Source organism: Oncorhynchus mykiss, chromosome 9 (genome assembly GCF_013265735.2).
Source record: "Oncorhynchus mykiss isolate Arlee chromosome 9, USDA_OmykA_1.1, whole genome shotgun sequence".
Lineage (NCBI taxonomy): Eukaryota > Metazoa > Chordata > Actinopteri > Salmoniformes > Salmonidae > Oncorhynchus > Oncorhynchus mykiss.
The window spans coordinates 41,474,117-41,618,295 of NC_048573.1; the positions used below are offsets into that span (position 1 = coordinate 41,474,117).

The 144,179-nt window shown below is 44.7% G+C and overlaps 2 protein-coding genes across 8 annotated transcripts in view; one reads left to right on the forward strand and one right to left on the reverse strand.

The window, feature by feature from the left end:
• LOC110532099 (oxysterol-binding protein-related protein 2) overlaps nt 1–17,254 on the reverse strand; it is a 26,712-nt gene extending 9,458 nt beyond the window's left edge. Inside the window, exons 1-8 of one of the 3 annotated variants that reach the window (XM_036988012.1) lie at nt 17,124–17,254; nt 4,493–4,680; nt 3,356–3,479; nt 2,912–2,987; nt 2,629–2,763; nt 1,314–1,411; nt 872–1,054; nt 562–669 (exon numbers count right to left, since the gene is read on the reverse strand). In XM_036988012.1, coding sequence (XP_036843907.1) covers nt 562–669; nt 872–1,054; nt 1,314–1,411; nt 2,629–2,763; nt 2,912–2,987; nt 3,356–3,479; nt 4,493–4,529 — 761 coding nt within the window. In that variant the 5' untranslated portion in view covers nt 4,530–4,680; nt 17,124–17,254. Of the gene's footprint in view, nt 1–561; nt 670–871; nt 1,055–1,313; nt 1,412–2,628; nt 2,764–2,911; nt 2,988–3,355; nt 3,480–4,492; nt 4,695–17,123 lie in introns of all 3 variants that reach the window. The other 2 variants (XM_036988013.1, XM_036988015.1) reach the window with 2 other exon arrangements.
• Nucleotides 17,255–24,194: 6,940 nt separating this feature from the next.
• soga1 (suppressor of glucose, autophagy associated 1) lies at nt 24,195–99,827 on the forward strand. 5 transcript variants are annotated; one of them, XM_021615710.2, is made up of 14 exons: nt 24,195–25,441; nt 27,644–27,868; nt 34,613–34,771; nt 79,142–79,204; nt 80,062–81,381; nt 82,660–82,773; nt 89,025–89,153; nt 89,863–90,093; nt 90,255–90,404; nt 90,526–90,693; nt 94,374–94,628; nt 95,777–95,850; nt 95,935–97,534; nt 97,747–99,827. In XM_021615710.2, the coding sequence occupies exons 1-14, from the start codon at nt 24,530–24,532 to the stop codon at nt 97,897–97,899; spliced, it is 5,553 nt and encodes a 1,850-aa protein (XP_021471385.2). In that variant the 5' UTR covers nt 24,195–24,529; the 3' UTR covers nt 97,900–99,827. The 5 variants fall into 5 exon arrangements, with proteins under 5 accessions (XP_021471385.2, XP_021471387.2, XP_021471389.2 ...); XM_021615712.2 differs by having other exon boundaries at nt 89,028–89,153; XM_021615714.2 differs by having other exon boundaries at nt 82,663–82,773.
• Nucleotides 99,828–144,179: the final 44,352 nt, after the last annotated feature.

A 144,179-nucleotide genomic window follows, 5' to 3' on the forward strand; every position in this document is an offset into this window, starting at 1 on the left:
CAGTCTTCACTCCATACCATTATGGCTCAACGACAGTCTTCACTCCATACCATTATGGCTCAACGACAGTCTTCACTCCATACCATTATGGCTCAACGACAGTCTTCACTCCATACCATTATGGCTCAACGACAGTCTTCACTCCATACCATTATGGCTCAACGAAAGTCTTCACGCCATACCATTATGGCTCAACGACAGTCTTCACGCCATACCATTATGGCTCAACGACAGTCTTCACTCCATACCATTATGGCTCAACGACAGTCTTCACTCCATACCATTATGGCTCAACGACAGTCTTCACTCCATACCATTATGCCCCAACTACTGTCTTTACAAATTAAAGGGTGAATCCTAACTACCACTTAAGACACATTTTCACTTGGTTTCCCATTGACGTCAATGCATGACGAAGTGAACATTTGACTTAAATGGAAGGTAAGACTAACCCCTAAGTCCGCTATGCTGAAAGTGGTGGATATATACACATCTGTATGCTTCCAAACCAGGAATTGAAGGTAAAATAAGATAAACTATAATATCCAGTCCTTTACTCACCTGTGGTTGAGGATTTCTACAGTGCCATACTGCTCGATCCACAGTTTGCCCAGGATGACATTGTGTACACAGCAGAAAGGGTTGGTCCACGTATAGACCTCACCGTGCCTGGGGAGAGGAGGAGCAAACACAGCCTCAGTGCAATGGACTCACACACAACAAGAGAGACTTTGTAAAGAAAAATAGGACTACAGAAGCTGAAGCGGTATTGGCTTTGACAAAGCACTGAGAAAACAACCAAACAAAACCCTATGACCAGGTATAGATAAAAAATATAAAACACACCCCCTACCACCCACGTTTGACTCACTTGAGGAGTTCTAGTGTGATAGTTCCCTTGGGCTCAGCCTCCACACTCTTGCCCCAGAACTTGAGTTTGGGGTAGATGGAGCCATGGAAGACAAAGTCCCCGACCAGGCTCTCAGCATGGAAGGCACTGACAGGGGGGTGGTGGCTGACCTGCTCCGAGATCAGCCTGTAGCCCTGGTCCTCGCTGGGGGGGCGAGAGTAGGCAGGAGAGGAAGTGAAAAGGAGAAAGGTTGTTATCATAGCCTACTGAAAATAAGGTCAGCAGAGGAAAACAAGTTATGTTAAATTCATGCTTGAAGGCAGGTAAAGACGTCCTATTAAAAAGGCCAATAACGTGTGCAGTCTAGTCAAAGACAGGAAGGAACTGTCCAGGGCTACACAGCTTTTTACAACTCCTCTCTGTGTCACTTTGTATGGGAGCGTTTGCAGCCCTGTCCCCTCACCGCGTTAGTTCGTAGGTCTCTCCTAGCAGAGGGTTGAAGGGCTTTCCAGTCCTGTCCCACTGTGACGCTACGGCCGACACAGCAAAAGCAGCTACCGCCTGGGAAGAACGGAGGGGAGGAGTCAGCCACAGGATTCAATGGCTCACACACACACAGTCTAGTTGTGAGCCAGCTACATTCAGTCAATTTTCAATTAAATTCACTTTATTGGCATGACGTAACAATGTAGATATTGCCAAAGCTTATTTGGATATTTACAATATAAAAAATAAATTGAAATGAGAATCTAAATTGTCAACGGGACAACAGTAACAACAATAACCAAGGGTCACCATACATTCAACAATAACAATAGGCATACAGTAGAGTACATGTGCAGGTTGATTGGTCTGTCAGACACTGTCCCTCAACTTACGGCAGGCAGCAATGTAGTGCGCTGCCAACCCACAGCTCTCTGCGTCCTCCCCCAACAGGACGGGTAGCCTACTCTCATCAGAGAGGTCTTTGAAACCTTGAATAAGGGTTTCAAATTTGGGAAAATGAGACTAATTGTTTTATATTTTTGACATTTTGTCAGGAAATGCAGAATGTCTCAGGTTCTGCTGTTGTGCAGTGGTTGCACAGCCTTTCCTCTACAGGGAGCCAGGTTTTCCTGTGTCTTACCCTTCTCAATGGCAAGGCTGTGCTCACTGAGCCTGTACTTTTTCAAGGTTTTGATCAGTAACCATGGTCAAATATTTCGCCACGGTGTACTGTCGATTTAGGGCCAGATAGCACTGCATTTTGCTCTGTGCTTGTGTTTCCCAATAAGCAATATCGTTTTGTTTTGACTGTGTTGTAATTTGGTTTATCCTGATTGATTTGATGTTCTGGTCCTGAGGCTTCAGTGTGTTAGTAGAACAGGTTTGTGAACTCAGCCCCAGGACCAGCTAGATGAGGGGACTATTTTCTTTGCTCAGCTCTTGGCATTGCAGGGCTTGGTAATGATATGAGAGGGGTCACTGTATTTTAGATGTTTCCAAAACTTAATTGCTCTTTTTTGAGTTTGTATTATTAGTGGATATTGGCCTAATTCTGCCCTGCATGCATTGTTTGTAGTTTTCCTCTGGACATGTCGGAGTATCTTACAGAACTCTGCATGCAGGGTTTCAATGGGGTGTCTGTCCCATTTGATGAAATCGTTTTGCAAGTGGACCCCACACCTCGCTGCCATAAAGTGCAATTGGTTCAATGACATATTCAATTAGTTTTAGCCAAATTTTAATAGGTATTTCAATTAGAATTTGCTTTTTAATGCCGTAGAATGCCCTCTCACCTGCATGCGCTCTATGGAGTCGGACAGCAAGCAGGCTTTGTTGATGAGGTATGTGTGCTCCATGTACTCTGTGATCCGCTGGAGGAAGCTCAGGGGCTCGTTGAACACGATGGGCATGGTGATCTTGGACAGCTCCTACACACACACACAGAGAAAATTAGCAAGATTAGAACGCAAAATACTTTCACACAAGTGGGAAGAAATCAAACTCACTGGCATAGTAGAGACCCAGAGAACATCACGGTCTAAAAGTGGCCCTTTACATATGGTCTGTAGCCCTTACCAGTCCAATGCATTTCTTCAGAATGCCCCACACACTGAAGTTGTTCCTGGAGAACATTGGGGCAGGTAGCGTTGTCCTGAAAGACGTCAGGAGGAGAAAGTCAAAAACACACACAGAGAGACAACGCATTAGTGTCTAGCAGAGAATCCGAGGGAAGGAGAGTATCCCTATGATGACTATCAGTAATACAGTGTGCGATGGTAGAGGCTGACCTGTTGGGTGTCGTCATGCGGACTGCCTGGGTTAGAGTTAAGAGGAGTATGAGAACTGGCCAGTCTTCTACCAGGGTTAAAGCTATTAACAATGTGGAAGGGGTGAGAGGGAGAGAGACTAAGGTGAAGAAAGAGAGTGCCGACAGCGACAGAAAGCAAGAGAGAGACGACAGAGAGAAAGAAACAGAGAGAAGAATCGGGAGGAGAGGACACAGCTGGAATCGGAGTGTACCTGCGCTTCCTGATTCCGTTCTCCGGTGACGTGGAGCCATTGCTCCTCGGGGTGACGTCGTACACCCCTGCGTCTTTAAAACTGGCCTCCGACGCGCCTTCATATGACTCATCAGAGTCCAAGCCTAACACACATGAAACGGTCGGCCACAAATTAGGGAAAGGCTATACAGCACACAACTCACCTTGCCTGACAAGGTTACCTAATATAGAAATTACATAATATGCTTGGATAATAATAAAGTAGACAGTCTTGCAATTGGGCTACAGGTCAAAGCAATGGCTACATGAGGGGGAGCCGCAGAACTGATTGCAATATGGACGTGATACACATTGTGACATGACAGCCACTGTCTGACGCTGAACTAAGCATCGTAGGCGTGGAAAAGAGAAAAGGTGTGGTGCCCCGTTAACATTTTAAAATAAATAATTGGGGCCCCGAGTCAACCGGAACACCTCTAGCCATGTGATCTGGGATTGATAAGGGTCCTTCTACACCTGCGTTGCTTGCTGTTTGGTGTTTTCGGCTGGGCTTCTGTATAGCACTGAGACATCAGCTGATGTAAGGGCTTTATAAATCAAATTGATTTGATACGAGATGGACAGGAACAATAACGTGACGACACAGCGTGCGCTCCGCAGTTCACCCCACATTCACCTTGCACGCCGTTTCCATCCCCTCTCCCTCACACATCCCCGCTGCTGCTGATGGCAAAGCCAAAATCATGGACGCTGAATAGACCGCTGCGTTATTGAAGCTGTCAGTTAAGCTGCTCAGGTTACAGCATATTGTGTGGCACTGTGCCACAGCGTGAAGTACAGTACAAAGACACACCTCTACCTCCTGAGTCCTGACAATGACAGTTGTCAGAGCAACGTTCCAAAACACCAAAAGGCCCCCCCCCCCCAAAAAACATTTTTTTATTTGAGAACGTTGCTGAAACAAGTAACTTCTCCCGTTTCAGAACTTCCACGTTGAAGGACCCTGAAAATTGTGATAAAAAAAAAATGCTGAGTAACACTGTCAATGTTCGCTCCCTCTGTGTGCGTCCTACAGGTTTGTGGTTAAGTCTGAAGGTCTGGTAAGTCATTCTATTATGTACACCCCCCCCCCCCCCGTGCGGACAGGGACACCCACCTGTTACGGCGTCGTAGAATTCATCATCATTGTTCATTGTACAGGGTCAAAGCCGGACCTCTAGGTGCTATCGGAGAGGGAGGTGAGCCTCTAGAACATGGTCCCTATAGCGGGCCTCACTGGTCTCTGGCACGGCACCTTCCTCCTCCGCAACCACGTCAGAACAGGCAGCAGCTCACACAGCAAACCTGCTGGACACATACTATAAACAGTTCAGGATTGTATTCATTAGTGCACGCCGTAGCAAAATGATTTGCAAAGGAAGACAAAAACAAGTTCTGGTAGCCCCTCCCCTCCATGAGGTTTCTCTGGGTGGTGATCTGAGTGTAGGAGGACTAGGGTGGGTGACTGACTGTTCTCAGGGAATGCCTCAAAAAACACACTCACTGGGGAATTTTGGACTGTACCAACGATCAACAAGCGAGGAGGAGCCGTGTTGGTGTAGGCCCTGTGGTGTAGGCCCTGTGCTCCAAGTCATATGAAGGTGTGCATGGCGGTATTTGACGGTCATTTTTTTAAAATGTGCATTTCTGCATAATAAAAGTTCTAAATGTGTCTTATGAGATGTGCATGATCCAAGGACTGCAAAGGGCAATTCCATTTTTTGCCCAACTCCACTTGTAGATTTTTAAATCTACCTGCCACAGTGGCTGGTGAGTTTGCAAAAAAAATGGCCACTGGATTGATGCAAATAATCATTGTATCATTCTGCCAGGTAGGCATAGGCTACTTTGTAGTTAACAATGAATTGAGAAGGAAAGGTAGTCAGTAGCATAAGTGGTAGACATGAGGACTGCACACACACAGACAGGGGACTGCACACACACACACACAGACAGGGGACTGCACACACACACACAGACAGGGGACTGCACACACACAGACAGGGGACTGCACACACACACACACAGACAGGGGACTGCACACACACACACAGACAGGGGACTGCACACACACAGGGGCATGCACACACACACAGACAGAGGACTGCACACACACAGACAGGGACATTCTCGTTGCCTCTTCAGAAAGTTGCAGGAAACACAAATCACTGACACATTCTGTTCAAGTCTTATGATAAAAATAGAGCAAATAAATTACATGTTCAATACATTTAGTTGATTCCCGAATAAGGTCAATAGATTTTGAAATATTCCGTTTGAATGCCTGGATTCCGCGAGGGCCCTAATTATTACAGTTGGACAAGAATGAGGCTCTCCGCTACCTATTGTTCCTGCAGTGATGATTCACCATCTTCATTGAATGTTTTTAGAATTTATCTGCAGATAAATCGCCAAAAAGACTAGGCCTACCAGTAGCATATGCAAATTATGGAGCCAAAGGAACAGCGCTCTGTCGGTAGGCTACACTGACTGATGAGTCGCTCACTTTAGCGACACTATCTGGCAAGCCCCGACATCCTAGGAAAGGAAACCTAGGATAATCATTTGGTTTACTTGTCCCAATGCGATACCATGGGATTTAAGTTAAACATTCGAAAAACACAATGCCACTTTGACATTATGGGGTGTTGTGTGTGTGTGTGTGTGTGTAGGCCAGCGACAAAAATCTCAAATGTAATCCAGTTTGAATTCAGGCTGTAACACAACAAAATGTGGAATCAGTCAAGGGGTGTGAATACTTTCTGAAGGCCCTGTATAACCACGTTGCATGCTTTATGAATGGCAAAGTGATGTAGCGGATCGACTTTATTCAGACAGTTGACAACTTATAAAAACTAGTCAACACTTGCTGTTCAGCTGTCAATCAAAAGCATACAATGCGCCACGACTCCACATGGCTGGCTAAAGTGAACTTTAAAAGAAAATGAATGAATGTGACAGAAAACAATAACTAAGCTAATTAGTCATTCATTTTTAACTCATCGTTCCCACTTACATTACACAGGAAGTGTACATTTAGGAGCATTGTGCTCTCGCCCTCCTCTGTGTAAAGAAATTTGACTGCAACCAACCACAGCGCACGCAAATTGTACCAGGAGGCGGGAGAGCAGACCGTTTCCCTGTCGTCGCTAGCTTTGTGACTGACAGCCCCCTATCCTATCAACAGATTGCTAGAAGATGCATATCGAATCATTCTAGCGGGAGAGGGCTCGACGGACTGGCAAATTAAAAGTTTTAAACGAAAAGTAGCCTAGTTAATATGAAGTGGAAAAAGTAGCCGGCTGAAAATGAGTCTGTACCCGGCTGATTGGCCAACGGCCGGCGCTGAACGGAAAATAATGCAAGATGGCGGCAAAGGAATTCTAAGTGGTTTTAATGGGCTCTCTCTATTCTGATTTGCTTTATACAAAACCAAACTACGACAAAACTGACAGTGAAGAAGCACTGTATTAACATAAATCGTTATCTATACGGTATTGTACAAATCTATACCGGTATACCTTAAAATACAAAATATTTTAAGGCCTACCTCCCCACACTGTTGTATGATCAACACAAATAGAGAGCACCGGATTCCAAAACATCACAGCTGAACTATAACTGAAACTCCTTATCCTTCACCTGTTCTTACCCGAACAGCACTCTCGCCTCCAGCATCTAATTTTCACAGAAATATAGCAAATATGACAGGGTTACACCTGCATGAGAGAAACTAGCACCTAAAGTAAAGGGAGTGTTGCATCCCAAAACATCACGTACATTCACATTAAGTGTTATCGACTAGGCTTGGGCCATATCGCCCTTCTCTCATCCCAGGATTTACAGTATTAAACGGCATAGGCGGCGCTAAAAACGCAAGAAACGCCCATTGGGCCTCAATGACCAGAATGCTAACAAAATTAGCACAAACAAAGTGAAATCACAGTTTTTGCTCGTTATCATTTAGCTAAAAGTGTAACTAAAATTGCAAAGACAGGCAAATCCAGCTCATTAAGTTACACAAGCATAGCTAGTAGCTACCGAAAGAGAGAAATTGTGCAAATGAACAAAGTTGTGATGCTGCCCTTCCTTCAAAAAAGCACACGTGTACGCGGAGCAGACGGGAGAAGAACGGAGGAGAAAACAAAGCAGCTCGTAGGAAGCACATGGAAGAAATGGCAGCTGTACAGATTACTCATCGGCAGGTAACAGCTGAAGAAAGTAGCTACAAATATAATAAGAAGCTACAAAAACGGTCTGCTCCTACAGGCCAAAGGGCCCTAGGACTTGAGCTTGGAGGATACTTTGATCTCAGGTGGTTTGCATGGCCTACAGATTCAGGCCTTTGTGCTGTAACAGGATAGGCAGCACATTTGATTTAAGTACTAAAAAGTGTTGCAGTCACCTCACCTCAGACAAGAAAGTTCAGGCAACTTATGACAACGCACAATCACGTGTCAAATTAAATGTATGGTTTTGCCCATCTATGCTTCAACTAAAGGGTGAGGAGGGCTAAAGTCCGCAGACAGTGACCAATTATTGGGTAAAATTTCTGAGAAGTAACCGATCTCCCACTGCTAAACCCATCCTTGACCCTTGGAAGTTTGGCTCGAAATTCTGTAGTTGACCCTCAGGTTAGATCCCAGGTTGGTTCCCGCTCAGTGACCACCGACCTCGGGTCTGCGTGAAAATGTGAAATACCGACCGGATCCGACATATTTAAAGAGTTTCGTTCCTAAACAACAAATTCAAATTTCACACATTTAATTATCTTAAAACGATTGTCAGGGGGTCGGTCCCCTTTCATCAAAACAAATGTGTCAAAATATAATTTTATGACAAACGGGCATATTTGCTTTCTGAAAACGAGCCACTGCGATCTGCACATGTTATGGGGTAAAAAATACCACTTGTTGTGGGAGAGGAGCTGCTCTTTCAAGACCTGAGCTATGTAATTAATTTGTTTTACTTATTCAATTTGCTAGTTTATTCCATTTATTAGTTTGGGCTATTTTCTTTCAAATAAAACTAATGTTGAATGGCTCAAGTCAAGTGTGATAGGACTAGCCTATTTGTTAGCATAAAGCAGTTAGACACATTCTTTCCGAACAAACATTCTTGACCAAGTTAATCTTCCTGTGTGTGTGTCGGATTCCTATTCTACAAAAAAATATTGTAGCCTAGTGTTAAAAGGCTGCCGATCATGACCACTGCCAACTAGTGGTCACGATACCAGAACTAACTTCGATACCGATACCATGTTTAGTATTATGATACTCTATACCATCAAAACACCACAGCAAAAAAAAAAAAAGAATGGCACTTGATCCAGACAGATCTTTTGAGGTCAGCATTACATTTGAAATTTGTCCATTGTTCTGAGAATGTAAAGGGGATACCTAGTCAGTTGTACAACTGAATGCGTTCAACCGCATTTAACCCAACCACTAAGAATGAGAGGGTTGCGGGGCGCTGCCTTAAAATCGATGTCAATTAAACTATCAAATCTGACTTTGTTTTTAACAACCTAACGGTAAATAATTTATTTGAATGGTAAATCTATTGATTACCTGGGAAAATCAAGATGTAGCCTAGGTCTAGTCAGGTGAATGCATATTCAGTAGGAGTGTGTGCACGCATTGAGTCAGTGAGTTTTGTTTTGGCTGATTTCATGGGCATACTGATGAAAAACAATCACTTCTCTTTCCATTTGGGGCTTATTTTATTGTACTTAACAACATTTGCATAGAATAAGCAATCTCTTTCATAAAAGTCTCTCTCTTTAGGACCTAATCACGTCATTTACACAGACAGTGAGAGACAGGATAAACGTGACTAGGCCGAGGGAAACGAAGTGAATGCATACATTTTTTTCCAATGACTATAGTTTTTGGTGACAAACAGCTTTGAAGTCAACATATTATCACAAAGTACCAGTGTAGTGAATTGATAGCTTCAGCTGGAAGCTAACGAGGAAAGCTAGCCTACAAAGCTGGAAGCTAACGAGGAAAGCTAGCCTACAAAGCTGGAAGCTAACGAGGAAAGCTAGCCTACAAAGCTGGAAGCTAACGAGGAAAGCTAGCCTACAAAGCTGGAAGCTACTAGTATCTTCTTGCATTGGTAAAGTGTTCTAGCCTGTAATTAAGCAATAAGGCACAAGATGATGTAGTCCAGGAAAAAAAATATATAATAATAATAATAATAATAATAATAAAATAATACTTTTTTAAATATATATTTTTTTATTTTACCCCTTTTTCTTGGTATCCAATTGTAAGTAGCTACTATCTTGTCTCATCGCTACAACTCCCGTACGGGCTCGGAAGAGACGAAGGTTGAAAGTCATGCGTCCTCCGATACACAACCCAACCAAGCCGCACTGCTTCTTAACACAGCGCGCATCCAACCCGGAAGCCAGCCGCACCAATGTGTCGGCGGAAACACCGTGCACTGCGCCCGGCCCGCCACAGGAGTCGCTGGTGCGCGATGAGACAAGGATATCCCTACCGGACAAACCCTTCCTAACCCGGACTACGCTAGGCCAATTGTGCATCGCCCAACGGACCTCCCGGTCACTGCCGGTTACGACAGAGCCTGGGCACGAACCTCTGGTGGCACAGCTGGCGCTGCAGTACAGCTCCCTTAACCACTGCGCCACAAATAAATGTACATAAAAAGTACATAATTTTGTTTAGGAATGTAGTGAAGTAAAAGTAGTCAAAATAAAAGCGTAAAGTACAGATACCCCAAAAAACTACTTAAGTAGTACTTTCAAGTATTTTTACTTCAGTACTTTACATCACTGGTAATAATGGAGACACCAGCTACCAGATTCTCTATAGTGCTCCTAATACGGTCCTGTGTGGTTGGTAAACAACATACAAAGCCAGTGGGAGTCAGAGATGAGACCGGAAGGGAAGAGAGAACTCAAGCCGGGGAGAGATGTTACCCAGCGAGACACACACAAACACACCTCTGTGTGCATGTGAGGACTTGGTCGGTCTGTCATGGACTGTGAGAAACGGTAGCTACAGCAACAACCTAGCTCATTTGAATAGAATCCCTTTTGGCAAGCAGAGTGGCTTCTTAAGGGTGAGCTGAGTGCAAAATGACAAAGGGGAGAGGACCAACACACCCAGGAGCCCCATTAGGAGATAATGAGGTTGTGCGTGTGGAAAGCTAACTTTAACAAGTTTTCACATGATAGGCTAGTTTCAGTGTGTACTCACGCTATTGGGTAGTCCATATATGGCCAAAACATTTTATACTTTGCAATTCGAAACTGAAGTTAACTTTTGCTGTGGTTTTAGCCATTTTGACAGCCTGTGTCTTGCTTGTGTTCGATATGCTTGCTTATATACACAGTGCATTCGGAAAGTATTCAGACCCCTCAACTTTTTCCAGATACGTTACAGCCTTATTCTCAAATGGATTCAATTACATGTTTTCCTCAATCTACACACAATACCCCATAATGACAACGCAAAAACAGGTTTTTAGAAATGTTTGAAAATGTATTAAAAAAAATTAAAAAAGGAATACCTTATTTACATAAATATTCAGACCCTTTGCAATGAGACTTGAAATTGAGTTCAGGTGCATCCGGTTTCCATTGATCATCCATGAACTGTTTCTACAACTTCATTAGAGTTAATCTGTGGTAAATTCAAATAAGGTCCCACAGTTGACAGTGCATGTCAGAGCAAAAACCAAGCCACGAGGTCGAAGGAATTGTCCACTGAGCTCGAAAGAGTCTTGATCTGTTATTTTTCTTACACAGTACTTCCGAGTCGGGAGTGGTTAATTTATGCACCTGCCGCCTTAATCCTTGGGTATGGTAGCCGTTTCTCAGGCTCCCTTTCTAGAAAAGAAACCCTGATTTCCCGGTACCTGTGGTCACTATGGTAGGCACAGGAAGTCAAGTTAAATCTAATGTTGATAGGGCAGACATTTGAATGAGACGTCACCGCCTTGAAGGGCACACGATCAGCTTGGGGTTATTTAGTCACAAAAAGCGACTGGGGTGCCAGAGAGAACTCCGCATGGGTTTTGGGTAAGATTAATATAAAATGCAACATGTAAAGTGTTGGTCCCATGTTCCATGAGATAAATTATTCCTTAAATATTAGGCCGAGCTCTAGAATTGACAGTTAGACAAGGAACGTTGGCGTGATCAAAGGAACCATAACTGGAAAGAACAATTTATAGTTTCAATGTACCGGCCATGTGTACGTAGACTAGCATGGCTTAATCTTTGAGACAAGCATATGCCAAGGGGTCGTATTAGCTTTGAAAAATCAAGCATTTTTTTTGCACAACCTACACATGGCCATCAGATTTCTAAATGTTTATCATAGAAAGAATGTAGCCAGCTACATTTCCTAATGATTTGCTTTTAGTTCATCTTGCCTTTTAACTTCCTACAGGAAAAACAACTACACCGGAGAAAAGTACCTGAAAAAAAACCTGCTGTCTGCAGACCAAATGCGGGAACCTGATTTATCAAGATGGCAAATATTTTCTCATCCGAGTGGAGAAGTGCAACTCAAGCACAAAATGTGTCCTTTTAAAAATTCTGGATTTGGAGCTAGCCGTGACTGTAGCCAAGCAGAAATTACAATAAGAAGCATTTTAGAACTACATTTACAAAACATAGCAAGATACTGTTTCTACTTTCTTTTTTTGTGTGTGTGTGAAAAACATGCTTTTATTACAAGCAGGCTTGACTACTGTAATGCGCTCATGTCTGGTCTACCCAAGAAAGTAAATTTGTAAACTGCAAAACATACAGACGGAGAGCACACAATACACCGGTTTTATGGTCTCTGCACTTGCTGCCTGTGAGTTTTAGAATACATTTTAAGAATCTTCTATTGGTTTTTAAGTCAACCCACGATTGTGCACCCCAACACATGTCAGACATGCTTTGAAGATTGTGTTGCATTCCATGTCTGAAATGTGCTGTATGAATAAAGATTGATTTGATGAGAATAGTGAAGGCCTGGCTTCCCTAATATATATGAATAAATGCCATTGACAGCTGTAGTGGGGAAAGGTCAGCCTGAGTTTCAACAAAAGCTAATCCACATGGAAATTAGAGAATTAGAGAATGGGAGAGATTGATAGTGCGAGCAGTGAGTCAACCAGTGAGTCAACCTTGGAAAAGGACATACAGCACATGGCTTCAGAGTAAGACAGGATAGAGAAAACAGTGGGTCAAAAATAGGTAGGTACCACATATCCTGAGGCCGCATTTATTGTAGCTGGGGATTTTAACAAAGCAAATGAGGAAAACCCTACCGAAGATCTTCCAACACATTGACTGTAGCACTCGCTCTGAGAAAACGTTAGACCACTGCTACTCAGCTTTTTAAAACGACTACAAGGTCCTCGACCGCCCTCCCTTCGGCAAATCTGACCACGACTCCATTTTGGCTTCCTTTCCAAAAAGGCAGAAACTCAAAACAGGAAGTAACCATGCTAAGGACTATTCAACACTGGTCTGACCAATCAGAATCCACGCTTCATGATTGTTTTGATCACGCGGACTGGGATATGTTCCGGGTAGCCTCTAAGAATAACATCAACAAATACACCGATATGGTGACTGAGTTGATCAGGAAGTCTATAGGGGGATGTTGTACCCACTATGACTATTAAAACCTACCCAAACCATAAACCGTGGATAGATGGCAGAATTTGTGCAAAACTGAAAGTGGAGAAACAGTGTAGTTATTCCCTCCATAAGGCAATCAAACAGGCAAAACGTCAGCATAGAGACCAAGTGGAGACGCAATTCAAAGGCTCAGACAAGAGCCGTACGCATGAGGCAGGGTCTACAGAAAATCACAGACAACAAAGGGAAAACCAGCCACGTCTCGGACAACAACGTCTTCTACGCCCACTTTGAGGATAACACAGTGCCACCGACACTGCCCGCTACCAAGGACTTTGAGCTCTCCTTCTCCGTGGCAAAACGTGAGTAAGACATTTAAACGTGTAAACCCTCGCAACGCTGCCGGCCCAGACAGCATCCCTAGCTGCGTCCTCAGCGCCTGCGCAGAACAGCTGGCTGAAGTGTTTACAGACGTATTTAATCTCTCCCTATCCCAGTCTGCTGTCCACACTTGCTTCAAGATGTCCACCATTGTTACTGTACCCAAAAAAGCAAAGGTAACTGAAGTGCTTTGAAAGGCTAGTTATGTAAGGATCATATCACCTCTACCTTGCAACCTAGACCCAGTTCAATTTTCTTACAGCCAAAATAGATCCACAGACGACGCAATCACCATCGCACTGCCCACTGCCCTATCCCACCTGGACAAGAGGAATACCTATGTAAGAATGCTGTTCATTGACTATAGCTCAGCGTTCAACACCATAGTACCCTCCAAGCTTATCATTAAGCTTGGGGACCTGGGTCTGAACCCCGCCCTGTGCAACTGGCTCCTGGACTTCCTGACGGGCCACCCCCAGGAGGTGAAGGTAGGAAACAACACCTCCACTTTGCTGATCCTCGACACAGGGGCCCCACAAGGGTGCGTGCTCAGCCCCCTCCTGTACTCCCTGTTCACCCATTCCCTCTCTTAGGTCAGTTAGGATCACCACTTTATTTTATTTTAAGAATGTGAAATGTCAGAATAATATACAATTATTTATTTATTTCAGCTTTAATTTCGTTCATCACATTCCCAGTGGGTCAGAAGTTTACATACACTCAATTAGTATTTGGTAGCATTGCCTTTAAATTGTTTAACTTGGATCAAACGTTTTGGGTAGCCTTCCACAATAAGTTGGGTGAATTTTGTAGGCCTCCTTGCTTGCACATGCTTTTCAGTTCTGCCCACACATTTTCTATAGGATTTCTATAGGATTGAGGTCAGGGCTTTGTGATGGCCATTCTAATACCTTGACTTTGTTGTCCATAAGCCATTTTGCCACAACTTTGGAAGTATGCTTTGGAAGACCCATTTTGCGACCAAGCTTTAACTTCCTGACTGATGTCTTGATGTTGCTTCAATATATCCATATAATTTTATTTCTTTCCTCATGATGCCATCTATTTTGTGAAGTGCACCAGTCCCTCCTGCAGCAAAGCACCCCCACAACATGATGCTGCCACCCTGTGCTTCACGGTTGGGATGGTGTTCTTCGGCTTGCAAGCCCCCCCCCCCCCACTTTTCGCACCAAAGTACGTTCATCTCTAGGAGACAGGCCACGTCTCCTTCCTGAGCGGTATGACGGCTGCGTGGTCCCATGGTGTTTATACTTGAGTACTATTGTTTGTACAGATGAACATGGTACCTTCATGCATTTGGAAATTGCTCCCAAGGATGAACCAGACTTGTGGAGGTCTACAATTTTTTTTCTGAGGTCTTGGCTGATTTGTTTTGAGTTTCCCATGATGTCAAGCAAAGAGGCACTGAGTTTGAAGGTAGGCCTTGAAATACATCCACAGGTACACCTCCAATTGACTCAAATCATGTCAATTAGCCTACCAGAAGCTTCTAAAGCAATAGCATAATTTTCTGGAATTTTCCAAGCTGTTTAAAGGCACAGTCAACGTAATGTATGTAAACGTCTGACCCACTGGAATTGTGATACACTGAATTATAAGTGAAATAATCATGCGTCATGCACAAAGTAGATGTCCTAACCGACTTGCCAAAAATATAGTTTGTTAACAAGAAATGTGTGGAGTGGTTGAAAAACAAGATTTAATAAGTCCAAACGAATTGTATGTAAACTTCAGACTTCAACTGTATTCTACTCTACTGTATTTAGTCAATGCCACTGACATTGCTCATCCTAATATTTATATATTCCCTAATTCCATTATTTTACTTTTAGGTTGTGTATATTGTGAATTGTTAGATATTACTGTATTACTTTTGGAGCTAGAAACACAAGCATTTCACTACACCCACAATAACATCTGCATGTGACAAATAAAAACATATTTGATTTTGACTAATAGTGAGGCACAGTGCCATGGGTTTACATTGTTCCAGTTCTAGGAAATGTGGGGCTTTATCTGGTACTCTGTGATTCAAACTAACAGACAAAGGCACCACAAACACACGTCATGCATGTGTCTACATTGGCAAACTATAAAGGACAAATACTCAGACAAACATTGAGTTAATACGTCCCACCGTGGCGCCCCTCAGGAAAGCCTTCAGGAATGTAACCTCTCTAACACCAATGACAAGGTAACCCAAGGCAGGGCAGGACACTGCTGCTGTTGACTACAGGTACACACCTCCACTGAGTAAGTTAAAGTTAGTGAGTCAACAAAATGTAGTGTCACCTGAAACCTGGGAGGACAATCACCCTCCCTTGAACTCAAACAAGAGACGCGTTCTAGTCCAAAACTCTATATCCTATGCACCAACCATGTGTGAGCCTTTTCCATTCATACTCGAAAATGGTAATGACTTGCATCCAGGCATTAACCTCATTGATCAGCAGAGTGCTGACACGCATGGCCTCTGAAGGTTGTGTTAGTAAGTCACCATGTTTTGGGAGATTCTTGGGTTGAAATAGATGCTAATTGACTGGTGCGGGCAATTATCATCCTAACTGGGTTGTCAGGAGAAAGTCAAGGCTTACTATGCAGGCTATGCCCATGGGAAATTATCTGTCAACAAGGTTTCATCCTTACGCTAACTGTGCATCACAGATGGAAAGGGGATACGCACTGTTCAACATCTGTATGACCCCGGTCATTGCTTGATTTCTGCCAAAATGCTGGTACTTCAAATTACGATGAAGCAAGCTAGGGTCCAGACCCGGGTTAAAAACACTATTTCAAATGTCTCAATTACTTTCACATATATTTCAATTGAATTATTCAGATGTTTTATTTGAAAAGACAAGTAGTTGAATATGCATTTGACGATCCTCAAATACACTCCCATGCATTTAACCCAGGTATTTGAAAATAGAATTTGGAAGGATTTTCCAAAAAGTACTGGAAAATACTCTCAAACAGTAGGCCACTCATAGGAAATTTGAAAATAATTTCAAATAAGCCAATAGAATGAGTTGATTGGAGTCACATTATTTGAAAATAGACAAATTACACAAAATATAAGAATTTAAAATAATCAACCCAGGTCTGCTTGTCTCCAGCATCAAAGACAAAGCCAGGTTAACAACAGAATAACGTTCCCATACTGTGTTAACTACTAGCAGATATGATTCAGTATCTTGTTGACAGAGACGCAGCATAGACACAGACAGGCAACTGGAGGGAGTAGTCTGTCATGCTCCAACTCGAATTCACTAAACAAGTCAGTGCGATGTCGGTTGTAGACAATGGTAAATGTATCTTATACAAGCCATCTTACTTTCGTGATTAGTTAACATGCAAGGCATACATTAGTTAAGAAACCTAGTTAACGCGACGTTTCGGGGAAGAGGCTAGTTAGCCATGTTGTATGTTAGCTAACAGGTATACAATGTATTCGCTAGCTAGATCAATGCGACGTTAACCTTTATAACACTGTATGTACTTCCTAGCTTACTATCAACTACACAATCAAACAAATTATTAACGTGTTGTGGTGCTTGCTCATATCCAGCTACGCTAGCTGGAAAGCTAGTCCGAGAGCTCTCCGGGGGGGGAAAAAGCTAGCTAGCGAGCATAAAAAAACGAAGACGAAGCAAAAGTTTGCGCGTAGTTACATTACAGTCCATACACAAAACTCACAGAACTGTCAGATGCTGTTATATAATTACTGTACCTGAAGCGTTGGGACACCTGGTAACGTTTGACTTAATTTGAAAGGACAGGAGGACCACAAAACGGTGTGAATTGACACAGAAGCGGAAGTAGGTGACCACAGGGGCGGTCTTATTAACAACCGGCCAATCGGGTATCCTTGAATGGACCGCCTGATCCACATACACTGAGCCTACAAACCATGAACATCGTCCTAATATTGAGTTGCACCCCTTCCCTCTTTTCCCCCCTCAGAACAGCCTCAATTCGTCAGGGAGTCGACTCTACAAAGTGTCGAAACCGTTCCACAGTGCTGCTGGCCCATGTTGACACCCACAGGTGGTGGACCATTCTTCATACAGAGGGGAAACTGCTGAGCGTGAAAAACCCAGCAGCGTTGCAGTTCTTGACACACTAAAACCGGTGCTCCTGTCACCTACTACCATAAACGGTCTCCTCCCGTTAATATACAATGATTAAAGTGGATTTAACAAGTGAAATCAATAAGGGAGCATAACTTTCACTTGGATTCACCCGGTCAGCCTATGTCATGGAAAGAGCAGGTGTTCTTAATGTATTGTACACTCAGTGTAAATACAGAATACACACACACACAGGCTGGCTGGTGGATGGACTAAATAACATTACACACAGTATTCATTTTTTTAGGATGCAAAAACATGTTTTTTTTTATCCACATTAGGGACAATTAGATGTATGCCAAAAACGTATCTAATTGCTAAATCAAATGTTATTTGCCACATGCTTTGTAAAAAACAGGTGTACTAACAGTGAAGTGCTTACTTACGGGTCCTTTTCCAACAATGCAGAGCTAAAGATATATCTATTTTAAAATATATAGAGATAGAGACACAAGGAATAACTACACAGTGAATAACAGGTAAAAAATAACATGGCTATGTACAGGGAGTACTAGTACCGAGTCGATGTGCAGGGGTGCGAGGTAGTTGAGTTAGCTATGTACATATAGTAGGGGTAAAATGACTAGTGTGTGTGTGTGTGTGTGTGAGTTTCATATCAGAGAGAGACACTGGAGGAGGGAGAGAGAGCATAACAATTAATTTCCAATCCTTCACTGAGAGCAGATGAGATGTTGAGTGGATCAGACAAGTTCTTGTCCTAGTTTTGTTATATATTAAAGTCTGATGATTTGGTGAGAGAGGGTGTTATTTTATCCATTCAAGCACTGCCCAGTTCTGGGCTCTTCAACAAAACATAGATCTGCTTGTCTACCCTCACCCTCCTAAAAACCAGGGGGAATGTATTAATAGTTTAACCACAGGCAAGCAATCCATCGCTCTGCACAGAGAGAGCGCATAATTATGGCCATTGTTGAAGCGGCTTCGCCCCGATGGTTCATGGCAACCGAGAGAGAAGTTGTTGAGCCCGGCCTCAGAGAAGTCATTCAGCATTATGTACGGTAATTACACAGCTAGCCAGTGCTAGAGAATGCCACAGGCTGGTTTTGTTTCAGCGCTTTCGGAGAAGAAAAAAACATTTCTCTCTCTCGGCATATCATAACTACGGGTCAAAAACAATTTTATTCTTGTGGAATATGGCTTGAACAAGAAGGCTTTGAGTGTATGAAATGAAAGTGCCATATATTTTATAATCAGATAGGCCTTTCATAAATGACATATCACATAGTTGTTTTTCTCTGAGAAATTGTAGTCATATTCATTATTCATTTCAGGGTTAGTCTAATTCACTCTTACCAGTACCTCAGGTGACATGCCCTGATTTGCCTTTGCGGAATCCTTCGTGGCTATTCTTCATATTCCCACTAGATGGAGGTAGAGAACTGTGATGCATTTTCTTGGTCTACTTCCATGGTCAGTTTGAACAGAAATCTATTCCGTTTCCATTATATGTTGTCTCACAATCTCTAGATGAAATCTGTCAATGGGTCAAATCTGTAACTGCTTTGAGAGTGAATTGAAGGCAACACAGATGTTGTGAGAAGATCAAATAATAAAACAGAAACAAATGTATTTGGCCGTTTGATTCAAAAGACAGCTCAAATTGAATGTAGGCTTGCCCTTACACACAAAGGTCACGTGCCATTACTGTGATGTATGTCACTCACCGCCATATTTTAAGGATTTAAGGAGCCTGAGCCTCCCATGTGACACATCAGCAAAGAACAAGCGGAGGAACACAGTAACATGGCCAGATAAAAGATGAACACACAATTATCGTCATTGTTGGCATCCTAACCATCACTCTGGAAACATGGTGACAAATCACCTGGCGCCCCAGAAATAGAGTTCATCTAGCCCTTTGAGCGACAACAGATCAGTAGTCCTAATGTTGATATGGTTGCAGTTACGCAGGCCATCGGGATCAGGGGTGAAAGCTGAAGAAATGCTCATTATCCATACTATAAATAGTTTTACTTCATATCCCACCAGCGGTTGGGGCTGTTTAAATCACGGTTGAAATCTGTCTCTGAGAACGCTGGCATACTTAAGGAATAGATAGCACTGCTGATCGCTAATGGCCATAACAAGTTCTCAAAACATATGTTGAGGATGACTGGATTCCAATTACTGTAATGTAAAGACTTGCTTGGACAGCAGTTTTTCTGTATGGTATTAGCCTATACTTCTTTATGTCCAGAGAGGATGGAGTTCATATAATTTGACTATAATAAACTGGAAGGAAAGAAGGAGGTGTTAGGTAATTAAGGACTATGTTTACTTTTAATGAGCGTTGGTCGTCTCTCCTTCCCCGTTCCAGCTCTGTGATCGGTGAAGCGCTGGGCTCAGATGCCACCTGTGATTCCACGCCATATCCTGGCTGTGCCAAGAAGGCAGACCTGGCAGCCCTGGCTGGCACCACAAAGTGCTTTGTTGACACTACGCCCATCCTTGCAGATGGCATATACATTTAGATTTGAGTCATTTAGCAGATGCTCTTACTGTTACAGTTAGTGCATTCATCTTAAGATACCTATAGGTGAGACAACCACATATCACAGTTGTAGTAAGTAGAAATTTGGCCCAATTCATATAATACCCTATGAAATATTAGTTATAGAACTTGTTGCTATGTTATCATCACTATCTATCGACAAACAGACAGACAGACAGACAGACAGACAGACAGACAGATAGATAGATAGATAGATAGATAGATAGATAGATAGATAGATAGATAGATAGATAGATAGATAGATAGATAGATAGATAGATAGATAGATAGATAGATAGATAGCATTGAATGGAGCCGGTTTCCCACTGAGATGCTGACAGCCTTCCTGTGCAAATCCCCCTTGATAGGTTTTATGTAGCCTAATGATGTTACGTGATCCCTGGAGGAAGCTAATCATGACCCCTACTTTGTGACATTCTGTAGGCTCAGCCCTAATTTATGTGTTCTCTGCCACCTCTGGCCGAACAGCAAATGGACCAAGACAATACCCAAGGATCAGTCAGCCCTTCCCCCATCAAGGGACCAACATGTATCAATTCAATTCAAGGGGCTTTATTGGCATGGGAAACATATGTTAACGTTGCCAAAGCAAGTGAGGTAGATAAGTATCTCTCTCTACGGTATTCAGAGGACTGGTTACTGGAATGTGTGACAGAATAACGACACGGTATCCATCTCTGGTATCTTTCTGAAACTTGTCCCCTGAGGAGGACTCTGATGCCATCTATATGGATGTATGATCTCTGTGGTAACTTGTGTCTGTACAGGCTGAACTCTAAATGATTCGATGTAAAGGGGTTGTATTGTCTTATTTCCATGGGTCTCGTCCCACACACAAGCCTTTACATGCGGTGACACCCTGTGGAGATTTGGCCTGGGTGATCAAGTTACTGTAAACTTGGCATAGTTTGATCGGTCAATGGTGGTTGTTTTTTTTGCTTGAAGAAGTTCACCACTTCAGATGTTATAAATGGAATGAAGGTCTGTTGTTCTCTCTACTGTCCTGCATCCTGTCCATTGGAGAACAGTTGTATGATATTTGCTTATTTCCTAGGCGTCTTTGGCCTAGAAGGTATCTCTTTGTTTTGTCTTGTAAGTTAACTTCGGGATATATGTGCCAAGAATTGTTCTTTGTTAATGTCATTATCTCTATGCCTTGTATGTGAATCCATTAATTTGATTACGATATGAAATAATGCTTTCTTTGGTAATCGCTTCTCATGACCATTCCTTGGTCTTAGTCAGCAAAATGCATTAATACTTGATTGCACATGGTTTTACTATAATGTTAAATGGAGTCAGATATACCTTTTAATAGACTGTGTCCATTAATTGCATTGTCTTATTACGGGTCACACGTGAGGTATACAGGTGAGCTCCAAAAGTTTTGGGGCAGTGACACATTTTTGTTTTTGTTTTGGGGGGGGGGGGTATGATATTTATCCCTCTGTAACTTTCTCACTCGTCGTTATTCAGGATTCGTTCAGGATTATCCACAATCATGGAAGCATTCACATTCATGTCGAAGTGTTTTTCTAAACGGCTGTAACTTCTAAGGATGAAAACACCCTCAAAAATTAAAGCTGACAGTCTACACTTTAACCTCATAGTCATTGTATCATTTCAAATCCAAATGCTGGACTACAGAGCCGAAATAACAAAACATTTGTCACTGTCTCAATAATTTTGGAGCTCATAGATTATAAATATTACCCCCATTACAATTATTCCATTGCTGGTTTTACAAGATTGCCTTTACAGTTTATGAATCCAATATTAATATGCTTTTGAGGAGCTGGGGGTAACTATCAGCCTGTATTAGACCCTGGATAGGCTGGAATTAAGCCTGTGAGTGGTTAACCAGGAGCTTTGCGCTGTGTGTGTGTGTGTGCCCGTGGGTGTGTGCACGCATGCGTGTCTGTGTGTGTCTGTGCGTGTTGGTGTGTGTGAACAGCATAGTATTAAGCAGTCATTACATAGTAAGGTAATTAGGGAGTATGGGCTTTGTGCTCCTGTGTGATTCCTGCGTCATTATTCAGAGAATAGCATTCTTCCACTGAGGCTTAGATCTGTGTTGAACTGTTAGTCTGATAGACTCTCATTCTGGCACATGGCAAATCGACAGACAAAACAACACATGATCAGGAGAAAACACATACAAGTGTTACAAAAAATATTACAGCATTGAGACTGAAACTTGTGCTTATACCCTAAGGTGTTAATTTATACGTTTTAATGTGGTTGTATAATAACTGCCTATACGACGCTAAGATTACACATATTATTACAGCATATGAAATTATACTGTGTGTGCATGCGTGCATGAATACTTGTGTGTATGTGTGCGTGTGAGAGCGAGAGGGAGAGGGAGAGAGAGAAAGAGAACAATAGAGCCTGTTTCGATGAACAATAAGTGAAAGAAAGAGAGAAAGAAAGATCGTAGGAGGTGAATATACACACAGGTGTGCTCAAGTGAAATGGAAGCAGGCCAGAACGTTTTGTAGGGGCCCCTGTGTACTCAATCCTCTGTTTGTGCTGGCAATGATGGATACCACCCTGCATACCACTGCTGGCTTACTTCTGAAGCTAAGCAGGGTTGGTCCTGATCAGTTCCTGGATGGGAGACTAGATGCTGCTGGAAGTGGTGTTGGAGGGCCAGTAGGAGGCACTCTTTCCTCTGGTCTGAAGAAAAAAAATGTCCCAATGCCCCATGGCAGTGATTGGGGACACTGCCCTGTGGGTGGGATGTTAAACGGGTGTCCTGACTCTCTGAGGTCATTAAAGATCCCATGGCACTTATCGTAAGAGTTGGGGTGTTAACCCCGGTGTCCTGGCTAAATTCCCCATCTGGCCCTCAAACCATCACGGTCACCTAATCATCCCCCTCCTCTCCCCTGTAACTATTCCCCAGGTCGTTGCTGCAAATGAGAACGTGTTCTCAGTCAACTTACCTGGTAAAATAACAGATAAATAAATAAATGTGAACTGAATACACCACTGTCAAACCGGAGAAGGGCCACAGAACCAAGTGCCTCTCAGTGAAAATAATGCTGATGTCATTTGCCTGCAGGCCAAATTATGTATCCTCAGAGGAAACTATGTTCATAAATAGCGATGCTACCATAGCAACAAGTAAACATGTTCTATAACCGTTGAGCCGGCCGGGGCTTATGATTTGAGCAACTTTGTAACCTACGTTTGGGACCAATGCGTGGCAGTGGCTGTGTGAGAAGCCGAGCCTCTATCTCTCGCAGGACTAGAATGAGATTCACTTTCTATGATCTCTCTCTCTCTCCCTCTCTGCTCTGATAGACATCAGCCTGCAGCTCTCACCTCTCCAGAGTTGCACTTCATCATATATTTCCTTATAGCAGGGGTTCCCAAACTTTTCCAGCATTGAGGAACAAAGAAAATGTTGGAGTTTTAAAGCTCATTTTCTTGCAATTCTATTCATTGTGCCACGTCTATCTAACTTGTATTCATGTGATATTTCAGTGACAAAAAAAAAATACAACAATACTATGGACTAAAATGTTGCTGGACCCCAGGAAGAGTAGCTGCTGCCTTGCCAGCAGCTGATGGGGATTCTTAATAAATACAAATACAAATAAAACATATTTGGCTGACATGGGCAAGTTGACCTGGACATTTCTGACAAGTTATAAGTAGATCTCGAAGGTGATGATGCACTACCCAATTTCGAAATTGCACCTTGCGCGTTCTACTATTATAACTTTCAAGAGTACATTCAGGCTGTATCACAACCGGCGGTGATTGGGAGTCCCATAGTTCGACGCACAACTGGCCCAGCGTCGTCCCGTGTTTGGCCGGTGTAGGCTGTCATTATAAATAAGAATTTGTTCTTAACTGACTTGCCTAGTTAAATAAAGGTTACATTTCAAACATTTTGTTTCGGTACCTCCCGGTACCTCCCGATCAACAAATTAAGTACTGCGTATTAGACCCTGTCCAAAACCACTGTCCAAATCGAGTTTGATCCTGAATTAAATAGGCAGCCTATAGCCTATGTTTGTAGTAAGTCTATATGCATCCTAGTTTTATTGTAGTCTCACGTGTGCTTCTTGAAACGATCTACGTGTCTGGGTGGCAGCAGAGAGCTCCAAGTGATGCTCCAAATTCGTCACAGACAGAACCGCTAGCTGGGCGGAGAAATAAACCTCGGGAGCACACTGCCACTGTTCCTACCACTTCAAACCGCGCCGGGGAGAGAGTCGCTTAATGCAAGATAAGTAGAAGAGGGGCAAAAACCTCAACGAAAGTAATCCTAAAACCGGGGAAACATCATCATCACAACGTGTTACAACTTGCAGTTCCTGTCTTTCTACGCTGCTGCATCCGGGTTTTTCGGGATTGCTACAGTGTATTTGTTTGCAGTTGTGAGATACATTTCAACTTCTACCTCTTCTGATAGGGGTTTCGTTTCTGTTTTCTGTAGTTGTCAAAGCGGAATGAATGACAAAGACAAAGGCTGATGTTCATTCGCCAACTCACTTTGTCTCGCCCAAGGAAAGGAGACACAGGCACAAAATGGAAAGCGGGACGGAGAACGCCAACGGCGGGCAGGCGCAGCCCCAACAACAGCACCAGTTCGAGCAACAGCCCGTAGTGCAGTCCATCCAAGTGAACGAGAAGAAAAAGATCAACCGGGCTCCGTCACCCGCTAGACCCAAGGATGTGCCTGGATGGTCCCTCACCAAGATCCGGGGAGGCATCGGTACACCAACACTGAGCGTTAAACCAGGATCCATACATTTAGGCAGCCGGGTGTCCAGGCGTAGTCCAGGTAGCGGAAAAGAGACCAAATCAGAGAAAGGAAAACTGCCCGGGAAATCCACACTATCGGTTGCCAGTGCCCAGAAGAGCGGCAGTAAATCGATGAAAGGTGTTCGGAAGAAGGTGGCGGATGCAAGCAACGCCTCGGACGACCTGAGCAAAGACTCTGGTTGCGCCGCGGGCAAGCTGTCGCCAACGGATAGCAGTTCTGAGATCTCCGATTGCGCCTCGGAGGAGAATAAACTCTCCACCGAAGCTCTGAGTAGTGACACCGAATCCAGCAGCCGAGGCGGGGGGGCTGAGGGCGAGAAACGGAGCAGGGACTGCGGAGATGGACCACCGGATACGGGTACTCGTGGTGACCATCATGTCAAGACCCCCGTAGATAAGGACCGACTCTCCTTTGGAGTGGAGACCGGGGAGGGGAGCATTTCTCCGGGGGATGAACGATCTCTCACCTCGTTCGACAGCCGGGTGCCTGCCAGCACTTCCCTGGCTTTCTCCGACCTGACAGAAGAGTTCATGGATGGCATGCATGAAGAATTTGTCAGGGAAATCGAGGAACTGAGATCAGAAAACGATTACCTAAAAGTAAGCATATTTTTCCAGATTTGCTACAGACATTCCTTCCTCTGTTTGCTCTCATTTGTGAAAGTGAAAAGGTTTTGTTTTTTAAAACATTATTTAAAAAAGCTCTCCAATAACATTTCTATAAGAGATGGTTCCGGAGAAACTATTTTAATTGGATCAACAAAATCAAAACCTAAGATATGTATGCATTATCACTGTTCTGCTCTTCAGGAGAAAAGCAGAGTAATCCATGCAAACCCAAACTGGCCACAAAGCCAACAACATCTTGAGTGCATAATTGATTACTCCCTCCTCCCTCTTGTCAAAAACAACAACAAAATACCACCCTTTGAAGGCACGGAGACTTCAGGGTTGGTCAGTGTTATTTCGGGAATTCATTATCAATGTTTTCTCAGCTGTTGTGTTCACAGCTCATGATGGTCAGGTGGTGAATGCCCAAACCATCAGAGGTGGTCGGACATGCAGCTGGTTGTAGTGCGCCCATCCATTACGCGCCGGAGGAGTACAGTGACCTGGTTAAAACATATACACTAATTGTATTTTGTTAAACAATGTTATCAAGGCCGGGGGGCTTTACGCGTAGGCCGTCATTGTATATAAGAATTGGTTTTAACTGACTTGCCTAGTTAAATAAAGGTTTAATCAAATAATAACATTTAAAAAAAGAATTGGCATGCGTCACAGACACGGCCTCAGTCAGAGGGGTTCACTAATACATTGGATTATCCTACAGGTCTGCGCAGCATAACGCTTTATCCAAACAATTTCTAGGCTACTATTAGCACGTTTTATTTCATATTTAACTGATCTGGGACAGCAATATTAAGATGATTATGGTGTACATGGGCCTAATAGACTACTAGCCTATTTGGTGACCATCTAAGATGGCCCTTCAAAAGAAGGCAGTTTACTAGGACAGTCCATTGTGCATGAATGTGTAATACACACTTCCCCACCAATAACACTTTTTGGTTCATTTCAGACCATAATCATCAAATCCATCTTACTGGTTAATTACCATAAACAGGCATGGGGTGCCACATCCTTTTTCTTAAGTCTAATTATGAGGTTTTTTTTTTAAATCAGGTCATTCGTGCAGCCAGAGTAGTCCTAGAGCGCGACAACTTTATTTATTTATCCCGTGCTTTCTCTCGCCTGTCTTCGGCACGCCTGTCTGACTAGTACAGCTGTTTGCTGGGGGGTAGCCTGCGTCGTGCAGATGCTGCAGTCGAGAGCGCCCACTGTCCTCACTCACTCCACACACCATTGTTTATACCGGGGCCGCACCACGTGACGCGCTCTGCAGTGAGTGACCCACATTCCCCCTGGCAGCCCTCTCGGCATATTAGCAATGGGATAAAAGACTTGTATTTACTACTACACACTTCTCCCACCACCGCCCTTATAAATACTCGATCTGCCTTATTACTGCGCCTCTGTCAGGGGGGTTGTAAGGATTTGGGCTAATGCCTCTTCAACCGTGTTGTTATGTAAGTAGTAGTAGGGAATTCTAGGAAGGCTTTTTGGGGTTTGATTTCAATCATACATTGCCATTGTTATTATACACCTTTCTATCAGGTGGGCACAGTTCAGTTCTGTATTAATCTGTGTTCTACACTGGTTTGCCCCTGGTGGGGTTATGTAGGCAATGGGGTTGTTAGTGCTACAGTCTTACTGCCATGGGCTAAATCAGCACATCTCCCGTTAAAACGAACGTTTACACCTCACACACATGGTGATGGCCTTTATACAAGAAGACACCTGTACCATGTCAGATATAGAGTTGAAATGTATTCAATTTTGAGTTTGCATCCCAATATTACACGTTATATACATCACAGAAATATAACAAAACCGCTTGACATGGAAACAGCTGATTTTCATTCAGATTTAAAAAATGCATTTAAAAAAGGTTGATTAATTCTGAAATTATGAAAATTATGAATAACATTCCCATGAGGCCACTAGGTCATTTGACTGCAGGAAAGGCCTACTGAGTCTGAGATGACGATACACACCCTGCTAAGGATAAACTAATGAAGAGGGTGTTGACGATGACTGGTGATCTGATGCTGAGACAGTCCCTATAAGAATTCTTATATGTAGTCGAATGATGGCACTAGCTCATCCAGACCATTTTCTACCATTCTCAAACCGTCTTCTCCTCCACCCTTCCCCCGACCCCCTCTCTCTCTCCCCCAGGACGAGATGGAGGAGCTGCGCTCGGAGATGTTGGAGATGAGGGACATGTACATGGAGGAGGATGTGTACCAGCTGCAGGAGCTGAGGCAGCAGTTTGAGCAGGCCAACAAGACCTGCCGCATCCTGCAGTACCGCCTCCGCAAGGCCGAGAGACGCAGCCTCCGCGTGGCCCAGACGGGACAGGTGGACGGGGAGCTCATCCGTACCCTGGAGCAGGACGTCAAGGTGAATCTGGAATGGAGAGCGTGCGCGTGTATGCCTGTCATCGACTTTCGATGGGCAGCCAAGATGATGTGTGTGTGTGTCTTTGTGTAAGGCTATGCCTAAATCGTGTATGTCAGCAACACAAACAGAACTTGACGAGAGACTGAACTTTGGGTAATTGCTAGCATTTATGTCCTTGCAGATTTTCGTAAACTTAAAAAAAAGGGGGGGGGGGGGTGACATAACAGGTCAAAGGACAAAGGTTACATTTGGCTTTAAATGCATACATTCACACACCATTGATGGGATTTCTTGTTAATGGAGACGTTGCGGGTTGTTGGTCTTCCTACTGAACTGAGGCTGTGGTTACACGTCCCACATTCACAGCCGTCTGTGATCTATTTCCATGTGACAGAAACACAATGTGGCCTTTCTCAGGAGTCGAGGAAGGAGGGAATAGAGGGGAGAGGGTAATGATGTCATCCCCTGAAGGCAGGCCCCGTTCCCGCTGTCCCTCTCTAAAAACGGTCCATTTGTATATCTTTTTCTTTTTTTTAAAGAGAGAAAGAAAGAAACGGGAGGGGGGGGGGAAGTGTCCCCTTCTTTCTGGCCAGGTAATATTGTGCCTCTGTGCCGGCCGTCTGTGCTGACTCTGGGGAATAAGGATTTGGTGTCGCTCCCGAGTTAAGTCCTCAGCAGCCAATCGGGGCGCAGCGGGTGGGCGCAAGAGCTCAACGGGCCGGGGGAAGACAGTCAAAGAAGACCATTAACACAGGAAACCAAAAACAAACCACAGGGATGTGACCCCGGCTTCCTCGGCCTCCCCTCTCCGTCTCCCTCTCTGTATTCTTAAACAGCTAGGGCCAGTCACTCAACACCTACCTGATTGTTTCTGCTGGCTACCAACTAAACCAGATCAAATTTCTCAGCCCTTTTCCCTCACACTGGGCTTTAACACTCCCATGCACTCCAGACTCCCTTCAAACGGAGTTCCTCTAACCGTGAGGCCGGCTGTGTTCTCAGACAGGCTTATTCACGCACCAACCAAGCACCGGGGGAAGGAAATGTGTCTTGACATGTTTGAGAGGATTTGGGCTGTATTCCATGTGATATTTGAGACCTGTCCTGTACCAGCCATTGTAGACTTTCTTTCACTTGTCAGCAAGAACACACGACTTTGTGTTTGTGGCACAGCAATGAGTTATTGAACAGTTAGTATGTATTCTGCGTGTTAGGTTCATTCAGTAAATACAGGTAGTTTCAACACATTGGGGTCGGTAGGTTCCATTAGACGAAAATAACTACTTTGTGGTTATGGTCAGTCTCTATTAGTCACACAGTACTCAACCAACGTGATCACATAAAATAGCATACTGTAAGCTGATAGGGCTGTGCCAGTAGGGCTATACTTTAAATTGGCTTAACATAATTATTGCTCTCTCTCCTAAGTCCTTGTTCCCTTGTGACATACACAGTGAGCTGTTCCCACTTCCTGTTGCATCCTGCTCTTCAGCGCTCCGCAGGGGGAGGGGCGTGAATGTGCAATGCGTGCATTTTTCTGCGTGCGAGTACGAGTGTGTGTGTGTGTGTGTGTGTGATATCTGGAGATGGTCGTGGGATTCTCCTGGTCACTTCCTGTCCTTTCTGACCCACTGTCCTAATTACAGAGCTATGAAACATAGGAAATGGAAAACATTGAGGTCTTCCACAACAATGGAAATGTGCTAAGGGATATACAGTAGATACCAGTATGATATAGAATCAGTCTCTCATTACACTGTCTGGGTCAGTGGATTTTATTCAGGGCAGCTAGCCTTTTCATTCCATAATCATTCCATAGACAACATCTCTCCCAGCCTGGATGTTATGATGCTACCATCATTGTTTGCTGGGGAAACTTGACTGAGGTATTTTATTTCGAGTCAAAGGCACAGGCTCTCACACTTTGCCTGTGATCTGTGATGGGTTGGGGTGTGAAAGATACCATATCCTTCCCCTCTTAACTTCACACGTATAGGATGAGTGGGCTGAGCCTCTGTGCACTCCTGCATAGCAACAGCCGAGTTGCAGTATGGCGTGATGTGACATATAGGGAAGGAAAGTAGGGGTTGTTGAGATAGGGATAGAGAGAGAGAGAGAGAGAGAGGGTGGATTCCCTCTCTCTCTCCTCTATCTCCCTCTCTCCATCCCTCTCTCAGCAGCAGATAACGGCTGGGCAACAGTAACAGCAGCATCCTGGAGATACCAATAGAAACCGTCTCCATGTGTCAGCCAGACACGCCCGGATCAGAGAGCCGATTGGCTGGCTCAAGGAGTATCAGGAAGTATTTTTGTCCCTGTGCCTGCTCAGCACGGCACAAGCAGGAGCGTATGTGGATGCCCCACCATGTGGATTATTCTGTAACCACTAAACAACTGTCGTGCAGGGGTCTGCTCTTTCACTACTAAAAAGCCTTTTATAGATAGACAGAAGGGAAGAAGATTATTATTTTCAGTTTCTAGAGGCTGCAACAGGAAGGATAACAACTAGATGATTGTTACATAAAAGTGCACCAGTTGGCTGAGCCTGTTAGCTGATACTGCAATACTAGATCCTATCATTAAATGTCTAAGCTAGATGGTAAATACTCAATGCTTTCATAGAGTATGCTCTCCTTTGTAAGCACTTCTTAGCTCATTAAAGTAGAAAATACAATATCTCTCCAAGGTTGTGTACAGTAAGGCCCTGGCTATGGGCCCTAGTCAGAAGTAGTGCACTACATAGGGAATATGGGGCCATTTGGGACACAGACGTGGCCGATACTTTACACACTCCCCCCTCCTGTGCGTACTGCCAACATGCAAAACGCTGATGATAAAATCTACAGGGAAGTCATTGTTAAAAGGCGTGTGGAGGAACAGCTGTGACAGTGCTGACAGGCAGGATCAGAAGGGGAACATGGTGCCGCTTCAGCACACACACACACACACACACACACACACACACACTCCCATGCAGGCACACACATGTGCGCGTGCGCGTGCACACACACAAACACACACCAATGAACCCACCCTCAGAGATGCAAAATATTCTCTATCACACACACACTCACCCACAAAAACATGTGAAAGAGACCCCTTTGATGGGTAAATGGCTCTTTTTAATTTGGTATGTGTGTCCAAGTGCCGGGTGTGGATAGGATCGACGTTAGGAGTCTGAAGGCTGGGACTTGACTATAATGTACCAGTCCTGCAAGACCTTCTCTCCTCTCCTCTGTATGCCATTCACGTCCTCTATCTCTCCAGCTGGAACCCCTCTCGCCAATGCTAAAACCGCTAGTGCAGTGACCCTAGACACTGATCTTGGTTCAGTTTTCTTCTTTAAAAAAAAATTCAATAGTGGTTGAGGTTAGGGGTTGGAGATGGGAAGCTGATCCTAGATCTGTATCTAGGGGAAACTTCACCCACAGAGTGCTGAAATCTATGTGTTTTACTTTTACATATCAAAGCATGATATTTGATTGGTAGGCGAAGGCAGCCAAGGCAGTGTATGGAAAGAGGCTGAACAGCAAGAGACAGGAGGGAATCCTGTAGATGTAGTAAGTTAACAGGCCATTAATACATACTGTTGTTTACTGTGAAGGGGCCTGATCGCCATATACCGCCAGTCTAAAAACATAACCTGGAACCCTCCCAGAACGCTAATGAAAGGGAGCATTGATTTGACCATGCAGTCTGTCTCTTTGCATGTACATTTCTACCTTCTAAAGTATGGAGAAGAGAGAGGGAGGGGCAGGGGCAGAATGAGAGAAGGAGGGGAAGACCGAAAAAAGAGAACGTCTGTGTGAGAGAGAGAGAGAGCGAGAGAGAGAGAGAGAGAGAGAGAGAGAGAGAGAGAGATGAATTTGAGCATGATGGGGAATTGGTCGGTTGGTCCACTCTCAGAGTGGGCAGCACAGAGGGGCATTGTGGTTCCCAGCTGCACATTGGCTCTGGTTATAGGTCCAGAGAAAATACCCCAATTCTGACACACGTGGATGCACTCGCACCCACATTCAAACACACACACATATACGCACACACACACAGAGAAGCCCTGTTTGCTCTGACCCCCTTCCTCCTTTAATGAGATCAGCACTGAACCCACACAGACCCACGCACGCACACACATTCAAACACACACACACATATACACACACACACACAGAAGCCCTGTTTGCTCTGACCCCCTTCCTCCTTTAATGAGATTAGCACTGTACCCCACACAGAGGCACGCACGCACACACATTCAAACACACACACACATATACGCACACACACACAGGAGCCCTGTTTGCTCTGACCCCCTTCCTCCTTTAATGAGATCAGCACTGTACTCCACACAGAGGCACGCACGCACACACATTCAAACACACACACACATATACGCACACACACACAGGAGCCCTGTTTGCTCTGACCCCCTTTCTCCTTTAATGAGATCAGCACTGTACCCCAGTCCACACTGCACCAAAAGACTCCCATCCCATGCTATGATGTTGCAGAGGTAGAAAAATAGAGAGAGAACATGAAATAATAATCATCATATTGTGCCTTAGATATCATTATGTTATATTACCATTTTGAATGATACAATGCTTTCAAGCACATCAATATGACAATCCACTCAGATGTTTTGGATGTGTTTCCTGTCTATGGTATGAATAGAGCACCCTTGACATGTCACCTCCTTTCATTATAAACAATTAAAACCAGGCAGCTGGGTTTGCATTTGGATTGAACATCCTGTCAGTGCCCTGGTGATATACAATCAAACAGAAACACACACACAAGTTGTTGTTGGCCCAGCAGAACATCATACGCTCATCTGGATAGTGTCTGTGTTGATCCCCAACTGCATTTAATGCTCTTCCTACCCCTCAGGGGAACCTATATCCAACTTTAAGAAGATCAGCCTTAATATCAGTCTTGTTCTGTAGCAACATGTCAACACAGGATGGTATAAGAGCTGGTCTCTGCTCTACTCCACTCCTAACCGTATTAGTGATAATACCGGAACACATTAGTGATCATACTGGAACACATTAATCATAATACTGGAACACATTAGTGATAATACTGGAACACATTGGTGATAATACTGGAACACATTAATGATAATACTGGAACACATTAGTGATAATACTGGAACACATTCATGATAATACTGGAACACATTAGTAATAATATTGGAACACATTGGTGATAATACTGGAACACATTAGTGATAATACTGGAACACATTAATGATAATACTGGAACACATTAGTGATAATACTGGAACACATTAATGATAATACTGGAACACATTAATGATAATACTGGAACACATTAGTGATAGTACTGGAACACATTAGTGATAGTACTGGAACACATTAGTAATAATCCTGGAACACATTGGTGATAATACTGGAACACATTAATGATAATACTGGAACATATTAGTGATAATACTGGAACACCTTAATAATAATACTGGAACACATTAGTAATAATACTGGAACACATTGGTGATAATACTGGAACACATTAATGATAATACTGGAACATATTAGTGATAATACTGGAACACCTTAATAATAATACTGGAACACATTGGTGATAATCCTGGAACACATTAGTGATAATACTGGAACACATTATTGATAATACTGGAACACATTAATGATAATACTGGAACACATTAGTGATAGTACTGGAACACATTAGTGATAGTACTGGAACACATTAATGATAATACTGGAACACATTGGTGATAATACTGGAACACATTAGTAATAATACTGGAACACATTAATGATAAGCTACAGTATGGTGTCATTTCTTACTGTGCTGTGAATACACCATCAGCAGAGAGACATATTTTACTTACCCATATACACTGAGTGGACAAAACATTAAGAACACTCTTTCCACGACGTAGACTGACCATCCATATACTTATATGTACGTATTCTCATTCACACCCTTTAGATTTGTGTGTATTAGGTAGTTGTTGGGGAATGGTTCGATTACTTGTTAGATATTACTGCACTGTCGGAACTAGAAGCACACGCATTTCGCTACACTCGTATTAACATCTGATAACTATGTGTATGTGACCAATAACATTTGACTTGATTTGACCAGGACCAGGTGAAGGCTATGGTACCTTATTGATGCCACCTGTTAAATGCACTTCCATCAGTGTAGATGAAGGGGAGGAGACAGGTTAAAGAAGGATTTTTAAGCCTTGAGACAATTGAGACATGGATTGTGTATGTGTGCCATTCAGAGGGTGAATGGGTCAGACAAAATATTTAAGTGCCTTTAAACGGGGTATGATAGTAAATCCCAGTCGCACCTGCGACCAAAGCTGCAGTATTTTTCATGCTCAACAGTTTCCTGTGTGTATCAAGAATGGTCCATCACCCAAAGGACATCAACTTGACACAACTGTGGGAAACATTGGAGTCAGCATGTGCCAGCATCCCTGTGGAACGCATTCAACACCTTGTAGAGCCCATTCCCTGGACGAATTGAGGTTGTTCTGAGGGCAAAAGGCCCTGCTAACATTTTGTACACTCAGTGTGTATATGGTCATACTGGAAACAAATCAGAATTTACAAAGGGCATTCATAAAGTAATTTAGTATGACTCTGGACCATGGCATCGTGGATCATGCTTGATCAATGAACCTCTGATGTTGACCCCCCCACCCCTCCCTCATGTCTTCTCTCTCTCGTCTCCTCCTTTGGACGTCAGGTGGCTAAAGACGTGTCCATCCGGCTGCACACCGAGTTGGACTCTGTGGAGAAGAAGAGGGGTCGTCTGGAGCAGGAGAACGAGGAGATGAGGTTCAGGCTCCAGGAGCTCGAGGTGGCCAAGCAGGTCCTGCAGGCTGAGATGGAGAAGCAACGAGAGGTAAGACGTTATGCCGGACAAGGCTGGGTGGGGTGGGATTGGGCTGAGCTGGGATTACCATGTTTGGGCCGTGTGGATAGGGCCAGAGAAGTGAGACATGGTGTGGTGTGGCATGGCTGGGCTTGGTTGGGTTGACCATGGCTGTGTCTAGCTGGGCTGAGCTGGACTGGGTTTAGCTGGGTTTGGCTGTAGGTTACGCTGTGATAAATAGGCTGGGTTAAGTAGGCTGGGTTTAGCTGGGTTTGGCTATAGGTTACGCTGTGTTGAATAGGCTGGGTTAAGTATGCTGGGTTAAGTAGCCAGGGTTAAGTAGGCTGGGTTTGGCTATAGGTTACGCTGTGTTGAATAGGCTGGGTTAAGTAGGCTGGGTTAAGTAGCCAGGGTTAAGTAGGCTGGGTTTAGCTGGGTTTGGCTATAGGTTACGCTGTGTTGAATAGGCTGGGTTAAGTAGGCTGGGTTAAGTAGTCTGGGTTAAGTAGGCTGGGTTAAGTAGGCTGGGTTAAGTAGTCTGGGTTAAGTAGGCTGGGTTAAGTTGGCTGGGTTTAGCTGAGCCGATCTGTTTTTTTGCCTTTCTTCAAGGTTTCATGCACCACATACACGGTCACTGAACCACAATTGTATGTTGTCCTATATGTTGTGAAGTGACCGGTTTGAGTTTTATGATAGAGGGTTGTGTTTTTTGTTTGGACTCAAATTGGGACTGGTAACCTTTAAGCCAAATGTTGACATTTGGCTTTTCTTCATTTGGCCTTGACATATGTTTACTGGAAAGAGTTGAGTAGAAAACCGTGGGAGGAAGTTGCTTTGTGCTCGTCTTTCTATCCCGATAAATGCTCCTGCTAAAAATACTGTTTTGCGATCTACAGATATTGCGTTAGGCTCAGTTATGCTCTAAGGAGAAATCAAATGCCCTCTTCTCTCAGTCTCGGCCCTCCCCCTGTGTTGACTAATCTGGAGTGGACAAAAGGAGGCCCCTCTCTCTCCTGCTGTCCCTTTATGGAGGAGAGGAGAGCAGGGAGGGGGGACTGATGACTGACCGTAGCCTTGGCCCAGCTCTCAGAATGAGGTTTGGGCTGGCTGGCTTGATGGGTAGCTGGTTGGGTAGCTGGGTGTCTGGCTGGCTGCAATGCTAACTCACTCAGTCACTGCCTGGCTGGCTGGCTGGCAGGCTGGTTGGCTAGCTTTGTGGTTGGCGGACCCTATGCTAAGCGAGGTACCGCTGCTGTGTTGTGCTCGCCCCAATGGAGAGGGAGAATTCTTTGCATAGCTGACACCCTTCCAGATCCAGAACTATTATGTGTGCCCGCCGATCCCTGGCTTCACTCTGCCCACTCCGTCTCTGTTCCCCGGTCAGTTAGGAATGTCTCCGTCCCTGAGAATCAGGGCTGTGCGTATTAAAGGGGAATAAAAGGCGGTTTGTAAGTAATTCATTTGGTATTCTGTGGCTCCTGTCTGGGAGTGGAAGTGATGCTGCTGCTGCAGTGTTGGGGTAGCTGCCGGGGCCCGGCTATTCCATTGGATTCTGCCCGCTGGACCGTCTGTCTCCTGGGATAGTGGAGGGGCTGAAGATGCTGGCCAGGTAGAGGGAGAAGAGAGGGAGAAGGAAGAGGGGAAAAGAGAAAGCCAATATGGCGTATTTGCCGCGTTTTCCTTCTCCTCTGTTTCAATGCAGACATGTAATAATGGTCCATTTTAATGATTGAATAACAATCCACTCAGAATCTAATTCAACAAACAAAATGTAAATTGACTGGCGGCACTTATATTGTCTATTACTTATAAGACGTGGAGAAAATAGGACAGTTTATGTTTCCTCCCTTAGCTTGTGGCAGGCTGTGATGTACTGTGCTCTATGACATCAGACATTCCCCCCCCCCCCAAAACATTTCAATGTTTTTAACCTGAGTTGTGTTGAAGGATGTGGTCAGTAACATTTGAGTCCATATGTAGGATGGATTAACCACTAACCCCTAGGTTAAACCCAGATTGGCTGTTGACTATTTCTCATATGTCTTCCCAAAACAATCTGTTTAAAATCCGTCGTAGGCTCTCGGCGTTTCGTCATGTAACTGCATTGCGAAGGATCCGCCATCCGCCCCTCTAAACCAATGGAAAATGTTGGGATTAGAAGTAGGGTCACCGGTGAGGCTAAGTAAGGACAACTCTCTGAGATTAGATCCATTTTTTTGTGGTTTCGGCTGCCTGTGTCTAGAGCTTTGGCCTTTGTTAACCAGCTACCTTTTTGACAAGAAGTGATTCCACACAAATGGATTAAGGAAAGTGGAATGCTTGTAACACAGACAGAACACTGCTGATGAAGGTATTTCTATATCCCCTCCATTCCTCACCGCTCCCTGTTCACTCCTCCTCTAATTCCAACTGCATCGACTCCCATTGCAGCTTTTTTGACCCTCTGAAGGTGATGAGGCTGGATTGGAGGGAGGGATGGAGTGATGCAAGGGGGTTGGGTTGGGTTGAGGTCGGGCGGGGAGGGGGGTTGGGTCGGGGAGGGGGTTGGGTGGTTGGGTTGCAGCTCGAATAGGCGAAATGGGCAGGCAGTCAGGAAAGATATAACGCCTTCAAGTGTAAACATCCAGCAGGACATCTCTCCCTCTCTCTCTCTCTTTCTTTAGCTTGTTCTCCCTCTGTCTTTATTTTTCTAAATCTCGCCACCCCTCTCCCACTTTCAATCCCAGTCGCTTCCTCGCAAGTTCTCTCTCTCTCTCTCCCTTTCCCCACCTCTCTCTCTCTCTCTCTCCTCTCTCCTCTCTCTCTCTCTCTCTCCTCCTCTCTCGCTCTCCCTCTCCTCTCTCTCTCTCCCTCTTCCTCTCCCTCTCCCTCTCTCTGTAGCTTGTTCTCCCTCTGTCTTTATTTTTCTAAATCTCGCCACCCCTCTCCCACTTTCAATCCCAGTCGCTTCCTCGTTTCTCTCCACTCTCTCTCTCTCTCTCTCTCTCTCTCTCTCTCTCTCTCTCCCCCCCTCTCTCTCTCTCTCTCTTTCTATTCAATTCAATTCAAAGGGCCTTTATTGGCATGGGAAACACATGTTTACATTGCCAAAACAAGTGGAGTGGATAAACAAAAGTGAAATAAAAAAATATTACACTCACACAAGTTCCAAAAGAATAAAGACATTTCAAATGTCATGTTATGTCTATATACAGTGTTGTAGCGATGTGCAAATAGCTATCTCTCCCTATAATCATTTTTCTCTTGGTCATGGGCAGACTGGGCAGTCTTTTATGTTTACTGGTGTGTATTTGTGGGCTTTCATTACCCCAGTGATTTAGTGGGATCGCAGTGGAGACAGCTTAGGGACACCGACCTCTGTAGCAGTCAATCCCAAGGCCTAATGCACTTATTTTGTGTTGCAAACGCCACTCATTACGCCATTACTTATCAAGGAAACACTATACCGAGCCAGCCCCCATTTTATTTATGCCTTCAGGAAGTGCTGTTGTCCCTTTGTTTGTCGGAGGCTGGGAGAAGCATGTCCTTGAGCAGAGAGAGGGGGAGGAGCCTTACAGGCAAAGGGAAAGTCAGTGGAGATGGAGGACATGTGACCGTGAGCTACTTCCTTATCAGTCACATGGTTGTTTCTCCCAATGAATGAATGATTATGCTCTGGGCTTGAGCCATTGATCATTCAGTGCTTTACAACATGCAGAAGAGCTGAGGGGTGTATTCATGTGATGAATACCCGCGTAAAAAATACTATAGTATACTATACTACTATGGGGCAGCAGATAGCCTAGTGGTTAGAGCTTTGGGCCAGTAACTGAAAGGTTGCTAGATTGAATCCCCGATCTGATCTGTCGTTCTGCCCCTGAACACGGCAGTTAACCCAATGTTCCTAGGTCGTCATTGTAAATAAGAATTTGTTCTTAACTGACTTGCCTAGAAAAAGGAAGAAAAATACTTTAGTATTCACTGTAGTGTTTTTACTGACTTTAACTGAAGTCAGCAAAAACACTAAAGTCAGCAAAAAACACTACAGTGAATTCTGTAGTATTTACTATATTATTTACTGTAGATTACTGTATAATAATGTATAGTATTTACAGTTAACTATAGTATAAATACTGTAGTAAAAGACAACTGTAGTAAATACTATTCTAAGGGGTGCGTACTGGCGGCAGAGAAGTCAGACGCAGGAGAGCAGAAACTGTTTCCAAACGGCACAGTTTAATAACAACAAAAAACCACCGGTAAACAGAACAATCAAATAATGGGCACATAACCTGACGCGCACCAGGACAGACCTGCACAAGCACTTACAATAAACAATCACCGACAAGGACATGAGGGGGAACAGAGGGTTAAATACACAACATGTAATTGATGGGATTGGAACCAGGTGTGATGGAAGACGAGACAAAACCAAAGGAAAATGAAAAGAGGATCAGCGATGGCTGGAAGGTCGGTGACTTCGACGGCCGAACGCCGCCCGAACAAAGAGAGGGACCAACTTCGGCGGAAGTCGTGACAACTATTGTAATTCATGTAGTGTTTTGGCGGACATTACTGTAGTATTTACTATAGTGTTTTGGCGGACATTACTGTAGTATTTACTATAGTGTTTTGGCGGACATTACTGTAGTACTTACTATAGTGTTTTGGCGGACATTACTGTAGTATTTACTATAGTGTTTTGGCGGACATTACTGTAGTACTTACTATAGTGTTTTGGCGGACATTACTGTAGTATTTACTATAGTGTTTTGGCGGACATTACTGTAGTATTTACTATAGTGTTTTGGCGGACATTACTGTAGTGCTTACTATAGTGTTTTGGCGGACATTACTGTAGTACTTACTATAGTGTTTTGGCGGACATTACTGTAGTACTTACTATAGTGTTTTGGAGGACATTACTGTAGTGTTTACTATAGTGTTTTGGCGGACATTACTGTAGTATTTACTATAGTGTTTTGGCGGACATTACTGTAGTACTTACTATAGTGTTTTGGCAGACATTACTGTAGTATTTACTATAGTGTTTTGTTGGACATTACTGTAGTGTTTACTATAGTGTTTTGGCGGACATTACTGTAGTATTTACTATAGTGTTTTGGCGGACATTACTGTAGTATTTACTATAGTGTTTTGGCGGACATTACTGTAGTATTTACTATAGTGTTTTGGCGGACATTACTGTAGTGTTTACTATAGTGTTTTGGAGGACGTTACTGTAGTGTTTACTATAGTGTTTTGGCGGACATTACTGTAGTGTTTACTATAGTGTTTTGGCGGACATTACTGTAGTGTTTACTATAGTGTTTTGGCGGACATTACTGTAGTATTTACTATAGTGTTTTGGCGGACATTACTGTAGTGTTTACTATAGTGTTTTGGCGGACATTACTGTAGTACTTACTATAGTGTTTTGGCAGACATTACTGTAGTATTTACTATAGTGTTTTGTTGGACATTACTGTAGTGTTTACTATAGTGTTTTGGCGGACATTACTGTAGTATTTACTATAGTGTTTTGGCGGACATTACTGTAGTATTTACTATAGTGTTTTGGCGGACATTACTGTAGTGTTTACTATAGTGTTTTGGCGGACATTACTGTAGTGTTTACTATAGTGTTTTGGAGGACATTACTGTAGTGTTTACTATAGTGTTTTGGCGGACATTACTGTAGTGTTTACTATAGTGTTTTGGCAGACATTACTGTAGTATTTACTATAGTGTTTTGGCGGACATTACTGTAGTGTTTACTATAGTGTTTTGGCGGACATTACTGTAGTGTTTACTATAGTGTTTTGGCGGACATTACTGTAGTATTTACTATAGTGTTTTGGCGGACATTACTGTAGTGTTTACTATAGTGTTTTGGCGGACATTACTGTAGTGTTTTGGCGGACATTACTGTAGTATTTACTATAGTGTTTTGGCGGACATTACTGTAGTGTTTTGGCGGACATTACTGTAGTATTTACTATAGTGTTTTGGCGGACATTACTGTAGTACTTACTATAGTGTTTTGGCAGACATTACTGTAGTATTTACTATAGTGTTTTGTTGGACATTACTGTAGTGTTTACTATAGTGTTTTGGCGGACATTACTGTAGTATTTACTATAGTGTTTTGGCGGACATTACTGTAGTATTTACTATAGTGTTTTGGCGGACATTACTGTAGTGTTTACTATAGTGTTTTGGAGGACATTACTGTAGTGTTTACTATAGTGTTTTGGCGGACATTACTGTAGTGTTTACTATAGTGTTTTGGCGGACATTACTGTAGTGTTTACTATAGTGTTTTGGCGGACATTACTGTAGTATTTACTATAGTGTTTTGGCGGACAATACTGTAGTGTTTACTATAGTGTTTTGGCGGACATTACTGTAGTGTTTACTATAGTGTTTTGGCGGACATTACTGTAGTATTTACTATAGTGTTTTGGCGGACATTACTGTAGTGTTTACTATAGTGTTTTGGCGGACATTACTGTAGTGTTTTGGCGGACATTACTGTAGTATTTACTATAGTGTTTTGGCGGACATTACTGTAGTATTTACTATAGTGTTTTGGCGGACATTACTGTAGTATTTACTATAGTGTTTTGGCGGACATTACTGTAGTGTTTACTATAGTGTTTTGGCGGACATTACTGTAGTGTTTTGGCGGACATTACTGTAGTATTTACTATAGTGTTTTGGCGGACATTACTGTAGTGTTTACTATAGTGTTTTGGCGGACATTACTGTAGTGTTTACTATAGTGTTTTGGCGGACATTACTGTAGTATTTACTATAGTGTTTTGGCGGACAATACTGTAGTGTTTACTATAGTGTTTTGGCGGACATTACTGTAGTGTTTACTATAGTGTTTTGGCGGACATTACTGTAGTATTTACTATAGTGTTTTGGCGGACATTACTGTAGTGTTTACTATAGTGTTTTGGCGGACATTACTGTAGTGTTTTGGCGGACATTACTGTAGTATTTACTATAGTGTTTTGGCGGACATTACTGTAGTATTTACTATAGTGTTTTGGCGGACATTACTGTAGTATTTACTATAGTGTTTTGGCGGACATTACTGTAGTGTTTACTATAGTGTTTTGGCGGACATTACTGTAGTGTTTTGGCGGACATTACTGTAGTATTTACTATAGTGTTTTGGCGGACATTACTGTAGTATTTACTATAGTGTTTTGGCGGACATTACTGTAGTATTTACTATAGTGTTTTGGCGGACATTACTGTAGTATTTACTATAGTGTTTTGGCGGACATTACTGTAGTGTTTACTATAGTGTTTTGGCGGACATTACTGTAGTGTTTACTATAGTGTTTTGGCGGACATTACTGTAGTATTTACTATAGTGTTTTGGCGGACATTACTGTAGTACTTACTATAGTGTTTTGTTGGACATTACTGTAGTATTTACTATAGTGTTTTGGCGGACATTACTGTAGTATTTACTATAGTGTTTTGGCGGACATTACTGTAGTGTTTACTATAGTGTTTTGGCGGACATTACTGTAGTGTTTTGGCGGACATTACTGTAGTGTTTACTATAGTGTTTTGGCGGACATTACTGTAGTGTTTTGGCGGACATTACTGTAGTATTTACTATAATGTTTTGGCGGACATTACTGTAGTGTTTACTATAGTGTTTTGGCGGACATTACTGTAGTGTTTTGGCGGACATTACTGTAGTATTTACTATAATGTTTTGGCGGACATTACTGTAGTATTTACTATAGTGTTTTGGCGGACATTACTGTAGTGTTTACTATAGTGTTTTGGCGGACATTACTGTAGTGTTTACTATAGTGTTTTGGCGGACATTACTGTAGTATTTACTATAGTGTTTTGGAGGACATTACTATAGTGTTTTGGAGGACATTACTATAGTGTTTTGGCAGACATTACTGTAGTGTTTACTATAGTGTTTTGGCGGACATTACTGTAGTGTTTACTATAGTGTTTTGTTTCATTACCTTTGACATAGAAGTGGAGACGTTCTCCTCCAGGAAACGTACTGGAGAAATATTAAAAGAGCAAATGCTCCAGAACCTGTAAGTCGGTAGGACCTACCAGCTCTCACAGTCTCCAGTCAGAATGAAACATTCATCCATGTTTGTCGAACCTCAAATTTCAAAGTTGTTCCAAATGTCAAAGTGTTTAAGGTTAAGTTTAGGCATTAACTCTGAATGGTTCAGGTCAGGGTTCAGGTTTGGGATAGGCTTATCAAAAACCCTTTTCAATTGCTGGATGTAATCTTACAAACTTTGGAATCAGAGGCAGATGCTTATGCCCATTCGCCATCCCCCAAGCAAAATAGAAACCTACTTAAACTAAACAGCGCTCACTGTTGCCCCCTCTGTCCAGCTTCCACGTTATCTCGCCAACATCCTCAGACATGGGACGGATGTCAAACACTGTATCGTGGATGACCTTGTTAGGTAGAGCTTGGTTCTGAATAGATAGTTCAGAGCTTCTGCTCTTTTCTATAACCTGTAGGGAACACAATATATGGTCTATAAGAACTGAGAAACCTACATGCCAAGTATAGACCATATTGTGTTCTACAGTATTCTCTGGTAAAGTCATTTAAAAAAAAATGTGGGTAGTAGACAACGTTGTTTTCTTTGGTACCTTGGAAAATGTTCCATCTTCTGGCACTTTGCCACTGTGTTCCACTTTAGTTAACAGCCAACGGGGGTGTTATTCAGTTAGTTACAGTGGAATTGGTCAGGTATTTCACTATGGGCACACATACACATACAGTAGTACACACACACACACACCTGTTCCGCTGCATTAGGTGGGTCCTAAGTGCTTCTCAGGTTTAATCTGGGATTCTCCGCTCTGCCCCTGCCAACCAATCAGGTCGCTGTGGGCGACGATCACTTGTCCCAGTCGGGCTGCTGTCGTTGTGTGTGTGTGTGTGTGTGTGTGTGCTCTGATTAGAACGCCTCACCATGCTGCTTACAATCCCAGTGGTTTGGGCTGAACTGAGTCCCACCATGCTGCAGATCTCCAGATCTGCAAACCTCCAGCATGTAACGGAGCCCTTTTCTGATAATGACTGTCTCTTTCCCGCTCCCCTCAAACTGTCCATCCTAAAAACAGAGGTGCTTACCCCTGGTCAAAACCTCTCCCACCCTAATGATGATTTAGCTGGCCAGCTGTCTGTCTCTGATGAGGAGCGCCCTGTGCTGGGTGTGTTCCAGGACTGTGCCAAGTGCAAACAAACCTATTATGGGCCATCATGGTAACAAAGCAGATGGGTTATGGAGGCACTGGATAGAAGGCTGTTGTTCTGGGTCATTGTGATTGACCAGGACCTCACCTATGTGGCTCAGTCGGTAGAGCATGGCGCTTGCAACGACAGGGTCGTGGGTTCATTTCCCACGGGTGGACTAGTACGAAAAGGAAGGCACTCACGACTGTAAGTTGCTCTGGAGAAGAGCAACTACTGAAATGTAATCACTGTCGTGCGGCGCTAAATAGGATGTAAATATAGGCCACCGTACCTTTTTATTAGCGTAATGACTAAAATAGAGAGAGAGAGAGCAGAAAGCAGGAGAAATGGAGAGTAAAGCTTAAAAAAGAAAGGTGAGGATAGAAGGCCAGTGAAGACAAAGGAATGTAGCATCTCTGGGTGGATAGAAAGAAGCTTCACACAATGAACCCAAGATGGCATAGCAGTTCAGACGTCTTTTGTCCTCGTCTTGTCGTGTTCCGTATATATATATATATTTACAACTTTTTGTTATATATATTTTTTTTTTCTTCCATAAACTCATCGTCAAAACACTCTCCTGCAACCCGCCTCACCAATTTATATTTATAAAAAAAGTATTATTTACCTCAAATCTGTAATCTTCCATAGAAGCTAACCAGAAGCTAACCAGAAGCTAGCCAGAAGCTAATCCAGAAGCTAGCCAGAAGCTAATCAGAAGCTAGTTAGCTTCTTTACTGGCTAATCGTTAGTATTCAGCTAACCACGGTTTGTGGTCATCAGCTAGCTATCCTTTAGCTCGAAAATCTATCGCCAGTTTTGTACGGCGCGGCTCGGAACGGAACATACAGGACGTATTTTTCTCTCCATGTCCCTGGATTTCAACCGCTAACTCTGGACATTCATACCTGGATCTCGCCTTCACAACTGGACTGCCGACGTTATCTACCCGAAGGAGTTATCCGGCTGGCTCCTCCGTCGCGACGTTACCTGAACGCCCATCTGCGGTCCGCTAACCGTTAGCTGTCTTATCGGCTGCTATCTGAATAGACCTATCGGACAATTTATTTATTAATTTTTTCTCTTGGGCCTCTATAACTATATCTATTGTTTTTTTTGTTGTTGTGTGATTTGGATTCATCCCCTCTACCACACGGAACCCCACTAATCCTACCGACGGAAACGCACGAGGTGGCTAATAACAGACCTCCATCCTATGCTAGCTTGCTACCGATGGCCCGGCTAGCTGTCTAAATCGCCGTGACCCCAACCAACCTCTCTACTCACTGGACCCTTTTGATCACATGACTAAGCATGCCTCTCCTTAATGTCAATATGCCTTGTCCATTGCTGTTCTGGTTAGTGTTTATTGGCTTATTTCACTGTAGAGCCTCTAGTCCTGCTCACTATACCTTATCCAACCTATTAGTTCCACCACCCACACATGCGATGACATCTCCTGGTTTCAATGATGTTTCTAGAGACAATATCTCTCTCTTCATCACTCAATACCTAGGTTTACCTCCACTGTATTCACATCCTACCATACCTTTGTCTGTACATTATACCTTGAAGCTATTTTATCGCCCCCAGAAACCCCCTTTTACTCTCTGTTCCAGACGTTCTAGACGACCAATTCTTATTGCTTTTAGCCGTACCCTTATCCTACTCCTCCTCTGTTCCTCTGGCGATGTAGAGGTGAATCCAGGCCCTGCAGTGCCTAGCTCCACTCCTATTCCCCAGGCGCTCTCTTTTGATGACTTCTGTAACCGTAAAAGCCTTGGTTTCATGCATGTTAACATTAGAAGCCTCCTCCCTAAGTTTGTTCTATTCATTGCTCTAGCACACTCTGCCAACCCGGATGTTCTAGCTGTGTCTGAATCCTGGTTTAGGAAGACCACCAAAAATTCTGACATTTTAATCCCAAACTACTACATTTTCAGACAAGATAGAACTGCCAAAGGGGGCGGTGTTGCAATCTACTGCAAAGATAGCCTGCAGAGTTCTGTCCTACTATCCAGGTCTGTACCCAAACAATTTGAACTTCTACTTTTAAAAATCCACCTCTCTAAAAACAAGTCTCTCACCGTTGCCGCCTGCTATAGACCACCCTCTGCCTCCAGCTGTGCTCTGGACACCATATGTGACCTGATTGCCCCCCATCTATCTTCAGAGCTCGTGCTGCTAGGCAACCTAAATTGGAACATGCTTAACACCCCAGCCATCCTACAATCTAAGCTTGATGCCCTCAATCGCACACAAATTATCAATGAACCTACCAGGTACCTCCCCAAAGCCTTAAACACGGGCACCCTCATAGATATCATCCTAACCAACTTGCCCTCTAAATACACCTCTGTCTTCAACCAAGATCTCAGCGATCACTGCCTCATTGCCTGCATCCGTAATGGGTCAGCGGTCAAACGACCTCCACTCATCACTGTCAAACGCTCCCTGAAACACTTCAGCGAGCAGGCCTTTCTAATCGACCTGGCCGGGGTATCCTGGAAGGATATTGATCTCATCCCGTCAGTAGAGGATGCCTGGATATTTTTTTAAATGCCTTCCTAACCATCTTAAATAAGCATGCCCCATTCAATAAATTTAGAACCAGGAACAGAAATAGCCCTTGGTTCTCCCCAGACCTGACTGCCCTTAACCAACACAAAAACATCCTATGGCGTTCTGCATTAGCATTGAACAGCCCCCGTGATATGCAGCTGTTCAGGGAAGCTAGAAACCATTATACACAGGCATTTAGAAGAGCCAAGGCTAGCTTTTTCAAGCAGAAATGTGCTTCCTGCAACACTAACTCAAAAAAGCTCTGGGACACTGTAAAGTCCATGGAGAATAAGAACACCTCCTCCCAGCTGCCCACTGCACTGAAGATAGGAAACACTGTCACCACTGATAAATCCACCATAATTGAGAATTTCAATAAGCATTTTTCTACGGCTGGCCATGCTTTCCACCTGGCTACTCCTACCCCGGTCAACAGCACTGCACCCCCCACAGCAACTCGCCCAAGCCTTCCCCATTTCTCCTTCTCCCAAATCCGTTCAGCTGATGTTCTGAAAGAGCTGCAAAATCTGAACCCCTACAAATCAGCCGGGCTAGACAATCTGGACCCTTTTTTTCTAAAATGATCTGCCGAAATTGTTGCCACCCCTATTACTAGCATGTTCAACCTCTCTTTCGTGTCGTCTGAGATTCCCAAAGATTGGAAAGCAGCTGCGGTCATCCCCCTCTTCAAAGGGGGGACACACTCTTGACCCAAACTGCTACAGACCTATATCTATCCTACCATGCCTTTCTAAGGTATTCGAAAGCCAAGTCAACAAACAGATTACCGACCATTTCGAATCTCACCATACCTTCTCTGCTATGCAATCAGAGCTGGTCATGGGTGCACCTCAGCCATGCTCAAGGTCCTAAACGATATCTTAACCGCCATCGATAAGAAACATTACTGTGCAGCCGTATTCATTGATCTGGCCAAAGCTTTCGACTCTGTCAATCACCACATCCTCATCGGCAAACTCGACAGCCTTGGTTTCTCAAATGATTGCCTCGCCTGATTCACCAACTACTTCTCTGAAAGAGTTCAGTGTGTCAAATCGGAGGGTCTGCTGTCCGGACCTCTGGCAGTCTCTATGGGGGTGCCACAGGGTTCAATTCTTGGACCGACTCTCTTCTCTGTATACATCAATGATGTCGCTCTTGCTGCTGGTGAGTCTCTGATCCACCTCTACGCAGACGACACCATTCTGTATACTTCTGGCCCTTCTTTGGACACTGTGTTAACAACCCTCCAGGCAAGTTTCAATGCCATACAACTCTCCTTCCGTGGCCTCCAATTGCTCTTAAATACAAGTAAAACTAAATGCATGCTCTTCAACCGATCGCTGCCTGCACCTGCCCGCCTGTCCAACATCACTACTCTGGACGGCTCTGACTTAGAATACGTGGACAACTACAAATACCTAGGTGTCTGGTTAGACTGTAAACTCTCCTTCCAGACCCATATCAAACATCTCCAATCCAAAATTAAATCTAGAATTGGCTTCCTTTTTCGCAACAAAGCATCCTTCACTCATGCTGCCAAACATACCCTTGTAAAACTGACCACCCTACCAATCCTCGACTTCGGCGATGTCATTTACAAAATAGCCTTCAATACCCTACTCAATAAATTGGATGCAGTCTATCACAGTGCAATCCGTTTTGTCACCAAAGCCCCATATGCTACCCACCATTGCGACCTGTATGCTCTCGTTGACGGGCCCTCGCTTCATACTCGTCGCCAAACCCACTGGCTCCATGTCATCTACAAGACCCTGCTAGGTAAAGTTCCCCCTTATCTCGGCTTGCTGGTCACCATAGCATCACCCACCTGTAGCACACGCTCCAGCAGGTATATTTCTCTAGTCACCCCCAAAACCAATTCTTTCTTTGGACGCCTCTCCTTCCAGTTCTCTGCTGCCAATGACTGGAACAAACTACAAAAATCTCTGAAACTGGAAACACTTATCTCCCTCACTAGCTTTAAGCACCAACTGTCAGAGCAGCTCACAGATTACTGCACCTGTACATAGCCCACCTATAATTTAGCCCAAACAACTACCCCTTTCCCTACTGTATTTAATTAATTTATTTATTTATTTTGCTCCTTTGCACCCCATTATTTTTATTTCTACTTTGCACATTCTTCCACTGCAAATCTACAATTCCAGTGTTTTACTTGCTATTTTGTATTTACTTTGCCACCATGGCCTTTTTTTGCCTTTACCTCCCTTATCTCACCTCATTTGCTCACATCGTATATAGACTTGTTTATACTGTATGTTTGACTGTATGTTTGTTTTACTCCATGTGTTACTCTGTGTCGTTGTATGTGTCAAACTGCTTTGCTTTATCTTGGCCAGGTCGCAATTGTAAATGAGAACTTGTTCTCAACTTGCCTACTTGGTTAAATAAAGATGAAATAAAAAAATAAAATAAAAACCCTGCGGGACATTCAGAGGTGTGTGAGGAGCTCCTGAAGGACCAGCGATCCCTATGGAGGAACATAAAATACCTGCAGAAGAACACAAACGCTCGCACACACGCACACACACACACACACACACGTCTCCCCCAAAAAAATAAACGCATATGCTCATCACAAAATTCATGTGACATCTTGGAGCTGCATGGGCATATTTCCTTCCTCATGCACGAGTCAGGCACAGCCAAGCAAACAAACAGTGTTGAATTGTTCAAACACCCCCCCTTTGGTAATTTAATGCTCCAATACAAATCCACATGAAAATTGAGAAGAGTCAGGCCAACTGTGGAATGAATAGAGCCTCAGACAGCAACCTCAGGCTGTATAGCCTGCCTCCTCCTCCTCAGTGCAGAGTGAAAATACTGTGGACATAGAAACACATGCAGCAGACAGAGTGAATGCAGAGCGCTGGAGCCCTGACAGGTTACATGAAAGGCATTTTATATCCATCCCCTGCTAGTCTTTCCATCCCCAGACAGAAAATCCACACCTGAGCCAGTCTGCAGGAGAGAGAGAGAGAGAGAGAGAGAGAGAGAGAGAGAGAGAGAGAGAGAGAGAGCAGACACATCTAAAACTACCTCTCCGTTCATCACCCCCCTGAGCCAGACGTCTTCTCAACATCTGCTGGTTGTTGTTTTAACAGCTCTCTTTCTCCCCCTTTCTACCCCCCCCCCCCCCTCTCTCCTCCTGTTTTATAGACATTAAAAGGTTTTTAAAGTGTCAGATTATCTCACGCAGTGGGAACCGTTGGGTGTGGCGAGGAGAGGTCTTCTACAAGGTTCAATTTGAACCATGCAGTCTTCGGGGAGCCATTGTAGTCTGGAAAACAACATGTTATTAAAGCCAGGGGGAGGTGGGGTTGAGGTCATATGTGTGAATGGAGATGTAGACGGTTTTATTGATATCCTTACCTTTCCTCACCAACGTTTAGTGGGGAAGACTAATTGCTCTCAAGAGTACATCTGTTCTGTGTGTGTGTGTGTGTGTGTGTGTGTGTGTGTGTGTGTGTGTGTGTGTGTGTGTGTGTGTGTGTGTGTGTGTGTGTGTGTGTGTGTGTGTGTGTGTGTGATGCTTAACGGCTGCTGGTCGGAGAATTACACATGAATTGTACATACAATACCGGTCAAAAGTTTATTTAGACTATTATATAGATTGTAGAATAATAGTGAAGACATCAAACCTATGATACATATGGAATTATGTAGTAACCTAAAAGGTGTTAAACAATATTTGAGATTCATCAAAGTAGCCACCCTTTGCCTTGATGACAGCTTTGCACACTCTTGGCATTCTCTCAACCAGCTTCATGAGGTAGTCACCTGGAATGCATTTTAATTAACAGGTGTGCCTTGTTAAAAGTTCATTTGTGGAATTGATTTCCTTCTTAATGCTTTTGAGCCAATCAGTTCTGTTGTGTCAAGTAAGGATGGTATACAGAAGATTGCCCTATTTGATAAAAGAGCAGGTCCATATTATGGCAAGAACAGCTCATATAAGCAAAGAGAAATGACAGTCCATCATTACTTTAAGACATGAAGGTCAGTCAATCCGGAAAATTTCAAGAACTTTTAAAGTTTTTTCAAGTGCAGTTGCAAAAATCATCAAGTGCTATGATGAAACTGGCTCTCATGAGGAAAGGAAGACCCAGAGTTACCTCTGCTGCAGAGGATAAGTTCGTTAGAGTTGCCATCCCCAGAAATCAGCAATTAACTGCACCTCAGATTGCACCTCACAGAGTTCAAGTAACAGACACATCTCAACATCAACTGTTCAGACGAGACTGCGTGAATCAGGCCTGGTTGGTTGAATTGCAGCAAAGAACCCACTACTAAAGGACACCAATAAGAAGAGACTTGCTTGGGCCAAGAAACATGAGGAATGGACATTAGAGCGGTGGAAATATGTCCTTCTGATGAGTCCACATTTGAGATTTTCTGTTCCAACCGCCGTGTCTTTGTGAGACGCAGAGTAGGTGAATGGATGATCTCCGCATGTGTGGTTCCCACCGTGAAGTATGGAGGAGGAGGTGTGATGGTGTTGGGGTGTTTTGCTGGTGACACTGTCAGTGATTTATTTAGAATTCAACACGCTTAACCAGCATGGCTACCACAGCATTCTGCAGCGATACGCCATCCCATCTGGTTTGCGCTTAGTGGGACTATCGTTTTTTTTTAAACAGGACAATGACCCAAAACACACCTCCAGGCTGTGTAAGGGCTATTTGACCAAGAAGGAGAGTGATGGAGTGCTGCATCAGTTGACCTGGCCTCCTCAATCACCTGACCTCAACCCAATTGAGATGGTTTGGGATGAGTTAGACCACAGAGTGAAGGAAAAGCAGCCAACAATTGCTCAGCATATGTGGGAACTCCTTTAAAGACTGTTGGAAAAGCATTCCAGGTGACTACCTCATGAAACTGGTTGAGAGAATGCAAAGCTGTCATCAAGGCAAAGGCTGGCTACTTTGAAGAATCTCAAAAAATATATATATTTTGATTTGTTTAACACTTTTTGTTGGTTACTCCATGATTCCATTTGTGTTATTTCATAGTTTTCATGTCTTCACTATTATTCTACAATGTAGAAAATAGTAAAAATAAAGAAAAACCCTTGAATGAGTAGGTGTGTCCAAACTTTTGACTGGTACTGTATGTCAGAATAATCTGCGCACTAGACTGTGGCATTAATTGCCCAAGTTTCATATGTGCTGCAAGGTGCCACTTTACTCAACATGCTGCTTTCAGGGAAACAAAGAACCGAAGGGAATCGTCATTGAGCGATCTCGCATGCAGCCCCTTCTCATATTTCCTTATCGGAGGACCCGAAGTAACCCTCTCGGCCATTTTGACAGGGGAAGAAACCCAGATGCAGGGATGTGTCTGTGATTTATGATGATTGGCACATTTATACGGATTCTCCAGGAGGAGCGGGGCCTATCAGACCGAGCGGTGATTAGGGTGGACTGGGTGATAGGCTTCCTGTCCTGGCAGGTCATTTGTAAAGTCACCCACCGCCACACACTCTGTCTGAACCGACTGCCTTGGCCCAAGACTAATAATAGTTTCACCAGATGTCTATTCGGAGCTCTGGCTCAGATAAGGTCCCAGACTCCACAATCCCTGTCGTCCAACCAGACCAAGGTAGTGACATCATCAACATGCTGCCAGTTGCACCTGTGTTTACTCTGATATTCAACAAGGCAATGGGAATAGGCCAATGACATGTTATGCTGGCTATGCTGTCACTTTGGACCTTGGTTGCCATGGCTACCCAAACTCAGACACCTGTTTGGCTAGACATATTAGCCTTTCGGTCACATCAATTGGGAATAGGTTTTATAGCGAGGCTTATGGTAAAGACTATAATAAGCCTATGGCAGATCCCTGACAGAGAAAACAAAAGACAGAATCGTAACATAGTAGGACAGTAGGGACGATTTATTATCCCGAAAATGTGGCCGTATAGAATGAGTATATTGAACGAATGGCAGTTGTGTGACTACAGAATGTCACCACCAATGGTTTACATCACGGCATGTAGTGTATGTACGTCTGCTTCCACGTCAGGAGCTTTGAACCAAGGTTGTTCTCCAGGGTTGTAGGGGTGTAACGGGGTTCGGTATGCGGTTTTGGGGTCACGGTTCGGTTTCGGTGCAGCGTAAAAAATGTAATTCCCAACAGTTACTCTTGTTAACTGTTGTTTATTTGGCAAAATACGCAGCATTAAAAAGCACCCTATTTGTGGCCCAAGTCCAGTTTCTGTGACATCATTCACAGTGTTCCTGCCGTTGTCTGTTGTGACATCAATCACAGTGTTCCTGTTTGTTGTCTGTTGTGACATCATTCACAGTGTTCCTGCCCGTTGTCTGTTGGGACATCAATCACAGTGTTCCTGTTTGTTGTCTGTTGTGACATCATTCACAGTGTTCCTGCCCGTTGTCTGTTGGGACATCAATCACAGTGTTCCTGTTTGTTGTCTGTTGTGACATCATTCACAGTGTTCTTGCCGTTGTCTGTTGTGACATCATTCACAGTGTTCCTGCCGTTGTCTGTTGTGACATCAATCACAGTGTTCCTGTTTGTTGTCTGTTGTGACATTCACAGTGTTCCTGCCGTTGTCTGTTGGGACATCAATCACAGTGTTCCTGTTTGTTGTCGGTTGTGACATCATTCACAGTGTTCCTGCCGTTGTCTGTTGTGACATCATTCACAGTGTTCCTGCCGTTGCCTGTTGTGACAGGGATTGATATGTTGGGCCTCAAGTAGAGGTCTAAAAAGTTGGACCCGTTCCGAAATGTACCTGGGGCTTTCCCACCCGGACAAATATGCATAAATACATTTTTCAATATAGAGACCCATTCCTAACGGAACCGAGGACGACCAGTTTCGTACGGACGTGGTCGGATCTGAGTAAAGGAAGCAGCAGAAAAGTCCATTTGTAAGCTACTTTATTCACCAGACCTGATACAGCGATAGGGAGAGGCAGAGGATGGGTGTGTGTACTGTGAGCGAGTGAAAGGAGCAAAGAGGGAGGGAGGGAGGACTTGCGCTAGTAGATCATAGCTCGGTTGTTTATCATCCAAAATTATTGCGTAGTACCTGTCTTGACTGCATCAAACCGAGAGAAGCTAACGTAAACTCACGTAAACTAACATAAACTCGTACATCGCCTTGGTCCGTACAATTGCCCTTATTTTAGCGCCCCAAAAACGTAATACTTCCAGATCAACTGTAATGTCAATACCATTGTAAAGCACAATTTCTCCCCTTTCCAGCAGAATCAATTACATGACCTAAACGCTGCCCGTTTCTGCATAATTCAAGCAGGCAATGAGCTCCGTCGGGTCTTTTTTAAAATGGCGGGTGGGGAAGCGAAACTAATGTGTGATAGTGAGACGGAGAGATGTTGTGTGGGAAAAATGCTTTTTTTTCACTCGATCTGTCCAACTTATCACCTTATCTCCTCTAAAATGTAAATAAAACACTATAAAGAGTTTATATAATGTGTCATTACGTACCTATTTGAAGGTTTGTGTCGATTTTGAATCGTGTTTTTAGGGCGGTGCTAAAGTGATCTTAGAAGTAAACAGCGGCTTTGAGAATGATGATCACATGCAATGATGACGAAAAAAATGACTAGGTATCCCCCCTTACCCCCGTCACTGTCCATTTCTTGTTTTTCAACGATGAGAGAAGTGCTACACCTGGTGGAGAGAGACTGTAGGACAGAAATAGTTGCTTTATGCGTGCTGTACGTTACGAAATGACACGTCAAGATGTAACTGAGGGTCCGTTTTTTTCAACTTTTCTCCAACACTATTGAGCCATTACCATGTCGATCAACGCTTGAATAGAAACGTAGTTCACCCCCCCCCCCCCCCCCCCCCCCCCCCCCCGATTTTGACGTCAACACAGTCGCTACAGTCCCATTTGTTTTTTTTGTAGCCTCGTTTGAATGTTGCGGTTGCGCACATTTGTACGGAATGGGGTGAGTTTACTTTAGTTGGCTAAAATAGCTAGCCGGCTATCTTTCTTCCTGTCCTACAGTTACAAATAACAACACCTCCATTCAGACTATTAAATAGCAGCCTGCCATTTGGCTCTTGTTCATTGTAACATATACTTCTCATTTAACTTTTAATTCCATCCTTTTAATTCCAACTTCCATTGATTAGATCAGGTCCTAACTTGCTTTGCCACACACAGAGGCTCTATGACTGTAGTGGTGCTTTGATGACTTGTGATTGGCCCGACAACAACAACAAGCTACACAAACGCCACCCTGCATAGACTACAGCGGAGAGCATCCTATTCACCTTTTATCCACAACTCTCTGTCCGTCGCCGTTGTAATCGACTGTGAAGCCAACATGTTCCCAAACTGGAGATTTTAAAAGATGACGGAGGATCCTCCTGGTTTATGGATCCTACCACCCACCCCCACCACATCAACAGTTCCCGGCTGCGCCTCACAAAAGGACAGTTTGAAATCCGCCACTTAAGATTAGAACTTTGATTACAACATGCGCATAAGCTGTACTTGTTTTTACCAAAATAGCCTACAATGGTTTTTCCAGCTCAGATTCACTCACCAGGCAATGGCATACAACGCAGTTAATGGCCTAGTGTTTCTGTATTTTGGATGTATTCACTGGTGTTCACAGTGCGGACCGAACCGAGCAGTACGAAGATGTGTACCGTTACATCACCTAGTTCTACGTGTTCTTTGTTTTCTCTGTTCTCCTCATTAGGGCCTGTCAGAACATTCCTGTCTCTCTCACTGACAGAGGATCGGTAGATCCTAACTCTCCCGGAGTCTCCCGCTCCTCTCATGTGTGTGTTTGTGTGTGTGTGTGTGTGTGCATGTTTGCACGGGCGCAACTTTCACTGGGGACGGGGAAGGGGGGACATGTCCCCTCCCACCCTCTGAAATTGCACCCCCCCCCCCCCCCCCCCCCCAAAAACGATGACAATGCGGACGCCTCCGAGCGGTCGGGTATGCTGTTTGAAGCGTTTATCCGAATGAATTAAAAAATACATATATAATTATTATTAATATGTCCCCCCCACTTCTAAAACCAAAGTTGCGCCCGTGCATGTTCGTAGAAAAAAAACACCCTGTTATGTAAGAGAGCGACATGTCGGCCTGCATCAGGAGGCTGAGAAGGAGCTGAGCTCCACTTGAACTTGATCTCTGTCTGTCTGTCTCTATTTCTAGCTCATTCTCTCTCTCTCTATCTCTCTATTTTTCACTCTCTTTTGTTTCTCTCTGTCACTCTCTCACTCTCTCTCTCTCTCTTCTGTTTCTCTCTCGCTTTGTCTGTCTGTCTGTCTGAGTGCTGTTGAGACTGTTAAGGCAGTTGGACAGCAAAGGGTCAGGCTAAGAGCCTTGCAGATGAAGTCATTTTAAAACCAGCAAAGCAGGATTTAGATCATTACTGATTAAATTGGCAGGGAATGAGACATCGATAATGAATCGGAGAGTCCCAAATCCTTGAGTTTGACTGTTGAAGAACTGGAGTTTGACTCCTAAGTGTGTGTGTGTGTTTCTGGGTCTCTCCGTCTTGAGCCATTAGTGAGTGTCCTGTCCAGCAGACTCGGAGATGGTGGGATCCACCTCTCCTTACGTAACCCTCGGTCCATAAACCCTAGCTGTATGCTGAGCTGACATAGCATTGTTCCATGTCCAGAATGATCAGTCTTCCTGCCTCCCTGCTCTCCTCTACCCAGGGATGAGTCCTCGAGGCCAGTCACGCTCCCCCAGACCCCTGGGCTACTGAGCTGTGTGACGTGGTTGAGTGGAGCAAATGAGACGTGGGATTGATTGCTCAATTGGATGAGGAAAATTGCACCTTCCATTACTAGTGCGCCGTACACTGACCTGTCAGACCCTGAGAGATGGAGGGAGGTAGAGAGAGAGAGATAGGGAACCATGGGGGACATCTAGATACAAAATGACCCCCCAGGCATAAAAATGGGCATAAAAATTATTGTAACTGTATGTCCTCCAGTATTTGATGTGGTTTTAGAGGACCTGGTGAGATCATCAAAACCATCGTGTGTAGACCGTTAAACAATTACAACGTGGTCTGAGGCGGTCTGAGTTCTTATCACCTTCTCTCTGCTTAGAGTACACAGGGGCTTGACTGGGCAGGCTTCTCTGAGTGTGTGTGGTCATGTGTCTGCCTGCCTGCATTAGTGTGTGTGTGTGTGTGTGTGTGTGTGTGTGTGTGTGTGTGTGTGTGTGTGTAGCAGTAGCATGCTGCAGTGGCGTGATATACTGTACACACCCACCCCTGCATTGTCTCTCCTAGAGCCCAGCACTACCCCGCGCGCTGTGACATGCTTTTCTCTTCCTCTCTCTCCTCTGATAATTATCAGTTAACTCCCAGGCAGCCGCAGACTGTAAGAGAGAAGGCTGGATGCACACAGTGAAATGAAGCCCTCATCAATTATCACCTACAGATTGACGACTATTTCTGGCACTGCCAGCCTCAGCGTAGTCAAATCAAATCCCATTTTATTAGACACATACACGTATTTAGCAGATGTTATTGCGGGTGTAGCGAAATGCTTGTAAGACCGCAATTATGCACACGTCGTGGTAATGTAGTCTCTCTTGACCTTCATGACCTTCGTGTACGTGGCTCGTGAGATGATCAGTAGTGTTATATAGATAGGACTTGCTGGACAAACCATCACGACATAAGAGGGAATCTGTCTTCTGACCGTGTGATGACTGTTGGTTGTATTTAGTCCATACCAGTGGGTATTCATCTCTCTCTTTATTTCTCTCTATTGAACCACCCATCACCACCACCACCACAGCCCGGGATGAGCTGATGGCCAGTTTCAGCCTCAGCGCTCCTGTTTGGTCCTGCTTGGTCATGAGAGCACATAGTTGCCTAGCTGTCACACAGCTACGTGGCTTTTGTAAATGTCTATACTTCTATCTCCTCCCAGCGACGTTATCAGAGCAGCGTAGCGTTCAGTGCTCGTCTCTCTCGGGGAGGTGGAGAGCTCTCCAAACTCATTTTGTGGCAGAAAGGAAAATAAATTGGCTGACAGCCCCTCTTTACTGAGAGTGTGAGGGGTTTAGTCGAAAGAGGATGATTGGTGTGAGTTTGTGTGGGAGAGTGTGTGTGGGTCTTGGGGGGGGGGCTGGTGTCTGTGTGTATGTGAGCGTGTGTTTGCATATTTGTGCGTGTGCGTGCATGAGTTTGTGTGTGTCTGTGTGTCTTTATGTGTTAAGTGTGCACCTGCCCACTCAACAGAAAAAATGCCAAATGAAAAGCTTTCCCTCTTGAACAGCATGCCCCGAGATACAATCTCTTATAGATTGAAACTGAATCCATTTCGATGGCCTCGTGCATCTTTCTTCAGTCTGGAAAGAACTGGGAGAAGGCCCCGTTGCCACTGTTGTTGTTGTGTAGGAGGCTTAATGAAGAGATGTGGTGAGCTATGAGGGGAATGCAGGGGACTGTCGCGCCCCTCTCCTTCGGCTGAGCGTCTGTCTCCGTTAGCGACCAGCTAACTGACGGCTTAATGAGCGTCAGGTGCTCCAGATTCTCCTAACGAGCGAGAGCAGGGGCGCAAGAGGCACATGCTCCTTAACTGAATTCTATTGAAAGGAGAGTTGAGGAGAGGAGAGGAGAGGAGAGACGGTGTCTTGTCTATGGGGCAGTTGGGATATATACTGTTTAGGTCTTGTCTCCTCCTGCCTCTACTCCTCAGTAACTCTTAATAGACAGTAAAGGCAGACAGGCATTTGATGGATAGCCCTTTTAAACACACATCCAAAAGCAAGCGAGGTGCCAGGTGGGGGGGGGGGGGGGGGGGGGGGGGGGGGGGGGGGGAGGGAGGGAGGGAGGGCTGTTAACTGGGTCAAACTGGCCTCCCAGTTCTGATTTGACTTTGAAAGCTGATTTGACTTATTTTGCTATCTCTCATCCCAGTCGAGAGAGACGGAGCAATAGAGAGAGAACCTTTCCACACTACCCAGTATCTGCCGCTCTGAAATGAAATATCTAATTGACTACATTCTGCTCTGAGCTGAGTGGCCTAGTAATGCCAGCAGCACACCACCCTGCATCCCACTGCTGGCTTGCCTCTGAAGCGAAGCAAGTTTGGTCCTGGTCAGTACCTGGATGGGAAACCAGATGCTGCTGGAAGTGTTGTTGGAGGGCCAGTAGGGGGCACTCTTTCTTTAAAATATATATGTATATGCTGTCCCAGGGCAGTGATTTGGGATATTGCCTGGTGTAGGGTGCTGTCTTTCAGATGGGACATTAAACAGGTGTCCTGACTCTCTGTGGTCACTAAAGATCCCTTGGCACTTATTGTAAGAGTAGGGGTGTTAAACCTGGTGTCGTGGTTAAATTTCCAATCTGGTCCTCATACCATCATGGCCACCTAATCATCCCTAGCTTCCAATTTGCTCATCATCCCCCCTCCTGTAACTATTTCCCAGGTTATTGCTGTAAATGAGAATGTGTTCTCAGTCAACTTACTAGGTAAAATAAGGCTAAAATTAAACTTTTTTTACTCCTCTACTGCCAGAATTCTGTGTCAGAAATGTGTAATATCTGGCCTGACATATTTCATAACAATGGTATCAGATTTATGTTTCCCTGTAGTTCCATCAGAACAGGGATGGGCAACTCAAGTCCTCATGCCGGAGTGGCGTGACACTTTCCCCCCATCCCTGGCAAACACAGCTGATTTAAACTAATTGCATTCTAAACTGAAGATGATGATTAGTTGATTATTGGAGTCAGGTGTGTCAGCTGGGGCAAAAGTGGGACACCGCTTTAATGAGCGTCAGAGCCTGAGAACTGGAGTTATCCATCCTTAAATCAGTGGGACACTAGCTGCAGTCCAAACACTTGAACGACACACCCTATCCCCCCAGCGCTCAAATTAAATGGACATTTCTGAGGACGTATCATGACGTCTGAAGAGTATACACTTGCAGGGCAAGGGGCGAGGAAGGAAGGAAGGAATGACTTTTAAATGGACTGCCATTGGCCAGAAATTTGTCACTCGTTCATCCTGCGATGATTGTGTTTTCTGCCACCGGTGGCAATTATGAGTGCATGTCTACTTATATTAAATATATAATTATTAATATACACCAACTGTATGATAGCTAGCAAATGAATTAGCTAACTAGTGTTAGCCTGCCTAGCTGGAACTTCTGAAGAAGGAAAATGTTTTATTTCTACAATTTCCAAAAGATAACCAAACAAAAACATATTTACTTTTTACGAGGCATGTTTTTACTTTTTACAAGGCGTTACGAAACTCATTTGCATTCATTTTCACTTACGTATGTTGACTTCTCCATTGATGTTGTTTTTAAGTTAAGTTTTCGCTGACTTTTCTTAGCCGATGTACAATCGTCGCAAATTGAATTATGGGGAGTTTCTCGCCCCGGGGTGAACATAATTGTACACTCGCAAACTCGACTAAAAACGAGGGCTGGGGGGCTTACGTTGCAAACTTCCCTTGCTTGGCTAATCATTTGGACCGCCTTCCAAGATGGCGACGGGGATTCCTCCAAGGGCATAAGGCGAGGGTAAGTGGACGAGGGTGTGTCTTTTATGAGTTTGAACCGCAGCCATAGTCTGTATTAACTCGGTGGCCACCATTTTGGTTAGAGTAATGAGAAACATGTTTTGGTGGGTAAATTTGATTGGCCCACACTTGTGTGTAATTAACCATGTTTCTACTGCAGGTGGGAAGTACGTACAGATGGCTTTCTTTTCTTTTGTTACTTATTTATGATTTCTCATTTCAATCATTCAATCCCTCTTTCTCTATTTTGCTCCCTGTGTGTGTCTCTTTTTGTCTCTGTCTCTCTCTCTCTTCCCCCTCTCAGTGTGGGAGTGTACAGTGTAAGCCTCGCCTGCGTTTCGAGCCGAGCGTAGAGCAACTACACAAGGTCATAACAGAAATGTGCCATGAGAGACATTTGCATTAAAGTTACGTTTCATCAATTTCCCATTTCAACGTTGCTGTCCTGTCAGAAAGGGGAGATTGCCTGGATTACACAAGTCATGTCTCCAGGAAAGTGTTTGATGAAAAGAGGTTTCAGAGAGCGATTCGTGTGATGTTTAATTCCAGTAGACAAACAGTAAAATCCCCGACGTTTGGGCCGTTACTGGTAGTTAAATGGCAGTCAAAGCAGTCAGGGCAGGACCTAGGGGGTTCGTCCCAAATGACAGCCTATTCCCTATATAGTGCACTATTTTAGACCAGAGCCCATAGAGAATAGAGTGCCATTTGGGACGTCGCCTGGAAGTGACGTTGGCTTCAGCACATTAAAGGGAGAGATGAAAGGGGGGGACGTCGGGGGCTCAGCTGGGTTTGATCCTAGTCTTTGTGGGGCTGTTTGTGAGACTCATCTAAAGGGCAGTCGGATGGAGGGATAACGCCTTCACTTCAATCCTTTCTTTTATCTACCTTTTGTTCCACGGTGCATGGATTCTAATGGGCCAATTTGCAAAGTGTTATTGTGACCGTGACTTGGTCAACGTGATACAATCAAAGACACCGTCTCCACCGTTCAACGTCCTTCTATCGCGGCCTAGAAATGACCTCCTCTGCACTTTGGAGTCGACTCTTTATCTAAACTAATAAAGCTAGTCAACATGCTGTTTCCCCTCAGGCTCAGAAACAACTCCCTCACTCTGGCCACTCAACCCCTATATGCCCCAGGGCACCATTATAACAGTGTTTCACAGTGCTAATTGCAACACGTCCAATCACCTCGTCATAAACACTGCTCCTCTCTCTCCCAGTCTGAGAAGCATATGATGGAAGGTGTCACTACTGCTCTACGTGGGTGGTGTGGAGGATGGCTACAGAGGGGCGAGGGGGCTCTGTTGTCAAAGATGGGGGTCTATTTTTAGGGTTGTAACAGGGTCTGTTTGTTTGGGATGGTATATGGGTGAGTGCGGTGATTCCGTGTTAAGAGTGAGAGAGCGAGAGAGGGGGAGGAGAGGGAAAGAGAAGGAGGGGGCGGGAGTGTTGCCTGCAGAAGGGATCAGGCTTTCTGGAGCTGGCCAATCTGCTAGCTCCTTGTGTAGACAATGGACATGTGCACAGAACGGCCCCTAGCCTTTAGGGGGCTCTAGGCAAAAGATTTTCGAGGCCCCCCTCTGGACGCCGGAGAGAAACATGTTAAGTTTTGTAGTTAATTTCCTGCAATTCTACACATTTTGCCATGGGGCAGAGAGAACTTGTTTTCAGTTTTAAAGCAAATCTCTTGAAATTCTACACATTTTGCCATGACTTATGCCATGTTAATATGATACTGTATCTGACTGAGAGTGACTAACAAAATCAATGGGGGGCCCCCTGGAGGTCAGGGCCCCTGGGCAATTTGGACATGATTACAACAAGTTTAGACTAACTTTACTCATCAAAATAAAAGTGCTGACGTGGGCTAATTGATTGACTAGCATAACAAGTGGAAAACTGCTGACACAACCACATTTAGAGATTCTACTATTCTAACGGGACTGAGCCCCCCCAAAATAATGCCTATGTTGCTTATGCCCAGGGCCGGCCCTGCATGTACAGTAAAGCCAAGATATGCTGAATAGAAGGGGGTGAGGGGTAGAGGGATGAAGTGAATGACTGTCCAGGTCCTACCTCAATGATTTTGTATTGTCTGGATGTACAGAACAGATTTTCAAGATGTGTATTTGTATATATCTGTCAGGCGTATGTGTTTAGTATACTGGTAAATACAACATTAGAAAATATAGTGTGTGCAATAATGTATGTGCACGTTAACACCTCTGAGTAATCCATATGCAAATAATCCCATTTCCAGTAGGGATGGGCAAGGTTAATCGAATATCCGGCTACCCGAAAGGACGTTGGTATTCATGTAGAATTTGTTTTAAATACAATGTGGCATTTTTATACCATGAATGACAAGGATATACCATGACATTTGAAATTCTTAGTTTAATTAAACAACAAACTTTTGAATGTAGTTTTTATAACAGTGTTATTTTACCCACTCCCAATAGCAATTACAGGTGCCTAGCGGAGTTTGCACAAGGCCTGACACAGATCAATGGCAAATACTCACCAGAAAACCTGTAACAGAATCTGTTCTATCGTGGGGAAAAGCAGACTTCTCTTTCGCTGTTGTCGGGAGCCAAACTAGCGGAGAAAAGCAAGCAGACTGTCCACAGTTCACCTCTGCCATTTGCGTCATTGTACGGTGGAGAGACTCAAGAGCAAATGTGTTCTTTTTAGTATTTCAACTATCCAGATATACAGATTTTTTTATATGATATTATTTGAATAGTAAAATATTTTATAATGCCCATCCCTCATTCCCAGTTTGATGTAAAAGAGAGGGCAGGAGGGGGTGTTCTTGCGTTTGTTGTTATTTCCATTGGTTTTTGAAGAGTGGATCTGTCTCATGTCAATAGGGATTTCCTGTCGTCCATGTTTTTTTCCCTCCCATCCTCCACCCTCCATCTTTCACCAACTTGTTTTGTTGGCCTCTACTGTCAGAAACTGAACGAGGGAGTGCACAAGCGGTTGTCAAGGGAACCCATTAAGGTCTGCGTTGGATGGGATAACCCCCCCCCCCCCCCACCCAATCTCTGAATCGAACATTCACTGTAGTTTAAATACTTAAATACTCATTCTTATACGTCTCCCTCCTCTCTTCCTTCTCCCTTCCCTCTCTTACTCTCCTTTCCTATGCAGATTGGCTTTATCTCCCCCACTCCTCCCTCTCTCATTTTTCACCCAGAATATATCCCTCCCTGTACCTTTGCTAGATCTCTCTTTCTCTCTCTCTCTACACTTGCAGAGCTCCTTTCTTAGGTATTCACACTTACTAGACTTTCCGCAAAAATACCCTCGCCTATGCATATACTGCAATGTAAACTTGCAAACTTGTCACTTCTCGACCGCACGACACACGCCCTAAAATTGCCCCCCTCTAAGCAGGGCAGTGTAAACAGAATTGTCTCGTTGAGCTAACACTCCTGACGGTAAAAACTGTAATAGCAATGTTTTTGAAACAGCTGAAATGTATAGATAGACCTTTTCTTTATTTTGGAGACTTGTTTTATTGAGTTTTTACCTGAAATTGCAGTAACGGCCTGTTACATTCTGAAAATGTCACTGTAATTTTAAATCTAAATAGTGCATTTTTGCTTGACTGCACTGAACCGCCAGCGACGTCCAGCATCGTCACTAGTTACCACAGCCACTGTCATACACCCCTTCCTTTTCTAAAATGTATCTTCTTAAAATCTGTTTTTAAACCTAACCCTAGCCACACTGCTAACCTTATGCCTAACCCTAACCTTAAATGAAGACCATTAGGAAACTTTTTGTTTTCATGAATCTTTACAATGTAGCCAGTGTTGACTTTGTGGCTGTGCTATCTAGTGGAAACCGAGGTCAGAGAAGAAGCAACTCTCCTGGCTATTGTTATTAACATTTTCAGTCACAATTTGCTTTTACCTCATATAATGACTTCCATGATATTGATAAAATGAAGTCTGGTTTGTTCTACGGTAACTTTAATACGGTAGCTGGTGTAAGCCCAATAACTCCTATTTAGCTATGGTTCAGCTAAACGTCAGCTTTCAGCTACATTCAGCATGTTTGTGAGGATGCAGAAATTAGCTATTTGTGACCGACCATCTCTTTTCGGGTCTTTTGTTCCAAAATGTTAAATTGTGTATTGTATATTGAATAAAAGTACAGACTCAGAGCTTCAAAGTGGAATATCATACACTGTAGTTGGAGGAAACATGGGGAAGTGATGCTGCTTTCAAAGTTGCTAGATTTATAATCCCATTTAGGAAAAAAAGGCATTCAAACATTTTGCTGCGATTTTCACACTTGCTCTACTTTAATCCTTGGGAAATATATTTAGAAAATATATGAACCAAATTGACTAAAAGGATACTCTGAACATTACCTCATCAAAGTCCCCCATTGGGCAAACCACTAACAGTATTAAATAGCCTATTGTTGAGAAATAAAGATAACCTTTCACATTGAACAGCTACAGTGCTGCTCTCTGTTTACGCCCATGTAGCATCGTTCACACCCTCTAAAGCCTTAGACCCACCCGTCTCAAAGAAATGACATTGAAACATGTGGAGGTAGTGCTTAAAAAACTAAAAACTTGTATTTTCTTTTTCTTGTCTTTTAAGACTTAACTTAACTATTAACTTTAAGTGTTAAAGGTTGTAGCCTACACTTAGGAAAATATTAAAGCACACAAACACCATAAAGACTTAGGTAAAAACACAATATAGACTTAGGCTTATATCATCAGATCCTTTTTAAAAAAAAAATATTTCACCTTTATTTAACCAGGTAAGCTAGTTGAGAACAAGTTCTCATTTGCAACTGCGACCTGGCCAAGATAAAGCATAGCAGTTCGACACACAACAACACAGAGTTACACATGGAATGAACAAAACATACAGTCAATAATAATAATACAGTAGAACAAAAGAAAAAGTCTATATACAGTGAGTGCAAATTAGGTCAAATAAGGGAGTTAAGGCAATAAATAGGCCATGGTGGCGAAGTAATTACAATATGGCAATTAAACACTGGAATTGTAGATGTGCAAAAGATGGATGTGCAAGTAGAGATACTGTGGTGCAAAAGGAGCTAAATAAATAAATACAGTATGGGAAGTAGGTAGATAGATGGGCTGTATACAGATGGGCTATGAACAGGTGCAGTGATCTGTGAGCTGCTCTGACAGCTGGTTCTTAAAGCTAGTGAGGGAGATGGGAATGTCCAGCTTCAGTGATTTTTGCAGTTCGTTCCAGTCAGTGGCAGTAGAGAACTGGAAGGAAAGGCGACCAAAGGAGTAATTTGCTTTGGGGGTGACCAGTGAGATATACCTGCTGGAGCGTGTGCTACGAGTAGGTGCTGCAATGGTGACCAGCGAGCTGAGATAGGGCGGGGCTTTACCTAGCAGAGACTTGTAGATAAACTGTAGCAAATGGGTTTGGCTATATAAATACATTTGATTTGATTTGATTTTGGCGACGAGTATGAAGCGAGGGCCAGCCAACGAGAGCGTACAGGTCGCAGTGGTGGGTAGTACAGTGGGGCAAAAAAGTATTTAGTCAGCCACCAATTGTGAAAGTTCTCCCACTTAAAAAGATGAGAGAGGCCTGTAATTTTCATCATAGGTACACTTCCACTATGACAGACAAAATGAGAAAAAAATCCAGAAAATCACATTGTAGGATTTTTTATGAATTTATTTGCATATTATGGTGGAAAATAAGTATTTGGTCAATAACAAAAGTTTATCTCAATACTTTGTTATATACCCTTTGTTGGCAATGACAGAGGTCAAACGTTTTCTGTAAGTCTTCACAAGGTTTTCACACACTGTTGCTGGTATTTTGGCCCATTCCTCCATGCAGATCTCCTCTAGAGCAGTGATGTTTTGGGGCTGTTGCTGGGCAACATGGACTTTCAACTCCCTCCAAAGATGTTCTATGGGGTTGAGATCTGGAGACTGGCTAGGCCACTCCAGGACCATGAAATGCTTCTTACGAAGCCACTCCTTCGTTGCCCGGGCGGTGTGTTTGGGATCATTGTCATGCTGAAAGACCCAGCCACGTTACATCTTCAATGCCCTTGCTGATGGAAGGAGGTTTTCACTCAAAATCTCACGATACATGGCCCCATTCATTCTTTCCTTTACACGGATCAGTCGTCCTGGTCCCTTTGCAGGAAAACAGCCCCAAAGCATGATGTTTCCACCCCATGCTTAACAGTAGGTATGGTGTTCTTTGGATAAAACTCAGCATTCTTTGTCCTCCAAACACGTCGAGTTGAGTTTTTACCAAAAAGTTATATTTTGGTTTCATCTGAACATATGACATTCTCACAATCTTCTTCTGGATCATCCAAATGCTCTCTAGCAAACTTCAGACGGGCCTGGACATGTACTGGCTTAAGCAGGGGGACACGTCTGTCACTGCAGGATTTGAGTCCCTGGCGGCGTAGTGTTACTGATGGTAGGCTTTGTTACTTTGGTCCCAGCTCTCTGCAGGTCATTCACTAGGTCCCCCCGTGTGGTTCTGGGATTTTTGCTCACCGTTCTTGTGATCATTTTGACCCCACGGGGTGAGATCTTGCGTGGAGCCCTAGATCGAGGGAGATTATCAGTGGTCTTATATGTCTTCCATTTCCTAATAATTGCTCCCATAGTTGATTTCTTCAAACCAAGCTGCTTACCTATTGCAGATTCAGTCTTCCCAGCCTGGTGCAGGTCTACAATTTTGTTTCTGGTGTCCTTTGACAGTTCTTTGGTCTTGGCCATAGTGGAGTTTGGAGTGTGACTGTGAGGTTGTGGACAGGTGTCTTTTATACTGATAACAAGTTCAAACAGGTGCCATTAATACAGGTAACGAGTGGAGGACAGAGGAGCCTCTTAAAGAAGAAGTTACAGGTCTGTGAGAGCCAGAAATCTTGCTTGTTTGTAGGTGACCAAATACTTATTTTCCACCATAATTTGCAGATAAATTCATAAAAAATCTTACAATGTGATTTTCTGGATTTTTTTTCTCGCATTTTGTCTGTCATAGTTGAAGTGTACCTATGATGACAATTACAGGCATCTCATCTTTTTAAGTGGGAGAACTTGCACAATTGGTGGCTGACTAAATACTTTTTTGCCTCACTGTATATGGGGCTTTGGTAACAAAACGGATCCTTTGAGTGACTTTGGTTCAGGTCATGTAACGATATTAACAAAGAGCATATTTTTGTCCTGCCCTTTGGAGCAGGACATGTAATGTCCATGGCCTTGTCATTGCAAAAGTCCTGATCATCTGAAATATATGTTTGCCGGGTTGTGTCCAGTCTGGTAGGATGTTTTCACATCTCTGGAAGGAAGCACATCAACATTGCACAACAGCTGAAACCTGGTTCCATCTGAGTGGATGCTCCTTGGCCACAACAACACCAGGCTCCAGACTGTTGAAGCGGTAAATGAGGAAGGCAGACAAAAGTAAAAAAGACATTATTAAAATCTTGCATACCAGAAATAACATTTATTGCCCCCCAAGTTTAAGCAATAAGACAAAATACCTGAACTGTTGCTTGTTCACCCTCGATCATCTCTTGCAATGCAGACACGACAAGATAACTAGCTAGATTTAGAGAACATTTAGCTTGATAATTACCAACTGGCTAGATGTAAATTGTATTCATCTAGTTTGCCAGCTAGTTGAACAGGCACAAAATGACCACAAAATCTGCAGATCCAATAGCTAGCTTTAATTGTGGCTAGCTGGCTTACCAACTTAGCATGTGTCCTTATCACTTAACCATGGGACTTGATTAGCTGGCTAATCGATTAGCATTCACACCACAGTGGCTATTTTCGGTTGCTAGCTAGTTAAACATGACAAACTGACAGACATTATCATCATGCCATGCATGGTTTAGCACATCAGCAATCAACATTAACTGCAGAATGCAACATTCCAGCTCTGCTAGCTAACGTTAGCTCGTTATAACGTTACCTGTATGCAACTGTCTAGTTATATAGCTAACAATAGCTAGCAACGAAAACAACGTGGTGATACAGTTGAGACAATAACGTATGTACATGTAGCCATCTTGGCATTTTAACTGTAGACTCGTACCTGTTTATGGATTATGATGATTCATGGCAGGCTGAAACACATAAAATAATCCTGTGTCGATACCAGCAGCTGTATTCAGGACAACACTGTTATTAAAAACTGTAGGTACACTTTGCCAGTTTAAAAAAATGCCTTTAGATGGAAAAAACAACAACTGTTTATTACATTCAAACGCCTCTCCTGTGAAATAGTAACCTCTTGTCATACACCAAGCTTTCTGAAACGGGTCACATTTGGTCTAGCTAGCTAATGTTACCGAGCTGTGTAGCCTATATTATAATACATAGCTAGCAGGAGTTAGCTGGGTACAGTCAGCTAATTTGAAGTAAACCTTTTAATTGTCTGCACATGCGTGTGGATTGTTTCATTGTCCAAGAGTGTAATATGTTTCGGTTGCATTATTAACTATTATATCATATGTTTTCGAAGAAAAGTTGCTCAGCTTGTTAAATAGTTTGTGCTTACTGGCTAGTGGCTACTGTGATATTCACGGGTCATGTTGAGCTGCTGACTAAGAATGTTGCCTTGCCAGTCACGACTAAAGGTAAGGCAAGGATGTGATGTGAATTGAAAAGTAGAAATCTCTTTCGCCACTCCACTTCTCAGACTCGCCTTCATCTCTCGCAGTGGGAATAGGGCCTTAGCACAAACAATGACTCTCGCCCTGTAGCACTCACTTCTGTCATCATGAAGCGCTTTGAGAGGCTAGTTAAGGACCAGATCACCCTAGACCGCTCCAACTAAAATCTTTGACCAGTTCATCTGCGTTTTTTTCATTGTTCCCCTCTAGTCAGAGACTGATTTAGACCTGGGACACCAGGTGTGTGCAATTCATTGTCAGGTAGAACAGAAAACCAGCAGGCTCTGGACCTCATAGGGTAAGAGTTGAATATCCCTGCCCTAGACCCTACTACAATTCGTATATTGCCCCAACAGATCCACGGACGATGTAATCGCCATTTCACTGCACACTGCCCTATCCCAGTTGAACAAGAGAAATACCTATGCAAGAATTCTGTTCATCGACTAGAGCTCAGCCTTCAACACCATAGTGCCTTCCAATCTCATCACTAAGCTCAGGGTCCTGGGTCTGAACCCCTCCCTGTGCAACTGGGTCCTGAACTTCCTGATGGGCCAACTGCAAGTGGTGAAAATAGGCAGTGTCACGAACCGGCTCAAAGCCTGTAACAAAGGGAGACAACGTGTGGATAAGGATTAACAAAATATATATTTATTAACTAAAGCAACTAAGGAAAATATACAATGGTGTGTGTAATCAGTAGTGTAAGTGAGTGTTTTGCATGCATGAATGTGATAATGCAGGGTGTTGAAAGGTGCCAAAGCAAACAAACAAAAAGCCACCAAGAACCACAACACAATCTACAAAGGTGTCTGCATGGAGAGAGTCTCTTCCATGAATGTGGAAGAGGTCTATTTATCCTGGGAGACACCAGGCCCAGGTGTTTCCCATGAAGCTGACGACCCTCTCAACTCCGCCCACCGGCGTCCTAATAAGGAAACAAGAACAAAGACAGAATACGGCAGACAGGGTGGGAGGGTCGTCACAGCAGCAACACGCTTGCTCAGCCCCCTTCTGTACTTCCTGTTCACCCATGACTGCGTGGCCACACGCGTCTCCTACTCAATCATGAAGTTTGCTGACGATGACGAGACAACCTACAGGGGGGAGATGAGAGCCCTGGCAGAGTGGTGGCAGGAAAATAACCTCTCCCTCAACGTCAACAAAACAAAGGAGGTGGTCATGGAATACAGGAGACAGCAATGGGAGCACACCCCCATCGGGGCTGCGATGGAGAGGGTCAAAAACGTTTGCACCGTCCGCAACCGCAGGGCTCTCCAGAGGGAGTTGCAGTCAGCCCAACGCATCACCGGGGGCACAATGTCTACTCTCCAGGACATCAACAGGAAGGCCAAGAAGATCATCAAGGACCTCAGCCACCCAAGCCTAAGCTTGTTCACCTCACTACCATCTAGAAGGCGGAGACAGTACAGGTGCATCAAAGCTGGGACCGAGAAACTGATAAACAGCTTCTATCGCCATGCCATCAGACTGCTAAACAGTCACCACTGCCTAGTACCTTACCCTGAACCTTAGTCACTGTTACTAGCCGGCTACCACCCAGTACTTTACCCTGCACGTTAGAGACTGCTGCCCTATCTACATAGAGTCATTGAACACTGGTCACTTTTAATGTTTTTACATGCTGTTTTACCCACTTCATATGTATATACAGTATTCTAGTCAAGGTTCATCCCATATAACAACTGCTGTACACACCTTTTCTATTCCTATACTGTCCATACTGTCTATACACACCATTAAATGTATATATACTGTGTGTGTATATGTGTACATTATGTGTATATACAGAATATTTATTTTTGCTCCTTCTGATATTTCTTAATCTCTTTATTTTGTATTTTTGGGGGTTTTGTGTATTGTTTTCTATTGCTAGGTAATTACTGCACTGTTGGAGCTAGGAACAAAGCATGTTGCTGCACCTGCAATAACATCTGCAAATCTGTGTATGTAACCAATACACTTTGATTTGATTTGTGGATTACATTTGGTTCCGGGGACTCTGTGTATGTAACCAATACACTTTGATTTGATTTGTGGATTACATTTGGTTCCGGGGACTCCGTGTATGTAACCAATACACTTTGATTTGATTTGTGGATTACATTTGGTTCCGGGGACTCTGTGTATGTAACCAATACACTTTGATTTGATTTGTGGATTACATTTGGTTCCGGGGACTCTGTGTATGTAGATTTGGGGTTGTGCTGCTGGTCCATTGTGAGTGCAGTAAAAGGACAATAGGAGGAGAGGAGGGACTGAGACAGAGGGGGGGCTGGTGTTTAGGCTGTCCCCCTGGATTTTGCTCTGCTGACAGGCTTTAGAGGACATCTACAGACCCCTCCTCCCTCTCTCCCTCCCTCCCTCACTCCCACCTTCCTCTCTCTCTCCCCAACTCATTGTTGCACAGACTCCATGCTTTCTCTAAACTCTAACACTGCACACAGACTGACACACCAACAGACAGAAACACACACACACATTACTCTGTTTGCTCTACTTGAAATTGACCAATCATATTAATAATAAGCTTTCAGAAAGATATTTAACCAGTGGACACACAGGGTCAGACCAACCAACCACGCTCTTCTGTCCCACAGCCTTCCTACAATGTCTGAAAGTGAGCAGCAGTGAGTTTGGTAACAAAGAGACATATCTCCACCCACTGGATCTCAAACTTGGGTTGATCCGAACACCATTGATTGTTCTTTGGATTTGACCAAAAGCAAAGCGGGGGGGTGTATTGTCTGGTGTTGTTGTCATCTCCACTCACATCACCCACAGTTCTGCTATAGCAGTCTGGGAAGTGTCATGCAAATATACTATTCTACTTCACTTCCCTCTTTGGAGTGCAGATAGAATAAAGATGTAATTTATTTAGAAAGTGCCTCCTCCATTACTGCAATAACACCATTTGATGTTACGACTAGAATAGCATCGATTGCTTTTTAATAATCCTACCGATTTGGATATTCATATTTCTAATTTGATGACACTTTTATTGCTCCCTTTGTTTCATGCTTCCGCCGTATTAAATGGTGTAGCAATATGATAAAGCCATATTGTGTGATGGTTGTGTTGGTTGCCTTGGGCGCAGACCGAAGTAGTATTTCTGTGTGATTATGTTCCGGGCTGGCGGAGCAATCCATTGTTTGAGTGCCTGACAGAGTCATCAGTAGGAGTGTGGGACTATTTCCCCCCCCCCCTCTGGTCGAGCCGCCACCAGAGTCATGACCCCTCGTCTATCTAGGCATGCCAGGGTCCCTTGTACACCACAGGAGGTTGGTGGCACCTTAATTGGGGAGGACATGGTTGTGGTAATGGCTGGAACGGAATCAAATACGTTTGATGCCATTCTCCCCTCAGCAGCCTCAACTGTTGCACACTATTACTCTCCATTATTAACTAGTCAGCATATCCCAGTCAGCACTCTCACCCTCTCTCTCTCTTACTCTCTCTCTCATTATTACTCTCTCCCACACCTACACTCCTCTCTCTTCCTTTGTTTTTCACTAATTATAATCAATTATAATCCACATAATTATTCACATTTCCTTTTGCTGCAGGATTCTTTTCCTTCTGTCGCAAACTGTCTGAAATGAAGATCCTACATCTGTGTGTGTGTGTGTGTGTGTGTGTGTGTGTGCGCCATCAGATGTCCACCAAATCCCACATTAGTGTTGCGATGATGTCTGTTCCTATCCTAACATTCATTGTTGCACAAGTTAATCTTTCCATGCCCTGGACTGTGAGGTTGTGTAACAACGTCTCCGTCCTTTTCTCTGCACCAGGCGTTATTTCCCAAGTCCAGTCTGGCTGACTGTTTCCTGATTTACACTATAGGGCAAAGCCAAGCAGAGCTGTACTGGGCTTAAGTGTGCAGACATGATGGCCAGGCCGGAGCCTTACAAAAAAAACACATGGTTTTTCAACACACTTGTGAACATATCATGTGAATTATATTTTCCCCCACATGTGCATTTTTTCCATACTTCCTGTGTCCCATCTAGGGACCAACCAGGACCTAAATAGTCCCTTAGCTTCAGAGGCAAACCAGCAGTGGGATACAGGGTGCTCTGCTGCTGGAATGAGCGTGCCAAACAAAGGCAGTGAAAGCAAAGGCCAAGGGTAATATAACCAAATAGAGGGAAAATTGCAGGAAAGAGGGAGGCGTTTTCACGGGAAACTATTTTTGCATCCATTTACATTCATTTGTTCTCACAGATTTTAATTATCTTCTTGCAGTATTTTGTTTTGCCATCAATACTTTAAGGTTTATGTTTTGCTTTCGACATCATTCTTTTTGTTTGCCACACTAAGAATTGTGTTCTCGACTTCAGAAGTTTTGCTTCATATTAATGTCACAAAAGTAACTCGCTCACTAGAGGATTGCACCATATAATAACTAGTGATGGGGGAAAGCTATGAATATCGCAACATTATTTTGGACAATATTATATTGATACTCTGACCCCAAGTATCCATTTGTAATTTTTTTAAATAGAATTATCTAATCGTTTTTTTTAATTGCTAGGTAGCGTTAGCTAGCACTAGTCGGCAGTACCTGCGCCAATAACTCTGTTATTTTTCATCCTATGGCTTTGTACTCCATCTTTTTAAATAACGATTAAACATGTTTTCATCGCTTTTATTTCCATGACTGATCAAAACAAATTTGATCTATTTGCAGCATTTATGAACCTGCCCCTACATTTTTTTATTCTATCCTCTGTTTCACAAATTTTCCAGCTAAATCGTTCCCGTCTTGAGCTTTTTAGATGTGGTCACCCTCATTCTACCGTTGGAAACATTGCTAATGCAACATGCTAACACCGTCTTTTCACACCATAACGTTATTTTCAACCCCACACGTGAACCTGCAATTCCACATGTGAAAGTGAGATATTCACGTGGAGTTTTCTTAAACATGAAACTGCCGGGTTCGATTTTCACTTTCACATGTGGAATTGCAAGCTCAGTTGTGAAAAACAATCATGTGAATGTTTTCCACGTGAAACTACATATCCGATTTCCACATGAAAGTTTTGAACATGCGACACTGATAATGTCACATGTGAAACGGCAATTCACATGCGAGGTGAAAACACGTTGTTATCCTCATGTGAAAAGGTTAACATGTGAACCCTAAATGTAATACATGTCAAAATATGGTTTCAACGGGTGAATTTTAACATCAACGTGTGAAAACAGCTATTTTACTAGTGAAAATGCAATTTCACATGTCTAAGGGGGACCTACACGTCTCGACCTCCCTCTCGCAGGAGAGAGACATCCAGCCAGGGATCAGCCTACCAACCTACCCCCTCCAAGCCTCCGGTTACCCAGCCCACACAACTAGAGTTACAGCCTGTTGACATACACACACAGAACCATGTCATCAGATAGCACAGACACATGCCTTTGAATGCTCAGGTTCTTTTGCTGGGGATAGGGTGTGTGTGCGTGCACGCATCTGTATGTGTGTGCACGTGTGTGTCTTTAACTGTGCAGGTGTGTTTAGGCATGACACAGGCAGACTTGGACTGGCACCACTTTACATACACTGGAACAGAAAATTGTAGTTTTAGATATTATCAACAGTAAAAAAAACTCTAATGTTTTACTGCGTATTGTAAATGATGATGCATTGTGGGAGAATTGTGGTATTTTGAATGGCTCTGTCATTCCAATCTACAGAATACAGTACCGTATCTTTAGAGGGCTGAAAACCTTTTGACCACTAGTGGGTGGATGGTATTGTTGTTGCTGGATCATTAACATATTTTGAGGCATGCCTTGTAAGAGGCTATATTTGTTGCACCCGTGAGCGAGAATGATGTACCCATTTTTAACTCCTATGTGATTATAGAGACCCATGAATTTAAACTGTATATAGGACAGATTGGAGTGGCAGGAATTCTTAAACCTGAAATGGTTTACCATTTTTCCATGTCTTTCTGGTCTGTTTTGCCCTGTATTTGCCACCTGTTTGGAAGCTTTTGTTAAGGCCTCTAGATGTACAAGTGACATAAAACACAAAATATTCATTCACATTCTATAATGTGTAAACACTATAGCAGCAAATCTGCTTGCACCAATCCCTTGTAATTATAGTAAAATACTGTGAAATACAAAGCCCTCCCCTCAATGAATTTCATTAATCCATTAATTAATTAATTAATTCAGATTATGGTAGCATTTACTTTTTTTTTTACACAGTATTTGCTTTGATACCGTACTTAAATTACAGTAAGTGTACTATAATATGAAATACAGATTTGTACTTGCCATCAAGTAGCCCGTGAGCTATTGTTAAATTCACGGTGACCCATTTACAGTGTACAGAGACATCATTTCAAACCTCATCTCCCTGATGTTGTCCCGGTTCTGCCTCTGTGTTTTACTGAGGTTGAGTCAGCGCTGCATTGTTTGTGTGAGTGGCCTTGTGTTCTGAATGACACGTAGCTGTTGCACAGAGAGGGCCGGACGATTACATCAACTTGGCAGAGCGGGTGGAATTTTGTCTGGTTTTGTTTTGGGGGTGTGAGATTGCAGAGCAGGAAGGCTGTGTCCCAAATTACACCCTACACGCTTTGGGAAAAAAAGGTTCCAAAAGGGTTCTTCGACTGTCCCCATAGGAGAAACCTTTTTGAGTGTGACAATGATTGATATTTGATACAGCTATTGGGGTGACCGTATTACCGCCACACCTGCAGTGAGTGAGTCATGAGTCATGACCGCAGTAAAATTCCATATGACCATTGAGTCAAGGTAATCTCCTTTTATGCACTCTGGACATGCTTTGGTAGTACCAAACTTGCTAACAACCATCAAGTCGCTAGTGGCCTGGTACTCAGGGCTCTATTGCCCCTCTAACCACTCTGACATCAATGCATAGGGGATCGAAAATCGCATCAAACACTTATCAAAACAGTATGGCTATCATACTTGTAAAACTGTTAGAATCACCTTGCTGTGATGATCAATTTGAAGAAAGAAGTTCAACAGCAGGTTTAAACAGTGTAAAACATGGTTGTTGTGGGTGTTGTTTCAAAGCCTAACAACGAAATGGACGGAGTGAAGATGAATTAAAAACTCCCATACACATAGGCTTATGAGCGCAATCCTGGGGGGGGGACGGAATTAAAATGACATTGTACAAAGCCTAATGCATATTACGCCTGGGAGAAAAACATTGATTTAAGATGTCTTTGGTGCATAATTGGTCTAGCCTATACTCCAAAATTAAACACATTTGAGTAATTGCCTTCGAGTGTGGACGGTATTTTTATGCAAACTAAAGGGACTGGTTATCTTATTGCACGCTCCAGAATGTATATTCATGAGTCTGGGAGAGAACGGATAGTCTAGCTAGGCGATGCTGTTGTTTCATTGATTGTGCAGGGCGGCTTACAGTTAGTCTACAATTAGCAAATTTCTATTTGATTTAGAATAGCCTAGTAATAGGTCATTTTATATTTTCATAATTAATTGGGTGACACATTACCTTTAGCTATACAGAATATCTCACCACCGTGCGTTTCCATCTCCTCCTCTCTCTCCTTTATTCCCTTCTAGAGCGCGCGACGGGCTGTCAACAGTTTAGTGAAATATGTTTAGTTGTTACTATCGATGTTCCCGAACAGATTTCACTTGGTTCCCCAAATGAAGCACTGGGTAGCTGCAGGAACAGGGTTGGAGAGCCTATGGCATACAGAGTTTGGGCGAAATATCAGCATACTCCTCAAAAACAGTGGTTGATGGAGTGAATGGAGTGAAATAAGTGTTGTTGTATTTATTTCTCGGCTGATCATATTAAGCACAGCTCCTCTATAAAAGCGAAGTAGCCTATAGAATGGACTGGTGGGAAAGTGTGCAGCCTCCAATTCGTTATTTGAGTGCATTATTTTTTATTTAACAAGGCAAGTCAGTTAAGAACAGATTTTCATTTACAATGATGGCCTACCCTGGACGACGCTGTGCCAATTGTGCACCGCCCTATGGGACTCCCAATCACGGTCAGATGTGATGCAGCCTGGATTCAAACCAGGGACTGCAGTGATGCCTCTTGCACTGAGATGCAGTGCCTTAGACCACTGCACCACTCGGGAGCCCGAGCCTGATAATGGGCCATTCTAAATCTAAACTAATTTTACATATTAGTAAAGACAAGATTTCATTGAGACTAGGGGCAGCAGGTAGGCTAGAGGTTCAAAAAAATTCAAAAAAGATTTGAGGTCACTGTGTATTTTATTGACTTTCTATGGGAAACCAGATTTATGAGGCACCTGGTTGCAGTTCCTATGGCTTCCACTAGATGTCAACAGTCTTTAGAAATTGGTTGATGTTTTTCCTTTGAGAAATGAAGAGAAGTACGGCTGTACTTTCTAAGTGTCAAGCCAAGTGGACTCTTGTTTGGTGCGCGCGACCTGGAGCTCACTCCACTTTGATTTTATCCGCTATTGAACGCAGTATATTCCGTCTTAAATTGTATCAATTATTTACGTTTTAGGATACCTAAAGTTGGATAAGGAAAGTTGTTTGAAATGTTTGGACCAAGATTACAGATAACTTATTAGATCATTTGTAGTCATGTTGGGCGAGTTGGGACCAATGTATTTCTGAATCAAGCGCGCCAAATAAATTGACATTTTGGGGATATAAAGAAGGAATTTATCGAACAAAATTACAATTTGTGATGTTTCTGGGACATATTGGAGTGCCAACAGAAGAAGATCTTCAAAGGTAAGGCATGAATTATATAGTTATTTCTGACTTTCGTGTCGCACCTGCTTGGTTGAAATATTATGTATGATGTGTTTGTATGATGGGGCGCTGTCTTCAGATAATCGCTTGGTTTGCTTTCGCCGTAAAGCCTTTTTGAAATCTGACGCTGGATTAACAAGAAGTTAAGCTTTATTTTGGTGTATTGCACTGTGATTTTATTAAAGTGAAATATTTCTAATAATTTAAGTTGAATTTCGGGCTCTGTAATTTCACTGGAAGTTAGCGGAACGTCTAGCCATAACAGGTTTTAATGAACAGTCAATTACGGTGAGACCGGCAGTCTTTTGCATGATAATAACCGCCACACCCCTGGAGATAACAAAATAGGTGAGGGGGGCAGAAAAAATTGATGTGAGATGTTTGTATCCTATAGGTGTTTTATAGATGAGTGGGTATTGGGGTTTAGCTCTGTGTTCAAATGGTGTAAGCCTGCCATGTCACAGTGGCACCACGACATCCCTGTTACAGCTGGCCTGTCGAAACCAATGGTCAAAACAAAATGAAAAAAAATGTCCCAAGGTTGGGCGATACTTGGCAAGGATCAATACTTCCAGTATCTCTACATTGATTCTACCTTGAAGTTTAGCACCATTAAAAGGTTCTCAGCCACCAGCTAAACTGCATGACATTGTCAGCAAAGGCAAAATGAGGGTTGAGGATTGGATGCATCTCTTTATGCTGTACCGGCACCGCTTTAAATCCAATCTAGTTACTCTGCTCTCTAGCTGGATTTTTTTGCACTGGATGTTGTGCGTGTGTGTGTGTGCATACTGTACATATGTGTCCACTGTGTTAAAGGCTCTATACTGTACTGTGGTAGCAGGGTCTTGTTTGTTTTCAGCTTGATTTAATAAAACACAGCAGAATGGACTGTGGATATCTTTGCCTTTTTCACCAGCCAGCTCAGTGCAGAGAAAGTAGCCAGTTTCCATGGAAACGCCTTGGCGAGATAAGCTTGTACTGCAGCTCGTCTGTCTGTCTGTGTGTGTGTGTGTGTGTGTGTGTGTGTTTGTGTCTCTCTGCACTCTGGTAGGAATTGGGATTTATTAGGATTTAACTCCATGTACTGAAGCCCAGGTGACCAACAGGAGGGGCTGGCTATCGTTAGCAACGCTGTTCCTTTTCTCTCTTTATGGTCTCATCTCAGTTTACGATCTTCCTCTCTTCAGCTTTCTCTTACTTTCTCTATCTCTGTCTTCCTCTCCCCCTCGCCACCCCTTCCTCTCTGTTTACATAGCAGGAATGCGGTCAACTGTAGCTCCACACCCCTATCAGTGTCACTGTGGGGATTAACATCTCCATGGTGATGATAAACTGGGTAAAGTGGCAGGGGTGAAGGGGGCGACCGGGGCAAGTTGGGTGAGCGAGTGGCGGGGGAGAAGGCTTGGAGATTGGTGGTATTATTATTATGTTGTATAACACCTTGGCCAATGTGCTGCTGCATGCTCTTTGGGGGTCTAGGGCCTAGGCTGGGTTACTGTGAAAGCACTTGGTTAATTTGATTTGTTGATTGATACTAATTATTGTCAATACCTCTATTTTCAGAACTCTCTGAAGAAGCGAGGCGCTCGGCCAAACAACAAGCCAGAGAAGAAGCTGTCTCCCCAGGTAACCCAGACTTACAGAGACAGTTAAACTGATTGGTCTCACTTTCGCGACCTGGGAAGGAGATGATACACTTCCAAGTTAGCGCAACTTTTGACTAGTTTGACAATAGCAGATCAAGCTTTTGCGCACATTCCTCTCTCTCTCTCTCTCCTCTCTCTCGCGTTGAGGTTGTGGTGGTACACAATGTGTGTGTGTGTGTGTGGGGGGGGGGGGGGGGTTTGTATAATGAGGACGTTAAAAGCCTCTCTCTCGTCCTTCATTCCTGTGGGGATGAGGTTCATGCTTAATATTATAATATTGGAGTGCAAACATACTGTAAATAGTATAAACCCTCTCCAGACTGTGTTTAATGTTCTGGCAAATAGTCTATAACCAATAAATCACACAACACAAAGTATTATTTAATGGGCCTGGATCATTTTGGGCCGCTTGGTTAAATAATAAATGGAAGGGAATCTGAGTAATACCCTCTGCAAAATAAATGTGGGTTTAATATTCAAAATGGCTTCTGTCTGTTATAAATACACCAATGTCCCTAAGTGCCCCTAGCCACCACACATTTCATATCACTGTAATACAGCGTGCATAACTTCCCGTTGTTGCATCCACCTACCCCACTTTGCCTAAAAAAATCCATAACTTTGCATTGGTCTAACTATTTGCTGGGGTTACCATGAGGATGTCAGATGAGTTCAAGCTATTATGTTAACGGGAAGAAACAATTCACTTTTTTCATTTGTCATTTTGGCCTCATAATCTTTCTCTCTGTGATATGCTATCTGGAGATATCTTGTCTTTTTGTGTGTGAGTTAGTTAGTGTGTTGTCAGTGATCCTAACTACCTGTCCATGTGGCCAGCAGGAGGACAGTTCTGACCTCAAGTGCCAGCTCCACTTTGCCAAGGAGGAGTCAGCTCTCATGTGCAAGAAGTTGACCAAGATGGCTAAGGACAGCGAGGAAATGCGGGAGGAGCTGGCCAAGTACCGTTCGATGTACGGCGATGTAGACGCCTCGCTCACCGTGGAGGAGGTCAACGACTCGCCCCATACGCGTGAGGCCGAGGTCAGAGTTCACCTGAAGCTGGTGGAGGAGGAGGCCAACCTGCTGAGCCGGCGCATTGTGGAACTGGAGGTGGAGAACCGCGGCCTGCGGGCCGAGATGGACGATATGAAGGGCCAGGAGCTGCCACCAGGCCTGGGGGTCGGCAGCATGGGAGGGCATGGAGGAGGAGGTCTGGAGAACGTGATGGAGCTCCAGAGGCACCTGCAGTTTGTCGAGGAGGAGGCGGAGCTGCTGCGGCGCTCGCTGTTGGAGATGGAGGAGCAGAACAAGCTGCTGATGAACGAGATCAACCGCTACAAGTCGGAGCTGCCGCTGGCGTCGGACCCAGACCAGGACGACTCCTCGTCCATCTCTCTCCTGGAGGACGGTCATGGTGGGGGGGCTTTGATCAGCACAGAGGCCCCCCAGGAGGAGCTGCTGCAGGCCGCCAGGCTCCAGATCGGGGATCTGAGTGGCAAGGTGAAGAAGCTCCAGTATGAGAACCGTGTGTTGCTGTCCAACCTGCAGCGCTGCGACCTGGCCTCTTACCACAGCTCTTCCAGGCCCGCCCTGGAGACCGACGCAGAGGCAGGGGACTCAGCTGAGTGCCTCCCCAGCCAGGCTCACCGCGAGGGCCCCATCGGAGGGGAGAACGAGCCCCTGGAGGAGAGGGAGAAGAAGACGTCCACTGGGTTTCCTGTCCCCCTGGGGCTGAAGGACCGTGAATCCCTGCTAGCCATGAGGGACCAAGCCCGCCTAATCTCTACAGCCATCCAGCTGCTGACTGCCTCCGACTCCAACTGCCCTTCCATCTCCCTCTACCGCAAGATCTCCTCCGGGGAGGCTGCAGAGCCATGTGTCCCAGAGAAGAGCCAGCAGGCCCAGCCCTCGGAGCTCCAGGATCTTCCCCTGGTGGAGGCTCTGACGGGCAGGCTGCGAGCACTGCACACCCAGCTCCAAGCTTTTGTGGAGCGGGTTGAGAGCCTAGGCACCACCCCCCCAGGGAGGGCACAGGTGGAGGGGGCATCCCCCTTGCCTCTACTGTCCGAGGCTGGGGACTCTGTGGTGGGTGCACCCTCTGCCTCTCACCCCTGCCCTCCAGACAACCAGGCGGGTGAGATCCCCGCAGAGCAGAAGGTAAGAACAAACCCCCCTACTCCTCCTCTTCCCACCCCTCCTTTATTATCGATCGTGTTTCTTTCCTTTTCTTTTTATATCCTCTTTTTTTTTTGTAACAGATCTATTATTTCTGTCCTGTTTGCTCTTTGAACCACGTTACGGCTTACTAATGCTCCTCCTCCATCCCAGCTCACACTATGGTTTCTCCCTGGCACAGAATGCTGCCAGTACACATGATACGCATGCTGCTTTGACGCCTTACCGCCTGCTATAGATGCTACATAGAGCTCCGGCCTCAAATGCAGCCACCGCTGTGCTGCATGACATGATAGGTTGATAAGGAAATCCTAGAAACCATAAACCACCGTCTATTTACACACATCAAGAGGCACTTGTTATAGCCATGTAAATGTACTGTATATGCGCGAGTAGGGCTATTAAGGTGTAATAAAAGAGCGTATTGAATTAGACTTGTTGAGTACCCTGTTGTTCTGATAGTGAATGTTGTAAAGGCCAAGGACGTGGCTGTGTGGTTCAGAATGGAGGAGAATGAAGACAGAAGCAAACAGTGTATCAATAGTGGTTGGTTTGCTCGTTGAGTAGTTGTATGTATTACTTACTATATGTAGCTCAGCACACCTAGGCCAAGTGTTTAGGATATAACTTTAAGTCAGCCTAGTAAAGTTGGTTCTATGCTTTTAATTAAGCTACATTAGAGGCCTACTGAGTGCCAACCCCGTCCGATCTCTCCCCCATCCCTCCATCTCTCCCCTCCGTCCGTCCGTCCGTCCGCCCCCCCCCCCCCCCCCCCCCCCCCCTCCCCCCTCACCTCACTGCATGGGCACCGTGACCTCCGTTTTCTGCTCCTGTTTCCTTTTCCTCTCTCCTCTCTTTTGATTATTGTAATCCCCTCTCCTTCACCCCTTCCCTTCCCCTCCCCTCCCCTCCCCTCACCCAACCCCCCCAGCCGTTGCTCGCACTTCTCATCATTGTTTTGGTTCTGTTTTCCACTCTGTCCTACACCACTCTGAAAAAGCTGTTTTTCCTTTACATACTTTTCTTTGTCCTGTGAGGTTCATTTTTTTTATTTGGAAAGTGTCTTATGGATCGTCCATTTTGGTTCTATTGTTTTTATCTCTTTTTTGATTTGGTCTTGTTTTGTTATCGATTCACTACCCCCCCCCCCAAATACGTCTCCCCTCATCCTCTTCCTTCCCTTCCTCCTCTGTTCATCTTCCCCTCTTTTTATTATTATTATTTTATTTTTTTCATTAACTTGCCCATGCATGCATGCAGCAGCCCAACTTTAGGGACCAATCAGATCGCGATGTGAAAGGTCAGAAGGAGGAGGGTGACAGCCGCACTGACCGCAACCAGACCCAGGAAACACAGGAGACGGACACAGCTCTGGTAGGTCGCTGCTACAGTACAGTCAAAATACACACCCACAAAATCAAATCCAATCAAATTGTAGTTGTCACATGCTTTGTGAACAACAGGTGTAGACAAACAGTTTAATGCTTATTCAAGGGTCCTAATACAACAATGCAGAGTTAAAGATACACAAAAATTGCAAGGAATAAATACCCCGTGAATAACGAATAACGATAACAGGTAAAAATAAGATGGCTAATATTCAGGGAGAACGTGCAAGGGTAAGAGGTAATTGAGTTAGCAATGTACATAAACAGTAGGTAGGGTTAAAGTGACTAAGCAACAGGGTAGATAATAGACAGTAGCAGGAGCATATGTGGGGAGTGTGAACGAGTGTGTTTGTGCAAGTATGCATGTGTGAGCGTGGTACAGTTGAAGTCGGAACATTTAGGTTGGAGTCATTAAAACTCGTTTTTCAACCACTGAACAAATATTTTGTTAACAAGTTATCTACTTTGTGCATGACACAAGTCATTTTTCCAACAATTGTTTACAGACAGATTTCACTTATAATTCACTGTATCACAATTCCAGTGGGTCAGAAGTTTCCTTACACTAAATTGACTGTGCCTTTAAACAGCTTGGAAAATTCCAGAAAATTATGTCATGGCTTTAGAAGCTTCTGATTGACATAATTGACATGATTTAAGTCAATTGGAGGTGTACCTGTGGATGTATTTCAAGACCTACCTTCAAACTCAGTGCCTCTTTGCTTGACATAATGGGAAAATCTAAAGAAATCAGCCAAGACCTCAGAAAACAAATTGAAGACCTCCACAAGTCTGGTTCATCCTTGGGAGTAATTTCCAAACGCCTGAAAGTACCACGTTCATCTGTACAAACAATAGTATGCAACTATAAACACCATGGGACCACGCGGACATCATACCGCTCAGGAAGGAGACGCGTTCTGTCTCCTAGAGATGAACGTACATTGGTGCGAAAAGTGCAAATCAATACCAGAACAACAGCAAAGGACCTTGTGAAGATGCTGGAGGAAACAGGTACAAAAATCTATATCCACAGTAAAACGAGTCCTATATCGGCACAACCTGAAAGGCCGCTCAGCAAGGTAGAAGCCACTGCTCCAAATCCGCCATAAAAAAAAGTCCGACTACGGTTTGCAACTGCACATGGGGACAAAGATCGTACTTTTTGGAGAAATGTCCTCTGGTCTGATGAAACAAAAATAGAACTGTTTGGCCATAATCACCATCATTATGTTTGGAGAGAAAAGGGGGAGGCTTGCAAGCCGAAAAACATCATCCCAACCGTGAAGCACTGGGGTGGCAGCATCATGTTGTGGGGGTGCTTTGCTGCAGGAGGGACTGGTGCACTTCACAAAATAGATGGCATCATGAGGAAAGAAAATTATGTGGATATATTGAAGCAACATCTCAAGACATCAGTCAGGAAGTTAAAGCTTGGTCTCAAATGGGTCTTCCAAATGGACATGACCCCAAGCATACTTCCAAAGTTGTGGCAAAATACCTTTAAAGACAACAAAGTCAAGGTATTGGAGTGGCCATCACAAAGCCCTGACCTCAATTACATAGAACATTTGTGGGAAGAACTGAAAAAGTGTGTGCGAGCAAAGAGGCCTACAAACCTGACTCAGTTACACCAGCTCTGTCAGGAGGAATGGGCCAAAATTCATCCAACTTATTGTGGGAAGCTTGTGGAAGGCTTCCCGAAACGTTTGACCCAAGTTCAACTATTGAAAGGCAATGCTACCAAATACGAATTGAGTGCATGTAAACTTCTGACCCACTGGGAATGTGATGAAAGAAATAAAAGCTGGAATAAATCACTCTACTATTATTCTGACAGTCTTAAAATAAAGTGGTGACCCTAACTGACCTAAGACAGGGATTTTTTACTAGGATTAAATGCCAGGAATTGTGAAAAACTGAGTTTAAATGTATTTGGCTAAGGTGTATGTAAGCTTCTGACTTCAACTGTATGTAGTGTGTTGGAGAGTGCATAGAGTCAGTACAAGAGAAAGGGACAATGTAGGTAGTCTGGGTAGCCATTTGATTGGCTATTTAGCAGTCTTCTTTAGCAGTCATATGGCTTGGGGGTAGAAGCATTTCAGGGTAATTTTGGTTCCAGACTTGGTGCACTGGTACTAAGTCTGGAAGAGTCTATGACTTGGGGTACTGGAGTCTTTGACAATATTTTGGCCCTTCCTCTGACACCGCCTGGTATAGAGGTCCTAGATTGCAGGGGAGCTCGGCCGTACTCACCACCCTCTGTAGCGCCTTGCGGTCGAGTGCCCTTCAGTTGCCATACCAAGCGGTGATGTATCCAGTCAAGATGCTCTCAATGGTGCAGCTGTAGAACTTGAGAATTTGAGGGTTCGTGCCAAATCTTTTCAGCTTCCGGAGTGGGAATAGGCACTGTCGTGCCCTTTTCACAACTGTGTGTATGTGGACACCGAGGAACTTGAAACTCTCGACCCGCTCCACTACAGCCCCACCGATGTGGCGTGCTCGTCTCTCCTTTTCCTGTAGTCCACAAATAAGATCCTTTGTCTTGCTGACGTTGAGGGAGAGGTTCTTGTCCTTGCACCTCACTGCCAGGTCTCTGACCTCCCCATAGGCTGCCCCATCGTCATCGGTGATCAGTCCTACAACCGTTGAGTCGTCAGCAAACTTGATGATGGTGTTGGAGTCGTGCACGGCCACACAGTTGTGGGTGAACAGAGAGTACAGGAGGGGACTAAGCACACACCCCTGAGGGGCCTCCGTGTTGATGATCAGTGTGGAGGATGTGTTGTTGCCTACCCTCCCCACCTGGGAGCAGCCCGTCAGGAAGTCCAGGATCCAGTTGCAGAGGGAGGTGTTCAGTCCCAGGGTCCAGAGCTTGGGGATGAGCTTGGAGGGTACTATGGTGCTGAAGGCTGAGCTGTAGTCAATGAACAGCATTCTTACATTAGGTATTGCTTTTGTCCCGGTGGGGGAGGGCAGTGTGGAGTGCAATAGAGATTGCATCATCTGTGGATATGTTGGGCGGTATGCGAATTGGAGTGGGTCCAGGGTGTTTGGGATGATGGTGTTGATGTGAGGCATGACCAGCCTTTCAAAGCGTTTCATAGCAAAAGTAATTTAGGCAGGTTACCTTGGCGTTCTTGGGCACAGGGACTATTGTGGTCTGCTTGAAATAAGTTGGTATTGCAGACCGTGTCAGGGATAAAATGTCTGTGAAGACACTTGCCAGCTGGTCAGCACATGCTCTGAGAAAGTGCCCTGGTATTCCGTCTGGCCGCGCAGCCTTGCGAATGTTAACCTGTTTAAAGGTCTTACATCGGCTACAGAGCACGAGATCACACAGTCGTCCGGAACAGCTGGTGCTCTCATAAATGGATCAGTGTTGCTTACCTCGAAGCTTGCATAGAAAGCATTTTGCTTGTCTGGTAGGCTTGCGTCACTGGGCAGCTCACGGCTGGGTTTCCCTTTTTAGTCCGTGATAGTTTGCAAGTCGCCCTGTTACATCCATCTAGCATCAGAGGCGGCTTAGTAAGATTCAACCTTAGTCCTGTGACTTTAGTCCCCCCCCCCCTCCCCCCCAAACACACACACTGGGCATTCCTTGATGGCCCCAACATGCGGTTTAGGCTGTCTTTAGGCTTGCTTCCCTCGTTCTTTCATGTGGGTGAATCAGGCTGGATTCACGCTGCTGCTGTAAACACAATGACATCAACTCTTGAGGCGAGGAGAGGACGTGTCTGCTGCTCAGTGTTTGTTTGGCCTTTCTATAGGTCTCCTTGGAAACCTGGGCTGTGAGGGGGAATCGGCAGAAGCAATGAAAAGAGCAGAGAGAAACACAATCGCCACAGCCTGTTCTCCTGTTACAGGATATTACAATTTTGGTTTTATAATGTGGGAGTCATGAAGGGAAAGGTTTCTCTCTGGACTGTATTGTAGCACATAATCAGTTAGTCATCTGAACACACCACACTCTTCATATACTGAGAGAACTAAAGAACCTTATTGTTGATGTCAGTAGGCTGATTATTAAAGGTGCAATAACTCAGTTGATTTCTCTGTATCTGCAGAATTAAAACGCATTGAAATCAAGAATGATATAATAGTAGGCGATGACAACTATGAACCATGACAACATAGTGGGCCATATTAAATTGGCTTGTGGGCCACTTTTGGCCGCGGGCCATGTGTTTGAGATCTGTAGGCCTATTAATTTAACCTGTGTCTCTCTCAGTAATTACAACATTGCAGACCACTGTTGGCATTAACACATCTGTCATCCACCCTTTTCCTCTCAGTGACCAGTGATTAGGCTGCCAGGTCAGGGACAGAGAAGTCCAGGACCGGGCCCGGGGAGGGAAAGACAGGAGACAGGACTGTCAGGCAGTCATACCTTGGCACCGTGCCAGGCGATGATGTTATCACACACAGACTGCCTGAGTGCTATGTCTGCCTGTAGAGACGGGGCCGTCGATAGAAGCGAGACAGGGCTGATGTATGGACGTGGATGTGGGAGTGTTGGTGGGAACCTGGGGCCCATCAGGTTGACTGCTCTACTCATTTGGGAATGTGGTTTCAAAACGTTGCGCAACGGAAAATGAAAAGGAACGTTTCTTATTGGACAGGTTCAGGTAGTCTCTCCCCATTTCAGTCCGTTTTCTTCTGTTTGGTGCCTAATGAATTTGGACCTGTTCATTCTCTCCACCCAACCCTTTCAGGGTATAACTCAGTAATGTACTGTATGATAATCTGCTACTCCATTTCTTATCCAGAATGTTAGAAATAGGGTACTATATCCACGTGATGTTGCCATGAGCAGCACCAGAGATATTTGAGATTAGCGAGATGCAACACTTCGCTCTCACACAGTCACACACAGTATCTACGCATGCCGTTTACAGCGTGGTAGCCAGGTCACCGAAGCAGTGGAGAAGTTGAGCCTCGCGCTTTAACTCTCTTATTTGTTGCGGAAATTGATCCCTTATGTTTTTTTTTACTTTCTGCATCTACGTCATATCGCTGAGTCTACTTTTAAAACGGGAGATTCTTCTGCAGGGCAGTGGCGTGACGGACATACAGCTATGAAGGGCATCGGAAACTGACAGCAGGTTATCCATTTATGTACACGGAGTCTGCGCCTGAGGCTTGCCGGGGAAATGTAAGCCCTGTATACACTTTTGGTCTACGAGGCAAAATATGTATTGAAGTGTGAGGAAACTACCCAGCTGAAATTGAGCTCCCCTCACTCACTCTTGCTCCTCAATCCCATTGGTGAGGAATTGAAGGTGTCAGAAGTCACTTACAGAGGCTGCAGAGGAGAAGGAGAGAGAGATCTACAGAAGCTGGTTATGGTGTAACTGATATTTTAAAAAATCAGTTGAAAATCAAGTATGTTACTTGCTGAGCAATAGTGAGCTAGTGTCATAGACTTACGCTGACAGGAGAGTTTACTCACTCAGAATACACAATAAGGGTAGACGAGTGGTGGGTGAATTGCACAACAACCAAGACATGATTCCAGCAACGCCTGTCAAGCTTCCACATGAAAAATAAATGACACAGTACTTTCACTTATCTGTCAAAGCCCTCAGAGAATCGCAAGACAAAGCGCAATGGTCTCCGTCTTTATACTTCAAAACACAGCAGCAACTAGTAGCCAAGCGCCATTTAAGCACAGATATCCATGGCACATTATGCACACAGTGGATATTAAATAATGGAGTATTCATTTTCAACCCTCACAAGCCTTTAGAGTATTAAAATGTCCTCAGGGTATCTCAGTCTTCCACCCAACATCCCCGTCCCCAGTGTCCCACCCTATCAAATGTTACACGCTTCGTCTAATTTTGGCGCCGAGTGATAACGAAGAGATCGAGCGGCTGGCCTTGTGCCTGTCGGTATAAAGGAGGCCCTTTGAGTTCGCAGTTAGTGGGTTAACGGTGATGGTGGGGCTGGGTCGGGCTGGGAGTGACCCCCGCCGCGAGTTAGCGGAGGGTGAAGGAGAAGAACATTATGGGGAACGGTCGATGCCCCTCTCACTGACAAAAGGCGAGGATTGTTGTTCCCTGTTTGGAACAGTTATGACCAATAAATGAGACATGTTGGTTGTGTTATACAATCTAAAGGAGGATATTTTTTCAGTTGGGAGGTGGTGTATTTTACTCTAGCTATAATGGTGTACTTCTCTCTCTCTCTCTCCCTCCTTCCCTCCCTCGCTCCCTCCCGCCGCCCTTCCCTCAGCAGATCAGTGAGCTGCAGGCCCTTCTGTCGGATGCGAGGGAGACGGCTCACGGGACGCAGGAGGAACTGACTCTGGAGAGACAGGCCCACCGAGACCACACCCACAGCAGTTCTCAGACAGTCTCACAGGTACACAACCATGGAGACACGACTGTTCTATATCTATGGGCACAACCATGGAGACACGACTGTTCTATATCTATGGGCACAACCATGGAGACACGACTGTTCTATATCTATGGGCACAACCATGGAGACACGACTGTTCTATATCTATGGGCACAACCATGGAGACACGACTGTTCTATATCTATGGACACAACCATGGAGACACGACTGTTCTATATCTATGGACACAACCATGGAGACACGACTGTTCTATATCTATGGACACAACCATGGAGACACGACTGTTCTATATCTATGGGCACAACCATGGAGACACGACAGTTCTATATCTATGGGCACAACCATGGAGACACGACTGTTCTATATCTATGGGCACAACCATGGAGACACGACTGTTCTTCATCTATGGGCACAACCATGGAGACACGACTGTTCTATATCTATGGACACCACAGTGACTACAGACAAACCCTGCTAAACCACGCAGAGCATTGTCACTGTCACGTCCTGTCAATGCTAATACAGAATATGCGCCCCACTGGAGAACAGTATTGTATCGCTACTATATATTTAACAACAATTTATTACATACATGCACCCACTTAGCAAACTTCACAAACAACTGCTATGAAGCTAATCCCTTATAATAACAAATGTGTCCCTGTAGCCCTCACTAACTGGCCTGTGTCCTGTGTGTGTGTGTCCCCAGCTGCAGGAGGAGCACCAGAAGGCCCTGACGCGGAGGGACTTCCAGCTGCAGAGTCTGAGTCTGCAGACGCGGCTGCAACAGAAGTTCTGGAGCCAAGAGAGGAACCTGATGGTGCAGGAGTCCCATCAACTCAAGCAGACCCTGCTGCTGCTGAGCCTCAAGCTGCGCTGCTTCCTCAAACAGTGGCGTCTGGGACGCAAGCTGGACACGGAGGCCAAGGATGTCCTGGAGGTACGGGACTGGTTGAAACCTTCTCCTTTTGAATCAGTCACTTAGTCGTGGCAGAATTGGTTGGTTGGTTGGTTGGTTGGTTGGCTTGCTGGCTGATTGGCTGGCTGACTAATTGTTTAACAGACTGACTGACAGATAATGTGCTGTGTGTTTCCCTACAGGTGAACAGTCTGAAGGACCTGTACCTGCTGCTGGAGGAGGAGAGTCTGGCCGCCCACCAGGGAGACAACAAGATGGCCGCCGCAGAGGAGCAGCCCCTCAGCCCCAGCATCTCCAATGAGCTCTGCCTGCTGGAGAAGAGCTACAAACAGGTACAGGACACACAGGGTTAACACGGGAAAATAAAGCATTAAAGCAGGCAATATTTTAGAGGTCTTTTTAGGCAATATCGACGAGGTCCTTCACTGATTCTCTATCCTGTCCGTGGCCTAGACGAGCGGCGTGAGCAGCACTCTGGCGGACCTGAAGGGAGCGCTCCAGGATCTGAGCGGAGAGCTGCGAGAGGAGCGCCAGGGCTCACAGGAACTCACCCAGCAGTTTGCCCGCGCCAAGGCCTCCTGGGAAGTGGAGAGGACAGAGCTCAAGAGCCTCATCACCCAGGTAAGACCAGAACACCTGCTGAAAGTAACTGGCATTCAAATAGAATTACTCAAATGGAAACTTGACTGTAGGTGCACTCAATGTGGCTGACATGACATGGTATTGTGTCAGAGACTCTATTGAAACGCTCTGTCGCATAGTTTTGAACCTACACGCTTAGAAATAGAAGGTGCTGTCTAGAACCTAAAAGTGTTCTTCGGCTGTCCCCATAGGAGAACCCTTTGAAGAAAGCTTTTTGGCTGCCGATTAGAACCCTTTTGGGTTCCATGTAGAACCCTTTCTACAGAGGAGGGTTATAAATGGAACCAAAAAGGGTTCTCCTACGTGGACAGCCGAAGAACCCTTTTGGAACCCTTTCTTCTCTAAGAGTGTATAGCTAGTTGACCTAAAAGCCATCTAAAAACCCTCAACCATCAGGTGTTATTTGGGCTATTGTAGAAGCCAGGTTATTATGTAGCTTACAGACCATTATCTAGGCTTAGCGTAAAGCCTCCCCTGGGAGGGCAGTAATTCATCAGGCCTTTTAGCACCCTGGAATCACACAGACTACTGGAGAGAGAGGACAGATAGTAGGACTCTAGTCACCAGGGTTACGGCCTCTCCCTGTTAGGCGGTAGAGTCATTACTTTAGTGTAGATCCATGCCAGATCAGTCAGATATTCTATAGCTACAATCCTTTCTCCTTTTGGCTACCTGGATGTCTGGGGCAAAGCCATTGATTTGTACGGCCGTTGAAGTGTGGTTTTATAGTGGAACTATAGCTATCCATTCAGCGTGCAGGAGAGCACGCCGTGAAGCTGTACACAGATCAAGTTACCCGTTCATGAAGGATGACATGACCTGCCATTTGTTACAATCTAGTCACTGGAGAAAGCTGCCGAAGCTGTGGAGGATTGCGTTACGGATCAGTATGAATCAGTCACTGGGGTATTCATTTCATCACCAATGCTCAGAGTAACGAATGGCTTGAAACTGCTCATATCCTGAGGTGGTGGATTTGTACCAATCTATTTGTCTGGTGTTCCGTCTGGCCATCTGCTTTGCCCTCAGACCGCCGTTCACTCTGTCTGTGTGTCTGTGTCTGTGTGTGTGTGTGTGTGTGTGTGTGTGTGTGTCTGTGTGTGTGTGTGTGTGTGTGTGTGTGTGTATCTGGCAGTGAGAGATGAGTTTAATATCCAGACGACTGCCAGCCTGAGACGTTCTCATAACAGCAGCCTCCGCAATGACTTAAACTAACATGCTTTGAGACAGGCCACTAGATTACAACAAGATAATATATAATATCAGACCAGGGGGGAAACAGAAGGAGAAAAATAAAAAAGTAATTAGGAGGAGAGATGAAGAGTAATAATGAGAGAGAAAGAGAGAGAGAGAGAGTGGGGGAGAAATAAATGGAGGAAGGGAGAGAGAGGAGGGGGGGGGGGGGGTTGTGAGCGGTTGAGAAGGAGAGGGAGGGGCACAGTACAGTAAACAGTTTGAAGCATGGTTCATTGGTCCTGTCAGACTGTTCCCTCCCCCTGCGGTCCCTCCTCCACGGCTCTGAAAGGGCACATGTAAATGGTGGGGGATCCCCACCTGGTGAAACCACCACAGCCACTCAACACCATAACTGGGTCACAATTTACAGCCATGGAGGAGTGGGCCGGGCCAGGTCTTCTCCATCCTCCCTCCCTCCTCACGAATCCCCCATAGAGGCTTTTGTTTCTCTCCTCCATGGCTGTAGTAATGTGTTGTGTGTCTGGGAGAGAGGGGAAAAAGGGGGATATGGAGAGAGGGAGAGAGGGGAAAAAGGGGGATAGGGAGAGAGGGGAAAAAGGGGGATAGGGAGAGAGGGGAAAAAGGGGGATAGGGAGAGAGGGAGAGAGGGGAAAAAGGGAGAGAGGGGAAAAAGGGGGATAGGGAGAGAGGGGAAAAAGGGGGATAGGGAGAGAGAGGAAAAAGGGGGATAGGGACTGGGAGAGAGTAAAAGGGGCTTCTTGCGCTATAGTTCTAGACCTTTATTAAACTTGATACAACTAACTTCTTTCTCGTTGATATTTCCTGATTAAATAAGGCCCTACATGGACTGCAGGAAGGGGTCACATGCTGTAGCCTTGGGCTAAGTAACGTCCTGATTTGTGTTCTGTTTGTGAACTCACCGGAAGACCCAAATGCCAGAGTAGTAATTCAGTTGGATCACTTTAAAATGGCGTCACCTGTGTGAATCATGGCCATAATCAAAGCGTTGGCTCTCTTTCCCCCACAGGTCTGGCATCATTTGTCATCTGAAAGGGCTGACAGGTGACTTTGCTTTTCTTCTTTTTGGAGAAACTCATTCGTCATCTGCTGCCCCACCCTGAGAGTCATGCATGCCCGCGCGCGCGCACACACACGCACACACACACAATTCTACAATGACCCCTTCACTCTATAAACTATGCTGTTACTGCTGCCCTTGTCTTGTGTAGACCCACTGGTCTGGTGCCCAAGAACTGGATGGCACAGCTGGGACCAATCTCTCCCTGATCTGCTCTGCCAACCACATCAGTAGGATGCCATCCTGGCAACGTGGCATGGCACCGGCAGCTGTTGCACTGTGGAACCAGGCTTAGGGCCTAATGCCTACAGATGCCTACAGAAAACCCACTAAGGAAGTCTGTCTACAGTGGATTTTGGGGGGAATCTGGGGTGAATTGGGAGCGTTCAAAGCAAATGTCTTTCTTTGTGCTATAAACCTCCAGACAACCATTAAGTCACAGCCCCGCAACGCCTCACCAATAAAACTCATTAGGGATATTCATCATCACATGAGATCAACGCTCCGTCGGAGACGAATGGCGTAGTCATCCAATAGGCCGCCCAGACTCCATTAGCACCATATAAGGCTGGAACCTGCAGTCGTCCCTACCGTAGCGATTGATGGGGCTCCCTCCGCCGAAAACTGTGAGCTCTAATGCAAGAAAGAAACGAGACAGACTCGTAAAAAATATAAAGAGCAATCGCCTCCTTGGAGCACTGCTTGATTCATTCTAATGGGGGGGGATTGGAGAGGAGGGAGAGGTGGAGAGAGGAGGAGGGGAGAAACGTAGTGGGGGCGTCTTCAGCTGTCGTCTCTTTAATGTGACTGAGTTTCCAGGTTCTCTGTCTGTTTTCGCTTCCGCCTCAGAAACAAGGGACGCCTTGTTCAAATTGTCACAGACACACAAAGCATCTGCCGTCGTTCTTCATAGGGCTTTCTCATTGCTCCGTATCTGGTTGTATAGAGGGAGAAATACTAAAGAGCAAATAAAGTCTGTTTAGGTATTCACATTAGCGATGCTGACATTTAGATTTTTTTTTATGCATCGTTTTCTCTTTCGTCAACCCGCCCGCCCGCCACCCAACGCCCTTCATCCACATAATATGTCATGACCCTCAGCCCTCACATCACTAATTCAGATAAACACTAACAGTTGTTCTCAGAGACCAGACAGAAAGAAAGAGAGAAAGAGAGAAAAAAAAGAGTGTAAAATCAGTGAGAGAGAGTGGAATTCAGGAAGTTTTTCTGCAATTGGGCATTTCATCAGCTGTAGGCCTACATCTAATTTAGCTGTTCAGAAATGCATGGAACCAGAACTTGTGCACCAATCGCACTACACCTCTCATAACTTGTCATGTTCATGAACCTCACCCAATCCACTCTCTCCGTCACCCCCTTCCAGCTGGAGAGCAAGTTGGGCCAAGCTGTGCTGGCCGGGGGAGAGAAGGACCTCCAAGGACCTCCCGACCTGAAGATGGCCCTGAAGAGGGAGCGTGAGGAGTACCCGCACCTCCTGGCCGACTCGTACGCCGCCGTCATGGACCTGACCAAGCAGCTGCAGACGGGCGAGAGGAACTGGAGCCGCGAGAAGCTGGAGCTTCTGGAGCACTTCAGTCAGGAGAGGGGCCAGTGGGAGCAGAGGCTACAGAACAAGATGGTAACTAGATTTTTTTGCACCTCAGAGCCTCTACTCTAGTTTATGTTCTATTCTATTCTAGCATAGTCCAGGCCTAGCCATGTATATTGAGAGAGGGACACTTAGCCATGAGTACTGAGAGTGACACGGAATATCCTTGTGACATCTAATGACTATCCTCGTTTTCCTTCCTCGGGGTGGTATTTTGATGGGGTGGAAAGAGAGGTTGTCACGGGTAGGAAATTGTGCGCTTGTATGCATTCCTGAACTCTATGACTATAGGTTTAGCGTTTTCCATAGAACTTTCACTGTGGGTGGATGACTGGCCAGTACAGGAATGCATGGACAGACAGCATGCTGCTGAACAGGAGTGTGTCTGCTGCGTGGTCTAACCACACTGGAGGCGTGTGTGTGTGTGTGTGTGTGTGTGTGTGTGTGTGTGTGTGTGTGTGTGTGTGTGTGTGTGAGCACGCGCTCGTGCATGGTATAGTCTGACTGGCCCTACTACCAGCCCAGCCTCATTACCTGTGCCTGTCATCCAGTCTATCCCAAACTGACTGGCTGGTCTTGGAAAATAGGACTCTCTCTCTCTCTCGCTCCGATACTCATTGTGGCAGAGAATTGTACAGGAAACGTAGCACTGAGGCCAAGCACACAAGAGGACATGTCATTATTTCAGACAGACGCCTCTTTCTCTCTCTACTATTTTCTCCAATCTGTTGCAGCACTGCTGTTGGTTTTGTTCGCTGTGCTTCAAAACGCCCTGAAAACAAAACCTGTTTAAAAAAACAAACAAGTTGTTTCCTTTCCTTCATGAAGTAGACAGCAGTCATGTACTGTAGGATTCCAATGAGCCTTCCCCATCCTTCCTCTTCTTCCTTCCTTCCTCCCTCCCCTCCTCTCTCCTTCCCTCCCCCTCTCCTCTTTCCTCCCTCCCCTCTAAGAGGAAATGGTTTTGTGTGTGTGTGTGAGCTCATCTCCCTGCGAGCTGAACGGTCCTAAGTCAGCGTCACTACTTGGACAGCGAGCCCTCTGTCAGGGAGAGATACTGTATCTCCTTCATGATGCCCACATCCTCATCATGTCCTCCATTAAACACTACCTATAAAAGCTAACAGCCTGGCTGGGCCGGCAACTTAAAACCTCTCCTTGTTTCTCTCCCCTTACAGTCTCTGCACGAAAAAAACACCTCCGAAAGGGAAACTGCAACAGACGCTGTTACAAATGGAAGCAATTTACCAAGGTAACATTGGCTTTGAATGTATTCAAAACTCTACATTTCAGTTATCATGAAAAATGTTTAGTGAGGTCATTTTTCTCCACCCAGGACCAAATTCATCCCGTCCATGCCAGAGTTAGAGGGTCTGCTGGAGGCCTGTCCTTTCCTTCCGGGTCAGGAGGTCAACGGGACAGCCAATGAGGAGGGAGAGAAGGACCGGCCCAACACCCAGGCCCCTCCCCTTCTAGCCCACACAGACCTGGGTGACCTCACCAGGAAGAACTGGAAGTACCTGACCAATGAGGTGGCTATGATGGAGCAGGGTAATGCCCCCTTCAAGACGTGGGACTGCCCCAGCTCCCCCAGTAGTTTCCTGGGCCTGGGGAGCATCCAGAGGAGCTACACGGCCCCCGACAAGACCGGTATTCGCATCTACTACAGCCCCCCTACCATGCGCCGTATGGAGAGCCGGCTAGCCAAGGAGAAGCAGGACAAACCTCAAGCGCAGCAAGGCCACCTGTCCCGGGCTTCAACTCCGTCAGACGCTGGGGCCCCGGAGGGCCAGCCTCCCTCTTCCTCTTTTGCCTCCTCCTCTTCGTCCTACGACCAGTGGCTGAGCTCTCTGTCCGAGCAGCACAGGGAACTTCTGGAGAACAGCAGCGGTGGCGCGGGGGTGGCGCCCTTCCACGGCCTGGAGATCTCTGCCAACCTATCGGACGACATGAAGGAGATGACCAACTGCGTGCGCCAGGCCATCCGCTCCAGCTCTCTGGAGAGGAAGTGCAGCAAGGACGCGGGCAGCCAGACGGTGGGGGTGTCTAGCCGCTCCACCCAGACGGCCCAGTTTGTGAGTGTGGGACTGCAGACGGACGGGCTCGGGTCTCGGGGGGTGGGGGGCCTCCACACCAAGTCCTCCTGGTCCCCCCGGCCCTCGTCCTCACTGGCCTCGGCCCGCTCACGCCACATCTCCTCGTCCCTGGATAAGGTGCACAGCCGCATCGACAGGCCCTGCTGCTCTCCCAAGTACGGCTCCCCCAAGCTTCAGCGCCGCATCTCCGCCTCCTCCTCCAAGTTGGACGGAGTGGGGTCGTCCTCGGCTTCCTCCCGGGATCGCAGCCTGTGGAACCTGCACCAGCGCTCCTCGACCTCCAGCGGCTCGGCCTGGGCCCGCTCCACCACCACCAGGGACAGCCCCGTGCTCAGTGGCCTCAACGACGGCCTGTCCAGCCTGTTCAGTGTGGTGGAGCACTCAGGCAGTGTGGAGTCCCTATGGAAGAGTGAGCCTGGGGTCAGCCCAGCCCGCCAGGCAGCAGGGAAGCCCTCTGGCCCTGCCCCCGACACCGGAGCCCAGAAATACGGTCCCTTACAGGAATTCTTCAGGAACGTATGCGGTCGGACCGGGACGCCCATGCCTGGGGGAGGGGAGAGAGGGCAGAGGGAGGTGGGGGCCACGGATGAGCCTAAGCCAGAGTGCCTCTCCGGGGCCTCGCTGGTGGGGAACGACAGTGTCACCAAGATCGTCAACAAGAGGTTCATGAGACAGATGCCCAGGGAGGAGCTTGGGGCCAATGCCAGGGACCCCAACTCCAGGGACCCTACCGCCAGGGACCCCACCGCCAGGGACCCCACTGCCAGGGACCCCTCCACCAGGGACCCCACCACCAGGGACCCCACCGTCAGGGACCCGACCATGAGCTCTAGCATTGAGGTAGGTCCCACACACACAGATACACACTCGCACTCACGCACAGAGAGACAGGCGCACACACATACATTCACGCAGAGACGGGTATACACATGAACGTGCGCAAGCACACACACACACACAGGACATCATATCCAAGCATATTATTTAAACAGCTTCGTCTTTCATTGGATTGGATTATAACGTAACTATTTACTGTCTCCTTCCTGTCCCAGGATGCAGTGTGTGATTGCACTACCCAGGCTCTGACTTCCTGCTTCGTCCGGCCCTCCCGCTCGGCCACACGCCATTCACCGGGCCTCTGCATCCACCTCTCCCAAGAGTCTTCAACGGCAACAGAGGAGAGATTGGATCCAAGCAATGAGTGATGGATCAGAGAGAGCACGGAAGCTCACACTGCCACACACACACACACACATACACACACACACACACGAACATGCATGCTGCCTCGCCAACACACTGCCACATAGGCTACAGTACTGTCACAAAATGTACACACACACACACACAAACATCTTGGCTACACACACATACATGCATACATACATACATACATACACCTGCAAACCGCCACACAAACACACTGCCACATGCAGAATGTACATACACACAATTCCCCACAAACTGCCACACAGAATCACTGTCACACGCGCGCGAGCACACAGACACAGATGTCTAGGATTGGAACTAAAACCCAAGCAGAACATTCTAACGCCAAGGACAAAGGAAGACCATAATCTCCTAGGATTCCTTTCTGACCATCATATCCACTGTCAACTACCAGCAGGACAACCCCACTTCACACACAAGTCCCTATATAGTGCAGCATTTAGGGAACAGGGTGCCATTTTGGACAGTGTGTGGATTTATATCACGTCAGAACCCTCAGCACTCTACTTGACCCGGAATTGCACAGGGGAAAACATCCTGAACTATTGAAATACAACCTCTTGCCGTTGTCAACCATCAACCATCAAAAAACGCCTTTTCAACATTTCTCCATTTACAAAACAACTGCCTGATGTTATGCCTGTTGTTTTTCCAAAAGACTATATACGACGTTGTATGATATGATCCTATGTTTCCTGAAGGTTGTTTGAAGGTTTGTCATCTGCCTGCTGTTGGCACACAATGATAGTATGGTGTTTAGGACTATGAGGGGTGTCTCCCGTGTGTACTGTACTGTAGGCTGTATGAGTATAGGAGGAACTATACTCTATTTAAACCCAGCTGTAAAGATAACTCCCTGCCAGCAAAACAACGCAAACTCCTTGTCCCATTTCCAGACAAAATGCATTCCTTTGTTAAGTCCCAATTCCACTGACACTCTGGGTAGTCTGTTCAATTGTGCGCGTGTTTCTCTTTCGTTGACTGCCGGTGTGTTCCGGACCTCTTTTCTCCTGCTTTGTGTAACAACGTCCTCTACAGAAGGTGGGCTCGCTACTTTCTCACGTCATCACTCAGTTCTTGAGATCCTTGGTGTTATATGTTTAATGAAAAAAACATATCTTTAAAATGGGGGGGGGGGGGGGGGGACGGCAAAAGCCTTGGTTGTGAAGAGGGTTATTTGTACCTTGAAATGAAATCCGAGTCGAGAGAGAGACTGAGAAATGGTCTAATTATATTTGATTGATTCCTTCCATTTTGGAGTGTCCCTTTAAGGTCTGATAGCTGTCAGTCAGCCTGTTACTATGGTGACTTTGAAGTGCCTGTTAGACTAGGTCAGCTCGCACCAAACGGCATTTAACAACTAGAATCCCAGATTGTTGTTCTTATAATGATTTTAGACACAAGGTGGATATACAGTATACTCTAATGTACACAGAAGTAACAACTCTTAAAAGCACGGAGAGAGAGAGCGAATGGTTTACGTTCTTTTGATACCAAGGAACTTTTTTCAGAGAAGTAAATTATTTGTATTTATATATCTGTTTGTTTTTTCTCTCGGATTGCAATGGTGCTGAACTAATAGTGCAGATTCTTCCCTAATTTTAAAAAGAGCTTTTTACAAGGCTTTTAGGTAAGAGAAAAGGCTCAGTTTTTGCTATATTGGCAGTGGCACACAGTATTCTATATAAATGGCTATTGGTTAGGAGTCAGTCCCTGGCAGGTGCCTTAAAGATGAGCATGTCACTGTCATAAAAACATTGATTTGGCCGCTACCCCTGAGAGCCTCCCCCGCGCTCTCTCTCTTCCCCCCTCTCTCTCTCTTCCCCCCCATCTCTTCCCCCCCATCTCTTCCCCCCCTATCTCTCTTTCTTCCCCCCTATCTCTCTTTCTTCCCCCCCTCTCTCTCTCTCTTCCCCCCCTCTCTCTCTCTTCCCCCCCTCTCTCTCTCTTCCCCCCCTCTCTCTCTCTTCCCCCCCTCTCTCTCTCTTCCCCCTCCTCTCTCTCTTCCCCCTCCTCTCTCTCTCTTCCCCCCTCTCTCTCTTCCCCCCCTCTCTCTCTTCCCCCCCTCTCTCTCTTCCCCCCCTCTCTCTCTTCCCCCCCTCTCTCTCTCTTCCCCCTCCTCTCTCTCTTCCCCCCCCTCTCTCTCTCTTCCCCCCCTCTCTCTCTCTTCCCCCCCTCTCTCTCTTCCCCCCCTCTCTCTCTTCCCCCCCCTCTCTCTTCCCCCCCCTCTCTCTCTTCCCCCCCCTCTCTCTCTTCCCCCCCTCTCTCTCTTCCCCCCCTCTCTCTCTCTTCCCCCCCCTCTCTCTCTCTTCCCCCCCTCTCTCTCTCTTCCCCCCCTCTCTCTTCCCCCCTCTCTCTCTTCCCCCCCTCTCTCTCTCTTCCCCCCCCTCTCTCTCTTCCCCCCCTCTCTCTCTCTCTTCCTCCCCCCTCGCTCTCTCTCTCTTCCCCCCTCGCTCTCTCTCTCTTCCCCCCTCGCTCTCTCTCTCTTCCCCCCTCGCTCTCTCTCTTCCCCCCTCACTCTCTCTCTTCCCCTCTCGCTCTCTCTCTCTTACCCCCTCGCTCTCTCTTTTCCCCCCCTCTCTCTCCCCTCCCTCTCTCGCTCTACCCCTCTTTCTCTCTCGCTCTACCCCCTCTTTCTTGCTCTCTAGCTCTTTCTTTCTCTCTCACCACTCCCCCCCTCTTTCTCTCGAGAAGCTAAGTTGAGAAGCTAAGTTAACATGCTCTTTTGTTTGTGTTGCTCTTCTGGTTCTAAGAACAGGGCATTATAGTAGAAGGCTTTAGTATTAAGTCTTTAAATGACCTAGTGGTTCAGACCCACAGTCTCCCCCAGGCCCAGCCATCCAACCACTGACGAGCACGATTTCCAGTCCACACAGGCAGACTAACTGGTCTGGTTCCTCCTGCCTTTGATATAAGCTGCTGCCAAACTGTCCTCTGCTACCTCCCTGCCCTCCTCACAAACAGGACCTGGAAGAACTAAACGCAATACCGGCCTACCTGCCCGAGGCCCACCATGTTTGTTGTGTTGTCGTTAATAAGGTCACTAGAGTGCCTTTCTAAAATGAAGTTGGTCTTGTTGAGCAGCAGCTCTTCTGACAACTGCGCTTGCCCAGTTACCTACAGTCCCCCGTGGTCCAGATAGATAGACTGTGTACAGTCAAGTTAGTGTCAGGTTTATAGGCTTACTCTGCAAGGCATCTGCCGTCTCATTGTCATCAGAACATACTGAAGTGTTACACAGTATCAAAGACCACTTTGCTCTTCTACTTTCCCAAAACAATTAACAGAGCACATGAAGTGAATGGAAAAGTGAAGTCCTTGAATTATGTCAATTTAAAGGGAACTGAAAATATGATATGTTTCTTCTTAATACACTTCAGGTTTTTCTGTTTACAGTAAAGGTCTTTCCTCTTGTGTTTTTGAAGTTGTTTCGGTGTGATATAGCCGTTCTACCTGTCTGGCAGGCTCGTATGTCAGGCTCCTAACCCCTCAGGTAACAGTAGCTGGTCACACGGCAGGTATCCAATGACAGGAGAGAGCCTTGGTATCTTCTAAAGCAACAGTCCAATTAGAGAGTGGTACTGCTAGGCACGAGAGGGCAATGCCACTGTACCATACCATTGTTCATCTGTCCTAAAGCAGACTGTATTATGTTATCTCCCCGTCCACTGTCCCAATGACTGGCAATATGTACATGAATTCTTAGCTTATGCTGTTAATAATATTAGCTAAATTATTACTGAAAGATTGCCTGTATATTCGCTTGATATATTTTCTTTCTTTTTAATACATTGACTCTTGGGAAAAGAAGAATGCAATGACTGAAAACGAAACAACAACAAACATAATCACACGTATTGTAACTTGAAAAGAATACATTGAGGTATAATTTGTACTCTTTCTATCCTCGCGTAGAGAATAAAGCTGAATGACTACAGTAGCGCTGAGCTGACTGTTGAAGTATGTAGCGCTCTCCCCTTTCTAGAGACACGTGAACATTTATTTGTACATACTCGTTTTGAAAAAGGAAATGAAAGGAAGAGAAAAATAAATGAAAAGTGATTTTGAGTGGATTTTTAGGGGGTTTTCGGGGGGGGGGGGATTCCAACTATGTAGCCCGTTCAGCTGAGATCTCATTGCCTCCTGTTTGTCATATAGTTCACAAATAAATGTTTGTTTGAAAAAAAATATTATATATAGTTTTTGTTATATTATTCTTGAAATAACACTACAATATATTGGTTGTGGGTATGGTATTTGTGAGAGATGGTGGTATTTGGGAGAGAAATTGCGGTCTCTCTCTCTCTCTCTGTGTCCTTTCTCTCTTCCCCTCTCTCTCTCTCTCTTTCTTACTTTCTTTCACTCTGTCTTTCTCTGCAGCCCAGCTGTCCCTGTACGCATTCTCTGAGCTGACTGGGCAGCTGCAGCGAGAAATGATCAAACGCCGGGAAGGCAGAGAGAAAGAGAGAGAAGAGGGGAGGGAGAGAAGCCAGAGGAGGAGAAGGTAGTGGGGGGGGGGGGGGGGGGGGGATACATTGAGGAGTGAGAGAGGTGAGAGAAAGAGATAGAGGTTTTCTGCAGTGAATATGCAACATGGTTCTCGGCTGTGTGTCCATCACATACAGTAGCGTCTTGTTGTTTGTGTCCTCTAGTGTTCTAATGTACTAAAATAGACACGAGAATCCGCCTGTGGCCGCCACTGTGTCTGTCTCACACAGGCTGCTGCTCTCTGTCCTCTGATTAGTTACACTTGACTGTGATGTCATCAGAGGGTAACTGACGTTCGGGGGTTATGGGGGTTTTGGGGAAGGGGGAGGGGGAGGTTAGAGGGGCGGCGCATGATCCTGTTGGCTACACGTTCTTGGAAACATCTGGGATTTGAGTTTCTTTTTTCTCTCTTTCTCTCCGACCTGTCTTCCTTTTAAAACAAAACAAGTGTGGGTTTGAATGTCGCCGGCCGGCCGACTGGCTGGTGGACAGACAGGAAATGACCTCACCACAGCGACATTTAAAAACAAAGCAAGACTTCCTGTTTGGGTAGAGGTGACACTATCATCAGAGGGTGAAATAAATCACGGTGTCATTATGTAATGGAGCAGCTCTTTTAAAATGGCTACACAGTTCATGGCCATTAGGTGTCCTAGGGGACTGGGTTCACATCTTATGTAACACAAGTTAGATATATACCTCTTTATATTTAGAACTTGTCAAGGGAGTTAAAACATTTAGCACAAATATACCCTATGAGATGAATCACAAAAATAGATAAGTCCATTTTTATCTCATGTTTCATTTTAGACTTTAATTTTGGTCAGCGAAGCATCCCCAGTCATGGAGAGACTGTCACCTTTCAAACTCTCTTCAAATTCATCAAAGTAAAGTGAGATACAGATACCAGAGAGAGAGAAAGCAGAGAGGGATTGGATTGGAAAGAAGAAAAAGTGCCATATAACTATATAATAAAAGATGTATAAAGAGAGGGAGTGAAAAAAAAGAGGGAAGTCTGCCCCGAGTGTTGCCAGAGGGACTCCTCCCACAGCACCAAGCTGCCTGGCAGGCCCATAATGCATTTCATTTCACACTTGGGTGCATTCCAACGGACCTGGCGCCGCCCTCGCCGTGCACACGCAGACACATGCGTGCTCGCAAACAAACACACACACATGCACACATGGGAGCACACACACACGAGCGCACACACACACCTCATCAGTCCAGGACATGTGTCAACCACTTTACAGTAGTTAAAGGCTCAGTGTGTTCAAAAATGTGATTTCCTGTGTTTTATATATACTTCCACACTATGAGGTTGGAATAATGCTGTGACATTTAGAAAATTATGATAATGCCATTTTAGTGTAAGAGTTGTTTGAAAAGACAGACCTGTTTTGATGGGATTAGGTTTTGGCCTGCCAGGTGACATCACCAGGCGGTAAAATGGTTAATAGACGAATAAGAAAGTTCCAAACCTCTCTGCCAATAACAGCTAGGACCCTATTCCCACTATGAGATATGAAGTAGAATCTGAAGAGCGCAGTGGCGAAAGTGATTTCTAGGCGGCATTCTTGATCCTCAGCTCAAACTGATCGCAAAAGTCACCGTAGCCACTAGCCAGTAAGCACAAACTACTCAACAATGACAAGCTTTTCTTCTGAAACATATTACACTAATGGATAATTCAACCAAACCATGTTACACTCTTGAATAATGCATCAATTTACATGCATGTGCAGACAAAGGGTTTATTTTCTCGTCTGTAGGCTACGCTCATTACCTTTTAGCTTCAAGACAAAAGCCCAAAGTTGCTAACAGCATGTCTTCATCAAGTTGCATTAGCTGAACAAAAATGAATGATTGACCCTCTCATACGAATATAAAAGTACAGTAGGCTTAACTTACAACGTTACAACACACCAGGTTACATTTTTATCAATTCAAAAATAAAGGAGAGCCACACGCTCTAGGAGCTCAGATGCAAAAAATATTTATGTCCAACGTAGAAAAGCAGAAAAGCTGTCTTCGTCAGGGTATAATGACAAAAACCGAGGGATGACTCATTTATATCGTGTCAAAAGACACACAGGTGTCTGTAATCATCGTCGAGTGTGGCCTGATATCATTGAATAATTCTCATATATTAAAATAGCATACATGTATGCTATTTTAATATATTAGAATTAACCAATGATACCAATGACAAAGACCTGCAGACACTAGACCCTCCACGGAATGAGTTTGACACCCCTGGCCTACACGATGCAACCCTGCGTACAGCGAGCTCAGCCCTGTCAGTTTTATTGCCTAATCGCAGTTGTTGTGTCTTTGTCTGTGTAAAGGGTTTTTAAGGTTTTCATCCTCCCTAGTGCCAGGAGATTTAAAAGCATATGACCTGATTAGAAAAATAATCTGTTCCCATCTTAGCCCATATAAAACTGTGTTTAACATCTGATTTAATACCATGTCATACCCTACACCTAGGTTAAGGAATTAACCTCGGCTAATACCAGATCAGGAAAGACTCTGTGCCCCTGTCACGCCCTGACCTGAGTATTCTTTGTTTTCTTTATTGTTTTGGTTAGGTCAGGGTGTGACATGGGTGATGTCTGTGTTTATGTACTGTCTAGGGGTTTTGTAGGTTTATGGGGTTGTTTATCATCTAGGTGTTTATATATGTCTATGGTGGCCTAGATTGGTTCTCAATTAGAGGCAGGTGTTTATCGTTGTCTCTGATTGGGAACCATATTTAGGCAGCCATCTTCTTTGGGTATTTCGTGGGTTATTATCTATGTCTATGTCTAGTTGCCGGTGTCTGCACGTTTGTAGTATGGCTTCACGTTGTTTTTGTAGTTTGTTTAGTGTCCGTCTTCATTCAAATTGAACATGTATTCAATTCACGCTGCCCAAGGAAGACTATTTTCCTCCACCACCTGTAGTGCCACCTCTGAAATCACCACACAATGTTACAAGTGAAAAAACATGTCCCGTTAGTATGATCTACATTGGTGGTGGGCATGGGCTTCCGTAGTTTTACGAGGCTCAGTGCAGCTGGCAGCTACTGCAAAAAACTTCTGAATGTTACAAGCTGTTACTGCAATTTCAGGTAAAAACAACCCACTGGGGGGGAAAAAAAACTGTCCGAATCAACGTTGTTTCCGCGTCATTTCAACAACAAAAAAATCTAATTTGATGACATTTAGTCAACGTGGAGAACTGATTGGATTTGCAAAAACTCATCAACATAAGGAAATGTCTGCTTCTTCTCCCCACCCAACTTTGAACCTACATAAATCCAATGACATGGTGACATTTGTGGTTGATTTGAAGTTGAATTCACGTAAACAAAACTAGACATTTGGAAAATGTCTATACATTTCAGCTGTTTCAAAAAGATTGCTCTGTTGTTAACCTTTATAATGCAGGAGTGTTGGCTCAACAAGACAGCTCTGTTTACACTGCCCTGCTTCAAGAGGGGCAACTGTTGGCCGAGTGTCGGAGGTAGTGGTCGAGAAGGAGCAAGTATGCAAGTTTGCATTTGAGCAATATGTGTAGCCGGTGGTATTTTTTTTACGAAAAGTGTAAAGAGGCTCTCGTTTTCAGTTTTCCTCCTCCCCATTCAGACCACTCTCAGCCAGTTCTAGCTCAATTCCACTTGAGAAATTGCTCCTCTCTAAGAAGCTATTTTTTTCTTCATTTTTAACCGTTTTAATTTAAAACAATCCCTGTAATGAATTGTTTCCCAGAAATGATTTAGAGAAAAAAAATGTATTTAATAACTCCTCACCTCTGTCCTACTATCTCCCCAGTACCTGTCTCCCACCCCTCCACCTCACCAACTAAACATTCACCTGATGCACAAATCATTCAAATCCAGATGGGAAATATTTACACAAGAAGCAGCCTAATATCACAGTCAAACTCTAGTCATTTAGTAAGTTCACCATTCTGTTACTCACTGCGTTGACGCTCTTATACTGTACAATAGAGAACATTGTAGAACAAAATAAAGTGGCCGTGTCGGGAGGTCAATGTGGAGACGCGAGGGAGATCATCGTAAGAAAGATTATCGCAGGTAATGAATAAGGTGGACTTAAATAAAACAGACAATTTAGCCCAAGGACTTTACACGGATCCGTGCATAGATTTACAGACGTCTGTAAGCACCAATGTTAAGTTCTGCCTGCTGCTGTTGTTACTGCCGTGTCAGGAGATCTGCAGGGTCAGGCACTCTGGGCTGAGATACAGAACTGATGCCTGAGAGTGTCCTCAATATGTGTTGAAGTAGGTCAAGGTGGAGAGGGAGGGAAAGGGCTCATCTCAACCTGGCTCTCGGTCTTGTAAGTACCATCGCTATGCTCTCCCATATCAGGGAAGATGAGGGTAGACAAACCAGCATGGTTCGACTCCTTATCTCACTACACTCTGAGAAAAAAAGGGTTCCAAAAGGGTTCTATAGCTCTCCCCATAGGAGAACCCTATTTGGTTTTAGATAGCACCTTTTTTTTCTAAGAGTGTACTCTTCCTCCACCCTCTCCTCCTTCCCAATAGGGAAGACACAGATCCTACCCCCTTTAGGTTTCATTTCCACCCATTTATTGAGGAATTCCTGTATGTAAATATGGAAAATATAAATAATTTCTCAACCCCAAAGGAGGGGCGATCTTAAAAGTCCCCTTCGAAGGGTGGCAGCTGGGTCACAATAAGCTCCTTTTTTCAACATTTGTAGAGGGGAAAGAGCGATAGAGAAAGGGGGAGTGATTGAGAGAAAGAGAGCGAGCGAGAGAGAGAGAGCGCGAGAGACCGAGAGAGAGCGAGAGAGATATAGATTCAAGGCCCCGAGATCCCAAATCCCATAACCCTCATCTGTTTAACCTCACACACATATTTATAGGCTTAAAAAAAAGAAGACACCTGCACCATGTCAGATCTGGTTTAAATGTGTTCAATTTTGTGTTTGCATCACAATATTACACGTTATATACACCACAGAAGACTGAAATAATACAAAACCGTTTGTCATAGAAACACGGGTTTTCGGCTGAGTTTTTGAAATAATGTTTATTAATGATGAACTTCTGAAAAATGTGAACAACATTCTACCCATGAGACCACTAGGTCCTTTGACGGCAGGAAAGGGCTACGGCCTGCTCCGAGAAAAACGCCTGCATAAGCAAAACTCAGACAGGGACCGCACACTGCACACTACATAAACTGGGGGCCAAACCGAATCAAATGTTATTTGTCACATGCGCAGAATACAACAGTGAAATGCTTACTTACAAGCAATGCTTTAAAAAGTTCAGATTTTTAAAAAATCATAATAATTAAGAGTTAATTAAAAATAGATAAGAAAAAAATGGAAAATAGAAAATAAAAGTAACAAATAATTAAACAGCAGCAGTAAAATAACAATAGCGAGGTTATATACAGGGGTACCGGTATACAGTCAATGTGCAGGGGCACTGGTTAGTTGACGTAATTGAGGTAATATGTGCATGTAGGTAGAGTTAAAGTGACTATGCATAGATAATAAACAGAGAGTAGCAGCAGCGTAAAAGAGGTGTCTGCGTAGCCCTTTGATTAGGGGGCCCAAATCCTCCTCACACCAATCAGTGGGGTGAGTGGCTCCTGGACAGGGGTTAACTTTTTAACTACCCCCTCCTCTCTATTTCCCATGCATAAGGCACAGGCCCACTATACTATGCATGAACACTCTAATGGTTTGATTGGCTGTGATAAAGCAGCAATGCAATGATTAGGCTTTGGAAATAGGCATGTGACCATCAAGACTGCATTAATACTTTTCCCCTGCCGAACGTAACAATCAGATATCAATCAATATGTGCAACCAATGGAACAGCTCATCTGAGCAATTCTTCCATTGTTTTCTTCCATGTTATACTATGGTGATAAGTGGCTAGTGTATATTCTACTTATGTGTATTGGTGTCTGGGGTAAACTTTCCCATCCATATAGTGTGGAGCTCCATGTCCAGTCTGGCCACTCTCCGTCTTCAGGGCCCGTATTCATAAAGGGTCTCAGAGTAGGAGTGCTGATCTAGGATCAGCCCCGCCGGCCCCCGTCTATGTAATCACATTCATTACAACCTAAAATGTCAAACTGATCCTAGATCAGCACTCCTATTGCTTGTGTCTATCCCTGGGTCAGTCAAGCCACTGTGATGACTGTCCCAGATTGGATCGTGTACGGACATGAAAAGGGCCTGGACCGGATCCCACACAAAAGCAGGATGCAGGCAACGGGCCTCCTTCAATTAAAAGTGAAATTGAGCGCAATGCCAGGAAATCAAACTCCTTTCTCTCAGGCTTGCCCTTACATACTGAAGAAAAATAAATCTGAAAAACAGAGGTGTTTGTTGGCTGGTTTAAGGCTGTGGCCATCTAAACCGAGGAAGGGTGTGTGTTTCCCTCCACTGATAACGCAGATGAAAACAGACTCAGGGAACCGTGGCAACTCCAAATCACAACCACAATAATGGAGAAAGGGACCAGTGCGAGTCAAAGTGGAGAGAGACACAGAGAGACAGAGACAGAGAGACAGAGAGAGAGACAGAGAGACAGAGAGAGAGACAGAGAGACAGAGAGACACAGAGAGAGACAGAGAGACAGAGAGAGAGACAGAGAGACAGAGAGAGACAGAGAGACAGAGAGAGACAGAGAGACACAGAGAGACAGAGAGAGACACAGAGAGAGACAGAGACAGAGTAGGAGTCAATGTGAACTTGGATGATGTGCCATCACTGGTGTGCAGTAGCCTAGAGCTCCCTAATCAGATAACCATACAGACGTGTTGTACCAGAATGGAAGACAACAGTAAACACAAAAAAACAACAAGAGCCACTGAGATAAAAATGTCTTGCATTTTTACATAACTCCTGTGCTATATTGTATGTTATAAACTAGGTGGTTCGAGCCCTGAATGCTGATTGGCTGAAAGCCGTGGTATATCAGACCGTATATGCAGTGGCGGTTCTAGCTTGTATGGCTCCCTGGGCGAAAATATATATATTTTGTGCTGGTGCCCTGTGCCGCCCCCGGCAAGATGCCGCCCCGGGCGGCTTCCCATGTCGCCAAAATCCGCCACTGCATATACGACAGGTATGATGAAACATTTCTTTTTACTGCTCTAATTAGGTTGGTAAACCGTTTCTAATAGCAATACGGCACCTCTGGGGTTTGTGATATATGGCCAATATACCGCGGCTAAGGGCTGTGTCCAGGCACTCTGCGTTGTGTCGCGTGTAAGAATAGCCCTTAGCCGTGGTATATTGGCCATATACCACACCTCCTCAGGCCTTATTGCTTAATTGTTTGGATGCTTCAGGACACGAGCCGAGTCATGGCACCGTACTATGCTTGTTGAGGGACGTCTGCAGGTCTAAGGGATAGCAGATGAGCCGATGATGCAGGCCAGGACACATTAGTGAGATGCTTTCAAGTGATTAGCCAGACCAGGGACTGTATTTACATTTCAGCTCTTTAAAACACCACCTAGAGCCAGATTCCTCGTTCTCTTTCACTGTGCCACTTCTGTCACTGACCTAATAGAGAGAGAGAGAGAGAGAGATATACACGAGAGAGGGTGAGAGAGAGAGAGAGAGATACACGAGAGAGGGTGAGAGAAAGAGAGAGAGATACACGAGAGGGTGAGAGAGAGAGAGAGAGAGATACATGAGAGGGTGAGAGAGAGAGAGAGATACACGAGAGGGTGAGAGAGAGAGAGAGAGATACACGAGAGGGTGAGAGAGAGAGAGATACACGAGAGGGTGAGAGAGAGAGAGAGAGAGAACGCAAGAGAGAGAGAGAGAGCGAGAGAGAGAGAGAGAGAGAGAGAGAGAGAAAGAGAGAGAGCGCAAGAGAGAGAGAGCAAACAAGAGAGAGAGAGAGAGAGAGAGAGAGAGAGAGAGAACGCAAGAGAGAGAGAGCAAACGAGAGAGAGAGAGAGAGAGAGAGAGAGGGAGAGTGAAAGAGATACATGAGAGAGGGTTAGAGCGAGAGAGCGACTTTCTTCTATTTGTGTGGACCAATGGGAGCGCTGTGTGTCCCCGAAGACACCATTGGGGACTGAGTGATTTGTCATGAAGACTGGCACCCTGCTCATTCCTCTTGCCCTTTTCTGTCTCTGCCTGGCTCCTCAAATTCAATGTGGTCAGTAAAACTGTCAGAGCACTGCCTCTCTCTCTCTGTCTCTTTCTCACTCTCTTTCTCACGGTCTCTGTCTCCCTCTTCTCTTTCTCACTCTCCCTCCCCCTCTCTCTCTCTCTCTCTGTCTCTTTCTCACTCTCTTTCTCACGGTCTCTGTCTCCCTCTTCTCTTTCTCACTCCCCCCCCCCTCTCTCTCTGTGTCTGTCTCTTTCTCACTCCCCCCCTCTCTCTCTGTGTCTGTCTCTTTCTCACCCCCCCCCCCCCCCCCTCTCTCTGTGTCTGTCTCTTTCTCACCCCCCCCCCCCCCCCCCCCCCCTCTGTCTGTCTCACTCTTCCCCCCCGCCCCCCCCCCCCCCCCCCCCCCCCCTCTCTCTCTGGCCAGCCTAGTGTGCGCAAGAGGAGTACAAAACAACAGAGTACTATCACACAAGCGCCACTACCGATGTCCTCACAGACATGTACTGCTACAACAACGACCTTGCCATTTCCTCAGTAACAGACAAAATAATGTATACTTTCTGCAACAGTGTAAATACATGTCCTTTATTGGGATGTTATTTTAATAGTACGATTACCTACATAAGACCGTTGCTTGATTCCACAGATTGCACCTAACGTGGATGCATCTCCTCGTCAGTCAGAGGATGCCTGTACTGTGGTAATGTGATGTACACTATGTAACAACCTGAAACTATGCCTCACGGCCACAGACATTTTAGCACCCGATGGAAGCTCTGTTTGAATAATCCATTAAGTGCTATTGGTAACCACCCCCAGGCAGGCAGGCAGGCTCACTCCTCCTCCCTCATATAAACCCAGTACGGTTAGGTGTGCCAGGCCATGTTTGTACGCTATTAGACCTTAGTGAATGTTCTTCCTGAATAATGAGCAGCTATGCTGACACCACAAAACTGCTGAGGCCACAACCTGACACAGACGTTTTCAAATGAGAGAACGTTTGCTCAGCTTTATAAGTAATCATACCAATATTGCGGTTGCGTGTGTGTGTGTGTGTATTAGGGCTCCTGTAAAGCTATCTTTGTGCTGCATGCCTGGCCTTCAACAGAACCGGTACAGTATCTCTCTGCGCTCATTAACCCTCAGTCCCCCTCAGAGATGCAGCAGTAGAAATCCACTATACACACTTAAACCTCCATCCACAGCCATAATTACAGAGAGATGAGCTTTCTCTCTTTCCGTCTTACACATATTGAGCAGCTCTGCGTGAGCCACTCACGAACACACACACACACACACACAAACATACACACACGTACACACATATACACACAGACTTTACGCAGTATATTTTTTGGACAGCTGTGTGTGCATGTGAAAATGTGTGTCCCTTACTGTGTGTGTACATTTATATGGGTTTTTAGTAAGCCTTTGAAGATCACACTAACCACATACCAAGACCAGGAGTTTTTCTGTTTTCACATCGATCGTCCAACCGTTTAAAGTTGTCACCAAGCAGAGCCCCAGGACTGTAAAGACGCTGACACGGGCAGAGCACACACGAACACACACACACACACGAACCCTTCCCCTCTCAAACCACACATACACACACACCCTCAGACACACGGAGACTGTCAAACACACCAGGTAAAAGCCCAACAATGCCCACAAAAAAAATGTCTCTGTACATAACAGAGCCCACTGTCTGCTAAATGTTTCACATCACCACCATGTTTAAGCTCAATGTAGAATCTCAGTCGTCTATTTATAAAAGAGGTATTTATAAAGACAGTCTAGCTGGGTCTGTGACTGAGGAACAGTATATGCTAAAAGATCTGCCAGGTGTTCCAATATTTTATTAATGTCAGGCTCGATCCGGACACATTTACAGATGTAGAATCTTAATTTTTGCCAGTTTTCTACAGCAGGAAAATAATCCTGCAGCAACAGGAAATGTGAATTATTATGTTGATTATCATTGTTGGACATTTCTGTAGGGGTTGAACGATTCTTTGTAAGGGAAAATCAAGCCTGAAATTTCAAAGTGAAAATTACAAGCTTAAGAAGCCTTTTCAAACGTCAAACACACGACATACAGTGCCTTGCGAAAGTATTCGGCCCCCTTGAACTTTTCGACCTTTTGCCACATTTCAGGCTTCAAACATAAAGATATAAAACTGTATTTTTTTGTGAAGAATCAACAACAAGTGGGACACAATCATGAAGTGGAACGACATTTATTGGATTTTTCAAACTTTTTTAACAAATCAAAAAAACTGAAAAATTGGGCGTGCAAAATTATTCAGCCCCTTTACTTTCAGTGCAGCAAACTCTCTCCAGAAGTTCAGTGAGGATCTCTGAATGAGCCAATGTTGACCTAAATGACTAATGATGATAAATACAATCCACCTGTGTGTAATCAAGTCTCCGTATAAATGCACCTGCACTGTGATAGTCTCAGAGGTCCGTTAAAAGCGCAGAGAGCATCATGAAGAACAAGGAACACACCAGGCAGGTCCGAGATACTGTTGTGAAGAAGTTTAAAGCCGGATTTGGATACAAAAAGATTTCCCAAACATTCCAAGGAGCACTGTGCAAGCGATAATATTGAAATGGAAGGAGTATCAGACCACTGCAAATCTACCAAGACCTGGCCGTCCCTCTAAACTTTCATCTCATACAAGGAGAAGACTGATCAGAGATGCAGCCAAGAGGCCCATGATCACTCTGGATGAACTGCAGAGATCTACAGCTGAGGTGGGAGACTCTGTCCATAGGACAACAATCAGTCGTATATTGCACAAATCTGGCCTTTATGGAAGAGTGGCAAGAAGAAAGCCATTTCTTAAAGATTTCTTAAAAAGTGTTGTTTAAAGTTTGCCACAAGCCACCTGGGAGACACACCAAACATGTGGAAGAAGGTGCTCTGGTCAGATGAAACCAAAATTGAACTTTTTGGCAACAATGCAAAACGTTATGTTTGGCGTAAAAGCAACACAGCTGAACACACCATCCCCACTGTCAAACATGGTGGTGGCAGCATCATGGTTTGGGCCTGCTTTTCTTCAGCAGGGACATGGAAGATGGTTAAAATTCATGGGAAGATGGATGGAGCCAAATACAGGACCATTCTGGAAGAGAACCTAATGGAGTCTGCAAAAGACCTGAGACTGGGACGGAGATTTGTCTTCCAACAAGATAATGATCCAAAACATAAAGCAAAATCTACAATGGAATGGTTCAAAAATAAACATATCCAGGTGTTAGAATGGCCAAGTCAAAGTCCAGACCTGAATCCAATCGAGAATCTGTGGAAAGAACTGAAAACTGCTGTTCACAAATGCTCTCCATCCAACCTCACTGAGCTCGAGCTGTTTTGCAAGGAGGAATGGGAAAAAATGTCAGTCTCTCGATGTGCAAAACTGATAGAGACATACCCCAAGCGACTTACAGCTGTAATCGCAGCAAAAGGTGGCGCTACAAAGTATTAACTTAAGGGGGCTGAATAATTTTGCACGCCCAATTTTTCAGTTTTTGATTTGTTAAAAAAGTTTGAAATATCCAATAAATGTCGTTCCACTTCATGATTGTGTCCCACTTGTTGTTGATTCTTCAAAAAAAAATACAGTTTTATATCTTTATGTTTGAAGCCTGAAATGTGGCAAAAGGTCGCAAAGTTCAAGGGGGCCGAATAATTTCGCAAGGCACTGTATGTCCTACACTGCGGGAAAGCTCTCCTGCAACAGGGTGGTCAAATTAAGATCCTACATCTGTCGAGTTAAACAGAACAAGAGAAGAGAACATTTTCAAAAGGTGAGGGTGATCAAGATTTTATGAACATCATCACAAACTTTGGGATGGGCAATGTCCCCATATAGCCTAGGTCCTCATTCTCATATGAAGTATGGTTGGGTGGTAGAGTTCTCAGCTCTGTGCACAGTGGTGGATGTAAATCAATGGTGCCCCTTTAGAGTAAACAGAGCGGGAGGAGAAAAGTTAAATAGAGGCCCGGGCTGAGGGGGAAAGAGAGGGGCCGGTTGGGACCGGGAGGGAGGTGGGGGGAGGGCTTTTGTCATCTTCCAGGAACATAAACAAATGCTCCCCTCTTCAGCATTCCACACACACACACACACACACACACACACACAAATAAAGTGTCCATACACTACCCCATAATGACAAAGCGAAAACAGTTTCTCTTTTTTAATTTGTGCACATTTAAAAATAAATACATTATTTACATAAGTATTCAGACCCTTTGCTATGAGACTCAAAATTGAGCTTAGGTGCATCCTGTTTCCATTGATCATCTTTGAGATGTTTCTACAACTTGATTGGAGTCCTGTGGTAAATTCAATTGATTGGACATGATTTGGAAAGGCATATACATGTCTATAAAAGGTCCCACAGTCGACAGTGCATGTCAGAGCAAAAACTAAGCCATGAGGTTGAAGGAATTGTCCGTAGAGCTCAGAAACAGAAACAACTCTTTGGCCTGAATGCCAAGTGTCACATCTGGAGGAAACCAAGCACCACTCATCACCTGGCCAATACCATCCCTGCGGTAAAGCATGGTGGTGGCAGCATCATGCCGTGAGGATGTTTTTCAGCGGCAGGGACTGGGAGACTAGTCAGGATCGAGGGGAAAGATGAACAGAGAAAAGTACAAAGAGATCCTTGATGAAAACCTGCTCCAGTGCACTCAGGACCTCAGACTGGGGCATAGGTTCAACTTCCAACAGGGCAACAACCCTAAGCACAGAGCCAAGACAACGCAGGAGTGGCTTCGAGACAAGTCTCTGAATGTCGAGTGGCCCAGCCAGAGCCCGGACTTGAACCCGATAGAACATCTCTGGGGAGACCTGAAAATAGCTGTGCAGTGATGCTCACCATCCAACCTTACAGAGCTTGAGAGGATCTGCAGAGAAGAATGGGAGAAACTCCCCAAATACAGGTGTGCCAAGCTTGTAGAGTCATACCCAAGAAGAAACAAGGCTGTAATCGCTGCCAAAGGTGCTTGAACAAAGTACTGAGTAAAGGGTCTGCATTCTTATGTAAATGTCATATTTCAGTTTTTATTCTGCAAAAAAGTCTAAAACCCTGTTTTTGCTTTGTCATTATGGGGTATTGTGTGTAGATTGATGAGAGAAAAAAACTATTTAATAGTAGCAAACGTAGCAAAATGTGGAAAAAGTCAAGGGGTCTGAATACTTTCCGAAAACCCTGTAGATTACAGGATGTACGCATTATGCAGATAATACACACTAACACTCTTTACCACACACATAATAACTCTCACACATTTCTACATGATTCCAAACACTAATCCCAACAACACTATTTAATGTCTCCAGAGTTCCACTCTTCTATTCCTCATTCTACTCACACACACCGCACATCTCTCCAGCCGGGAAAATCCTGTACTGAAGCACTATTGGCTCTGACCTCCGACCTCCAACCTCGGAGCAACCCTCCTCCACGGGAAGTACTGAATGAACGGTCACCTCACAGACCCGGCTCGTCAGAAACCCGCTGAACACAGACACAACCGTGGCCTCCCGCACGAACCGTGAACGCTCAAAGCACGTATATGAACACCAGCAGCACAAACACATGCATATGCGCATACACACACGGGGCGTGCACGGTTACACACACACACACACACGTATATGCGCATACACACATGGGGCGTGCACGGTTACACACACACATGTATATGCGCATACACACACGGGGTGTGCACGGTTACACACACACACACACACATGTATATGCGCATACACACACGGGGCGTGCACGGTTACACACACACACACACACACACATGTATATGCGCATACACACACGGGGCGTGCACGGTTACACACACACACACACACACATGTATATGCGCATACACACACGGGGCGTGCACGGTTACACACACACACACACACACACACAAGTACTGAAGTACTGAATGAACGGTGCCTTATCGAATTCAGAGTGCCGCAGTCAGCAGTTATACTGTAGATACGAACCAGTAGGATTCTAAACTGGAGCTTATCACTATAGTATCACGGCAACCCCTCACAAAGCACTGTGTGCATCTCAAATGGCACCCTATTCCTTAGTGCACTACGTTTGACCAGGGCCCATATATAGGGAACAGGGTGGCATTCGAGACACGATTCTATCCCTCCGTCAGCCTCCTCCACAGATGGCTGAATAGAGAGAGGAGGCATATCGGTATCTGGATGATGAACACCCCCGCCACGTCTGTGCTGAAATGAAAGCCTTCCATACTCTCGTGCGTTATCGGATTCATCATATTATTATTCTGGGGGACTCTGGGTAGTGGGTGATCTCCCCCTCCTCTAAGGAGGGAAAGCAGCACCTGTGTCTCCCCGTTCCTCTCTGCTCCACTCTGACTGTGTCTCGATGTGTAAACACTGATAACACATTCAACTTGCACAGCCTCGCTCTAGTTCGCTGGAGTACTTATTTTTCTGGATATACACCGTCCCTCATTATGGAACATGAATATGGAAGGAGGGGGTGGGGGGGGGGACCTCACGCACACTCTCTCTCAGATTGAGATGCACATGAGTCACGCACGCACGCACACTATGTAACAAGCTTTCTTATCAGCCCGTGGCCAGGTCTCCCCCCACATCCATCCCGGGGTGGCTCTGTGTGAGTTACAGCTTGGAGGAGGGATGCTCTTTGGTCAATATGAGAGGGGACAACCAGAAGACCTTCCAGGAGTCTGCCTCATGTAGCAGGCCAGCCAGGGGCCAACCCAGGAGGCAGTCTGGCTCAGAGAACAACAGACAGGGCCCTCTGCTGTTGTCATTGTTGTCCTGGTGTGCGTGCATGTGTGTGAGAGCTTTGTTCCAGAGCCTCTGTTCTTATAAAAGCTTATCTCCTCTCCTTCACACTGTGATCTCCCTCACGAGAGAGAGAGAGAGAGAGAGAGAGACCTTTATTGGGTCTAGGAACCCACAACACAATAAACACTAAAATTCTGAATACCCCATACTCATAAACAACCCAATGTTATTAACCAGTTGGTAATAGGTAAACTCAACCCTCAGTCTGGCTGCCAACATCCCCTCCAGCATGCCCACCACGTCCACAGACCCCTGTCCCCAAATACTGTTCTTTCGGGTCTTCCAAATTGCTAATTTAGCTGCCCCTGACACAAAGTTAAGTAAGAAAACAACCCCCCTTCTACTAAACCTGTACTTTGGCCCAAATATAAACAGTTGGGAAGAGAAAACCTCTCCCAGAGCTGAGAACCAGCTAGTGTTCAGGTCAATCATCCCAACCAACCTGGGACACTGTAAGAACAATGTGCCAGAGTTTCAGTCTCGGCACAGAATGGACACCCTTCCCCAACTGTAGGATCCAGGTGTACCAGATGCAGAATGGACACCCTTCCCCAACTGTAGGATCCAGGTGTACCAGATGCAGAATGGACACCCTTCCCCAACTGTAGGATCCAGGTGTACCAGATGCAGAATGGACACCCTTCCCCAAATGTAGGATCCAGGTGTACCAGATGCAGAATGGACACCCTTCCCCAACTGTAGGATCCAGGTGTACCAGATGCAGAATGGAGACCCTTCCCCAACTGTAGGATCCAGGTGTACCTAATGCAGAATGGACACCCTTCCCCAACTGTAGGATCCAGGTGTGCCAGATGCAGAATGGACACCCTTCCCCAACTGTAGGATCCAGGTGTACCTAATGCAGAATGGAGACCCTTCCCCAACTGTAGGATCCAGGTGTACCAGATGCAAAATGGACACCCTTCCCCAACTGTAGGATCCAGGTGTGCCAGATGCATATTGGTGGCTATAGCTTCATGTATTATCCTCCATTGGAGGTCAGCTGTCCTCTTTTCAATAGGCAGTTTGTATAATGATCGCCAACAGCCTTTTGGGGAGGCACCTGGACCAAACACACCCACCCACCCACCTCGTCAATTTTACCCCTCCCAGTGAAGAATCCCAGGACATTTTAACACATATAATTTACATGGCCTTCTTTCCCACCGCTGTGTACTCCCCGAACTCCGAGGTATCGAAGGAAAGCAGCATCCTCCTCGAATGCCCCCGCCGCAGCACTAACATTCAGTGCAGGGAACACATAATCCAGACCCTCCGTCCACCGATCAGAATTGGAAGTGTCAGTCACCTACTGCAGACGAAGTACTGGCAAGGAAACACAGACCTCAGCTACAACGGCTAGGTTATTGGCTACCAGCACCTTTCCCCTATAAGACAGCTGGGGTTGCTCCCATTTCCACCTCAACAATCTGGCACACACCGTCTCCAATACACCCTCCCAGTTCTTTTTTTGAAAGACATCGGAGCCTATAAAAAACCCCAATGTCTTCATCCCATCTCTGCCCCACTGAAGCCCCCCTGGTAACCATGGAGTGGACCCCCTCTGAAGCTGACCTGCTCACAGTGATTGACTCTATTCCCAATTGACACTAGCTGAGGAGGCCACCTCATACACCTTTAAGCGTGAGAGAACCATAACATCCTCAGCCCCTGTAACAAAAGCTGACAGGTCATCTGCATACGCAGGCAGTGCTGTCGTAGGTCCCTTCATAACCCCTGGCACAGAGAAACCAGTAAGCCTCGCTCTTAAAAAACAAAGCATTGGTTCAATTACCAGACAATATAACTGTCCCGAAATTGAGCATTACTGCCTAATATCCCTTTGTACTGGGATGGGGCAGCTCAAACCAACCCCCACCTTCACCATACATGAGGCCCCCAGCATACAGTAAACTCATCCAAGCCACAAAAAAAAATCCTCAAACCCAAAGGCTTTCATTGTTTTGAACAAGTACTGGTGGTCCACACAGCCTAAAGCCTTCTCCTGATCCAAAGAAAGCAAACCCACGTTCACATCAGACAGTTAACAAATGTCTAAAACATATCTTATTAGAAACAAGTGATCAACAATAGAGAGCTCAGGTATACAGTACGACTGGTTCTTGTGGACCAACAGACCCAGATACTCTTTATACCTGTTTGAGAGACACTTAGATACCATTTTATATTCTGCACACAGCAATGCAACAGGTCGCCAGTTTTTCAAAAGAGCCCAATCCCCCTTTTTTTGGAAACAATGAAAGCACAGCACGTTGACAGGATACAGGAAGAGAACCCTCATGAAAAGATTCACACACCACTTCACAAAAGTCCCCCCCCAATAAACCCCCAAAAGTGCTTATAGAACTCAGATGGTAAACCACTGACGCCAGGGGCTCCTGATGAGAGCTGCATAACTGCTGTGGACAGCTCCTGCAGAGTAATGCCAAAGCAGCTCTCTGCTCGGGGCCCAATTGAAGAAGTCCATGTAGCAACTGTTCAGCACACAGAGAATCACAATCCTCCGCCTTATAGAGGGCAGAGTAGAAATCCACAGCGTGTTGGCGCATCTCACCGTCGTCTGTGCTCACCTTCCCATCAGGGAGACGAAGGCAGACCATGTGTTTGAGTTGCAATGTCGACTGCCCCAGGTTTTTTATTTTAAGCGTTAATAGCATCCATATCCTTGAGGGTAGCAAAACGAGACCTAATCAAGGCACCCTTCACTCTTTCATGTAAAAAACGACCTCAGTTCATGTCTCTTGTCCTGTAAGTTCATGACTAGTCCGGGGTCATTCTGAGTGAGCAAACTCAATTCAATAGATTTGATGTCTTGTTCAAGGGCCCTGATAGTCTCTTTAACTTCAGTACTAGACAGAGCAGTATACTGGTGATGAACACACGTATTTGGGCCTTCCCAACCTCCCACCATTGTCCCAAGGACTCAGAATTCCATTTAACAACCCTCCATTTTTCCCAAAACAACAAAAACTATTCACAAAACATGGCGTCATGTAATAACTCAACATTAAAATACCAATAAGGTGAGGACCTTCGTGGACAGGACAAGTGAATATCAACAGTAACAATGTGGTGATCAGAGAAACCCACAGGAGTAATATCACACCTTCCAGCCCTACTACAGTAGTGCTCAGATACATACAACCTGTCTAACCTTCCAACCCTACTACAGTAGTGCTCAGATACATGCAACCTGTCTAAACTCCCAACCCTACTACAGTAGTGCTCAGATACATGCAACCTGTCTAACCTTCCAACCCTACTACAGTAGTGATCAGATACATACAACCTGTCTAACCTTCCAACCCTACTACAGTAGTGATCAGATACAGACAACCTGTCTAACCTTCCAACCCTACTACAGTAGTGATCAGATACATACAACCTGTCTAACCTTCCAACCCTACTACAGTAGTGATCAGATACATACAAGCTGTCTAACCTTCCTGTAACGCTCGTCAGTGGTGGAAGAAGGTGAGGACCAATGCGCAGCGTGGTACGTGTTCATGGAGATATTTAGTACACTCAGAACACTAAAACAAAAATAACAAAGAGAATGACACGAAGCAAAACAGTCCTGTCTGGTGCGATACACATAGACAAAAACAATCACCCACACCACACAGGTGGGAAAAGGCTACCTAAGTATGATTCTCAATCAGAGACAACTAATGACACCTGCCTCTGATTGAGAACCACACCAGGCCAAACACAAAAACACCTCATAGAAAAAGGAACATAGACAACCCACCCAACTCACACCCTGACCATACTAAAACAACGACATAGCAAAATAACTAAGGTCAGAACGTGACACTTCCAACCCTACTACAGTAGTGATCAGATACATACAAGCTGTCTAACCTTCCAACCCTACTACAGTAGTGATCAGATACATACAAGCTGTCTAACCTTCCAACCCTACTACAGTAGTGATCAGATACATACAAGCTGTCTAACCTTGCTGCACTGACACAACCTTCATTGACTTTTCGCCATGTCTACTGCCTAACTTCTGCATTTCTTTCTCTCCACACATCAGAAAGCTCAAACTCAGTTAATAGACCAGACAGACACATTTCTGACCGCAGGTGAGGTTCTTCAGCAGTGCGATCAACAGTAATATCCACTGTACAGTTCCAGTCCCCCCCTAAAACCATGCGCCCCTCTTGGTCACACTGTCTTAAGGTTTCTTTATTTGATCAAATACAGCAATACGTTCTGTACCCTCATTAGGAGCATACATTTCTTTATTTTTATTTTGACAAAAAAACTAAAACATTAGCTGATTAAACAGTCACCCCTAAGCCCCCTGAGGAAAACAAAATTGCCACCCCAGCATTGACATTGGTACCATGACTGAGTATATACTGCCCCTCCCACCACATACCCCAGTCAGCCTCATTAGCCTCATCACTACGTATCTCCTGCAGAAAGACGTGTCTGTTTTAAGCCTTTTCTGTTATATTACTTCTATAAAACCATATTCCTGTCCCTTACCCCATTAAGTTTGAGAGAACCTACCCTTAGTACCTCCATATAAAAAGGGAAAGGAAAAACAGAAGAAACCACAGAGAAACCAGACAAAGAGAAAGAAGCGCCCCATGAGGCATGATAATCATCGTTGTTTTCATTTCATTTTCTCTTAACCTTACCAGGTTTCTCCACTAACTTTTGGTGCCGTGACAACCGTTTCCTCAAGCGGAAACGCTTCTTCACACTCAACTGGTCTAACCCCACCGTCTTCTGTAACACCACATCTGACCTCACAAACTTATCAACACCCAAGAAATCTGCCAATTTAACAGATTTCAAATTGAGTTGTCGCCAGCTATCATATCAACAGGGATATCAGATACGTCCATATCCTTCTCCTGATCCTGCTCAACTGAGGTCACAGACCCCTGACTCCCCTCTGCCACATCCCTCTCAACACTCCCCACTTGCACCCCATCACTCGTGCCGGGCATCACCTCCACTACCTGGGAGACTAGCTCCACCTGCACCCCTCCTGTACCCCATCACTTGTACCGGGCATCACCTCCACTATCTGGGAGACTAGATCAACCTGAACCCCCTCCTGTACCCCATCACTCGTACCGGGCATCACCTCCACTACCTGGGAGACTAGCTCCACCTGAACCCCCTCCTGTACCCCATCACTCGTACCGGGCATCACCTCCACTACCTGGGAGACTAGCTCCACCTGAACCCCCTCCTGTACCCCATCATTCGTACTGGGCATCTCCTCACCATTCTTGGGAAATGGCTCCCCAGAACCATCCTTACCTCCTACAACCATATTTTCCTGCTGTCTATCAGACGCTCCGTTCCCCTCTGGTACATTCTGCAACTCAGTATCATCAACACAAACAACTTGTTCGTCAGCAGCAGGTGCTTGTGGCTGCTCTACCACTGTCAGTCCACCTCAGTGGGCCCAGGCGTTACGTGGACCACCGTCCCGCCCTCCTCCTTCTCCCTTTTCGGGCAAGCATGTCGCTTGTGGCCAACATCCCCGCACTCAAAGCACCGTTGACTACTCGTACTAGCATAAGCAATATACAGCCTGTTGTCATACGTGACTTTAAACGACAACTCCAAAGTCTGCTCCGGTGAGTCCAAATAAATAAACACCTCTCACCGAAACGACATGACCTGTTTCAGAGCCGGGTGAACTTGCAAACTTCCCAAACCGCAATAACTCGTGCTCCAATAGCTTATTGGGGGGGAATGCGGTACATTCAAAATTGTTACCCTTGCCGATGGTGAAACATTTTCATATCCTACCTTCTCTCCTACGGCGACCAGGAACACCTCCACGGTGACAACAGCTTCAGTAACACACCTGGGTTGCCTTGCCCACCAAAAACCAGGGCAATTCTAATAAGAATTACAATATACCTTAATTCTACCACAAAAATTTTAAAAAATCAGTCATGCATAGAAAAAGGAAAACCACCAAGAAAAGAAAACAAACAGATACAATTTCCAGCATGCACCAACTCTCCCAGCATGCAGAGAGAGAGAGAGAGAGAGAGAGAGAGAGAGAGAGAGAGAGAGAGAGAGAGAGAGATAGGGAGAGGAGAGAGAGAGAGACAGAGAGAGAGACAGAGAGAGAGAGAGAGAGAGAGAGAGAGAGAGAGAGAGAGAGAGAGAGAGAGAGAGGGAGAGAGAGAGAGAGACAGAGAGAGGGAGAGAGAGAGAGAGAGAGAGAGACAGAGACAGAGAGAGAGAGAGAGAGAGAGAGATAGAGAGAGAGAGAGAGAGAGGGAGAGGAGAGAGAGAGAGAGAGAGAGAGAGAGAGACAGAGAGAGAGACAGAGAGAGGGGGAGAGAGAGAGAGAGAGAGAGAGAGAGAGAGAGAGAGAGAGAGAGAGAGAGAGAGAGAGAGAGAGAGAGAGGGAGAGGAGAGAGAGAGAGAGAGAGAGAGACAGAGAGAGAGAGAGAGAGAGAGAGAGAGAGAGAGAGAGAGAGAGAGTAGACGGATGAGGCCACATCCACCGTCCTACTCCTCTGTGAACCACTTTGAATCAAAAGGCATGCAAAAAACGCAGGTGCTCTGTGGGAAGAACAACAGGCGTTTGGTTTTCTACTGGCATTGAGCTTCAATGGCAAACTCACTGAGTCAAGGACAAGGAGGTCGTATTCTACAGTAACATAGTAGCTCACACAAGAGTGTGAATAGCTGATGAAGACTTTCTGTCCAGGATATAGATGAAAAAGAGGGGTAATATAATTGCTGTAGCGAGGGTCACTCGTTAGGTCACCGCCACCACTGCCAGCTCCGTGCTGTACCTTCACACACAGTGCAGCATGGGTAATGCCCCAGGCCCTTCCTTCCTTCCTGTGAGCCCAGGAGACATTCCACTAGACAAGGTTAAGGTCAATTAGCCAGGGCAACGAGGAGTGAGTTTAACACCCCTAACCCCCCTCCCCATCACCCCACGCCCCATCCATCGCCTTCATCACCCCCGGGGCTTGGACATTCCTGAACCCCCAGAGTCAAATATCACCTGGTGTCCCACACACAAAACACTTATCTGAAAGAATATTAAAGCTGAGTCACGTGACAGGTAACAGAATAAAATAAATGGCATTTAAATTGCATCATAAAAACCACAAATACTGTCAACCCACCGATACGTTTAGATCATTATGTTCAATCTTTTTTTATTATAAAAGCAAATTGGGGATGGGGAATATGTATCGTGGTTTACAAAAAAAAATTCTCTCCCTTTTTCTCCCCAATTTCATGATATGCAATTGGTAGTTACAGTCTTGTCCCATCGCTGCAACTCCCGTACGGACTCGGAAGAGGCGAAGGTCGAGAGCCATGCGTCCTCCAAAACACGACCTTGCCAAGCCGCACTACTTCTTGACACACTGCTCGCTTAACCTGGAAGCCAGCCGCACCAATGTGTCGGAGGACACACCGTACAATTGGCGAACGTGCATGCACCCGGCCGCCGCAGGAGTCGCAAGAGCGCGATGGGACAAAGACATCCCGGCTCGCCAAACCCTCCCCTAACCCAGATGACACTGGGCCAATTGTGTGCCGCCTCGTACGGTTTTCCGGTCGCGGCCAGCTGCGGCACATCGAACCCGGGATCAAATGCAGTGCCTTAGATCGCTGCGCCACTCGGGAGGCCCGTCGTGGTTTACTTCTGCCCTAGGAACCCTTGTTAGCTAAGATCGTTCATCACGAAACTGCCAGGTGAAATTACTGCTCTCCTTCTCCATTTCCCGTGAAATCACCTAATAGAGAAACCTAATAACCTGCCAGCACAAATGAGACTACACCTCTACACACAGCACTGAACACAATCTATTACAGACCACACACCTCTATATATTCAATCACCCACCACATGCACACGCATGCATGCACGCACGCACACACGCATGCATGCACGCACGCACGCACGCACGCACACACACACGCACACACACACGCACACACACACACACACACACACACGCACACACACACACACACACACACACACTCACACACACTCACACTCACACACACACACACACACAGCTAATAGCTCTAGGAGGAGAGACATCTCACTAACAGGATCTACTAGCGCTGAGGGAGGAGACTGTACAGTACCGACTGTACCTCAGAGAAAGATGCATTTCTCATAAGCATATTTAATTGAGGGAGATTGAAGCATGGGCAAACAGGGAATTTCTCAGACAGACAGACAGACAGACAGAGGTGTATTTAGCATGTCACACGCAAGAGAGGAGTTGTTTTTACGTCCTCACAGATATACTTCATGTATTTCTTAAATAAGGCACTTCACAGTAACGGACTGTATCTGGGAATCTCACTCGGGATTAGCCAACGACATTTGCGTCACACAGATGAATGAACCAAGGGAATTTACAGTAAGGAGACATTTCTAGGATAAGAACAGGAAAGGTGTATAAGCAGTGATCCCTTTCTGTGTAAAGGAAGAGTCCTAACATTGTGACCTACATTTACTATATCAAAATGTGATTTCGGAATTACTAAGGATAGTCACACACCCACATAATTCCCCATCCTAAAAATCTAGAATTACAGTATGATTGCTTCTAGTGGAGAAACAAGAGGGAAGCTACAGTCATCCATCACGGCAACGATACAGACAGTTCCCCATGTCTCTCTCAAGACTTACGTGGAAGGGAAATTCCAACGGACGTTGCAGGGGAATTACTTGTCTATATATAGATGTGATCATGGAAGACTTGTGTGTGCCTTCCCTGTTCTCTGCCTCAGCATGGTGTACCTCATAGTTGCCTAGGACAGTGGGTCCCAACTTTAGTCCTCGAGTACCCCCAACAGGACACAGTTATGTTGTACCCCCTGACAAAGAAAAAAAACACCTGATTCAACTAATTGAGGGCCTTATGATTAGCTGACAAGTTGAATCAGGTGTGCTTGTCCTGGAAGACAATACACATGTGTACTGTTGGGGGTACCAGAGGACCGGATTTGGGAACAACCGGCCAATGAGAACACTGTGTGTGTGTGTCTGTGTGCGTATGGGCGTGCAAGTGCGCAAGTGTATGTGTGTGTGTGTGTGTGTGTGTGTGTGTGTGTGTGTGTGTGTGTGTGTGTGTGTGTGTGTGTGTGTGTGTGTGTGTGTGTGTGTGTGTGTGTGTGTGTGTGTGTGTGTGTGTGTGTGTGAGAGAAAGAGAGTGCATTGTATATGTGTTGGTGCTTCCTGAAATCTCCCCCTGACAATGGAGGTAATATGTAATGTGCTCGCAGGCCCTGCTGAGCAAATATTTGGGCTTTTCAGATAACTATGCTGTGCTTCGCAGGGCTTTAGGACAGAGCCCCCGACTTAGCAGGGTGGAGTGCTGCTGCTTCTTCAGCAATGCTTTTACATTCATCTGCAGTCTCTCTCAATTCAATTCAATTCAAAGGGATTTATTGGCATGGGAAACATATGTTTACATTGCCAAAGCAAGTGAAATAGAGCATAAACAAAAGTGAAAGAAACAATCAACAATAAACAGCTAAACATTACACTCACAAATGTTTCAAAGGAATAGAGACATTTCAAACGTCATATTATAACTATCTACAGTGTTGTAACAATGTGCAAATAGTGAAAGTACAAAAGGGAAAATAAATAAACATAAATATGGGTTGTATATTCAATGTTGTTTGTTCCTCACTGGTTGCCCTTTTCTTGTGGCAACAGGTCACAAATCTTGCTGCTGTGATGGCACACTGTGGTATTTCATCCAATAACTATGGGAATTTATCAAAGTTGGTTTTGTTTTCAAATTCTTTATGGGTCTGTGTAATCTGAGGGAAATGTGTGTCTCTAATATATATAATAATATATATAATACATTTAGCAGAAGGTTAGGAAGTGCAGCTCAGTTTCCACCTTATGTTGTGGGCAGTGAGCACATAGCCTGTTGTCTCTTGAGAGCCAGGTCCTTTCTCAATAGCAAGGCTATGCTCACTGAGTCTGTACATAGTCAAAGCTTTCTTTAATTTCAGTCACAGTGGTAAGGTATTCTGCTGCTGTGTACTCTCTGTTTAGGGCCAAATAGCATCCCAGTTTGCTCAGTTTTTTTGGTCAATTCTTTCCAATGTCTCACGTAATTATCTTTTAGCTTTCCCTCGATTTGGTTGGGTCTAATTGTGTTGGTGTTGCTGTGCTGTGGCTCTGTGGGGTCTGTTTGTGTTTGTGAACAGAGCCCCAGGACCAGCTTGCTTAGGGGACTCTTCTCTAGGTTAATCTCTCTGTAGGTGATGGCTTTGTTATGGACGGTTTGGGAATCGCTTCCTTTTAGGTGATTGTAGACTCTGCATGCAGAGTCTCAATATGGTGTTTGTCCCATTTTGTGAATTCTTGGTTGGTGAGCGGACCCCAGACCTCATAACCATAAAAGGGTAATGGGTTCTATAACTGATTCAAGTATTTTTAGCTAGATCCTAATTGGAATGTTGAATTTGATGTTCCATTTGATGGCGTAGAAGGCCCTTCTTGCCTTGTCTCGCAGAGCGTTCACAGCTTTGTGGAAGTTACCTCTCTGGTGCTGATGTTTAGGCCGAGGTAGGTATAGTTTTTGGTGTGCTCTAGATGTAATTTTAGTGAGATTTACTGTCAGGACCGAGGTCTAACAGAATCTGCGCAGAACATCTAGGTGCTGCTGTAGGCCCTCCTTGGATGGGGAAAGAAGCACGAGATCATCAACATCAGTAGACATTTGACTTCAGATTCTAATAGGGTGAGGCCGGCTTCTGCAGACTGTTCTAGTGCCCTCGTCGATTTATTTAATAAATATGTTGAGGAGGGTGGGGCTCAAGCTGCATCCCTGTCTCACTCCACAGTCCTGTGGAAATAAATCAGTGTTTTTTGCCCATTTTAACCGCACACTTTCTGTTTGTGTACATGGATTTTATAACGTCGTATCCCCCTCCCCCCAACACCACTTTCCATCAATTTGTATAGCAGACCCTCATGCCAAATTGAGTCAAAAGCTTTTTTGAAATCAACAAAGCAAGAGAATACTTTGCCTTTGTTTCGGTTTGTTTGCTTGTCAATTAGGGTGTGCAGGGTGAATACGTGGTCTGTTGTACAGTAATTTGGTAAAAAGCCAATTTGACATTTGCTCAGTACATTGTTTTCACTCAGGAAATGTACAAGTGTGCTGTTAATGAAGAGGATTCTCCTAAGGTTGCTGTTGACCCATATCCCACGGTAGTCATTGGGGTCAAATTTGTCCTTAGTTCCAAATATTGGGGAAGATGCCAGAGCTGAGGATGTTAAAGAGTTTAGGTAGAGCCAATTGGAATTTGTGGTCTCTATATTTGATCATTTCATTGAAGATACCATCAACACCACAGGCCTTTTTGGGTTGGAGGGTTTGTATTTTGTCCTGTAGTTCATTCAATGTAATTGGAGAATCCAATGGGTTCTGGTAGTCTTTAATAGCTGATTCTAAGAGTTGCAATTGATCATCTATATGTTTTTGCAGTTTGTTCTTTGTTATAGGGCCAAAAAGATTGGAGAAGTGGTTTATCCACACATCTCCAATTTGGATAGATAACTCTTCATGTTGTTGTTTGTTTAGTATGTTCCAATGTTCCAAGAAGTGGTTAGAATCTATGGATTTTTCAATTACATTGAGTTGATTTCTGATATGCTATTCCTTCTTTTTCCGTAGTGTATTTCTGTATTGTTTTAGTGATTCCCCATAGTGAAGACGTAGGCACAGGTTTTATGGGTCTCTACGTTTTTGGTTGGATAGCTTTCTAAATGTATTTCTTAGGTTTTTGCAATCTTTCTTAGATTGTCTGCTTGAAATGTTTGGATTTGATAGGGAAGCTGAAAGTTCAAATATACTGTTTAGGCTTTGTACCGCCAAGTTCACACCTTATACAGCTAAATGTTTTGTCCAGGAAGTTCTCTAAAAGGCTTTGAATTTGTTGTTACCTATTTGTTTGTTTTTTTGGTAGGTTTCTACACTACTTTCCTTCCATCTATAGCATTTCTTAATATTGTGCTGTTCCTTTGGCTGTGATGCCTCATGATTGAGTATTGCTCTTTTGAAGAAGACTGATTTTGCAGTGATCTGATAGGGGTGTCAGTGGGCTGACTGTGAACACTCTGATAGTCTGGGTTGAGGTCAGTGATAAAGTACAACTGCCAAGGGATGAGCTGTAGGTGTACCTATCAGTCTCCTCAAAGCTTACCGTTGACTATGTACAGACCCAGCGTGCGAGAGCTGCAGGAGTTGTGACCCCCGTTTTTGTTGGTTGTTTTGTCATAGTTGTGTCTAGGGGAGAATATTTGGGAGGGAATACTGTCACCTCCAAGTAGGTGTTTGTCCCCCTGTGTGCTGAGAGTGTCAGGTTCTTGTCCAGTTCTGACTTTTAGGTCGCCACAGACTACTGTAGTACATGTCCCTGGGCCTGGAAATGGTTGATCTCCCCATCTAGGATGGAGAAGCTGTCATCGTTAAAGTATGGGGATTCTATTGGGAGGATATACAGTAGGTAGCACACATTGGTGGCACACATAAGGAAATCTTTCTCTGTTGAGACATTTTACATCTGGTTAGAAATGAGTACGGACATCCTTATTCATTTGTTGTTTTGACTAATTTAAGAGTGGGTTAGGTCTGCTCTATACCAAAAAACTCTTCCCTGTTTCACACCTGGTAGTTTGGTGGATGGGATTACCAGCTCTCTGTAACCTAGAGGGCAGGCAACCTAGTGGGTTCGTCTCCTCTATAAGCATGTTTCTTGTAGGATGACAATGTCTGTATTTCCAATTTCTTTGATGAATTCTGGATTCCTACTCTTTAGGCCAAAGGCAGAGGACCTCAGACCTTGTATATTCCAGGATGAGAGTACAGTCTCTCCCGCTCTCTCACCGCCTAGCTTCACCAGTTCTCTCTATTTATTTCAGATTTATTTTACCTTCCCTCTCTTTGATTTAAATGTCTGATATCCCATTAGTGTCTTAGAGAGAGAGCGAGAGACATGAATTATTCACGGCCCTGTGGTAATCACCCAATCGTGTCAATCAAAGACTATCAAGGCGTCCTCCCGACCAGCCCCCACTCGGGGTTCAGAGCCCCGCCCTCCTGATGAATGCACCCCCACCCCCCCACCCCCCCACCCCCTCTCTCAATTCAATTTAAGGGCTTTATTGGCATGTTACCATTGCCAAAGCATGTGAAGTAGATAATAACCAAATTGAAATAAACAACAATAATAAACAGTAAACATTGCACACACAGAAGTTCCAGAAGAATAAAGACATTTCAAATGTCATATTATATATATATACAGTGTTGTAAGGAGCTGCAAATGGTTAAAGTACGAAAGAGAAAATAAATAAACATAAATATGGGTTGTATTTATCATGGTGTTTGTTCTTCACTGGTTGCCATTTTCTTGTGGCCACAGGTCACAAATCTTCCTGCTGTGATTGACACACTGTGTTATGTAAACAATGTAAATATTGAGCCTTAATTGAACTATTTAACATTTCACCAAGTAGATATGGGAGTTTATCAAAATCGGGTTTGTTTTCGAATTCTTTGTGGATCTGTGTAATCTGAGGGAAATATGTGTCTCTAATATGGTCATATGTTGGGCAGGATGTTAGGAAGTGCAGCTCACTTTCCACCTCATTTTGTGGGCAGTGAGCACATAGCCTGTCTTCCCTTGAGAGCCAGGTCTGCCTACGGCGGCCTTTCTCAATAGCAAGGCTATGCTCACTGAGTCTGTACATAGTCACATTTTTCCAGTCACAGTGGTCAGGTATTCTGCCACTGTGTACTCTCTGTTTAGGGCGAAATAACATTATAGTTTGCTCTGTTTTTTTGTTAATTCTTTCCAATGTGTCAAGTAATTATCTTTTTGTTTTGATAATTAGCGGGTAACGGCCTAATTCTGCTCTGCATTATTTGAATTATTTGAATTTTACATTGTACACTGAGGATATTTTTGCAGAATTCTGCATGCTGTGTCCCATTCTGTGAATTCTTGGTTGGTGAGCGGACCCCAGACCTCACAACCATAAAGGACAATGGGTTCTCTCTCCCTCTTTCTCTTTCTCGGCTCTCTGCTCTCTCTTTCTTCTCTCTACTATAATCTCTCTCACCCCTCCCTCTCTTTCCCCATGTTCCTCTGAGAACTGTCTATACAATCAAATTCAATCAAATTTATTTTATATAGCCCTTCGTACATCAGCTGATATCTCAAAGTGCTGTACAGAAACCCAGCCTAAAACCCCAAACAGCAAGCAATGCAGGTGAAGAAGCACGGTGGCTAGGAAAAACTATACCTCAGGTCCATGCAGGGGACACGTGCATGCGGTGCTGAACTGCCAAGCCATGCAATTCTGCCACAAAAAGCTGCCATCCCCTCTCAGACGTAGCCTTTCTGTTTACTCCCTGTCACCCTCCTCAACAAGGATGTCAGAAACACTACCCCCATGTCAGCAAGAAAATGCCACTGATATTGACTCAAATTGTAATACCCTGCCAAGAGAGATATTGGCAGAAATTCACAAAAGAAATTAGACATTGGCCGAAATGTGGAAAGAAAAGGTGAAAAGACGGATGTTTTAGGGAAGAGTGTGTGTGTGTGTGTGTGTGTGTGTGTGTGTGTGTGTGTGTGTGTGTGTGTGTGTGTGTGTGCTTACCTGCGTGGTATGTGGTAGAGCAGATGTCCTGTCTGTCGTTGTCTAGTGAGAGAGAGGGAAAACATAGCGTTCTTTGATAACCCGTCTAGAAAACACACGGTTCTCGCGTTTCAGCGGGAGGCCATCTCGAAACGGAGTGAGAGGAAAGGGGAGACACGTCGCTCCGCTGTATAACCTTATTCACACAGGTTAATTAGAAAGTGATACAATCCTAAGGATATCTGCAAATATATACTTTACCAGTCAAAAGTTTGGACACACCTACTTATTCAAGGGTTTTTCTTTATTTGGACTATTTTCTACATTGTAGAATAATAGTGAAGACATCAAAACTATGAAATAACACATATGGAATCATGTAGTAACCAAAAAGGTGTTAAACAAATCAAAATATATTTGAGATTCTTCAAAGTAGCCACCCTTTGCTTTGATGACAGCTTTGCACACTCTTGGCATTCTCTCAACCAGCTTCATGAGGTAGTCACCTGGAATGCATTTGAATTAACAGGTGTGCCTTGTTAAAAGTTCATTTGTGGAATTTATTTCCTTCTTAATGAATTTGAGCCAATCAGTTGTGTTGTGACAAGGTAAGGGTGGTACACAGAAGATAGCCTTATTTGGTAAAAGACCAAGTCCATATTATGGCAAGAACAGCTCAAATAAGAAAAGAGAAACAGTCCTTCATTACTTTAAGACATGAAGGTCTGTCAATATCTAACATTTCAAGAACTTTGAAAGTTTCTTCAAGTGCAGTCGCAAAAACCATCAAGCGCTATGATAAAACTGGATCTCATGAGGACCGCCACAGGAAAGGAAGACCCAGAGTTACCTCTGATGCAGAGGATAAGATCAGTAGAGTTACCACCCTCAGAAATTGCAGCCCAAATAAATGCTTCACAGAGTTCAAGTAACAGACACATCTCAACATCAACTGTTCAGAGGAGACTGTAATAATAAGATAATAAGAGACTTACTATAAGTAAGTAAATAAGTAAGAGACTTACTTGATAAGTAAGAGACTTACTTGAGCCAAGAAACACGAGCAATGGACATTAGACAGGTGGAAATCTGTCCTTTGGTCTGGTGGGTCCAAATCTGAGATTTTTTGTTCCAACCGCCATGTCTTTGTGAGACACAGAGTAGGTGAATGAATATCTGCATGTGTGGTTCCCACCGTTAAGCATGGAGGAGAAGGTGTGGTTTGGGGGTGCTTTGTTGGTGACACTGTCTGTGATTTATTTAGAGTTCAAGGCACACTTAACCAGCATGGCTACCACAGCATTCTGCAGCGATACACCATCCCATCTGGTTTGCTCTTAGTGGGACTATCATTTGTTTTTCAACGGGACAATGACCCAACACACCTCCAGGCTGTGTAAGGGCTATTTGACCAAAATGGAGAGTGATGTCATGCTGCATCAGATGACCTGGCCTCCACAATCACCCGACCTCAAATCAATTGAGATGGTGTGGGATGAGTTGGACTGCAGAGTGAAGGAAAAGCAGCCAACAAGTGCTCAGCATATGTGGGAAATCCTTCAAGACTGTTGGAAAAGCATTCCATACTACATGTGTTATTTAATCGTTTTGATGTCTTCACTGTTATTCTACAATGTAGAAAATAGTAAAAATAAAGAAAAACCCTTGAATGAGTAGGTGTGTCCAAACTTTTGACTGATACTGTAGATCACATTTACACACTTGCAGTCAAAATCATTTGTACACGCAAATGCACCCTCAAATATGCTTAATTAGAGATGAAAGTTCTTCTCCCTTGGCACTACTCCTCTGAGAAGATACCAAAGAAAGAGCTAAGCCCTTAAGCTTAGAAAAGCATATATTGCTTCACCTGTCCTTCCTTTACTGATGTCACAGAGCTTCTAAAACCCAAACACTTCCACACCAGCCTCTGTGACTCCTATTCATGTCACGAATGGTCAGCGTTTTCTCTTCCAGCCAGAACCATAAAAACCTCATGTTTCATTCAAACAGGGGCACCTCACAGTTCCATCTTACAGCGCCAATGACATACGCAACATAGCCTAACAGATCTCTGCTGTGCCTTAATCTCACATGGTAACCATAGTTACATTCACCAAACAGCTCTCAGAGGTGATACGGATACAATTGATACTTTCCCAGCGAGCAAACTCTAGGCTGTGCGAGCTGGGTTAATCAAAATCAGACATTTTCTTCAAATGAAGTAGGATAGGTTTGAGGACTTTAAGGTCTGATATATCATTAGCGTCTTAGAGCGAAAGTGAACAAGAGAGCGAGAGAGAGAGAGAGAGAGAGAGGGAGATATGAATATATTCATGGCCCTGTGGTAATCACCCAATCCTGTCAGTCAAATACCATCAAGGATGTTGATCCATAACTGATCTAAGGTCAGTTCTCAGCATCGCTATCTAAATGTTGTGTAACGCTGCGCCCTCCTGACCAGCCTCCCCTCAGCATTCAGAGCCCCGCCATCATGAGGAATGCACCAAACCCACCCACCTACCTAGCCTCTCACATTCCCTCAGCTGTCTCAGCCTCACTCATGAGATTGGCTCTTGGGTTGCCAAGGCAATTGAAAGATGGAAGGAGATTTATGATATGGAATGCATTGACTAGGGGCCTCATAATGTAAACCTCAAATCTTTGCTCATCCATGGCACTACTTAACGGTGGAACAAAAAACATTGAAATGATGACAGTAAAGGCTAAATGGTATAAATAACAGTCAGCGTTCATGTGATCAAAATAATAGTTTAAGTGAGCATCACTTTAAAGGGATACTTCAGGTTGTGGGCAAAGAGGCCCTTTATCTACTTCCCAAGAGTCAGATGAACTCTAGAAACCAACAGACTTCCAGTCATTGCGCTAACGCTAGTTAGCATTGGCTCGCAAAACTACCTCGAACTTCCTTCATCCTGGACACAGAGACATAACAATGGCATCCATGAGTTCATCTGACTCTTGGGAAGGAGATAAAGGGCATCATTGCCAAAATCCCGAACTATCCCTTTAATATGGCAGATGAGTGTTAAAGTGTTTTCTGTGTATATGTTATTGTGTGTGTGTGTGTGTGTGTGTGTGTGTGTGTGTGTGTGTGTGTGTGTGTGTGTGTGTGTGTGTGTGTGTGTGTGTGTGTGTGTGTATCTGTGTGTGTCTATGTGTCTGTGTGTGGTGCGTGCATGTGTGCATGTGTGTGTGTGTGCGTCTGGCGTGTGTATGCCTGCCTGTGTGCCTGTGAGCATGCGTGCCAATGGTGTGGGAACTGCAAAAACAAAGATGAGTGATCCTACATCAGATCTAAACAGAAGTGTTTTCACCCTGCTCAAAGCTCCTCTCCTGAATTAAAGACATGCAGAGAGTTAGTTGGGTCTCTGGAGGGTTGTACTGAAGTTATCCTAACGTTAAGGCCAGGCATATCATCTGTAGATCCGCCTGTCGAAGATTTAAATCTAATACAACACAAAGGGCATCCGCTGAAAGATCAAAGTATCCAGACTGTTTAGAATGACAGTGGTGTATGCATGTGCGTGTTCGTCAGGCAGTCTGTCTTTAAGTCATCATTCCCCCAATCAATACAACATCATGTCCCGGTAAATTTATGCATTTGACATGTTCGTCATTTAGCAGACGCTCTTTATACAGGAGGGATTAGGGTGAAGTGCCTTGCTCACGGGCACATCGACAGATTTTTTCAGCAAGTCAGCTCAGGGATTCAAACCAGCAAACTTTCGGTTACTGGCCCAACGTTGTTAACCGCTAGACTACCTTCTGTCCAAAATATACTCTTGGCACATTAATTGGGGAAGATGGGCTGGGTGGTAATGGCTGGAGTGGAATTACTGGAATGGCATCAAATACATCAAACATGGTTAACAGGTGTTTGATGCCATTCCACTTGCTCCATTCCAGCCTTTGTTATGAGCCTTGCTGCCCTCAGCAGCCTCCACTGCTGTCAAAATTCCAGAAAATTATGTCATGGCTTTAGAAGCTTCTGATAGGCTAATTGACATAATTTCAGTCAATTGGAGGTGTACCTGTGGATGTATTTCAAGGCCTACCTTCAAATTCACTGCTTCTTTGCTTGACATAATGGGAAAATCAAAAGAAATCAGCCAAGACCTCAGAAAAAAATTGTAGACCTCCACAAGTCTGGTTCATCCTTGGGAGCAATTTCCAAATGCCTGAAGGTACCACGTTAATCTGTACAAACAATAGTTTTCAAGTATAAACACCATGGGACCACGCAGCCGTCATACCACTCAGGAAGGAGACGCGTTCTGTCTCCTAGAGATGAACGTACTTTGGTGCAAAAATTGCAAATCAATCCCAGAACAACAGCAAATTACCTTGTTAAGATGCTGGAGGAAACAGGTACAAAAGTATCTATATCCACAGCCGAAGAACACCATCCCAAGGAGGCCTACAAACCTGACTCAGTTACACAAGCTCTGTCAGGAGGAATGGGCCAAAATTCACCCAACTTTTTGTGGAAGCTTGTGGAAGGCTACCCGAAATGTTTGACCCGAGTTAAACAATTTAAAGGCAATCAAATACTAATTGAGTGTCTTTAAACTTCTAACCCACTGGGAATGTGATGAAAGAAATAAAAGCTGAAATACATCATTCTCTGTACTATTATTCTGACATTTCACATTCTTAAAATAAGGTGGTGATCCTAACTGACCTAAGACAGGGAATTTTTATTGAGTTTAAATGTATTTGGCGAATGTGCATGTAAACTTCCGACTTCAACTGTATGCTGCCTCTTTTAAGTGCTCCCACACATCCAAGCCAAGCTGGAGTGATTATCAAGGACATCATTATCATAAAAGCATGAGGTAGTGGGTGGATTTAGTGCCTGATGATAATTGCTGTTATGCTTATAAGAGACGTGAGTCATACGGTTAAAGGTGGCGGTCCAAATGGTTCAACGTCTGAGATCTAATGGGGAACTAGTGAGTTTTAATGTACAACCTAAATGAAGAATTTAGCTTGTGGTCAAGACAGAGGGATTAACAAGTTAGACCTCTCAAACCACTCTCGATCCACCACAGACAAACACAGATGGAAGAGGAATCCGAGAGAATACTGAACCACTCTGTGTTGAACTCTCTCTCATAACAAAGTCTACAGATGTAGGATCTTAATTTGAGCCAGTTTGTTACAGCAGGAAAAGAATCCTGCAGCGACAGGAAACTTGAAATATTATGTGGATTATAATTAATGGACATTTCTGTAGTGGTTGATACATTTTTCTGTACGGGAAAATGTTGCCTTAAATTTCAAAGTGGAACTTACAAACTTCAAAAGTATTATTTACATCTCAAATACACTACAGGTTTTAAACGTCCTGCATTTCAGGAAAGTTCTCCTGCAACAGGCTGACCAAATTAAGATCCTACATTTGTATATCCAATTTTAGTTCCAACCCTCTCTAACATGAGACTCTTCTAACCAGTAGCTTTTGTTCTTTTTCACTTTGAATTCTCAAGGAGTTGCATCAGCTCCCTACAGAGAGCATGTCAGAACAGAGCATGTGTGTGCACTGGGACATGCTCCCTTTAAATGATGCTCTCTTGACAGCATACATATACACACACACACACACACACACACACACACACACACACCTTTTTGAGGTATAGGTCTTATTTTAGTCAAAGGGAGAGATGGAAAATGTCACCCTACCCAAGGGCCCTGCCTGCGAGTCCTAAAAGCCAGCTGTGTTGTTCTTCTGTGCTGCTCAGGACGCCCCGTCCAGCCCCGCCCCCCCTCACCCCATCCGACCCCACCTTTCCTCACCCCCACGCCTACCCTTCTCATCCTCCACCAAACCTCCACCAAAGATGACAGCAAACAGCACAGGACACCCCATCCCTGTTCCCCTACCCTTTGTCCCACTGGATGACTGCAAGGCTCACAACTCAGAGTGTACCAGGCAGACAGGTCTGTGGCACGCACACCACCAACCCCTGATGACCCTGTCCTTGGACAGGGGCTGTCGTCACCGTCCCTCCACTGCTCTCCACCACTCCCGTCCCTCTCCTGCCATGGCCCAGGTCAGGACCTTGTCTACTTGGGCGGCGATGTCACAGAATGTGTCACATCCACTCAGCCTGTCTGAGTCGTGGTCTGGTTAGTGTGGACGGGAGAGGTCGGGAGTGGATGTGTTGCTGGACTTCCTCAGCCCTGTCAAGTCCTTTATGAGAAAGATAAGGAAGGTTTGACATGAATGGGGTTGCCATTGTCATTGACCACACTGACAAACGGTAACATAGCATGCAGTGGTAGTTTAAACAGCAAGACCTTATCAAAGGATGCCTTGTCAAATCGATTGCCGTAGTTATTATCTTGCGATAGATAATTGAAACCAATAATGCATTGAATTCCCAGAGGACAGCAGCAATACAACTACAACATAATAATTTGTTGGACCACGAACCAACAGGATCAATAATGACAGATGGGATATACAGTTGAAGTGGGAAGTTTACATACACTTAGGTTGGAGTCATTAAAACTAGTTTTTCAACCACTCCACAAATCTCTTGTTAACAAACTATAGTTTTGGCAAGTCGGTTAGGACATCTACTTTGTGCATGACACAAGTCATTTTTCCAACAATTGTTTACAGACAGATTATTTCACTTATAATTCACTGTATCACAATTCCAGTGGGTCAGAAATTAACATACACTAAATTGAGTGTGCCTTTAAACAGCGTGGAAAATTCCAGAAAATGATGTCCTGGCTTTAGAAGCTTCTGATAGGCTAATTGACATAATTTGAGTCAATTGGAGGTGTACCTGTGGATGTATTTCAAGGCCTGCCTTCGAACTCAGTGCCTCTTTGCTTGACATCATGGAAAAATCTAAAGAAATCAGCCAAGACCTCAGAAAACAAATTGTAGACCTCCACAAGTCTGGTTCATCCTTGGGAGCAATTTAGAAACGCCTGAAGGTACCATGTTCATCTGTACAAACAATATTACGCAACTATAAACACCATGGGACCATGCAGCCATCATACCGCTCAGGAAGGAGACGCGTTCTGTCTCCTAGAGCTGAACGCACTTTGGTGTGAAAAGTGCAAATCAATCCCAGAACAACAGCAAAGGACCTTGTGAAGATGCTGGAGGAAACAGGTACAAAAGTATCTATATCCACAGTAAAACGAGTCCTATATCGACATAACTTGAAAGGCTGCTCAGCAAGGAAGAAGCCACTGCTCAAAACCACCATAAAAAAGCCAGATTACGATTTGCAACTGCACAAGTCCTCTGGTCTGATGAAACAAAAATAGAAGTATTTTGCCATAATGACCATCGTTATGTTTTGAGGAAAAGGGGGAGGCTTGCAAGCCGAAGAACACCATCCCAACCATGAAGCACGGGGGTGGCAGCATCATGTTGTGAGGGTGCTTTGCTACAGGAGGGACTGGTGCGCTTCACAAAATAGATGGCATCATGAGGAAAGAAAAAATCATCAGGAAGTTAAAGCTTGGTCGTAAATGGATCTTCCAAATGGACAATGACCCCAAACATACTTCCAACGTTGTGGCAAAATGGCTTAAGGACAACAAAGTCAAGGTATTGGAGTGGCCATCACAAAGCCTGTGAGCCGAACTGAAAATGTGTGTGCGAGCAAGGAGGCCTACAAACCTGACTCAGTTACACCAGCTCTGTCAGGAGGAATGGGCCAAAATTCACCCAACTTATTGTGGGAAGCTTGTGGAAGGCTACCCTAAATGTTTGACCCAAGTTAAACAATTTAAAGACAATGCTACCAAATACTAAATGAGTGTATGTAAACTTCTGACCCCTTGGGAATGTGATGAAATAAATAAAAGCTGAAATAAATCATTCTCTCTACTATTATTCTGACATTTCACATTCTTAAAATAAGGTGGTGATCCTAACTGACCTAAAACAGGGAATTTTTTACTGGGATTAAATGTCAGGAATTGTGAAAAACTGAGTTTAAATGTACCTGGTAAAGGTGTATGTAAACTTCTGACTTCAACTGTAGGTAGGCCTATTCCGGTCCTATTGCAATTGTTCTCTATAAATTGACAGAGCTGCAGTTTCTTTCTCTGTGGAACGCCACTGCTTCTTTTTCCGCCGGCTAAATCTCTAGTGGGAATTGCTGTTCTGACATTGCAGATAGTGCAGCATTGCATTTTTGGTCCACACTACTTTGCTTTGGTGTCACAAAACAGAGGACTGTAATTTGAGTAAGCACTTCTGCCTCTACCCAGACCATAATTATGTGTGCTTCCACACACAGTGAGATAAATTACATAAATGTGGGAATGAGGAAGAAGGTCGAGATTATTCTGGGGAAAACTAGTTGGGGACCTCTCCTGGTTGTTCTCTGTTTGGGTGCTCCGAAAGCCTTAAATGTAGCCAATTTTTTTGAATGTTGAGAAATGTCAAGGGTCCGCATTGACTCAGTAATAAAAAAGAACTAGAGCATAGTTAAGCATGGTAGCCTAGTGGTTAGAGTGTTGGGCCAGTAACTGAAAGGTTGCTAGATCGAATTCCCGAGCTGACAAGGTAAAAAAACATGTCTTTCTGCCCCTTTACAAGGCAGTTAACCCACTGTTCCTAGGCTGCCATTGTAATTAAGAATTTGTTCTCAACTGACTTGCCTACTTAAATAAAAAACATATTTTTCCATTTGATGGAGAGATACTTTGGTTACAGCTGATCGTTAGTTGTATGTTCCTGTTCTCTAACGTCAAATGAATGTTGCGCAGACAAAGGTATCATCAGCAGCTCTGACCAACAGCCAATTAACCGTGAGCGGCGGTGATGTGTGCTGGATAGCTGGACAATTACCTTCGCCCATATATCTGTTCAGCCCCTCATCCATAAATCCTAGCAGGAGCTGTAAAGATACGAGGCGCTCGATACGGGGCAGTAACTCTCGGATAAAGCACAGATAACTTTGTCCAGACATTGGCCAGACAGTCAGTAGCCGTAGAACACGGCTGGTGAAGCCCTAACAGACCTGGGATGAAGTACTATTTGAAACCGTTAAATCATTTGAAATACTTTATCTGTGCGTGATTGAGCTTGTCTGGCGCAAGACAACAAATAGAATAGACACAAAACAACAAGCCCCACACACATCTGGTTCTCTAGGCAGGCTAAAGCAAAAGCTAAAAGTATTTCAAAGATTTCAAATAGTATTTGAACCCAGGTCTGGTATGTACTCTAGTAAGGTGTTTCGGGTCGGCAGGCTCGTAACATGATTGTTTAACACAAGTGGAACACAGACACTGCTGTCGCCAGAGGTGAGGCTACGAGATATCAGGAATATAACTGACACAATATTTGGTCATTAAGTGGTCGTGTGACAGTCACATTGAACTTTTATAGTGGTATTCAGTGTTTCCCACTGATATGACATTACAGGGTAGTTCTTCTGCATCAGGTGCCTCTGTGCCCTGTCAAGGAAACATGCTAGCTAGGGAAAACACAGTTGAGGAATATTGATAGATAGGGGTTTGTTTCTGTTGATCTCAATCGTTGACTCCACATTATATTTTACAGAGCGACTTACAGGAGCAATTAGGGTTTAAGTACCTTGCTCAAGGGCACACCGGCAGATATTTCACCTAGTAGGTTCAGAGATTCAAACCAGCAACGTTTCAATTACTGGCCCAAGGCTCTTAACCATTAGGCTACCTGCCACCCTGTGAAGAATCTACCAATCTCTTGTTGTTCTTCGCTTCCCTGTCAGAGTACGAGCAGGTCTAGCATCCACACTGACAAAACAACTCCAAGAGGCTGAGGCTTCACCTTGGGTCTTCAGGCCAAGGTCTCGCCTCCGGTTTTGCCCGATGTCATTATCATGTCAATTATCACAATCATTATCATGTCGTGTATGATTATCACGCCAATCAAATACAGTAAATACAGCCATGTCTATCAGCACCAAAGGGATCCAGGTGTAAACAACGTGATGCAAATATCGGGGAGCTGCAATACTTCTGTGCGTGTGCATGCGTGAGTTTGTACTCTGAGTGTTGAGGGTAATTAAATGGGGCATCTAACGAGGAGGCATGGGACCAGGTGGGTGTTTCCACTTCCATTGTGGTGCAAGTCATTCAGATGTAGCAGATTAGCGCCACGAGGCTGGCTCTGCTCTCAGTGCATTTAATATGAATGTTCTCCTTGTGGGATGATTTGTTTGGAGATGTTGTAAAGTAACACCTCAAGTTATACTTCCCGGGCGCAGGCAGGCAGGCAGGCAGGCAGGCAGGCAGGCAGGCAGGCAGGCAGGCAGGCAGACAGACAGACAGACAGGTAGGCAGGCAGGCAGGCAGGCAGGCAGCCAGGCAGGCAGGCAGGCAGGCAGGCAGGCAGGCAGGCAGGCAGGCAGGCAGGCAGGCAAGCAGACAGACAGACAGACAGACAGACAGACAGACAAACAGACAGACAGACAAAACTATGGCCATTAAAACATTCCATGAATGAACACAAAGTCTACATTTTTAGAGCACAAACTCTGGTCCATTGAACTGGTCTTGAACTACAGGATATTGAGCGTTGGACATACTGCTTTCCTGTGTTTGCTGTAGGGAACTGGTAAATGTGAATGTGCACACAGAACTAGAATGAGATTCTGTTTGTATGGATGTGCAGCTGTAGTTTGATGTACCTAACTGTGCATTACACTGGTGTCATCTCCGCAAACCATCTCAGTAAAGATGTAACTTGATAAAGCTACGGGGCGTTGAGCACAGAGGATCAATCCCAAGAGCAACAGACACTGTATTGAATGGGAGAATCTCACTGGTCCACTGGAAGAAGACTGACTGTCGTATGTGCCTTAATTCTGACCGTAAAACCATTGGGCCGAGCGTGAATTAATTAATTAGCTTGAAAGACCACGGCCCATTAAAGGGGTAAGGGGATACCTAATCAGCTGCACAAATGAATGTATTCAAATGAAATGGTGTCTCCCACATTTAACCCAACCCCTCTGAAACAGAGAGTTGCGGGGAGCTGCCTTAACCGACCTCGTCAGCGCCCGGGGAGTAGTTGTTGTTGCTGGGGGTTAACTGCCTTGCTCAACAGCAAAACTGCAGATTTTCCCACCAGTGATATTTTGGTTACTGGTCCAACTCTCTTAACCGCTAGGCTACCTACCTGCCGCACACACGCGCACACACACGCGCACACACACACACACACACACACACACACACACACACACACACACACACACACACACACACACACACACACACACACACACACACACACACACACACACACACACACACACACACACACACATACATTACCTAACACCTAACCTAACTAACCACACACTCACGCATACTACACTGACATTCCAACACACACACACACACACACACACACACACACACACACACACACACACACACACACACACACACACACACACACACACACACACACACACACACTCACATTCCTTCACACTCATGTATATAACCTCAATTACCTCGGCTAACCCGTACCCCTGAACATCGACTTGGTACCGGTAACCCTTGTATATAGCCTCGTTATTGTTTATTGTACTATTTTTCCTTTAGTTTATTTAGCAAATTGTTCTCACTTACTTTTTGAAAACTCTGCATTGTTGGTTAGGGGCTCGTTAAATAAGCATTTCACAGTAAGGTACCTGTTGTATTCGGAGGATGTGACAAATACATCTTGATTTGATCTGACACACACACACACACACACACACACACAGTGAGCCATGTAAAGGTTATATTAATATAACTCAACAATCAGCCTTTCTCTGGACAACTAAAGAAACCACAGCACATCTGTGATGGAAAGCAGGCTCTCTGTAATGTGTTGCACTGAGGAGCACACAATATGTTACACAGAGGTGTTACAGTGCCTACAGCATAGACTCAACATGAGGGTGAATGTTGCCCAGAGACACAATTGACTTGTTCACTTCTAATCTAGATTTAAGTTCCAGTCAGGACATATTTCTATCTTAAACTGACAGATTTTGACGGAGATGTTTTTCCCATGTTACTTCGAT

Excerpts from the sequence above, each read along its gene's own strand:
- soga1 (XM_021615710.2), top strand. The coding sequence starts at position 24,530 with ATGACAAAGACAAAGGCTGATGTTCATTCGCCAACTCACTTTGTCTCG. Across the intron at positions 90,405-90,525 it reads TGGAGAAGAGCTACAAACAG|ACGAGCGGCGTGAGCAGCAC; the intron begins GTACAGGACACA and ends TCCGTGGCCTAG. Across the intron at positions 90,694-94,373 it reads TCAAGAGCCTCATCACCCAG|CTGGAGAGCAAGTTGGGCCA; the intron begins GTAAGACCAGAA and ends ACCCCCTTCCAG.